This window comes from Azolla caroliniana, unplaced genomic scaffold (assembly GCF_043228905.1).
Source record: "Azolla caroliniana isolate FFs.n. ecotype wild unplaced genomic scaffold, voAzoCaro1.0.p SCAF_11, whole genome shotgun sequence".
Classification (NCBI taxonomy): domain Eukaryota; kingdom Viridiplantae; phylum Streptophyta; class Polypodiopsida; order Salviniales; family Salviniaceae; genus Azolla; species Azolla caroliniana.
Window position 1 is genome coordinate 20,196,666 of NW_028230446.1, and position 117,181 is coordinate 20,313,846.

At 39.1% G+C, this 117,181-nt stretch overlaps 12 protein-coding genes and 1 pseudogene across 21 annotated transcripts; 7 read left to right on the forward strand and 6 right to left on the reverse strand.

Annotated features, from left to right (window-relative positions):
• Positions 1-6,542: 6,542 nt before the first annotated feature.
• On the forward strand, positions 6,543-7,768 carry BRK1 (BRICK1). The gene is made up of 2 exons (XM_087326684.1): positions 6,543-6,716; positions 7,327-7,768. Exons 1-2 carry the CDS (start codon positions 6,593-6,595, stop codon positions 7,452-7,454), a joined length of 252 nt encoding a protein of 83 aa, XP_087182810.1. The 5' UTR covers positions 6,543-6,592; the 3' UTR covers positions 7,455-7,768.
• A 3,125-nt stretch (positions 7,769-10,893) lies between these two features.
• LOC147858408 (CBL-interacting serine/threonine-protein kinase 9-like) lies at positions 10,894-15,969 on the reverse strand. Its single transcript, XM_087327255.1, has 14 exons — positions 15,714-15,969; positions 14,835-14,897; positions 14,483-14,554; positions 14,198-14,305; positions 14,015-14,095; positions 13,731-13,784; positions 13,514-13,639; positions 13,240-13,329; positions 13,003-13,125; positions 12,650-12,769; positions 12,168-12,281; positions 11,768-11,824; positions 11,602-11,676; positions 10,894-11,481 (listed from the first exon to the last, which is right to left on the reverse strand). The coding sequence occupies exons 1-14, from the start codon at positions 15,939-15,941 to the stop codon at positions 11,413-11,415; spliced, it is 1,380 nt and encodes a 459-aa protein (XP_087183381.1). The 5' UTR covers positions 15,942-15,969; the 3' UTR covers positions 10,894-11,412.
• Positions 15,970-34,213: 18,244 nt separating this feature from the next.
• Positions 34,214-38,677, forward strand: LOC147858409 (uncharacterized). Its single transcript, XM_087326868.1, has 2 exons — positions 34,214-35,972; positions 36,099-38,677. The coding sequence occupies exons 1-2, from the start codon at positions 34,346-34,348 to the stop codon at positions 38,558-38,560; spliced, it is 4,089 nt and encodes a 1,362-aa protein (XP_087182994.1). The 5' UTR covers positions 34,214-34,345; the 3' UTR covers positions 38,561-38,677.
• A 1,710-nt stretch (positions 38,678-40,387) lies between these two features.
• Positions 40,388-44,806, forward strand: LOC147858410 (uncharacterized). The gene is made up of 4 exons (XM_087326703.1): positions 40,388-40,631; positions 41,171-41,290; positions 41,553-41,623; positions 44,263-44,806. Exons 1-4 carry the CDS (start codon positions 40,446-40,448, stop codon positions 44,549-44,551), a joined length of 666 nt encoding a protein of 221 aa, XP_087182829.1. The 5' UTR covers positions 40,388-40,445; the 3' UTR covers positions 44,552-44,806.
• Positions 44,807-46,635: 1,829 nt separating this feature from the next.
• Positions 46,636-50,868, reverse strand: HEI10 (RING/U-box superfamily protein). 5 transcript variants are annotated; one of them, XM_087326915.1, is made up of 9 exons: positions 50,770-50,868; positions 49,378-49,475; positions 49,199-49,271; positions 49,007-49,052; positions 48,857-48,887; positions 48,516-48,768; positions 48,206-48,381; positions 47,158-47,454; positions 46,636-47,075 (listed from the first exon to the last, which is right to left on the reverse strand). In XM_087326915.1, exons 2-9 carry the CDS (start codon positions 49,445-49,447, stop codon positions 47,059-47,061), a joined length of 963 nt encoding a protein of 320 aa, XP_087183041.1. In that variant the 5' UTR covers positions 49,448-49,475; positions 50,770-50,868; the 3' UTR covers positions 46,636-47,058. The 5 variants fall into 5 exon arrangements, with proteins under 5 accessions (XP_087183041.1, XP_087183040.1, XP_087183043.1 ...); XM_087326914.1 differs by lacking the exon at positions 50,770-50,868 and adding an exon at positions 49,607-49,772; XM_087326917.1 differs by lacking the exon at positions 50,770-50,868 and having other exon boundaries at positions 47,158-47,430; positions 49,378-49,593.
• Positions 50,869-50,959: 91 nt separating this feature from the next.
• On the reverse strand, positions 50,960-53,383 carry LOC147858412 (putative pentatricopeptide repeat-containing protein At3g25060, mitochondrial). Its single transcript, XM_087326909.1, has one exon. The coding sequence runs from the start codon at positions 53,336-53,338 to the stop codon at positions 50,960-50,962; it is 2,379 nt and encodes a 792-aa protein (XP_087183035.1). The 5' UTR covers positions 53,339-53,383.
• A 4,241-nt stretch (positions 53,384-57,624) lies between these two features.
• Positions 57,625-59,658, forward strand: LOC147858413 (uncharacterized). The gene is made up of 5 exons (XM_087327596.1): positions 57,625-57,643; positions 58,255-58,312; positions 58,880-59,219; positions 59,321-59,485; positions 59,557-59,658. Exons 1-5 carry the CDS (start codon positions 57,625-57,627, stop codon positions 59,656-59,658), a joined length of 684 nt encoding a protein of 227 aa, XP_087183722.1.
• Positions 59,659-64,369: 4,711 nt separating this feature from the next.
• Positions 64,370-68,532, forward strand: LOC147858414 (uncharacterized). 3 transcript variants are annotated; one of them, XM_087326911.1, is made up of 7 exons: positions 64,370-64,733; positions 65,249-65,551; positions 65,639-65,764; positions 65,929-66,152; positions 67,248-67,394; positions 67,487-67,711; positions 68,075-68,532. In XM_087326911.1, exons 1-7 carry the CDS (start codon positions 64,461-64,463, stop codon positions 68,304-68,306), a joined length of 1,530 nt encoding a protein of 509 aa, XP_087183037.1. In that variant the 5' UTR covers positions 64,370-64,460; the 3' UTR covers positions 68,307-68,532. The 3 variants fall into 3 exon arrangements, with proteins under 3 accessions (XP_087183037.1, XP_087183036.1, XP_087183039.1); XM_087326910.1 differs by having other exon boundaries at positions 65,249-65,764; XM_087326913.1 differs by having other exon boundaries at positions 64,597-64,733; positions 65,211-65,764.
• A 6,890-nt stretch (positions 68,533-75,422) lies between these two features.
• LOC147858415 (histone H2A pseudogene) lies at positions 75,423-76,043 on the forward strand (annotated as a pseudogene).
• Positions 76,044-79,711: 3,668 nt separating this feature from the next.
• LOC147858416 (pentatricopeptide repeat-containing protein At2g13600-like) lies at positions 79,712-83,365 on the reverse strand. The gene has a single exon (XM_087326908.1). The coding sequence runs from the start codon at positions 83,338-83,340 to the stop codon at positions 80,680-80,682; it is 2,661 nt and encodes an 886-aa protein (XP_087183034.1). The 5' UTR covers positions 83,341-83,365; the 3' UTR covers positions 79,712-80,679.
• A 1,293-nt stretch (positions 83,366-84,658) lies between these two features.
• On the forward strand, positions 84,659-85,314 carry LOC147858417 (oleosin H2-like). The gene has a single exon (XM_087327526.1). It carries the CDS (start codon positions 84,687-84,689, stop codon positions 85,236-85,238), a length of 552 nt encoding a protein of 183 aa, XP_087183652.1. The 5' UTR covers positions 84,659-84,686; the 3' UTR covers positions 85,239-85,314.
• Positions 85,315-86,426: 1,112 nt separating this feature from the next.
• Positions 86,427-90,779, reverse strand: LOC147858418 (bZIP transcription factor 17-like). Of its 4 annotated transcripts, XM_087326922.1 has the most exons (5): positions 90,267-90,778; positions 90,126-90,176; positions 88,269-90,080; positions 87,113-87,561; positions 86,427-86,857 (listed from the first exon to the last, which is right to left on the reverse strand). In XM_087326922.1, the coding sequence occupies exons 1-5, from the start codon at positions 90,520-90,522 to the stop codon at positions 86,843-86,845; spliced, it is 2,583 nt and encodes an 860-aa protein (XP_087183048.1). In that variant the 5' UTR covers positions 90,523-90,778; the 3' UTR covers positions 86,427-86,842. The 4 variants fall into 4 exon arrangements, with proteins under 4 accessions (XP_087183048.1, XP_087183046.1, XP_087183047.1 ...); XM_087326920.1 differs by having other exon boundaries at positions 90,126-90,779; XM_087326921.1 differs by having other exon boundaries at positions 88,269-90,176.
• A 2,561-nt stretch (positions 90,780-93,340) lies between these two features.
• Positions 93,341-94,563, reverse strand: LOC147858419 (uncharacterized). The gene has a single exon (XM_087326612.1). It carries the CDS (start codon positions 94,522-94,524, stop codon positions 93,568-93,570), a length of 957 nt encoding a protein of 318 aa, XP_087182738.1. The 5' UTR covers positions 94,525-94,563; the 3' UTR covers positions 93,341-93,567.
• Positions 94,564-117,181: the final 22,618 nt, after the last annotated feature.

Sequence of the window (117,181 nt, forward strand, 5' to 3'; positions counted from 1 at the left end):
AAAATTTAAGAAGTAAAACTTCAACAATAATGATATTGAGTGAAACAATGCATTCCCACTTTTCAAGGAGCAAATTGGTAATCGTGCATGATCTCAAGCTGGAAAAGAGAAGAAATCTTACAATGACCGCAACGTTAGGTTCTAAATACTTAAAGGTTACACGTTGCAAACTCTACCATCACTCAATCATGTTTACATATTTTTATGTAAGAATTCTAGTAAGGTAAGGTCATGAATGTTTCATATTGAGCTTTAAAATACAATCAGTTATTTAGTTGTGCAAATTCATGTTTAAACATGTTCCAACCTATTTTTATAGCTTTTGTTTAATATTGGGTGATCATGTTTCCGATTAAAGTTACAAAAATAGGTTGGTTCATTAAATTATCTCTGTCTCTCTGTCTCTCTCTAAATCCTTTTTCTCAAAACGAAACTTTATATTAACTTTACAAAATATTTTCAAATTTGGAAGTGTCGCCTAATTTTGATGATAATACAAAGTAAATTTGATTGAGTTGTTGCCTCTCCCAAAGGAGAAATCCCTATCTCAATAACTCTTGATGCATCACCTTTGGATTGATTTTTGAATGAGCCTACCACTTTAGTTATATGAATCCATGACATGGGTCAATGTTTAGATCTGAAAAACTTAGGCAAGAGTCATATGAAGAATCCAATGGTAAACACACATTGGTGGTAGCGTGCAAATATTGGAATGTGGGTCTCATTAAAGAATAATCACCATCTAAACTAGCATCCATATGTGGGACTCGGGACCAGTATAATAACTTGGACCAACTCTTAGCATTGCATATGTTATATTTTGATTTGTAGCTTGATTGAATACTGCCACAAAAATGTCATGGTGCTAATTTATAACTTTACCAATATTGAGGGAACAACCACTAGAAAAGGTAGAGTTGGCTCCCACTATGGCCCAATCAATATGGGCACTCTCTCCAAGATAGTGCACTTTTGAATCTCCAATGAAGCTACTCCAAATAAGCAGTTGTTCCTCAATCTATTCTTGAAGGCTATTGGGATCTCTAACTAAGAGGATTGAATGTTTAAGCCAAATGCTAATATCTTGGTGACGTAGAACTTGCTAACGATGGCAAATTTAGTAAGGCTTTCCCTAATGGATCACTAGATTATAGAATACGCATTTTCACCAATAGATCAAGATGGTTACAATTGTTGGATCTAGATAATGTATTATGCTCAAAAAGGAAAATTCCCAACAAGGCAACATGTGATAAGGTTGGATTATTGTTCTCATAATATTGTTGGTCAAATTAGGATTATCGCCTATTGGGGGTTGAATTGGGCTCTCAACTACAGTCAGTTGGATGAAACATATCAAAACCAATTATAGTAAGAAGGTGAGGATTTTTTTGACTCATTTTTTGATTGTTAGTACAAGTTTTTAGCGGTAAGCAACGAAAATCATGAGATAATCGGAGATAGCGAGATGGTGGATGTGGACATGAGGAAGCTGGTTTTCTGTTTTATGATTAGGATGAGTGATGTTGGTGTGGGGGTTGAAGCAAATTATTATGAGAAGGTGAGAATTTTTTTTACTCAATTTTTGCCTTTAGGATTTTAGCGGTAAGCGGCAGAAATCCTAAGATAATCGGAGATAGCGAGATGGTGGATGTGGACATGAGGAAGCTGGTTTTTTGTTTTGTGATTAGGATGAGTGATATTGGTGTGGGGGTTATTTGTAGAGGACCTCAAGTTGGTGGTAAGCGGTGAGATGGTTGATGCTAACCGAAGGAAGCATAATTTTGTTTTGTGATAAGGATGAGTGAAGATGGTGTGGGGGTTGAAGCATATTTGTTTGAGGTGATAAGGACATAGATCTTTTTGTTTTATAGGTTGATGATTGTGGTGATGAGGATTGTTTTCATGTCTTTAACTGCAGTAGTTGCAGAAGGTCTTCACGGCCAAAATTTGCCAAGCAGCTTGAGTGATTGGACCAATACAAATGCATTCTATGATGGGTTGACTATACATGCTCAAATTGTTGAAGACAATTTTAATGGGTAATAAGCAATAACTAGTGGACAACCAAGTTAGAGATGTTGGTCCCCGATTCTATCACCTTATATGTAGTCTCCTAGCTTGCCGTAGCAAAGGTGTTATTGCCAAAGGCCGAGAGTTGTATTCATGGATTATAATTATCCTTATCTTGCCAAATGTCATCACTTATATTTGGTCTTTTCTTTAATTATATATACTTGTGGAGATGAAATATTATTATATACTATTTGTATAGTGCCTCTGGCCTTTTTAATTTTAATATCAATGGAGTATATGTTTTATGGGGGGGGGAGAAAAACATATCAAAACCAAATGTCTCTGCGTCATGACAATCATCAATGTGAATGTCTAACTTTTGCTTTCCAATTTGCCAATAAAGCTCGTTAGAGTGCATGTGTGGAGTGTTTGTTGAAGTTTCTAGAATAGTGTACAAGAAATAAAGAGATCGGGTACCAATTAGGTCCCTCAATTAGAAAATGGCGGAACGAGCATGCCTAAGAACCTTACTCATGCATGAGACATTGAAATATAGTTGTAGGTACAATTAAAGAGTCCGAGGACAATAAGCTTTTAAAATAAAGACTTGCTTATGCATTTAGGGTTCAAAACTCCCATTTTACCTATTGATTCAGGAGAGCAGTGCTTGACAAGTCACAAGACATCATAGCATGGTTGTCAATAGAAAACCATCAAATCATGATGAAATGTAGTTTTTTAAGTGAATAAGCTTTGTATTACATCCATGTAACATCCAATATGAGGTAGTACACCAAGCAATAATTAAGAACATTAGCTTGCCCATAAAATAGTGGTAAATAGTGATAGATTCCTCGATTGTTGTATCTGCTCCGAGATAACACCTTCGATTACTCCTAAGGTAATCGAGTCAAGGGGTCGTGGTACGTAGTAGTGGGCAAGAACCCCGAGATTGAACGACTAGTTAATTACAGAAAACGGTTGGCCAAAACCGGCCTTGTAAATTGTACTTGAAACTAAGATAGCAAATCGAAATGACACAGATAGAGGCTTGGCCAGATTAGACCCACAAAGATAAATACATTAATAGATTCAGGTACAACGATTACACAGCTCACGCCCGGAGTTCTATTCTCATACAATCGGGTAGATAACAGTAAATCTCTCTAGACTAGGGTATCCCTCCTTGATTCCTCGATGACCAATTTACTAAGTTTAGTTGGATGTTGTGCATTGCACGTTGTATCTCCATGAGAAGGGCAACATCAATTACGACAAAAACCAAGTTAGTTACAAGTACGGTATGAAAGCTAGATACATCCATTAGATTCTCTCATTAAAGAAAGTGACTTTTTCCTCATATGATGCACCTACAGGTTTGATCCAAAGCTAGGGGGTTGTAAGCACCAATGTAAGGTATCTTCCACATATTCGTGTTTGCAAAGATCCAATCCAACTAATAGTTGAGGATGGATCTCCTTGGTGCTCAACCTCTAATGTATGTATACATAACTTCAATGTAGGAAAAAAAAACACAATATCATTCCAAATAACAATCATGACAAACAAAGGCCGAGAGAGAAATTTGACGTTCAATATACTCACATAGCAGTTGTAGGCATGGTGATACATTCATGAGGTACTAGAGATGTATTGGCTCAATGTCCTTCTAAAAGTAGATGGTGCCTCAAGTACATTTATAGGGTTATTCTTGGCACAAACCCAAGGGCCAACATAATATGTATTGACCCGCTCATGTGGCATCCCCAACCATGAGAGACCACGAGAAAATGAATGGGAGATAGGCAAATGACCAAAGGATGGAGTATGCTATGCATCTATCTAGATCAAGTAGAGAAATTTGAGTCAAGTGAGGCAAGATCTTGGCATGTATGTAAAACTATCCACAATGTTATCGAAGACACCTCCAACAATCCCCCCATTAAATAAAAGTTATTGTAATGATCTAATAACAATAAATTCCGCTAACAAAAACGCTATGTATCATTATTTCATAATAAGAAGTCAAGAGCCCCACATTGTAAAATAGGAGTTATTATAATTCTATTATTTATTTATTTCGTAAAAGATTTTCAAAGGCTTTCCTTCAAGTTTGGTTTGTTTTTTTATATATCTCTATTTTTTATTTTGCATTGCCTTCTTTCCCCTCTCTATGTTGATTGCCTAAGGCCTTTTACTTTTTCGTTGTTTTAACTGGTGAGACAATTGATGGACATGGACATTGCAGTATTGATATGGGATTTGCCATCTAGCATCTAGCACCCATAGTTCATTGTGAGGTTTTTATGAAAAGATCCTAGTCACTTTCAAAGATTTCAAACCCTTTTATTGTCAGTTTTTTTGTGTGGTGTTGTTTAAAACCGTGTACCTTCATCAACGAGATACATGCCCATGCCTTGCATAATTGAACTTACTTGATCATCTTCACATTGTCCTCTCAAGCCTTCGAGGGAAAAATATCCTTCTAGCCTTAGAGCCTCGATTTGAGCAACATAATCATATTATGTTGCAACCTAATATTATTAGGTGCTCTACATATGTAGTTTGTAACATATAATTTAGTTTCATACAATTGCCTTGATGCATCGTAATTAATTTGTTTAATATTTTAAAGTTTTCATCATGACAAATTAATTTGATCTAAATAGGCAAAATAATAATTTGATTCAACTACATTATAATTACAATGCAACCTTAGATTCCACCATAAAAAAATAGTTTTTTCCACATGTTACATCATAATTAGTATTATTATACCAAAATTAAGGTACATAATAATCTACTTCAGAGCTTCCATTTAATAACACACACATTAGTAGCTCCTTTTTTGGAAAAATACAAATAAGGCACGCACTTCACCTTTTCTTTTTCAATTTCTCTAGGGTTAGGTTTAATGTTAGAGATTATTTCTAATGTAAGCATGAAATAATGAAATAAATGATAGATCGATATGAAAAAGAGAGAGAGAAAGAAGGGTGCCGATTCACCTGACCACCCCTAAGCTAAGGGATCAAGATGGACTCGAGCCTTGGTTGGCATCCCATAACACCACCATGGCATCAAGTCATACTTGGTATCAGCGCACTCACTACAAGAGCATGTTCACCATAACATCATTGTCTCAATGTAGTCGAATAAGATGACTAATGAGGGTAGCTAGGCCTCGTACGTATAGCCAAACCGAAAGCCCCCAAGCAAGTTCACACTTGGCCCTAATGGATTGTGTAATGGATTGTCTCAATTCCTAGGATTGAAAGTAATCCTCCCTCCTTACCACTCTCGATTAACCCTCACACGTTATCCTTGTGTGTAGAATACTATGGTACAACTTACCACAGGATCGCCCTTTATTTTTCTATGGATTGGTTATTCTCTATATTATGAACTATTGAAGAATATAATAGATACACTTCAGATACATAGTGGTACAATGAATATCTTCTATATTCTTGTTCAATGACACCATGGGTCAACATTTTTCTTAATTAGCATGGCTCAATTTTTTCATTACGTTGCTTGTTCTACGATATCTAAAACATACATTATACAATCATGCATAGAAACGTACACATAAGATTGTTATTGTCCTTTCACCCCTATACACTCTCTATATATACCAATGATTATATTGAGAAGTGTGTGTGAAAAACACTATAATGGTACCACTGCTAAATGAGTAGTTGGACATGTTGAATCACCAATTGGTAAGATGAATTCTCTCTCTCTCTCTCTTGGTGAAAACACACAATTATATTAATAAATGTGTGTAAAAAACACTACTTACAATAGGTGTGACAATGGAGTATGGTCACCCATCAACTACACTACACGGGTAGTGGAACATGTTGAATTGCCAATAGGCAAGATGAACACTCCACCAAGGAAAGAATTCTCTCTCTCTCTCTCTCTCTCTCTCTCTCACACACACACACACATTGGGGAAGAATTTAAAGATGTGCTTATTTCACTTTATTCATGAAAGGATAGCCAAATCGAGATATATATTAACCTATGGAGCTACATGGTAATAAAAAAGGAGTATTATATATCAAGCAATCTGGAGTACGAAAGTAACATATGACACTCTTGATTCACCATGTTGTGGGGTCACCATTACTAATCATTCTTTGCTTTGGTTGTTCAGCTTGGTGCATGATCGTGATCCTTCAAGATATTTGGTTCAACGTAGAAACACATGGTTATGAAATCCATGGATATGACCCATGGAAATGAGACCAATGTCTCCAAGTTTAGAAAATATGAACACTAAGAAAAGTGTAGCGACCACATGACAAGAGAGCATTTTGATGGTCTCGCTCTCTCAATCGAGTGTCAAGTGGAGTCTAGCCAAGGGACAGTTATTTCCATTTCATATATTCTTGAATGTTAAGTCAAGCCAAAATCATTTCATTTCTTGTTTGTACGTCAAAGTCAAGTCAAGCAATTTCATTTCTTCTGTTTATGTTACTCTGAACTTTGAAGTAAAAAGTCAAGTTTTTTCTCTTCCCCCTTTCTGCTTGTTTCTTTTCTTCTTTTTTCCTTCAGAGCTTCCATGTCTGCGAACAGTGAAACTGTGCGGATGAAGCTTGCTGTGCAGGCGGACTGGGACAACAAGCACTTCTCCAATTCTCTCTCTCTGCACGTCAAGCGCCTCTTCGAGTTCGTTCTGCAGTTCGGTAGTGACCTCTCTATCTCCCCCCCCCCTATTGTTTCATTTATTGGAAAACTAGAAAACCCTAGATCTATTCAAATAATTGCTCGTTTTGAGTCGCGCATTGCTCTTTGAACCAGATCGTTTTCTTTTCTCGTAGCAGATTTTCTTCTTCTTCTTCTTCTTCTTCTCTCTCTCTCTCTGTCGGTGAATCCAGTTCCATCGGTTAGACGTCTGGAAACCTAGCTTTGGTCATGAATGATTGTCTCTTGCATTCTAATGTTCATTTTAGAAGCATTCGCTCATTTTTTTCTTGTAATGTAGCGTTCATTCTTCTAAATATTTTTCTTTCTTGTGATGCCTCTTTTGTTCTTTATTGAACAGATCCTTCTTTTTTGTTGTGCACGGGTCTGCATTTCTCGTTTTCGATCAATCTGTTGTAGTATATAACGCTGTTCTGTAATGCACCATTCTTTTTCATGTAATGGATCAGTCGTTCTTTTTTGTGACAGATCTCCTTTGTTTTGTGATAGCCGTTCTTCCATCCTTTCTTCAGATGGATCGTTCTTTATTTATTCTTTCTCATGATGTATTCTTTCTTATGATGGATCTGACTGTGTTTTGTTTTCTGTCAGAGTCTACCACCAGAGGTAAACTTGCCAAGCTAAACGAGAAGTTGACGCTTATAGAGAGACAGCTCGAGTTTCTCGAAGCTCAAGCCAGCTCTGCAAATGAAGGATTCATAGGAGAAAGAGAAGAATGAGAATAATTTTTCTCGTCTCCGTTTTCCTTGCTCACGTTTTACCTGGTAAGCAGAACTTCTTGGGCTCCTGTCACGGAAAACCATTTACATCCTTACGAGTGAAATAATATGGTTTGAGTCTCGGTATCGTGTGCGCATAGCTAGTTCTCCATTTATATTATCCATCATGGTACAGTTCTTACTGACCAGAATGTATTGATTGTTATCAGGAACAATAATGTTTCTGCCAATCTTTTGTTGTATCAGATAGCCTACGGTTTTGCCTTTGTTGTGGACAGTATTGATCATGGTATAAAATGACTATCTTACTGTCATTATTAGTATGTTTTGATAGCGTTTCTGTAAGCACACTGCAAGTAAATGATTATGTTCGGATGAATTTAGTATTAAAAGGTCCATTACGAACATCTCTAGTAATCATCTGTCTGTCATAATACAGCTTTTCTGGTTCTCTGAGCATACATCCTACAAGTCAAAAGGTTATGCTTTGTTTCCTGCAATTTTGAAAGGGCTATTATGAGATCTCTAGTAATGATCCAACTTGATACATTTCTCATGGTGATTATCATCAGGATTGATAGTGCTGTGTATCAATGTTATATTGTGTCATTGCCGGTGCTTTGTTGCAAACTTCCTGAAAAATGAGTGCAATTTTTGTCACCGTAGTTTGGTGTTAGATTTCAACCAAATTATTTCATTGATTCAATCGTATGATGGGGTGTCATCCCACAATCTGTATGTGTTGCAAAACTGAAGTAACAGGGTTACATTAAAAATGTGGACACAGTTTCTAATGAATGTTATGTGTTATGTACTACAAACATGAGTTCAAATGTTTGACGTTGAATTATTGTACTGCATAGTTTTACAATATATGATGATTAGATAATTTATTTGCTTCCTTTATGTTCTTCCTGCAGCTAATTTACCTTTTCCTGAGATGTAAATAGATGTGATAGTATTGTTGCTTCAAGGAACTGAATGCAGTAAAATTGCTTCTACATAAAGCTATTTCACAGTTGCTTGCTGGTTTGCTTAAACCTAACCATTACACACGATGCCCTCAAAAGTCAGTCTGGGGATGATAATAGCACAATAAACTGTGGGCAATTGTACGTGCATAATTTGTCCACTGTAGATTTTTGAGCCAACTAATTTATGTAGAGGCATTGCCAATGACTTTGCATATTCAAATCCACAAATTGGATTAGTGTGTTAGTAGTTTGAGATGCAGGAATAAACTTATATAAAATAAATCCTCAATATGATGATGATAACATTATGTAGTGGAAGCCAAAAGCTTGCTTAGACCTATCTTCTAGGGTGTATTTGTAACTTATGTAAGGCCTCTTCTAGATGGACACAAGGCACAAATGGTTTAAGAGATCGAATGAGGGGTCACAAGTGGTCACACTACTTGAGCTACACATAGACAATTTGCTAATGATGAAAATTCAATCATCCAATGTGTTATCTATTACACTCACAATGATCTTACCATAAAATGGAACGAGAATGCTCACTCATATTTTTAAAAAATTCAAGGGAATACATTCCCATGTCATCCAAACCTAAGAAGGAATTTTCTTTCCATCTCACTCAATAGTCATGATATTGAATGGAGCAAAAAAGAAGAATAGCTTGAGCAATACCGCATCAACATGGTTTGTCCAATCAAGAACCCAAAGACGATAATATGAGATGTTTACAATTGCCATCCAATACTTCCCACAACCAATCATCCTATGCAGCAATTATGTTCAACTTGGGAATACCATCCTCTTAAGCACACATGTACTTACAAATATGTACGCATCTGTGCTCTCTACGCAGGTGCGTTACATGCAATGTTATTTATTAAACTCATAACCCCCATGTGGTTTATTTGAGACGCATTGAAATAATATTTTGGATCCCATCGGTTCTCTTACAGGCCTCTCAAGAACTTTAATACACGCCTGCATCATCATCTCTCTCTGCCTTCCCTCTCTCCCTCTGGCCCAAGCTTGGGAGAGAGAAAAAAGGGATGGAGTGAAAGAGATTGAGGTTCAAGTGCAAGAGGAAGATTTAAAGAGAAGAAAGATAGATGGGATGACATGAACTTTTGAGCTACTCCTACATTAAGTGAGAAGCTCAAGCAAACATGTCGCTTTTTACATTACTTTCAGGATGAAAGCGATAAAGGCATTATTGGTATAGCATTGTGGATGAAGAGTCCAAACATATTGCAAAACCTGCCCTTTAAAAGAGTTTCAACACAAGTTGAATTTGAGCAATTCAACACTGTTTTGGAGACAACCAATGGCACATGATTGCAAACAAATTATTTTAGAAGAAGGGATTTTATTATCCTTATCTTGATGTGAAGCATAACCTATGTGACAATATTGAAACATTTCCATGCAGTATGTGGAATTGATGAGAGAGGGAGTTTAAACTCTTTAGAGACTTGCATACTTTTCATGTAGCACGTGTGAAATCAATGAGGCAAAGAGAGAGAGCCGGTCAGTCCTTTAGTTGAGATACTTATGTGAACTATTTTAAGACTTAGGTTGCTAATCCAAGGCACTGATGTGGAATGTCGTTCTGGAAGTACTGTTTTGATTGAACTTACAACCTTATGTTGACAGCAAAATACTTCACCCATATAAGAGAGAGGGGGGGGCAATGAATAGCGTTCATATCCTAGAGAGCATACATATGAGGTTCAGAGATGAGTCTTCAGGATGTATTGAACATGAAGGTGCGAGATGTTAGTCCATTGTAAAGGATGTAATAACACTGCTATAATTTTCTTTGTTAGTGTTAGTATGAGGTTAAAATTAATTACCAATTGTTAAGTCAATTGATTAGTCAAATGTTTCAACAATTAAATCAAGCTAGCTTCAATTATTGATAATTATTACCCTCGAGATGGTATCAAAACAAAATTTTACACCGTGTCAAAGGGTATGTTTGTCAACTCACCCTACTCTGGTGAAGCGGCACCCATTAAAATCTTACAGTACGCCATATATCTCATGACCATAACAAGAAGATCACTTCATCATGGTATAGACCTGTCTGTTTGCTCCCTAGGTTGATGAAAACCATTACTAACATTATACAAATTTCAACCATCGTAGCAGAGGCACAAATCATTGGCACTTGCCATTATCTAGTTTTTCTAACAATCACAGTTATATCTGTACATACATTTACGAGTACTACAACAGCAAGGATTCCACCATTACAGATACGTAGATTTCTAGAAGATTCCAATAGATCTTTCAAATCCCATGTGAAACTTAACAAGAATACTAGTATCCCACAAATTGGAACACTCATAGCAGAACCACACATCTTTCAAATTTCGATATTTCGATAGAAATGGAATTTTGGAAACAAACAAATCACAAATGTTTAGAGATTTGGCTGTATTTGCAATTAAATAATAATGAAGTACCAAAAATTATAAATTGCTTTAGGTTTCTTTGCAAAGTCCAAACAAAAATGAGGAGACTTCCGTACCCCATTTCAACTCCATAAATATTAAAAAATTGATCTACTTTCCAAGTCATTCCTTTAAGCTTAAGGAGAATATGTACATATTATATACAAGTCCTAGATTGATGATTAGGGTCACCTACCTATAGGATTCAACTAAATACCTCAATACTTTTACATATAGAAGTTAATGATCTCTTCACTCTTTTTTCTATAATCTGGAGTATGGCTGAAACCATCTTCCAAATACACCGAACCCAAGTGTTGGTACCGAGTGTCCAATTCTGTTGTGCAATGTACTGTTTTAGAAAGAATAAAACAGTTGTATGTTTTCGTTTTTTGATCCAATTGGAATTGATTCTCCAGTGCATAACATACATTTTCCCTTCTCTACAGCTCCATGTATGCAGATACAATCATTGTATCACAGAGTTGGTACCAGTGCCCCAAATAGTATTTTGTTGCAATTTTCTTATCCATCCATATCCACTTCACTATTCCACACTATGTCCTTCAGACCCGTCCGAAAATTCTCACAAAACTACATCATTCAGGGTAAACACTAAAAATCAAAAAGTTCCATTTCACAAAAGGGTGCACTATATATGCAAATATATTTACAGCTGTGATTATATTATTATATATCATATAATTCACATACCTTATGATACTCCAAGGTATCTCCGTCAGCCTTTCTTACTTCAACCATGAAGAGTGTAGGTGCAACCTCGAAGACCTATTTAAATAACAAGTTACTTAAAATAAAAAAAGAAGAATTTGAGAATTGTATTGTAATTAATACCCCAAAATGGTGTATTAATAAATACCTCGGTTGCAATGGATAGATGACCTTTCCTACCGGTTTCTGCCCCTTTAAATTTCATCTGATAGCAAATCGTGCTATTAGTATATCATCCACAAGCATTATAATCTAGCATAAAATAAAGACAATTTACATGGCAGTGAGGGGAGGCCTACTACAATGAAATCTTACAAAATTAGGGTAAGTTGTACGACATACAATATACCCTCTTTACCGTGATTAGGTATATCATGGACCCTTTAAACTTGATAAAGTATTGTCTCTAGTACAACGGACTAAGTCATTCACTGACAATATACCCTCTTTATCTTGATTAGGAATATACAGTCTCTTATACAAGGACCCTTTGACTTCACATACTGTAACGAATGTCTCATCATCAACTATTTTACTGGAGACTTTACCTTGTAGTTTTGTTTTTGTACATTAAAACCAAGCGGCTTTGCAGTTTCCTCCATCTTTGATATTATCTCTGGTGCAGGATGTTTTGATGTAAACCGACTCTCTTGTTTCGGCTCCTATATACAACAATGAATTTTATTAATAATGATGCTTTGCAAAAGGTGTATGCATTCTATAGGCATGTGTATGTATGCACAGACATGGGAATCTATTAATAATGATACTTTGCAAGGATAAAGGTATGTATACGCCAGGCATGTATATGTATATAATTTGTGTAAATTTGGATATATACTATAGGTGATGGTGTGTATATGTAGAGACAGGTATATGTACATGTATAACAAATTTGAATATATAAATATATATATATATACTTATTTATTCATTCATTTAATTATTTATCTATGCATGTATATAGAGTACACATCCCCACAAATTTCAACCCAAAGAAAAAAGACCACTAAATGATTCTCAAGAGAACCTGCTTCTTTTCAAATAATCCTGATAGATTCAACCCTTTGTTTAAAGAGATGAGCTCAAATGCATTCAATAATGTCGGCTTGGAACTCTTCAGCTCTTTTTGTTCCGTAACCAGGCATTCCTGAATACATCAAAGAGAAGGCAAACAAGTTAATAAAATAAATAGGAATTTAAGTTATTCTGTTACTTTTTCTGCAAATTTGAAATCTGTTATTAAATTCCTACGGAAAAATAAAGTTACATTGTTATAATTATAATTATTGTTCTCCCAAGTCATTTCAATGTATACCTAGGAAAAAAATAACAATGTTAAGAAGGTATAGGATTGGGAAAGCCAAAGAAACCAGAGCTTACAGTCGATTCACTAAACACGGCATTGACATCATCTAGGTTAATATTCTGAGTCACCGCCTGCTTTTCAGGTTTGTAGCCTTTTCGAAACCATGGATCTTCAAGTATTTGTGGGATTGTAATTCGCTGAAAAAACAAATCAATGCATGTAGTCTAATAAGATAAATTGAAATGAACTTTATCTTTTATAGAAAAAAATAAAGCAAGATTTGACTAAATGGAGCAAAATTTGTCTTCTACATGTTTCGGATTTGGCGTTAAGATCCTTGAGATCAATCTCTTTGCTCCACTGGAGAACCACGATGGACATGTAAACTCTCCTTTGTAGACCTAAAAGGATAAAACAATAAACAACTGTTTTTATATATAAATTGGGAAAGATGCAACAGATCAGGACACGTATTAAATGAGGGTTTTTATATATAAATTGGGAAAGATGAAACAGATCAGGATACATAAATCCTCCATACTTGAAAATAAAAAATATGTCTCATAATAATATTGATGGAAATACCTTTTTATATAGGTTAAGAAGATTTTTGTCTTCAAATGGTAAGTATCCAGCCATTAGAACAAACAGAACCACTCCACAGGACCATAGATCAGCTTTTGCCCCATCATATCCTCTATCAACTATAACCTGAAAATACACCGCATCGCAGGAAATCCAAAGAAAATATAAGAAAAAATTATATGAGTTTCCAGAAACAGATCTATGTTCATTCTTATACCTCTGGTGCAACATAATTGGGTGTACCACAAGTAGTATGAAGCAGTCCATCTTCCTGTTAAAATAATGTATTTGAGTAAAAAATGTACATAGATGAATGCACTATATAACCAATCTAGTGACTAGATATTACGGAGAGAATACAATTATGAAAAGATTTACTCATTAGTCGAAAGAAGTTCTATTACATCTAATATGCACTAATGTTAAGTTAGTCATTAGATTTGTTATGGGTATGTTAATAATAGATCTAATATTTCACACCATATTTATTTTCGTTCTTACCCTGCATTGCTGTGGCAAAGCACTGAGACCAAAATCTGAAATTTTCAAATTCCCTTTGGAATCCAAAAGTAGATTTTCAGGCTGTAGACAGAAAGAAAAATTAAATCATAAGTAAAAAATGAGGGACTACAAGCTGATATTAGAATGTTTCGAAAAACCCAAGCCAAAAAATTATGGACGAACCTTAAGATCTCTGTGGAAAACCCCTCTACTATGGCAATAATCCACAGCATTTATCAATTGATGGAAGTATTTCCTAGCTTCATCTTCCTTAAGCTTCCCATGACGATTCTGTTATATCAGACATCTTCAATGGTTATATAAGAAAAGATGAATAAATATGCAACTATCCATATTAAAAACAATTTGCTAAAGAATAACTTGACAGGATTAATTTCATTACCAAACATATCAAAATAAAGATTAAGAATTTGGAGTAAAAGAGAAAGACAAGAGAATTTTACTAACAATTCTATTGAAAAGCTCGCCTCCAGTCACATATTCCATGACCACATAGATCTTCGTTTTACTTGCCATCACCTGAAACCCATCATTGATTACATTTTGGTAATATATTTAAGGAAATAACATTTTCGACAAGCATCTTTCCTAAATAAAAAAGGAGTCGAAAAAGCATCATAGATCACATTTAGGTCCATACTTAAGGAAATAACATATTAGACAAAGATCTTCCCTACATAGGAAAAGAGAGCATTTTCCCTATGTATTCTGTTTCTAGATCCCAACAACAGTTGGGTGCATACATGAATGAATGTGCGCATAAATGGAAGGGAAATAAGCAACCAAAACAGTGGCCAACCTCAAATAGCTGCACTACATTGGGATGCTTCACTAATCTCATGGTAGATATTTCTCTTTTGATCTGCACATACGAAAACAACAATAGGTGATTTGTGGTTAGAATTGACGAGATGGGATTCTTGAAAGGAAAATAGTCATATTTCTTGAAACGAAATCTAAAACTTGACTTTCAAAAGAGTATGAATTGGCTTCATAGAAGAGTGTCAAGAAAGACCATCATCCAGATCAAAGATGGAGCGCAGACATATACAACCAGAGTCTTAACAAGCCCATCAGAGAGAAAGATAACCGACTTAATACATGTGTATATCATAATGTGTACATCAGACATACAGCAAAAAACTCGTCTTGAAACGGCATATCAAAGACAGACACAGTGAATTTACATAGAAACAGTGTATTAGAACTTCAACTTGGCATGACTACTAACTAGCACATGGAGACGCCATATATAGTACATATGTATACAATATACAGCATGTTATGCATCGTCTTAAAGAACATAGCCATCAAGGAGACGGATGGTGAATATAGGAGGACCTATGATAAAAAAGAAAATATAATTAAAAACAGGAGTTCTAACGAAACACATCAGGGTGGCAGATAGATAAAAATTCAAGCAAAACAGAAATAGAGTCGTTAAGAAGAAGACAATTGGGGGTAAAATAGGAATGGGTATACAAATATAAAGACTAATCATAACCGAGTCTTGAGGGCATTGGAGTGAAAGAGAGTAAGGTATGCACACATATACGGGTATGCATATGAACAGACAGAAACATTAAATGTAGTGTGTGTCTGTATGTGATTTGAGGAAACTGAGAAACAGAATGAGAGAGGGAGAAGAAGGAGAAGAAGGAGAAAGAGAAGGGAGAACCTGTTCGACCATCTTGTCTTTGAAGATCTTTTGCTTGTCAAGGATCTTGATGGCAACATGAAGGCCAGTGACCTTGTGCTTGGCATGCTTCACCTTTGCAAAGTTGCCTTCCCCTAGCACCCTCCCCATCTCGTACATCCCCACTATATTCCGCACGCCCGAATTGGATGACCCTCCATCGCCACTACTACCACCGCTACCGCTACTCCTGTCACTGCTACTACTCATCTGGCCAAGCCGGAATTTGATGGTGACGAGGATGAGGGAGGAACGCAACACACTTACTGACTGATAATGGTGAGGGAGCTAAACACAAGAGAGAATACTGTTGTTTATAGTATTTAAGGCGAGATCCAGAAGCGGAGAAGAAGAAGAACAGCAGTGGAGAAGAAAAGAGGGAATGGAAATTGTAGTGTGGGAGAGAGAGAGAGAGAGACAGAGGCAAGAGGACTCTTATCCTCCGTTTGCTCTTTCCCCTGTTCTCCACCAGGCTCTCAGAGCCAGAGAAACAGAGAGAGAGAGAGAGAGAGAGAGGAAACGTTTGTGTTTTTGTTGTTATATACAGGATTAGAAGCTTTTTGCGCTTTCTTCTCCACCGACTGATCTCATCTACTAACTACTACATACTACATACTACATACATACTCACTGACTCTTCTCTCCGTCTCTCAATCAATTTGAGTATACATATGAGCATATAACAAACATACTGACGGCAGAGAGAGAGAGAGAGAGAGAGAGAGAGAGAGAGAGAGAGAGAGAGAGAGGTATATATGTCGTTATGAGAAGCTAGAAGAAGGAAGGAGAAGAGGAAGCATGTGGAGAGAGAGAGAGAGCCATAACAAAAGAAACATCCACCTCACCAAACAGTAGTCGAGAAGTATGTGTGTGTGGCAGAGTGGAGCAAGTGGCATCGATTTAGTCGTCTTTTTGATACCCTGCCCCCACCGGGCCCCCACCCCATCCCTCCCCCCTCTCGACTCATGTTTTGATGTTTCGACATATAGTTCTCTCGCCAATTGGTATAACAGTTTAGCAAAAGGTTGAGATCATTCGCTTTATATGTTAATATAATATCATGGTAGTTGTAGTGCATGAAACAATAAGGATTCTAGATAGAGCCCACAGCTTGTAGGTGGTGTTGATTGATAACCTAAATAAATAGCTTACTACTAGTAGGGGTAACTCCCACTCCAACAATCTCTCTCTCTCTCTCTCCACTAAAGATAGAGGAGAAAGAAACAACCAAGGTCTCATCTTTGTCTTTGTCTATTTCTTTTTTTTAGTCAAAGTAGTTTCTATGTTAAAGTAGTGTGACAATTACAAAAAATTATCGATGCCCCCCTATTGTAATAGTGAGGATCTTATGGCTATGTATATTATACCCTCGAAGGTTTTGTAACACTAGATCACATAACAACTCATCCAATCGAGCCATACACCCTTATATATATCTAAGGTAGTGAAACACTACCTTATATAATGGGTTGGGTGAAGCTTTGGCTCCTTGGAGCAAAAACCACTAAAAGGGACATAACCACCGAAATGGCTTTAGCAATAATGCATGCTTATATCCTCATTGATCACTCGAGAAAAAAAAGTCCTATCTAAAATGAATCAATGTTTTAAATCCACAACCAAAGGCGAACTACCCACCAGAGAAACACATTTGCACTAAATGGAATATGAGATTGTCACCCTACATCAAACTCCCAATGCCGTCATTAGATACATTTGACAATGTGCCATGCAGGCAATACCTCGATCACTAATCAAGCTCTGTCTTCAATTAGATTATGGTATGCATCAATAGTGTTCTTATTTGTCTTATCGCCTCCTTATATTGAGTTTTTTTGAGACAAATAGACAAAAAGGTAGATAGTTACATAGTTACAAACTTACATAGTCACATAGTGTAGATACATGTGTATACATACATTACAATATTTTTGTGTCTTTCGAATAACTCTCTTGAGTTACCTACTGCCTAAATATCATCACATCTTTTTCTTTTGTTCTACTTACTTTTTGTCTTCGCTCCTAGATATGTGTTTTGAATGGGTGTGTACCAAAAGGAGAAAGCATATTCCTTTCCTCATATTCCATTCACATCTAAAATTATGTATCCTACAATAACAAATAACATCACATTTGTAGCACATTAATATTTTAGAATCATATACACAATATGCATAGAATACTCTTGAAGAAAACAAAAAACTCTCATGATATAAACGTAATGATTTGAGAATCTATCTTAAATACATGATATGCACAGAATTTTAGTGAAGGAAACAATAACTCTGATATTGTAATTGTAATTATCGAAAAACTTCAAAATATATGTCAATCTACCTCAAAACTTAGTTCCTACCAAAGAAATTTCAACTTGTCAAGAGATTTGTGGAGCTATGATCCCATTGCATGTTTTATCTAAATGTTATTGTTCTATCTACACACTAACTACAATGTAAAACCAGGAATATCCCCATTATTTCTTCGTGTGTATCAAATAGCTAGTTGTTTGTCTTGATACTAATGATGCTTTGTGAACCTAATTAATATCCCCTCGGTTCTTGTCTAAAAACTAATGTTCTATCGAAATATTGACTGATAACTATGCAAAGCTAAGACCAATTGACACTTGCCAATGTTTGTTGATTCTTATGGTTTTTAAAGACTTATCTAAAAACTAACCTCTATGTGAACATAAGATCCCATAATGACCACAATACATTTTCATCCATGGAAATGGTTTAACGTTCAACCCAAGAGAACACCATAATGGTTATGACATAAAAGTTGGACATGTGTTTTGTTGGTATGCATTTTGTCAAGAGCATGCTTGCAATGTGAACTATTATCGAGCTTGACTGCATGAAACAAATGTGTATTTAACATGTTTTTTCAACCAAATTTTTTGTGATGTGTATGCTTGATTTAGACCTAAGCTATTCATGGCTTTTCCTTGCATGTAGTTCCATGGCTTTTCAAAGAGGTCATTTCTACCTAAAGGCCAATTACTTTGTGGATCTAAGATCATGCAATCAATCTCCGTAGTAACTCTCCATGACCCTTGACTCATTAGAAAAAAAATAGGCAAAATTTTGGGTGAGATTAATAGTTTTATGATGCTAATTTGATCTAAAAGCTAACTAAATCATTCAACCAAGATCTCTCTTGACCATTATTGTTCACCAAAATTTACCCTACAACTAAAATTTAGTTGTGGAGTTAAGATCTTCCACGCCCCAAGTATTACATTGTGGAGCAAAGGTCCTCCATGTCACCCTTGGTTCATAGAACTACTATTATGTAAGCATAACAATAGTATGATTGCAGGACGTGTAAGTGGAGTGGCCATATGCTAGTAGCCAAGCATGCATATGAGGAAGAATGTTGAACAATATATGGTGCAAGGACCCTCTATGTGAGTAACATCTCCCTCACACATGATATAATGCAAGTGTATGAACACAAATGGATCAGAGTTCAAACAACGTTTTAGTGTCCTAAAGTTTAAACCCCTTACATATATGTGATCTAAGAGGGTAGTTTGTGTAGTCATGGTGTGCATTGTATTGATATGTGCCCCATCAACCATTTATTATAATTTATCCAAACATTAATTGATTTGTGAGGTTGAGATCCCTCTTCACTTCCAAGGTACACACTTCTTGACACATGTGCTTGGCCCCATTTGACTAGCTTTTAAGACTACATGATTCCGATCCTAGAATTTTTATACTAAATTCTCCAATGATAACTTTCAAACTTCTAGCTATGAAATCTAGGAGGTTTCATTGCCACCTTGATATAATATTGCCACCTATGCAGAAGCCATTATTGTCATTCGAAGAGAGTTCTAGATTGCATCAATTTTCATTTGTAAAGGAAATGGAAGACTCAAATATTACACATATTTTTGCATATAACATTTCTAAAAATATCAAGGATAACAAAGAGACAACGTTGATAACATTGATTCTCATACGAAACAAATAAGTTGCTATTGTATTCCAATTGTTTGTTTACTACCAAATTTGGACCCGTTCGCTTCCACCACATGGTGACCATATTGACTTCACGTGAACTTCTCAAAAGATGGCATTCTAATGGTTGATTGTATTGCCAACTCAAAAGAATATTTGTGTACACCACTCCTTATTGCCCACATTAAAAGCAATACTATAATGTGGGACCGACCACTTGACAAGTAACACTTTGAATTGTATATCTTACATCAATATTTAGAAGCAAATATCATCTTTCTTGATAATTTGTATATGTTAGTTTTTTATACAACGTCATGTAACTGAAACTTAGCTCTTTAGTTTTCCAAATTAGAAATTCTGTTTAGTAATGGTTTTGTTCATCATGTAGTCTTATTTCTTTTTTCCCATGCAGGCATGTTAATTACATTGCCAAACGCCATATTTACAGCGATATTTTAGTAGCTCCTTTATGGTATGACAAAGGTTAACCCGCATTGAACTTCATAGTCTTCTCAATCCCTTGTCATCGTTATTTAATCTAGTTTGTGCAAGTAGGTTTCCATTGAAATTTACTAAAAAAGGCATACCATACATCCAATATCTCGTGATTATCTAGGCTCTAATTTGTATTGCTTTGATAAGGAATTACCTTATTATGCATATGCAATGTGCATGGGCACATAATTCAATCAGTATTGTCTATACAATTTATAGTTATTTTTGTATTTTTTGGATTTCCTTTTAAAAGTATTAGAATATGTACCTTTAATTATCTTAGACATAATCAAGTTTGCAATTAATATTACTTGTAGCTTATTACGTGCAAATAACATGGTCTTAAAGTCACTGCTTTTGTTGCCTCAAGAAGGCAATGAAATTGTTTTCAACCCTTCAACTATATAAATTCAATTTGTAAATCCATATTGTTAGGAGGAATTTCTATAATGAAATGAGCGATGTTCACGCCATAACGATAGCAAGGTTTCTTCCATTTCAATATGGGTAACTTTTTTTCTAATGTTTGTTTTCAATATTGTGTTATGAGACACTCGCACGCCTTTTGTTAGTCCATGTACCAAAGCTTCTTTATGGGTTATAAAGGAAATGCTTTTCACTTTGTGCTTTAGCACGTCTTGTCTTGTTTTGAATTCTTACTTTTCTATCGTTGAACTTTATGAGAAAGCAATTCTTCATAGGCTAGAGTCTAGACAATATTATTCAATAATATTTTGGAAATAGTTTTATAAATGTGATTTCTCCGAGGCCTATTATTTTTGTAAGTGCAAAACAATCGAGCTTCTAAAAACTTCAATCCCTTCATGCATGATTATTGGAAAGCTCATTTTTTAACTATGTAGCATACGTACAATCCAATGTGTAAGAACACAAAGATACATTGGCCTACCAAATAGATGGTCAAGAACATAACATGTTGGCCTACCAAATGGATATTCAGTAACTTAACGTGTTTGCATATCAAATAAGCACGAACCTTTGAGTCACCCATCATTTTCCTAATAATGCAAAGATTGTGTTGTGTGGCTAGGTGTGTTTCTCCCATCACATCATGGTCATCACTAGCAATCATAAAGACAATGGCATAAACATTAAGAAAAAACTATGAAATACCCATGAGTTTATCTCAACATTCACATCATTTCCGCAAATGCCTTTTGACAACCTTCCTCTTTAGCAGTTATATGTGTTACCATATTGTCAATTCATCCTTATTTTCTCAAATTTATGTGAAATCTGAGCAATTATATGGTCAATTTGTCCCTCCCTATCTCTCTCAAATCAATTAAAGGCATTTGGGAAGGTAATGAAAAACATCAATGGAAATGAAGATAAACCCAATGGTATTCATAAACTTTTCCAATAAAACATATAATAAGGGGGACATGATTAGATATAATATACTGTATAAATAGGGGTTCTTTTGACCTCAACTTATGTATTTTATTGTTCAATTCATGGGTCCAATATCTCAGCCACATGATTTCTAGAATCTAGATGTTCGATTACAATATATATATTTATTTATTTAATTATTGTATTATTGCACTAATATATTGCTATATTATAGTCGAAATTATACTATTAGGTTTGTTTCTATGTAGAGACAAAAAAATTGACATAACATGTAAGAACACAATAACAGTCTTGGAGCTTGGAGGGTGACTTGGGATGCTCTTCTAATGGTGTGTGGCCAATCTTCCCATTCAAAGACTTCAAATAATTGTCTAGGTGGTGTCTGATGAAGGATTTATACCATAAGTAGAATTGGGGTCTATGTTGATTTAGTCAAGGATATTGATGGCATGTATGTTGACCTTGACATGTAGGGCATCAAACATTTTCTCACGCACCGGAACTTGTTGGTGCAACTATCTTTTTATGTTGGGTTGTGTTTTGTACGAGTGTATGAAGTCTATCTTTACGTTTTAACACCATGGGTGTGTTCAAGTGCCAATCATGCTAATAATAAGACATGGGCAAGTTTCCTACTCACCTCCCTCCATTGAAGGCCAGAGGATTGGGCTTGTGCTGGCTGACGATGATTGCCTCTAGTTTATAGCTCTAGATACCTACTTACATTAAGTAGAAAGTAGGAGAGGATATGTACGTAATCTCGAGGGTGATTCCCCGATTTATATATAAGCCATCTTGCATAGTCTTTCTATAAAAATCTCTCCTAACTAAAGGGAAAATAGCTCCTTTTTTGCCAAACAAAGAACATGGGCTTTCTCTAGTTGGACACATGGCTTCACCCTCTCCTTGTTGTTCGTAATTTCACTTCAAATGTTAACTCCTATAATGTCATTTCTCTATTGCTTTCCTTGCAACTACATTGTGAATTTCCATTAGGTAACTAGATCAGTTATGCAAATCTCATTCAATTAATCTACACTCAAGGTTATTATGGTCATGGTTTGGATTTTTTACATTGCATTAAACTTGAAAATACCTAGAAAAGGTTATGCTAAAATCATGCTAATAGTCATGGTTATGAACTAAGTCTTGTACATTTTCACACACTTTAGTACTATGTGTAGCTTAAACGCAATAACTTGGGTGTCAGGTTTATAAATTGGGGGGTTCCCAAGGAGGAGGAGATTGAACTATTAACCGAGGCAGGAACCAATAATCAGAGTGAATTTTAACTTAAGGTTAGTACATGTATAATTTAAGTGGCTCAATTACGTCACTTCTAACCTAATTGAATCAAGTTTAATCCAATTAAGTCACTATTGTAACTAAATTTAGGAATAGCAATATCCCTTAAAGATCGTAGCATATGGTCAATGCACAAAGAAGAAAAGGTGCAACATTGCTCCTTCTATTGATTGTTATTCCAGAGGAGAAGATCTTGATGTCAAACCTCACCGATGTTTAGAAAAGTTAACTCATATCACGACACTTTAGAAAACCTAAGAATATCATCAGACTACACAAACAAACATCGTGGCCTTCTGTAAAGGGAAGGCCTAAGAATCACATCAGACTATATAGCCAAGAAAGCATATAGCCTTACAGCTTATATGCTACAATACCGTAGTGAAAAAAACATGCAAAGTTCCTCTATCTATAACAATTCCAGGAATTATGAAAAGATTAATAGAATGAGAAAACACTGCCTAAAACTGAATTTTCAGAAAACCTACGAATCACATCATACTAAGACAAATAAAACATAGGCCAGAAATCCCGAATGAAAATGACATGATACAATTCCGTACAAAAAATAATGTTATAGCAATAAGAAAAGTTGTTCATACAACTAAGACTTAGAAAAATAAACAAGAAAAAATTATGGTTTTCCTTATATGCTGCAATATGACAGTGATGAAGAAATATGCTATAATTCCAGAATGGAAAGTAAACAATTGCCTTCCTTTGTATGCCACAACTCCAGAATGAAGGTTATAACAACGAGAAAAGTGGTGCAAATGACTGAATCTTTGGAAAACGTAACAAGTAACTATATGGCTTTCCTTATATACCACGATACTAGGATGATGAAATGAATACCCCACAGTTCCATAATCAAAAAAATTAACATATGGCCTTGGCCTAAAGGATAACCTGTGACCTTTTAAATGCCACGAATCTCGAGAGAAAAGGAAGCATATGTCTGTATAACTCGCAATTCTAATAAAACGAAAATGTATAGCTTCATATGTCAAGGTAACAGAGAGAAAAGTAAACATGTGACCTTCCTTATATGCCACAATTTCAGAAGGAAAACGAACACACACATTCCTACAATTCCAGAACCAAAAACTAAGGTTGCTTCTATTAAACTATAAAAACATTTTTATATGACTTAAACATTTTCTGATTTTTGTTAAGAGTTGTACAATCTTGTTTTCAGAACTGTATGACAACTCTTGAAGGAAAATTTTGTACACTGGCATCCTTGGACAAGATTCCCATTCAGCATTAATAGGTATTTATGAGTCCATGACTTAGCTATCCTATCAACATTTAAAGTTCTTCTTCTAAGAACATATTCTATGCATCTTCAACAGCACACAAACATATGTGTGCACTCCTACCTAGTACAATGTTTTGTAAGTAGTGGGATTTTGTTTTGCAGAATTGCTTCTACTTTCTTTTTCAGTTTCTATAAAAAGCAGTTGCCCACATTTACATGGTAATATCATATGAAGCTTTGGGAAATATCAAGGGGCTGACTAGTGATCATGAGGTCTGGAGCAAAGTGAAGACTATGTATGAGTCAACCACTGTCGTGAATCAAGTTCTCTTTCTGAGAATGTTCATGGCTGCACAACTTGAAGATACCTAGTCTACAGCTAAACACATTTCAATATTCCATGGTCTACTCAATCAACTTCAAGATGTGGATTGCAAATCTTTGATGACAAAATGAAGGCAATCGTCTTACTCATGAGATTGCCTAAAACATGGGAGGCTCTTGAAATCTCACTCTCAAATAGTGCAAGTCTTACATTTGATGGAGAGGACCAATCCTTACTGAAGAAAATCGTCAAAAACCATGTGGGGAGTCTTCTAGTTCTGCCAACATCACAAGAGGGAGAGCTGCAACAAAGAATGCATCAATGCAAAGGTCTAGAAGCAAAAGCGAGAGGAAAGAAATCGCTTGCTTTCAATGTGACCATAAAGGGCATAAAAAGTTTGATTCTAGATTTTACGAACAAGAGCTTGAAAGACCAAAGAAGAATTGGAAGGATACAACAAAAAAGAAATATGATGTGGACAACAAAGGAAAAGAGAAGGGGAAGGCAAATATAGCCTCCGGTGTCATCATTGAGGAGATTCTTGACACTGAGAACATACTGAGACAGCTTTAGCAAATGCACTGTTAACAGTACAAGAACCCGTTATTCAGACATGGATCATTGTCTTTGGTGTCTCCTTTCACTGCACTCCTTCTAGGGAGTGCTTTCTTTCATTTTCTGCAGGTAACTTTGGGAAGCTTTACCTTGGCAAAAACCATGCATGCAAAATTGAAGGACTTGGCATTGTTGAGTGGCCAAGAATAATGGTCAAGAGTTGAAACTAGACCAAGATAGTTTTGTTCCAAGGATCAAGAAAACCTTGTTGTCTACAGGACAGCTTGATTTACAGGGCTATTCTACAATCTTCACAAGACTCCTTAACCAAGGCAGCAAGAGAGGTACACTGTTGGCTCTCAGGTCAAGCTCTTCCTGGTTGATTCACTACAATTGTAAAAACAGAAAATGGGATCAGATTGTGGCACAAAATATTATGCCATAATGTTCTACTCTCTTCTCGTAAGTTGGTGACCTAAAGGTAACAAGCTTGATAATTGTGATGACTACATTTATGGAAAAAAAGTAAAGAGTTCGTCTTACACTGGAAAACGGCTCCACTTGAGCTCATACACTCTAATTTATGCATTATGCCTACTAAATCTTTAGGAGACATTTATTACTACTCAAATCGTGAAAGGTTTTGATGTATGTTGTCAACAGCTCATCTCCCTCATGCATTTTGGGGAGAGGCTTTACAAACTGCAATACATGTACTTAATAGAACCCCACACAATTCACTCAAAGGTGGCATACCGGAGTAGATTTGATTTGGCAAATCGGCCTCATATGATCACCTACGTATCTTTGGTTGTGAAGTTCTCGTCCACGTTAGACAGGAGTTAAGAAATAAGTTGCATGCAAAATTATCTAAGGCATCTTTTTAGGATATGGTGCAAAAGTTAAGATGGGTTACAGAATTTGATTATTGCAACTACGAAAGGTAATCAAGCGTCATGATGTTGTATTGAATGAAGCAAAGTTGCTGAAAAGTAATTGTATTTCATTAAAATCAACGAAATGAGTGAAATGGACAACAAAACAGAGAAATTTTTGACCCGGAATATTAAGATCAATCAGTCACATCCTATAAAGGAAGAAATAACAGCTGAACAACAGCAAGAAGCTATTCCATTAGATTTGGAACCAATTCCAGATATTGTAGATCATTGGGTTAGGAGACCAACATGGTTGAGGGGTCCAACCCAAAGGTATGATCTATCTCTTTATCAAATTCTTTTAACAGATGATGGGGGGAGCCTCTCACTCTTAAAGAGGCTAGGACATGTGAGCTCTAACAAGTGGGAGCTCACTATGCAAGAGGAGATCAAAGCACTCCATGAGAATAACAGGTGGGATCGTGTAGAAGTTATACCCAACAAGTGGGTCTACAAGGTAAAGACTCTAGAAGGTAAACCCAAGTATAAGGCTTGTTTAGTAGCAAAAGGGTACGAACAAATACGACAAATTGATTTTCATGAGGTTTTTGATTCAATAGTCAAAAATGACTACACTCATAACACTTTTCGTTATTTCAGCCTTTTTAGATTTGGAGTTATATCAAATGGATGTAAAGATGGCTTTCCCTTATGGAAGCCTAGATGAGAAGCTTTATATGTTGCAGCCTGAAGGGTTCACGATTCCAAGAAACGAGCATCTCGTTTGTAAACTTTGACGCAGCCTCTATGGGATGAAAGAAGCCCCACACCTATGGTTTAAGACATTTGACTCTTTCATGTTCTCAATTGGCTTCACTCAAAGTAAGGTAGATCCTTGTCTCTATATGAAAAAGGAAACTAATGGCAATCCTATTGCTTTGGTTTTGTATGTTTGATGACATGCGCATTGCAAGAAAGCATGAAACAAATTTGCAAGAATTAAAATGCAAACTCAAATCTGAAATTTCCATGAAAGATCTTGGAAAAGCTAAGCACATTCTTGGGATTAGAATCAGATGAGACAGAGAAAAGGAGTTACTATTTGTATCCCAAGAGAAGTACATTGAGAAGGTATCGGAAAGATTTCAGATGACTGATAAGAAGCCATCTTTACTGCCTCTTCAACTAGAAGTAAAGCTTTCAAAAGTGCATTGTCCCAAAGACAAAGAGGAAACAGAAAACATGTAGGCAATCCCATATGCTTCAGGTTGTTGGTCATTAATGTATGCAATGGTATCAACACGACCTGATATTGCATATGCCGTAGGAATAGTAAACAGAATTATGAGTCAACCTGGACAAAACCATTGGGCTGCAGTCAACTCTATCCTTAGATATCTCAAAGGCACTAAGGACAAATGCATTTGTTATGACAAAGGGCACTTGAATCTTTTTGGCTATTGTGATTCTGATATGGCTGGAGATGTAGACACAAGAAAATCTACTTACAGTTACATCTATACTTTCATAGATGGAGCTATTTCGTGGTGTTCAAGGCTGCAAGGAATCATTGTACTCTACTACAAAAACTGAGTATATCTCAGCTGCAAAGGCTTTTAAAGGGGGCATTTGGTAACTCTCTTGTGTGGTGAGCTTGGACTCACAAAGCAAATTCCAGACCTATATTGTGATAACCAAAGCGCCATATGGATGTTTGGCAAAGAGTCACACTAAAAGTTACCATGGAAGAAAGTTGACTCCAAGAGAAAACGCTATATTGTTGTTTTGTAAAGAAAACCTTCAACACCCTACATAACATTGAAGTTTGGAAAAGAATGATAGAGATTGGAATGCCATTAGAGTATAGAGAAGCTGTAGCACGATTGTATTAGCAGGTTAGGTGTCAACTGAAAATGGATAGTGGTTTCTCAACGTACTTCTTGCGCAACATGTGGGTCAAGCAAGGGTGCCCTCTCTCTCCTGCACACTTTGGTCTAGGCATTGATAAACTTGAAGAAATAGTAAACAAGGATGCAAAAGAAGAAAAAAATGGATGGTCCAAAACTCATGCATGAGCTTATTTTTATACTCATGTATGCTGAGGATGTTGCTTTATTCTCATATAATTTGGATGATATGCAACACTTACTTGATGTAGCGGACACATTTTGTAAAATCAGTGGGCTAACTATTAACGTGGACCAAACAAAAATGATGGCAATGGAAGCAATACAATCAAGACACTACCCCACATTTACATACAAGGTAGAACCAATACAAGTGGTGCAACGCTTCAAATATATTGGTATTAATGTCCCATCGACAAACAGGTGGAATGCATGCTATGAGTCTAGACTTCAGGTGGGTTGGAATACTTATATGTTTTAAAATCAAAGCAACCAAAGTGATACTCGAGGATGGGAAGTGAGAACAACATTATGCAATGTTACAATGGTCTAAATATTACTTAATGGAGTAGAAGTATGGGGTGGCATTATCTCGCCACTTAGTGCATAGAATGAAATAGACAAAACCTAAAAATTGTTATTATGTTGACAATTGGGGGTATAATCCTCAACATCTCATCATGTCATGTTATTAGAAACATCTGCCCGACGAGCCATGCAAAGATCATAGAAGCATATCACAAAAGTCAAGAATATGCCTGATCATAGATTGTCAAACAAGCTTATAAAATAGGATGCAAAGTACAACAGCTAATAAGAGCAAAATTGTCTCATCTAGCTAGGTGCTTGCCATTATGAAATGGTTTAAGATATGGGGATAAAATGTCTATTGGAGCTCTCAAAAGATGCTATGAAGTATGTGATCATTGAGGATAGATTACTATAGGCACTAAGGATGAAGTGGAAAGATGCTAAAATATCAAAATCGGAATATTGCATTGCAAATATTAACCCCAAATACAAGGAAAAAAATCTCGAACGTATCCAATTGCATCTCACTACCCCATGACCCTTGGCTCTCAAAGATCCTTAACACTTCTCCGAACTCACTCACACAAGTTAGGTGTTAAGGTAGCATCGTAGCATCATGATGCAAACATGAATATATGAAAGGTATGAAATGAAAACCTATTGGTAGATAAGGATCACTTACTTATCGCATGCTTAGTGTATAAGGTAATCCATCAGAAACTTGATGACTTATTAAATGGGGATGACAACGTGAGTGTCATACTCAAATTTCCACCGAGAAGGGTGAGCACATATGTGCATGCATAATTTTCACATCGAGAGTTTATAATACAAATTAGTATCCTCCTTCTTAAGAAGGAGCCACATACAAGATTATATGTTGATTTGGTCCCATAGTTCAAAATTGACGTCATCATGAATGATAAAAATTTTGTTCTATTCTATTCTATTCTAAAGAACCTTGTTTACCACACTAGGATTAACATATTAATATTCGTTATCACTTCATTGGAGAGGTGATAGAGGATGATCAAATCCAACTAATAATACCACCGAGAATCCAGCAGATTGTTTAACATAGTGTTATCAAAGACACTTCATCAACACTGACTTGAGCAAGTGGGAGTTATCTAGTACAGTAACTAGCTCCTTTAAGTGGGAGGTTGTTCGGATTAAAGGCCCTTAGGTTGCTTTTATTGAACTAGAAAAACGTTTTTATATAATTTAACACTTTCTGAACTTTGTTACTACTGTCTCATTTTCAGAACTTTACAACTCCTAAAAGAATATTTTGTACACTAGATGGGATCCGTGAACAAGATTCCCACTCAGCATTAAATAGGTATGTATGAGGCCATGACTTAACTGTCCCATCAGCATTTAAATCTGTTCTTCTAAGAGCATATTCTATGTATCTTGAATGGGACATTTATATATCTATGCACTCCCACCTTGTACATTTTTTAAGTCGTGGGCTTTTGTTCTACAAAACTTCTTCTTGTTTCTTTAATCTCTCCTATGTGTTAAACCACGTGATTGTTTTTAATTTCTATACCTCTGCCTTTAGATATTTCAGAAAACTGCCATTCTATCTTCTACTTTTTTACAAGTAATTCCTTCTAAATGGCACAAGTCCAGAGAGAAAAAAAGCCTTACATGCAATAGTTGCAGAATGACAACATGGTTGCTACATTGAGAAAAGTTGTGCATACAACCAAAACTCTGGAAATAACATAACAAATCAACTTATAACTCTTTATGTGCATAATTCTAGAATGAAGGATAAATATGCCACAATTCCAAAACGAAATGGAAACATTAATGACCTTCCTTAAGGCTTACGTGCCACAATTCCAGTGCAAAATAAAACATATGGCCTTTCTTTAGGCCTTCATGCACAGTTCCCGAATGAAAAAGTAAACAATGGCCTTCCTTTATATGCCACAATTCCAAAATGGAAAAGGAAACATACGGCCTTCCTTATGTTGTGATTCCAGAATTAAGAGGAAAAACTGCCCTAATCTGAAACTTTGGAAAAAAAAACCCATGAATCACACCATATCATTAGACTAGAAAATATGCAGCCATTCTTATATACCACAATTCAAGAATGAGAACAACCCATTAGAAAATATACAGCCATTCTGATATACCACAATTCAAGAATGAGAACGACCCATTATATTCTACAAATTCAGGATAAAAAGACCCTTCTTTTATATGCCACAATTGCAAAATGAAATGAATAATATGTGCCACAATTCCAGCATGAAGAACAGGTTATAATGATAAGAAAAGTGGGACAATCAAGTGGTATGATATGGCTTTCCGAATAATCCATAATTCAAGTATGGCAGAAAAACAATACGGCATGATTCAGAACGAAACAATGTCATATGGCATATTCCCTCAAAATGGCACAATTTCAAGGGAATGAAGCAAAAGTTTATTACAAAGTGAGGAAAAGAGGTTCACATACCTTTCAAAAAAACTCTGAGATGGAAAGGAAATAATATATTTACGCTTCCTCTTTTTCAGCATCAGCAGAAGACGTTTTTCCTGAACCATCGCGCCATGAGCGTTTGGTAGGGACTCTCCGCACAGCTGCATCACTTTCTGTTTCATTCTCATCGTACGAGTCGCCGTAACGCCTACGGAATCGAGCAAGCTGACCCTCTCTCTCTTTGGCCTCTTCTTCCTGAGCGAGGCTCCGGAAGCGCTTGTCGCTCTTGTAGATGCGAGGAGTCAGGACCTCCCAAAGCCTGCCGTCTGGAGAAACAATCTTCATGATCTGGAGAGCAGGCTGGATCCCCTTCTTCATAACTGCTTTGCTTCTGTGTTCCTTTCCCGCCCGGCCCGACCTTCCTGTCGTCCCTTTCTTCCTGCCTGTTTGTCGTCGTCGTCTATGGCTTAAGCCTGTTTCTGCGTCGTGGTATGCTTCCAAGGTTTAGGATTTTCTTTATTTCCCCAAATGCCCTTCGCCTTCCTTTCTTCTTTTTCTCTTTATTTACCATGGATGCCCTCTCCACCTTTCTCTTTTGCTCTTCGTGTTCTCTTTATTTTCCTCGCATGCCCCTGGCTGTCCCCCTCACCTTATCCTACTTACGGACATATCCGACGACCAAATTTACATCGGCCATTCTCATCCCTCTTCCTATCTTCCCGTAAGTTTATCCATGAGCATCCATCCGGAGATCTCCGGAAAACCCGATGATAGGTCCAAGAAGTTAACGGAAAATCGAAACCAACCATATTGGTCAAGAGTTTAACTCTTGGCATTTGAGGAAATGATAGAAACTTCATGCCAATTGGGGAATATCACCGATCACCAACCATGCCCGTCCATCTTTTCTCTCTTGAAGAGTTAAACTCTAGGCATATGAGGAACTGATAAAAACATGATGGTAGTTGGGTAGTATCACCAAAAACCAAGCAAGAGTCTATGGTCAACTCATCCTTTTTTACTCTCTTTTGAGGGTTTACCATCAACAATTGATGAAATAATGGAAACCTAGTGACAAATGGGTAAAAACAAAAGACCAAACAAATCATTTTATCAATTCATCCCTTTTTCTTCTCATTTTCGAGTTAACTAATGGCATTCGAGTAAATAATGAAATTCCAACATTAGTTGGGAACATAACGAATTTATTGTCCCAATATGAGGTAGAGTTATGTCGTCTAGTATTACAACACTTGAGAGGGTTAACCTTACCATATTGCTGCTAATGACGTAGTGATGATAGCAAGGGTTGTAAGGTTTGTAAGGTTTGTATTATCATCTTGTTTCAATAGAAACATACATGTACTAGAGAGATAGAGATAGATGGATTCTATTATCGTCTTCAGATGTCAAATAGCATCTATGAGACCAAAAATATTACATTTCATGTAATACATGTGCAAGTGAGTAACAACTCTCGATGTTCAAGAACTTTGCCAATGATTGTTGCAATCAAGAGGGCACATTGTGGTTATTGCCAATGGAATCCAATGTAAAACATTCTCACATAGTATGCATCAATGTTCAAGATTTTTGGCTAATGAATGTTTCAGTTGTGAATGCACATTGTCATCGTGAGAGAAATGTGTTTAGGGATTGCACAAGTTTGACAATGCATGGAAGCCAAACTTAAATACAATAGACAATAGGAAAAATTGTATCAAAGTGTGATACTCCAACTCACAAACTTGTTTATGGCAAAAGATGCAGTCACTGTGTCCCATTGCTTATGAATACACGCTAAGTCGTTTGAACACAACGATGAAGTTGATAGACAAATGAACATACTCTAACATGTACCAATGAGTGTGTTTTTACCGTTTGGATAACAATTTGGGTTGGTAGTTTGGTGCAACATATATGGCTTAACGCGATAATTGTGAACCTCCACATATTTCCTAGGGCTAGCATACATCAACATTGCAAAAATGCCTTATTTATGGAGAAATGTGTCGATTCATCATAAAGCAAGTGTAATGCATCGCATATTCGAAACCACTTCTTTGAATATTGAACTAGAGCAAGAAAAAACTCCTTAGAGAACTCTATGCAATGTGTAAATTTTGTGTATTTAAGGTAGCCTTGGCTTATGGCAAGTTTCAATACCCATTTATCAAGAAATTATAATTTGGGAGGATTCTCTTTATTGATAGTTAAGCCACATGATTAAGTGGGGAGTTGCACATATGATGCATGGGGGACATTCTACGTTCTTGCAAGTATCACAAGAGGAGGCCATTCTCCAACATGATGCATGTTAGAACGTGCTTGTTATGTAGGTATGATCAATTGCAATGGATGCAACGAGTTCCATGAGTTATGTAGACCTTTGCCACTTATTAAACTAAGACAAGCTCATTGCATGACACAAAACATGTGGGCGGATCAAATTCAGATTTGATGGGAGTTAAATAACACTTCGAACTAGTGACCAAGGATAGTTTGATAAGGGCCACGTGTTGGAATTAATTGAAAGATTAGGCAAATCCATGGAGAAAGCATTGACAAATGGTAACTGTGGATAATTGGTCAAACGAGAAGACTTATATATCTTTGCACATGTGAAAATTTTAGAATGGTTTTACAAAGTCTTCAACAAATTTCCAAAGGTTGCACACATCTACAACAACAAAAGTATCCAAGGTTGTTGTATACAACACAAGGCTTAAACAAAGCAAGATCATTGATCCACGATAATTGTTAGTTAAGGGGACAATGTCCGAGTGACATAAGGCTTAAACAAACGTCAAGGTACCAAGGGGGTCAAGGGTAGAGTTTGAATATGAATGGATGTATGTAGAAGGCATGGCTTGGAGAATGAAGAGGTCTTCGAGCAAGTGGACGATCAAGGTAGGGCAAGGCAAGACAATATAGAGACGCAAGCACAAGGGGTGGGGTGGGGGGAGACTTCAAACGAGGGCATTACATACAACACAAGGCTTGAACAAAGCAAGATAATCGATCCATGACAATTGTTAGTCAAGGGGACAATGTCCGAGTGACACAAGGCTCATACAAACCCTAAACCAAGGGGGCCGAGGGTAGAGTCTGAATATGAATGGATGTACGTAGAAGGCATGGCTTGGAGAATGCAGAGGTCTTCGAGCAAGCGAGCGATCAAGGCAGACCAGGACAGGACAACACACGAGACGCAAGTACAAGTTGTGGGGGGGGGACAAGCGAAATGAAAGGTTGGGAGAGCAGAAAGAGAAGATAAGGGTGTGTTTGTGTGTGAATGAAATGAAGTGAAAAGTTTTGGGGCCAGGCAGAAGCCAAAAAAATTAGATATTTGTGTGTGTGTCCTTTTCTGCTTCTTTTGTTTAGTGAGTAGGAGGAAGAAGAAGAAGAAGAAGAAGAAGAAGAGAGAGAAAGGCTTTTAAGGGAAGGCGAGGGTTTAAGCGACATAAAACAAACTATGGCGGATTCTCCTCCTCTCTTCTTCTTCTTCTAGGGTTTCTCTCTTTGTCTCTCTGTCTCTCTGTCTCTGTGGAACTTCCCACATGGCGTCCTCCGACTCAATCTCCATATCTCCCGCTGCCGACCCCTTCTCTACATCTTCTGCTGATAACCACCCCCACGCTCACCCCCATAGCTTGCAATCTCCTCTTACCCCCGCCGCTGTCAGCGAATCCAACAATGGTGGCCCTTCCATGCGATGGAAGAGCTACACAGCCACGAAACACAGAGAAATCTCTGCTACGGAATGTACTAACGATAGATCAACGGTAGCTTCACCTCCCAATCTCATTCCCCCAGATATCATGAACTCTAAAGGTAAGCTCGTCATTAATTTGTGCGGAATTCCTCGGTCTGTCATGAAGCAATCGTCTGTTTCTGCTACTGCTACTACTACTACTACTACTACTACTGCTGCCTCTTCTTCTTCTTCGTTGAAAATGAAAGGAACTTTGGAAGATAAAGATGTTCTTGATATAATGAAAATGAAGGTGTGTGAAGCAAGTACTAGTTCCACAGAAGGAATTAAGCTTCCCCACAGCCTCGGTGAAGACACTCAGAATGACATGAAATTGTTGAATGAAGTTCAATGTCCTTCCTCAGAGCAGGGGTTACTAGAGACGAAACTTCGTTCTAATAATGTTCAGGTTAGTGGATTAACTAGGAAAATGTGTCGAAGAATAGAGAAAATTCAGCGTTCTGTTATGAATTCTGAAAATACAAGCAGTAGAAGCTCACAAACTATAGCTGCGGTTTTAATGAGCCAATCCAAGAAGAAGAAGAAGAAGAAGAAACATTCTTTGCAAACTAACGCAAGTTTGAAATCCGAGTTGAATGTGGAAACTAACAAGAATATTCTTACTATTGGTAAAGTCCAAGCAGGTGAGTTTAATGGAGGTTTGGAGGATCCTGTTGTTGAGGTAAAGTTGGATGCTTCTAGAAGTACAAGAGATTCTAGTCTCACAAGGGATCAATTAGGACAATTTGATAACATTAATGGGGAGTTCACTGCTTCTAGAAGTACAAGATATACCACTCCTGCAAAGGATCAACTGGAGCAATATAATAACATTAATGTGAAGTTTGATGCATCAATGTATGATAATCATGAGCTTGATGATGGGATAACGAAAGGAATGAATGATAATCGAGAGCTCGGTGATGGAATCATATCGAAAGAAATGAAAGAAGAGGACTTAGTTTCAAAGGATGTTATGACAAAGAGTTTCAGCAAAGTACGAAGAAATGCAAAGAGTGATGGTGGTGGATTTTCGGAAACATCTAAATTGGACATGAAAGAACAGACTGTATTAGAAACATTGCTTCGTGATGAACCTGCAGGGTATAGCTCTGCTGGAGGTTCTGAACGGAGTCGCAGCTACAAGAGTGGATCAAAAGCTATGAAAGCAGAATTGAGTTTTCATGGGGATGAGGATGAGGATGATGACGATGAAAGTGCTGATGCAGAATCGGAGAGGAAAGGTGATGCTGAAGGAAACCAAAGTGACGAATATGAAGATCCTGATACATATACAAGTCAGAGCCGTGAGTATGATGGGGAAGAAGAATATGATGGCAATGGTCTCAGTGGAAGTACTCAGAGAACTACTAATGGCAGGGGAGCATACTTTAGTGAGCAAGTCATTCCATCAGTGCTATGTGATGCTGAAGGTATGTGAAACATTCATATATATATATATATATGTGAGTTGCTATCTATGGATGTTCATATGTATAGATATATAGCTTATATAACTCACTGCTTTTATTCATTTGTTTGTTCTTTTATCTTGCCAGGAAATATGTGGCACATTGGGAAAAGGGCCGAGCAAGCCAGAGGAGCTAGAAAACCTAGAGAACTCCCTGCTTCAGGGGAGAAAAAGTTGCATGGATCGAGTAATCGTAAGCAAGAGAGCATTGAGGTACTAAAGCATGATGATTTGCACGTACATCCCCCATCATCTTTATCATCAATTGCTCCTTTCAATCATCTAATAGAGACCACTTGGAAGTGGCCCTCAGATTCAGATTATACAATCAAACCAATTGGAGATGTTTCTAGTAGGTCAATGGTAGCCAAAGAAAGATCAGTATTTGTAGGCTGCATACCAGATGGAACTGAGAATCTAGAGGCAGTATTGCACAATCTCATGGGAGAGTTTCTTGAAAGGTTTGATTTTGCACCTACAACTCTTGGTCAAATTCGACTAGTCAAAATAGGGAAAGACTATGCATTTCTAGAGCTTGCCACAGAGAAAGTGGCCCATATTGTCCTTGCTGCCAATCAACTTGATGTCTTTGAGTGGGGGGTAAATGGATTTCATTTCAATATTGAAGGATGCAAGGGTACCCATACTTCTGTAAGACCTCTCATTGAATACATGCCATTGAAGCCAGGTAGAATAATTTTTGTCGGTAATATACCTAAGTCTCATTGGAAGAAAGAATATTTGGAAGTCTTTTTCACTAGACTTCTACAGGCTTCAGATGGACCAGCTGAGTCAACTTTTGTAACTTCAGTCTTTCTTCTGCCTGAGTCATGTGATGCCTATGTAGAGTTATCTTCAGAAATGATGGCTGATTCTGTTATTTTCAAATGTACAAAGATTCCACAACTTCTGAAAGACATAGGGGAGGATGTTTTTATTTGCCGTGATCCAAGCTCTGTCCCTCTTATGTCTAAGCATAAAGGTGGTATATGTCCACAACGCTCTTTGTTTGTTGGTATATCTTCACCATGTCAAGGGTTCAAAATTGATGCTGTGAGGAAGATATTTGAGGAAATTTTACCAGTAATATCAAGGGAGACTAACCAACCAGGTTATCTTGAGTACATATCTGTTCAACCAGGAAAGGATTATGCATTCTTTCAATTCAATTCAGAGGCCATTGTCGACGCAGTGATGGACGAGTACATCGAAAATACGCAGATATTCACATCAAACAGCAATTCTTTGTCTTATATCATCCTCCGACCTCCTGGCTATGTGCGTCCAGGGGCAAAATATAGTTGTGGTAGCAACTATTCTGGTGGGAAGAGCAAGGGTATGTGCGTTCAGGGCCAATTTAAAACAGTTGATAGGAAGAAAAATATGGTGAAGCTACCAGGGTCTATCCAGTTAATTCCTCGAAGATTTGGAGATGAGCCAGCAAAGAAAGCTGATTGTGTGATGTCGATTGGTGCTTCACCGTTACCTTTGGCTTCTTGGAATGGCCTCTCTTCTGCAGGGGCTGTTGCAACCCATCCAGATTGTATGATTGTTGTTGAGGGTCTTCCTAAGGGCCTTAGCTATAAGCTTCTTCGTGGTGCTCTGAATGAGCTGTTTGAGAGATCTCTTCGAGGTAGTGGTTTGCTTGAAGTTGGATTGCTTTTGTTAAGATATCTTGATAGGGATGGTGATCTTGATGTGGTTGCTAGCTTACCGAGTGCGAAGTTTGTTAGAGTTTTGCTTTCGATGAGGAAGATCTTTACCATAGCTGGAAATGAGGTCAGATTATTGCCCAAAGGTGGGGCAAAGAGAGTGAATTGGAAAGGTAATCCTGCTGATTGCCTAAGAAGCCAAGGAGACCTTTCTTGCTTGACCGATGATGAAGGTAATATGCAAAGAGAGGCTTCTCGATATCCTCAACGTGGCCTTTCCTATCCAATCAAGAGGAAGAAGGGACATTCAAAAGGTTCCATTTATTCTCATCTTATTTCAGACCGCACTGTAAGGAGGAAAGGGTTTGGGTTATTTGCTAAAGAGGAACAGTACGAAGAAGAAAGCACAAGAAACAGCAACATTTCTGCCCAGTGTAAGAAAGGTAATAAACAAGAGAACAAAGTGAGGTTGCAGCAGCGATGGAGTGGCCTTAGAGACCGATACAAAGCATTGTCGTCGTCATCAAGGCCTATTATTGTTAAACAGCCAACAAAGGTAATTACAGTTTCACATCAACAGAATCATGGGATAAGTCCAAGAGTAAAAATGTTAGGTGTTTGTGAAAGCTCAATGATGTCAAGGCCTCGATGTAGAAGTATTTTGCGAGTTAATGGAAGTGGGCAGAAAGCAATAGAAGAAGTTCCTAATGAGATTTTGCGTATTATTAGTGCTGGAGGTAAAAGAAAGATCCAGTCTCTGGATACTCAGCCTGTTTTAGGTAACAAAGGTACTACTCCTGTCTTTGGTATGGCTAACAAGAGAAGAAGGCTCTTACAACAGAAACCGGCATTTACCCAGAACAGGCTTAGTATTAGGAACCGATCTTCATTCTGCTGAGTGTTGAATATATAACCTTATAATGTCAAATCCTTTCTTTAGAGTATAGTCAAGTTTTATGTATCTAAACTTTCAGATTGACTTGTCTTGTCAAAATATACATTCAAGTTTTTCTTTTTCCATGTCTGACCTAGAAGTGTTTCTCGTTACAAGGAAAGGAGAAGGGTTTTTGGGATTTCTGGAATGTTAAGCCATTTGTGAAAATAATCTTTACTCGTATGTTTTGCCAAACTGATAGAATTTATTGATAAAATTATTGGATACGGCGGAGTAAGTGGTCAAGAGTTGCTTAGTTTTTGGAGCAACTGACATAATGCGATGTTCATTGATAATCTTTGTGATTTTCATGGTGTTTAAATGACGAACAATGTCATGATTTATTCCATTACAATTATCATTCATTGTGGAATGCCGTTTATTTAGATTTGTTTTGTGCAATCAAAACCGAAATATCACATTTCTTTTACAGAAGAGTACAATTGGTGTAGGGATCCCCTTCACTTGTAGCATGCCACAACAATCTCTCTTTGAAAGTGTGTCTAGAAACCTATAAATTTGGTCATTGGTTGAGAAACTTGACGTTGAATATATTGGAAGGGAAATAGCAGTATTTGGCATCTTGGAAATGATTTAGAGAGCAACAAATTTTACCTACATCTGCTAAAAAGCAATGCTTTCATCTATGTTGTCGGTTTTCAATGTGCAATGCTTGCTGCCCCATGTCTCTCCAAATATATTCCTTCCATTATGAGAGCAATAATATTAAGGCAAAGAATGAAACCTTGCAAAGCTTGATGGAGCACAATCTTGAGTGTGGAAGGGGGCAATTGATCCGACTAATTCAATGCTCATAGCTGAATAAGAAAATCAAAGACAACTAGAACAAATGTTAACAATAACATGGATAAGGTGTTTGTTGAGGTTGACATCATTTGGGACGAAAGTGAGAGTTCGACTTAGCAAGATATTTGACAAAGAGTTTCGTCCATAGGTTTGTGTGACCTCTAGTAGGTGAGGACAAGGACGTTACCTAGAAGCTAAAGTCAAAGATTGTGCTAGCAAGTGATTGGCTTGTGAGCAATAAAATTAACCTAAATTGGAATATCAACCCATAATATACGCAAGGGAAGGGTTGATGAGAACCACAATGGGTGATGGAGTTCATTGTTGGGTAGCTAAGTTTGGAAGAAAACTCGAGTTAAGGGAGTTTTATTGGCCCCTCTACAATGCATTAGAAAGATGTGTCATTAAATTTGAAGTCTAAATCTTCATGTTCATTGTAAACCAATGATAGAGGACACACTCCTAAAGGTAATAAAAAATCGAGATTGAGCATAGGCCAAGGCATTCCTAGAAAGGCTGGCGCCCTCTTTGTTCACAAAAGAATAGAGATATCCCGCGGGAGAATGTCATATCCATGCCGTGGTAACAAAAGTCAATCACAACAAGCTAGGGTAACCGGGGTGGGGGATAAAAAGAATCAAGGGACTTAATGGTAGAGGGAGGCATTCTTCCCACCAGAAGCATTCTTCCCACCAGTAGCAGATGTGCTATAGTCAATGGATGGTACTTGTGGACATGGTAATTGCTCACATGATACATGAATGGGCATCAAAGCAATAACAACAGAAAGGACCAATGCGTTGGGATAGCTTCTTCGCAAGTGGCCGACAGATCGGGTGTGGCCTTATTTATATACTAGACCTCAAAGCAATAACAGGAAGGGCCAATGCCCGGGTATAACTTCTTCTCTATTGGCCTATAGACCGGGTGTGGCCTTATTTAGATACCCTATGATTGATCCATACCCAACCTTTCACCCCACAGAAAGCAATTTAAGAAGTTTTCAAATATTTGAAGGCCCGCAGCGCAGAAAAAATCGAAGATGTCTGAAGGCAAGCAGAGGTTGAAGTCCCTGAAAGCGGAGTTGAATGCAGATGATGACAAAGACACCATCGCCAAGATCAAGAAACAGGTCAAGAAAGAACAAGACACTGAGACGCCAACCAAAGCTTCTAAGAAAGAGGCTCACACAGAAACCACCAAAACCAAGAAAGTGAAGAAAGAAGAGGTCGGTAGTCTTTCTGATTATTTCCTTCTGCACGTGATAGAGCTGTTGAAACCTCGTGAATACACGGATTAAAGAAAAAGGTCGTCGCATGGAAAATAGGCTAGAATTTCAGAGGAGTCTTAGAACGTAACATAAGCTTCATATGGCTATAGGAGATATACACATTCTATAAGGGTATTGGAGTCACCATATAGATTTCATAAGGTTACATTTAGGAGATACCATAGATTTCATAAGACAATGTATAGAAGATACACAGATAAAATAATTTCCTAAGACAATGTATAGAATATATGCAAATAACAAAGAATTTCATATTGTTATGTATAGGATACATATAGATTTCTTAAAATTATGTTTTTGAGCTACTCTTTTTTCAAAGGCTACATGATGTACACTAATTTTATAACGCTGTTGGAGATACAGATAAATTTCAATTAAGCTATAGATACACTCACATTCCATAAGAAGATACACCTTTATGGTGCATCCCAATGTTAAAGATATCAAGGAATTCAGAAGGTTTTATTGATGTGTAGATCTCAAGCCAAACTCCAGAGGATGACTCTGTTAAAAAGAAAAAGGATTCCAAAGAAGCTCCTGAGAAGAAGAAGAAAGTCTTTACTCTACCAGGACAGAAACATGATCCACCAGATGAGGTATTTTTTTGATTCCGCATGCCGAGATGAATATTTTGTTGGGAAAACATCAAAATGCCCCAATATTTTGAGTATCTTGTAAGGATACTCCAAAACTCTCCAAAATTACTAGAATATCTCTCTGTAGTACAAACTTCACTGCTGCTACAGAGGGGGCATTATTGTAATTTTTAGAATTCGGTATCTATCTGTTTTCCTCTATTTTATTTTGCAAATAGTGCATAATGTGCTTTGAAATGCTAATACATCTAAAATGTTTCAGAGGGACCCATTGAGGATGTTTTATGAGAGTCTGTACCAGCAAAATCCCAAAAGTGAAATGGCAGAATTTTGGTATGCACACAATGCATTTACATCTATTCTAATTTTATCCTCATACTAGTTGGTTTAAGAACTCTTTTTATTTTGCATAATAACTAACTGATCAACCTATATTTGTGCAACAAATACTGTATCTTAAGCTTTGCATTTTTTATGTACTTGCATTTTATTTCCTTCACTGAGAAGGTTCAAGGACTCTTCCCTAAATACTGCAATAAAAATAGAATGCTATGTCATGGACATGTTTATTCAGTGAATGAATAACCCTTCTTGCAGGATCCAAACCACAACAAAAGAAACTCTCCTTTGGCTCATGCTATGGAGAATGGTATGGATGACTTTTGCCTTTAACATTTGACTTGATAAATCTTTATTTAGTTAGAACAACCAGCCTTGGAATGGAGCTTGGAAGAAGATATAGATTAGGTGGCAGTCTTAATAAATTGGGACTCAGCTATGAATGTAAGAGACACATGTCCGCTTTCTTTTGTGGTGGCCCCTTTTCAAAAGCGATAGTCTTCAACAGGGAGACATTAGAAGTGAGAAACGTACTGTTTTAGTGAGTCTTTTGTGATTATAATACTGCTCCTGAGTAGCATATGCGGATGGGGTAGAATTTCACGATAGCAACTACAGAGAATATCTATCAGATTTTCATTTTACGAACATTGAAGTGTTGAATTCGTATGCTTGGTGTTTTCTTTTATCCTCTAAGGTTAAATGGAGTATAAAAGGCATTAAGAAAAGTTGTCGGTTTTCCTTAAAACTAAATTCACTCTAGTCCATGGTTGCCAACCGGCCATTTACCACAAGATTGTAATACTGATCCTTGTGATGCAATCAGAGCTTTTAGGTGCTCTTTCATATGAAGAAGAGTACACTTACTGCTATACATTCAGAGCACTGAGTGCATTATCACTGTAATACGTGTTTCTTGAAGAGTGGAACTTACTTTGTCAGAGGTACATCAATGCGAAGTGGATGACTGCTTCTTCCCAGATGGTCATTTTTGCTGTTTAAGCACAACTTGGTGCTTTAGTTCCTCAACATTCCATTGTTCATTATGGCTTTAGCTTTTGGTGCTTACTGTCAAATAGATGGACTTATTTTCTCAGGAATTCTATTTTAAGACTTTGTCCTTTATAGCTCTTACTTAGATATACCTGTTTTGGTTGATAGGAGTTGTATTTTAAGGTGTTTTCCTGCAAGGCTCTTATGTAGATGCACCTCTTTGGTGGTTTTGTTTTAGTTTCATAACTCTTGATTGTGTTTGCCACACACTTGAGTGGCTATTGTAATTTGGAATGAGTTGAAATTTTAGTGGATTTAAGTATGATTAAGCCCTTTTTTGCAAAAAGAAAGAGAAGATGGATACTTTATCAGTAGCTGACTCAGCCACTCCCCAAGTGATTATATTTGTACTCACATTGCAATTGATTTGATGGACATTGGGAGGATTTCTCATCTCTCCTCGGAGTCTCACTCACTTGACAGTACAGCAAATCTGAAGTGTAAATTTCAGGTTGCAGGTTTTTTGTACACTTTTGTCATGAGAGTCTAGGGACTCATTTTATATAACATTCATGTTTTATGATTCAGAACCAGTTTATGTTAAATTAGCAAAATTGATTATGCTAGTTTATTATCCTACTTAACTTTGAGGGATAGCACGATCTGTCCTCCAACCTTGTGGCTCTTTATTTGCGTCTACCGTGTTAACACAATCCAGTTTCTTTCCAGAATCCACTATGATATAATTTGAAGGCCGGGCAACAGTTTGAAGGTCAATTTGAATTTTTGGCACCACAAACACTAGTTGCAGTTTCCTTCTAGACAACCACAATCCAGTTTCTTTCTAGAATCCACTATGATATAATTAGAAGATCGGGCAACAGTTTGAAGGTCAATTTGAATATTTGGCACCACAAACACTAGTTGCAGAGTTTCCTTCTAGAAAGTGTTCTTCATCCAGAGTATAGGATGGATGCGCCAAGATAGTAATCTGAAAACCAAGATAACACAGATCGTCAGCAATAATATAGTGGGTGATGGATGATTTATTGGATATGAGATTCCAATTGACATCTGACATAAAAGATCATATGACACTGACAGAGAATATGACGTGAGATTGCATGTAAGAGTGAGAAGTAAAACCGTGAATAATGCTTGATATGTTCGAGAAATTATGACATATATATCATGGATAGATCTCCTTTCATTCCAACTGTATCCTATCCATCAAGGTGGTGGCGATCTAACTGATGGTGCACACATGCATGTGTGGGAGAAGCTGTGCTTGTAATACCCCTGAGTTTGAGGAGTGCTTCTATCTTCGTCTTTCTCTATAAAAGAGAATGTCTCTGCTTTCTCTCAGTTTTAAGTTGACACTATGTGTTTATGGTTTCTCATGTCTCAGATCGATTGTTATTTGTGTCCTGATTAAAGATTCCCAACTATGCTTAGATTTTAGGTTTATCCATTTATTCAAATGTTTGCTATTCCTTGCATTCTATGCCCACTAAAGGGGATAGTAAAATCTTCACTGTCAGCAAATAACTGCATATTTCAATCTTTTATAAATATAGAATCATGATTAATTTCCTAGAAAAGTTCTTCATTACTTGAATGTGAATTTCACTGGATGGCAGGATGATGGAACATGGACTTCTTGAACTTGATATTGCAAAGAAAGCATTTGAACGAAAGAAGAAAAATCAAGGCAATCAAAAGCTTGGAACTCCAGTAAAGCAAACTAAAGAGAGCACTGGAAAGACCATAAAATCTGATAAAAATAATTCAACATCAAAATTGGAGAAGAAAACCGGGCCAGTCAATGGTAATGAAAAATCATCAAAAGCCAAGCGGGCACGAGATCCAGAGCTAGATTCAGACGATGATTTTCTAGTAAAACCCAAGAAGTCAAAATCTAGCTCATGATTTTTAAATTTCATTATTTTTCAATGCTAGTTAGTGCTGGTTAAGCCCCAAAACATCAAGCCTAACAGTTATTCATCTTCTTGCGGAATTAGGTATGTCCAATTCAGGGTTTTATACATGTGATTCTATACATGGTCAATGGGCACAACTTAATATTTACGGAACCCTACAAATGGAGTTTCCATTTTGTTCTGAACTGAGCAGAGATATCACCTTTATTTCCAATCCTGAGCCTTTGGGTCATGTAAGTTCTTTAAGATGATCTTCTTTATTATTCTGTACAAAATCTATGCAGGAATGTAACAGTGTCAGGCCATAGTACCCTGAAGCTCCCAATCCCTTCTATCTAGTCACTGTAGTTTTTGGGTTTTTAGGTCAATGTGTACCGATGAGGCCATTCAAGATTGTTCATAGCACCAAAATAACCACGAAATAAATGATTCATACTGTTTTGTATAGGTTTGAATTGAAGGCCCCATTCCCAATGAGCAGAATTGTGAGTGGAAATCTGAGTGGTTAGAGAAAAACACTACTCGCTTGGAAGTTAGAGAAAACATGGGTTATTGTCAGCATGTTTTTATGGTATCATGTATGTCTACCTAGAATTGTTTTAGTGAAGCACCATCCCTTGGCAACAAAATTACCTCCTTGTTATCAGTATCGAGTGAACATGTTTTTCTGTGTTAATAGTGTCATGTGGCTCTTTAGACTTCTTTTGAAGCCAGCCCAAGTACATTGCGATAAGCTGGATAAGAGCTTCTTAAGAGATGTGAATGAAGCAGATAAGAGTGTAAAGATGTGGGCTTGCTCACTGATACTATATAGGAAGAATTTCTCATAGAAACCTGACATATCATAAAGATCATTCATGCATGAGGAGGTTTGTATCAGCTTTTTAGTTGTGCATGTTTAGAGCTCTTACAAAATGTCAATCACATAGGGTGTCAAAGAAGAGATTGAATCTACTTTCAAATCAAGATATGAAGGTGACGCACATAAATGAGTGTGATCATTTTTCCGTGATGGCCCTTTCGCCTTACAAAAAAATCTTTATTCACTTCGACAATATTTTCTATGTAATATCTATACATGAATTTCTTTTAAGACATGTCATTTTGATCCTGATAGATTGTAGCTTGGTTTTCTTTTTCTCCTTGTATGAATCGAATAGAACTCCTTTTAATAGATTTTGTTTACCACCTAATGAAAACCTCTAATTCAATTGTTAGGTAATGTTTTATTAATTGAAAACTTTAAAATATTTATGGGAGGTCAAGATTTATATTCCCGTGCAAATTCTCTCACTCCCAATTAGCACAATAAATCTATAAGATCATTGTGGTTGTGTGTTGGAATGACAATCCCTTTTACCAATTAATTATTCAAAGAGAAGTGAGCAACAAAATAAGATTTGGTAGGGAGTTCCAATGTTAGTCAAACTCAGAACACCACAAGATAAGACACTTTGCAAGAAATCAATTGATCAACATTTTGGTTCAACTTTATGATTCCAAAAACAAAATACCTATATGTATATATATATATATATATATATATAGACACACACACACACACTCTCTCTCTCTCTCTCTCTCTGTAAATGTTCCATAACACATTAAAACTTCTAATTCTTCTTTGAGAGATGTTCAAGGACTGTGGTGAGGGGGAAATAGGGGTGATGTTTTTTGTATTAGATTGATAACATGAAGGGGAAATAGAGATGGGTATGGTATCCATCGCATTTGCCTTTTATGTTTTATGTTTTATTGCAATTGGAAGCACAACCCAAATTTCCAATTAATCAAACAATTATATAATGTTGTGCCTTTACAATCATCCCAATACTCGTGTATATGAGGGCCAAGTGATGCCATTCTTACTCCTTACCTTCAAAAGATCTAAGATGTCGTGTGTTTATTGCCAGAGCTAAGATAGATAGTGTACTAGAGGTTTGAAAACCTTACTCAAAACAGAAATGCACAATGTTATCTGTACGTATATTTTAACAGATCTATTCTTACTGCTTATATGTAGGAATAGATCACATGTTTTTTTATCTCTACTTCAAACTCGTTAGCTATGCATCATGAATAACCAAAGGAATTGATATTTTTACCCTCAACATATTCTTAAATCTAGTATATTATTACATAGTGTTTTACCTTTATGTGCACAAATGGTTGCTTAGAGAAAAATGGCAGAGCAAAGAAGCTATACCTCTTGAGAATCTCCCTAAGCAACTCGACATCTCATAACAGTAGATCTTTATCTTGCAGATCTATTACCAATATGCAACTTTGCCACAAGAAAGTATATAGTCACAACTTTTGTCTATACACAGTGAATGATCCTCGAGCTAATCAAACCTTATATAGAACGTGATAGCAAAAGCTGACAAATACGGTCATTGCAGGTACAACCTTCTCAGCTTTTACATTATTGGTCAAGAGATTCGACAGACATTCACCACAAAAGCAAATGGATGCCAATTCTTGCATTCTCATTCCTCAGCTTCTATTATGTTCTGCAAAATCAAGGGGTCTTCTGTCATTATCCAATCCATATAATAGAGGAAGATTATCTTGCATTAATGGTGTAAGTGTTACCATACGTATATCCTGTTCCCAATCTGGAGGATGGTCTCTTCATAGGTGAAAGAAGCAAGTTTCGGAGAGCATTGGATGGACCCCCAGTAGTTGAGAACAATCTGGCTGACTTCATGGTTGAAGTTTGTTCTGGCATCCTGCCGTTCAGAAGGTTATTGTGGTCAGGAAGAGCTCGAGGTAATTTCTGAGTTGCTGGTCTGATCACTGACATGTCGAACAGATGATCATCATTTCTATTTGAAGGTCTCGTTACAGGCCAGAAATCAGGAGTCACTGGAGCAATAGCAGATGAAGCACCTGAATTATATCAATTAATCTGAAACTTATCTTCCCTGGATCATATTCACCACATTAGAACTTCAACTAGATTCATTCCAACTAAATCTGATCAGTTGTAAGCTATTAGCTACCTAACAAACTTCGACAGGCTCGTTTCTAAACTTTCTGAAATGAGTAAATCTGAATGGATGATGAACAAGTATCAACTAAACTCCACTGAATCAACATTAGATAGCTTATAAACTTCAACAGCTTCCGTTTCTGAATCTGAATGAATTTTAGATAACTATCTGCTAAAATTCACACATCCCGTTTCTCAATCTGAATGAACGTTAGAACTTAACATGTCTCGTTTCTGAATCTAACTGACAGTTAGATATATATCTGGCACGTGTCCCGATTCTAAATGTTTATGCATCAATGAACACTTCAGCAAGATACTATCTGAACTTCACTTAAACGTTCTGAAATGAATATTATATAGATCTACCTAAACTTCAGCAAATTACTATCTGAACTTCTCTTAAGGTACTGAAGTGAATGTGCTATCGAGAACTTCACAGGTTCCCTTTCGAAAAATTCTCAACTAACATTAGATAACTATCTCGAACTTCAATAGGCCAGATCCCAGTAAACATTAGATAACTATCTAAACTTCACTATAGGTCCTGCATCTTGGCATCCTGAATGACTATTATTAGATAACTAACAATTGAAACTCGAGCAGTATGCTACTAAGGATTATGTAGAGCTGAGTATAGCTGCAGACCAGGACCATGACGGCGTGCGGATAAATCTTCAAAGCCTGAAGGCTCAGAAAACACTGGTTGTACTCCTTTCTGCATTGGAAATGGATCTCTACGGGATGGCTGTATTGTGGACTGCTTCAGTTTATCATATTCATTCCTGAGGTTATCATACATCTCTTCAAGCTTTCGTTTCTGCCTGAAACATTAAGCCAACACGTTCTTTCACTTATACACAGGATAATATAAGGTTGTGCTTTGCATACTATACGCTCTATTATCAAGATATTATCTGAAGCCCCATTAATGGCAAAAAACTAACGAAATTCCTACCTGGATTTCTCAGAATACTTTTCTTGCAACTCTGTCCTGTCTTTGTTCAAGTTTTCAACTTCCTGTTGTAGAGACTGAGCTTGCCTCATCGCTTTCTGATAAGCTACTTGAGCAAGCTCCATCTTCTCCACAAACTTTGCCTGCATTTCATTGTATCTCTGTCGCAAATGCTGAGCCTTCTTCACTGTTAGCTGCGTTTCAACATCCTTCTGTCCAATCCAGAAAGCGATCCCTTTCAAAGCGCACTTCATGACTGTCTTGTCTCCAGTGAATAGAGCATTATATGAGAATAAGTTGACATCTTAACGAAATTGTAAAGCAGATGACCATCAAAAGCTTACTCAGATGTGGCGGAACACCAGCCATGGCCATCTGTAAAAGTTATCCGGAAAACATATATCAGAAAGCCGGAAAACATTGCAAATGGATCATTTCTTCAATAATTCGCTGGTTCAACCATGAATTCTTATAGGCAGAAATTGAAGTCTCACGTTAATCCATTCATCACTCGGGTTCAGATCCACGGCTTTCATCTGGCTGCACATAAAACAACCATGGAGAAAAACAATATGAAGGAGATTAAAACGTCAATTTGGCCAATGAAATCTGCATTTCAAAAGAGAACAGTCTGACAGGGAAAGCGAATAAATATAAGAAGCGATTGACAAGCAAAAATGCTACACCTTTTAGAGAGTAGCTGCTCGCAGACAAGACAACTAGACTCTGAACAGAGAATTTTGTTGGCATCTTCCGCACCTGATTAATCCTTAGTCAAGGATTAAACAAATTTTTAAACTTAAGATCAAATATCCACTATGAAAGTGACCATTATAAAAACTTCGTGTGGTTTCAGTAAGGATACAGAAAATATGTCCACAAGTGGTGGCGATTCCTCGTCCTTCAATGTCCCCCCAGCAGGCATTACACTTCATGACAGGTACCGTTTCATACTCTAATTACCTGCAGATTAAGCTAAAGATCAAGAAAGAGATGAATGGGGCACCTAATACGCAAGTTTTACGACATCATGAATCCAGATGCTGAACAATGGGAGGCTGAAAAAAATAGCTGAGGAATCAAGACTAACTCACGTGTGAGTTCGATCAGAACGAGGTAAAGGAAAGGAATAGATTATTCATGGGGAGGCAGCTATGGAACAAATCAGGAAAGGTTATAGAAAGAACAAATTAGTCTTGTTTTTGAGAGCCACCTTGTACCATGTAATGTCTTATTCTCCAGAGTCATTTATTTAGCCCTTGCTAATAATGGTCATGTTAATTTCAATTTCGGTAGAAGACCCCAAAGAATAACTATCAAGGTCAAATAATTAATGGAACATAATGTGACATGTCCATACTAGCCAATGATAGTGACGTATCACGTAACTTGTGATGCATTATAAGCACATTTCCTTCTGAAAGCACTAAAACTATCTATCTATCTATATCTATATCTATATCTATCTATCTATATATATATATATATGAAGACCTAGCGTTTAGAGCCATTTCCTTGTTAACCACTAGTTGGGAGTTCACTGCATCCTTATGTAAATGCCTAAAATGAAAAATAATGCAAATAAATAATCTACGTAGGCCCACAAGATCCTTATGGAAACATGAGCGATGCCTACCTTGCAAATATTGTTTAGACAACATCCTTATGAACAATGGCTACCATGTACAACAATGTATCATATCACCTATATGAACCCACAAGATTAGTAGCTAGTTTTGATTGAGATGTTTCATGTAGGCTTGAAGGTTAAGTATTGAGAAATTTCATTTTATAACAGCAACCTGCACAAAATATTATATGAATTATTTTCCTATGCATGCCAAATCCACATTTTCCAGTTTTTTTCTAGCAACATACATGATGTATTTTCAAAAGAATAAAGCTTAAATTTGAAATTGAAAATACGTTTCTCTCTTGATGAGATCATTGGAAGGATATATTGAAATGGGGTGGCCTTCACGTATGCTCTCCATCCTTCAGATGATTGAGCAGATGTTATTAAATATAATGAAATTTTTAGAGCTATTTAACTTCACCAATAAGGTTACCAAAATAGTCCCCTCCACATAAATATCCCCCCCCGCCTTTTTATCTATAAATCATGTTGAATGTTTTTTCAGTGTTGTAAGTGCCGTATATACTAACTTGGTTTTTGTTATGATTCTGAGTTTCTTAAGAGCTCATGAAATGCAATATGTGTAAAAATACATATCTTCTTCTTTCGTTCTTCCTTTACCTTGATTATCATCCGGGACATTATTGTACCTTGCAGTATAGAGTCTCATACTTTGCTTTAACCAGGGCTTCCATCCGCATAGTTTTTAGTACTGCTAGCAATGTTTGGCATTTGGTTTTGATAGCTTGTTTCTTCTCATCACCATGATGAGGCAATTATGTCACTGCACATTGAGACACCATTAAAGCGTCTAATTTCTTTTCTGTTTTGTAATATCAATATGTTTTCCACAATGGTTTAATAGTGAGGTCCATCCTACAATGTTCGGCATGGTAGGCATTGTGTTCAATAGATCATACGCCTCTGTCCAATCCCCTCGGCCTCCTAGAAGTTCAACCATACAGTTGTAATGCTCCTGAGTAGCTGCAATCTCTTTATCTTGCATCATGTACAAGAACATCGAAATCCCTTCTCTTCTAAGTCCCATATGACTACATGCAGAGAGAACACATAAAAAAGTCACACCATCTGGCTTCACACATTCCTTCCGTATTTCTTCGAAACATTGCAACACTCGTTTCTCATCTCCAACTTTCATATAGCCATTCATCATCGCATTCCATGTGACTATATCTCGCATCGGCAAGCCTGTGAACACCTTCACTGCATCCTCAATACTTCCACATTTCGAATACATGTCAACAAGTGCACTACTCAATTGTATGTATTTACTGTCACCGCTTTCAATACAACTTGCATGACAAAGCTTCCCAACATCTAGGGCGACCACTGGAGAACAAGTTTTTAGAAGTAAAATGTAGGTTATATGATTAGGTTTCATACCCAACTGCCACATCTTTTGGAAAAGTTCAAGTGCCTCATGATTGTGTCCAAATTGTGCACAACCCATGATCATTGCATTCCATACTCCGAGGACTTGAGAAGGCATGCTATTAAATGCCGTCTGGGAATCCTTGAAACTTGCACATTTAGCGTACATGTCAACAAGAGTGCTCCCAACATGCATATCTTGCTCAGACCCACCCATGATGATAAGAGTGTGTACCACATACCCTAAGTCAGAAACTCCTAAGCTACTACATATCTTTAAAAGAAAAAGAAAGGTTACTCTGTTAGGATTGATATCTTCCCATTGCATCTCAGAGCAATGCTCAAGTGCATCCATGAAATAACCATGTTCTGTGTAAGCTCCTATCATTGCAGTCCATGTCACTATATCTCGATCAAACGAACTATCAAACAGCCCTTGTGCATCACTTAGACTCCCACATCTGGAATACACATTTATAAGAGTGCTACATAAGACTGCATCATTATTAAGTCCAGTTTCAACTATTGCTGCATGTATCAACAGCACATGATCCACAGATGATGTGGCTTTCAATATGGTTGCAAACGTAACATTATTTGGCTGAACCCCTTCATGTTGCATTTTATCAAACTGTTGCAAAGCTTCAAAGCTATCACTTAGTTCAGCACATGCTGCAATCATTGCATTCCATGCCTCAACTGGTCGTTTTTGCAACCTATCAAACACTTCCTTGGCTATGGTTATAAAAGAGCTCTTATTTAGATTATCACTTGTTGAAGATGACTCTACCATCAGTAAGGCTTCAACTTGAGCCTCTTCTTCTAAGGTTTGTCTCTTACAAAAAGACCTTAAAATGCAAAGGAAGGTCACATAATCAGGACTCTTTCCCTGCTCTTGCATTTTTTGGTAAACATTTAAAGCATCTTCACAAAGGCCTCGTTCGGCATAGCCTACAATCAATGCATTCCATGTTACAGTATTTGGTTCAATCCCCTCTTTCTTCATTTCTCCAAAAAGCCTAAGAACCTCATGCATTTTTCCATCTTGTGCATGCCCTGAAATTATCGTATTCCATGAAACTATATTTGGCTTCATACCTTCATCTTGCATACATTGGAAAAGCTCTAAAGCCTTCTCACAAGAATTATTATGGACATAACCAGACATTACAGTATTCCATGTCACTATATCTTTATTCCACAATCTATCAAACACGTGCAATCCGTCAACTATTCTCTTGCATTTAAAATACATGTCCATCACTGCATTTGCAACATGCAAAACTGAGTCAAAACTACTCTCAAGAATATCATTGTGAATAACCTCACCTTGTTGCAAGAAATCTCCACTACCACAAGCTTTGAGCACTGCAACGAAGACATGTCCATCCGGATCAACACCTGATTGATGAGCTCGATGATATAAATCGATTGCTCTGGAGTTATATCCAAACCGGACATTCGCACCAATAATGGCACTCCAAGTGAATACACTATGTTCCGATGAGTTATCAAAGATACGATTCGCTTCCAAAATATTTCCAAATGATGCATACATTCTAATCAAATGGCTCTTTAGGAAAGAATATGTATACTGTCCACTTCTGAGGATTAGCTGATGTAGCTCTGTTCCTGCAGCCAAATCTTCCTCTAAAATGCATCTTTTCAAGAGGGCAAAAAGTACTGTATTAGGAACTCGAATGCCAATGGAAACAGAGTGGTTTACATCTGAAAGCGCTTCCTTCAGTCCTCGTTCTCTACATGGCATGATATGTTGATAATGATGATGTATTATCATAACTACATGACCTATGGGACTGGGTCTTCTACGCTTACAAGGTTCATAAAAACATATGCCAGAAAATACATTACTTTGATATGGTTGGTTTTAAGAATCTAAATACATTACTTTCATATGGTTGGTGTTTTAAGAAAGAGCTAGTGTCTCCAATGTCCATGTTTCCATGTGTTTTGTTAGATGAGAGTTAAGTTTTCCATGTTCGGGAAACATATGCTTCGAACATTGTGTGTGATGTCAATACATAAAGTGATAAGTGATGGTAAACATTCTTTGGCTTTCTTGGTGGCTGCAAAATGTGTGGGAAACATCCTCTAGTTGTAGTTGTATGCTTTGTGCTTCTATGTTGAGTTGTTGCTTATCCATTGTCTCTCTTGATTGAGGTAGAACTTGCAAGCACGTCTCTTCTCTCTGTGCCTCGACTTGAGGCATGACTTGGGTGTTGGAGAATTATGAGTGCATCACACATTTCAAGTGCTTTGACATTGTTGGAACACATGATGGGGTGATTTGATAGTTACTAAAATATTCACTGAAAACGATTACTTGTAGAAGCGTTAGAAAACAGAGAAAGCAGAGAATACACAGAGTACACGGGAGAGTCAGAGAGAGAGCAAAGCGTAAAAGCTATATTCAAAATAATATAAACACTCTATCCAAAATACAATTATGCTCAGTAGCACTATTTATACAAGACCTCGTGGGACTGACAAAAGTACCGCGTACTTCAATGCTCACACAAGCATCTGACACTTACTACGAGACTATAACTGCCTAGTAGTCTAACTAATACTAGGCTTCCGGTTACCGATTGGATCCAACTAACCGGCTCCCCAGATCACCGACTCTATTGCTTGCCGGCTCGGTTGCTCATCGGCTTACCGATCCGTCTCACTCACCAGCTCAGGCTTATCCAGCCGATTCGGCTCCAGTTGAGCTTGCCACTCAACACTCCCCCTCAAGCTCAACTTGAGGTGGATCCTAGTGTCAGCCTCTGTGGCAGTCGGTTCTTCCAACCGACTTCTCCTGGCGTCGCTCCGCCTTGCTTGCGCTCCTCGTCCGGTCCGGTTCTGTTTGCCGCGACCCCTCTTGTTCTGCGCACCTCGACCTCCTCGGTCGGCTTGTCTGCTCAACAGGCCCAATTCAGCTCCCTTGCTGCTGTGACTTCGGTGCGTTCCGGTTCGCCGATTCCTTCGTGTTGGCATCGACTTTCGTTGCCTTCTCGTCCTCTTGGCCTTGAATTGATCCAGTTCTTCCGAATCTGTCTGTTGAACCGAATCGATTGTCTCTAATTCGTTCCAGCTCTTGTCCGAATCGGTTGCTCCCGATTCGTCTTTTGGTTCTAGGCCCTTCACCACATCGGACCATGTCCAAGTCTTGGCCTTCTTCCTTCAGTCGGCTCTGTCCTTCTTGACTCTACCGCCACTGCCGCTTGTTCCGACTTGTTCGGACGTGTCGACTTCCCTTGTAGATTCGGCTCCTTTCTTCTTCTTGACTCTCCCTTCGTCGGTTCTTCCCTCACCGGCGCAATCGGCAGTCTCTTTGCCTTTGCCCATTCCGGTGTCTTTGCCCGTTCTCCCCCTCAAGTGTGGCACGTCAAGATGTTGAACACCAAGCATTTCGGTGAAGTGCTGCAACTTGTCTGATCCGAGCGGTTTGGTGAAGATGTCGGCAACTTGCCGATCCGTGTGAACATACCGAAGTTAGACCTCACCACTCAAGACATGCTCACGCACGAAGTGATAGTGCACTTCTATGTGCTTTGTGCGAGCATGGAATACGGGGTTCTTGGCGAGTTGCATGCTGCTTATGTTGTCGCAGTAGACCAGAATCGAGGTCGGTACCTCGATCCGTAGGTCTTGCAACAGTCGTCGAAGCCAAATGGCTTCACAGGTGGCAATGGTAGCGCCCCGATACTCAGCCTCAGTGCTCGACAGAGCAACTGTTGGTTGTTTTTTGCTGCTCCACGCAACAACCGCGCTACCTAGGGAAAACATGTAACCAGAGGTTGATCGGTGATCTGATGCATCGCCGGCCCAATCGGCATCTGTGTAACCGACCAGCTCTTCGGGTATACCACGCCGGTATAACAGGCCCCGGTCCTTCGTGCCGCTTACATATCGCAGTATCCGTTGCGCGCAGTGAAGGTGCTCCACGGTCGGCTTTTGCATGAACTAACTTATCATTCCGACCGAATAGCTGATGTCAGGTCGAGTGATAGTCAAGTAAATAAGGCTTCCGACAATTTGTCGGAACCGTTTCTCGTTGCAAGCCGATCCATAGTTGGGACGAAGCTTCTAGTTCCGGTCCAAGGGTGTGGAGACAAGTCGGCATTTTGTCATGCCGAACTTGTACAACATATTCAAGACGTAATGTCGTTGTGAGAGCAACATGCCGTTGAGGGTTCGGATCACCTCGATCCCAAGAAAATAATGAAGGTCCCCCAGGTCCTTCATCTCAAATGCGTCTAACAACTGGGACTTGACGCAGTTGACTTCTGGAAGACCCGGTCCGGTGATGACTAAATCATCAACATACAACAAGATATATACCGGACCGGTTGAGCCTTGCCGGATGAACAACGAAGAGTCGGACTTGGAGGCCACAAACCCCATCTTACGCAATTGGTGCATGATCTTCGCATTCCAAGCTCGAGGGGCTTGCTTCAGGCCATACAACGACTTCTTCAGTCGGCATACCGTCGACTTGTTCATCTCCGATTGAAAACCGGGAGGCTGAGTCATAAAGACTTCTTCTTCAAGATCACCCTGAAGAAACGCATTCTTCACATCCATCTGGTGAAGATGCCACCCTCTTGCTGCAACAATCGCCAGCACCACACGAACCATCGTCATCTTCGCTACCGGAGCGAAGGTCTCGTTGTAGTGGGTCTGTGCGTATCCCTTCGTCACTAATCGGGCCTTGTACCGGTTAACTGAACCGTCGGCGTTGTACTTTACCTTGTACACCCATTTGCATCCGATCGGTTTACAGTGACGAGGATCAACCAGGTCCCATGTCTCGTTGGCATCGAGTGCCCGCATTTCTTCCTCCATAGCGGCACGCCAATTTGCGTCCTTTGTCGCTTCTGCATAACTCTCAGGTTCACGTACTTCCGTCACCTTAGTCATGTACGCATAGTGATGCTCCATGTACTCATTGTACCCGTACCGCGTGACGGGATCCTTCTAGTGGGTGGACCGGCGTAACTCACCGTTACCCGGTTTAAGGCATTTCTTGGCTGGTTCGGTATTCGTTGCCGAAGATCCGCCTTTCTCCTTGCCAGAGTCGGATGCACACTGATCCGACTCATCGTTGCCGGTTTCGAAGTCCGGCATCTTTTTCTTCCCTTTCTCTTTGCCCGTGAACCGTCTCCTCGGTTCCTTGCGCGGAGAGTGCACGGCAGAATCTCCACTCCTCGTCGGTTCCTCATCGGACTGGTCAGATTGACTCAGTCTCTCGTTCGGCCCGCTCAACCGAAACGATTCCGGACTCTCATCTTGAGCCCACACTTCATCATCATCTACCTGGACCGGTTCAGGCTCACTAGCCTCATCGTCCAGCATCGGGTCAGATTCAGAAGTCGGGACCGGTAAGGAGTACCACGATGCCGATTCATCGAACTCGACATCTTGACTAACTCGGACTTGCTTTGTCCGGGGGTTATTACACTTATAACGCTTTTGCTCTTGAGCATAACCAATTAGGATGCATTTTTCTGATTTTGCATCTAGCTTCCTCTGCTTCTCATCCAGTACATGCACATATGCAATGTTGCCGAAGATCTTAAGGTGTCTCAAATTCGGCTTGCGCCTGAAATACAGCTCGTAAGTTGACACCTTGTCACCGATCCGATTCTGGATGTAGACAACCGTTCGGACTGCCTCCGCCTAGTAGAATTTGGGCATGCTCTTCTCCTCCAGCATTGCCCTTGCCACATCAATAAGCGACCGGTTCTTCCTTTCGGCAACATCGTTCTGTTGCGGTGTGTATCTGCAGTTGAACTCTCGCCGAATTCCCGTTTGCTGCAGATAACTGTTGAATTGGCCGGAAAAGTATTCTTTTCCGCCATCTGACCGCAGGCATTTGATCTTCCTCTCCGATTCCCGTTCCACCATGCTTTGGAAACTCTAGAAACACTCAAAGACTTCACTCTTCCACTCAATGAGGTAGATCCATGTGTGCCGCGTATAGTCGTCGATGAAGGAGACGAAATATCGACTCCTGCCAAGACTAACATTCTGTGTCGGTCCCCACACATCCAAATGGATAAGGTCGAGCTTGTTATGACTCTGGTTACGTTCGGTAGGAAATGGAAGCCGGTGTTGCTTCTCGAGTTGCTAGGCTTCACATACTTTGGCCTTTCGGCCGCTGAAGGCAAACTGAAAATAACTTGTTTCGCTTGCTGGTCTTGAAGCCTCCGGTAATTGACGTGGCCTATCCGCTTGTGCCACAGGTCGATGTCCGATTCAACCTTCTGTCCTTTTGCAAATAGAGTGGTGCCAACGTCATTGGTGTCGAGGATAAACATCCTCCCATCTTTGCGCCCTTGCAGCGTTGTTTACGTACGCGTATTTAACGTATCAATACGTATAATACCTTCTTATTTGTATAGTACGTACCATACGTCAAAGTTGTTCATTCAAATGTCATATGCATTCGTCTAATACGGTATTTAACGTACCTTTAAAAAAATACGTATAATACGTATTTATAGAAAATGTGAGTAAAACCCTAAAGAAAGCAAAAGAAAATAACAACTTTAGTAAAATAGAAGGAAGAAAGAAAGACGGACAGAATAGACTTAGAAGAAGAAGAAGAAGAAGAAGAAACAGAAAAAGCAGAAGAAGAAGAAGAAGAAGAAGAAGAAGCACTAGAAGAAGAAGAAGAAGAAGAAGCACTAGAAGAATAAGAAGAAGAAGAAGCACAAGAAGAAGAAGAAGAAGAAGAAGAAGAAGAAGAAAATAAAATCAGGTTAGTGAATATATTTCTTTCTTTTATTTTTTATGATTAAGTATACCTCCCATTTTGTTGTATTCCAATGTCAAGTTGTATGATAATACCAAATGACAAGGGAGATTTAATTTTTAGTTGATCTAGTTTACGTATGCTTGTGTTCAGCAATCTATCTATTCCACAATAATGCATCTATACAAGTAACAAATTGGTAGACAATTGTAATTGACGTCATGCGATAAAACTCTCCTCTTTGCAAGTGTTGAGATCAAATATTATAGGAACCATGTGTTGAAACTCAAACATGTATGTATACATGTAGACAATGTGTTCAAAATCTTTCACAATTTGTAGCATTAGCTAATCCTTTGCTTATTGATTTTAGTGGTTGTATCCCATTTGAATTCATTTCAGAAATTGATCATTCTAATTTACTTTCCAAAAGGAGTGGAAGAAAACATCCCCCACAAATCCAAGTAAATTTCATATTTATTTTAATTTTTTATGGTTTCCTAGCATTAAACCTCCAAATGTTTTCTCATGTTTTAAGATCAGATCATTTTGTAATTACTAATACCCTTTTAGGTACGAAGATGTTTTGAAGTTATTTGACATACGATGGAAATGGTTCAAGAGGCCGATCCACCTTGTAGCTCATTTGTTGCATCCAATGTGGAGAGAGGAGGCTACATTTATTAACCCCGAGTTAATGGATGCATGGATGAGCTATACAGAAAAATTGTACTCGACACTTGAATGTGATATCTTATTTCGTGAATTGCATGAATATCGAAATAGCACAGGGACATTTAGCTATGCATTAGCACGTGAAGAGATATCTATGATGACGCCAGTCACATGGTGGGAAAATTTTGGTGGAAGAACTCCAAAGCTCCAAGCATTAGTTGTCCGCATATTATCCCAAGTAAGTGTCAAGTTTTGAAAAAATGATCAATTTTATAGTTAAGTTCTAAAATACTGCACTTTTGTGTACTACCTTTTATTTCATATTTTGTTTTCTATTAGGATTGCTCTTCTGGGGCAGCAGAAAGGAATTGGAATGCACATGCTCTCGCACATACAAAAAATAGAAACAGACTAAAGGTAGCACAACTTGAACGATTGGTATATGTGCGAGAGAACTTAAGGCTAGTTCGCAAGTTTGAGACTGTGAATGCATCTCCAATGCAGGTATTGTTTTATTCACTTCTTATAATTTACATTCCTCAAATTTCGTTAAGCTTTTATAAACTTGTTTGCAGGTGAATCCAAATGAGATAGATGTCTCTAAGACTCATGATATTCCATCTATTAGCCACGAGAATGATATGGATAGAGAATTCTATGAAACTTATTTTCAATAAACAATGAGCATGAGAAGGACAAGGAGCATGACAAGATCACATACGACAACATCAAGCGATGGAGTCCCTATTGATCGAATACAGAGGCAGAGGCCAAGAAGAGATGATGAGCGGTCTTCTTGTAATAGGAGAATAACAAGATCAAGTACATTTGCTTCTTTACCACCAAATGATCAAGATAATGTCAATGGAATAGAAGAAGCAATTCATACAAATTATGATGATCTTACTGACGAAGAACCTATGTTGATGTCATCAACTAACACTGAATCTGATGATGAAGATGGTGATTGTGATGAGGACGAGATCTAATGACTAATATTTCTGATTTCTATACGTTATTACTAAGCTCAATAGCCATATGTTACTTTTCTTTGATCTAAGCCCATTTTGATACATTGGAGTCTTGGACATAGTTCAAGTTATGTGTTCTTAGAAGTCAAATATCTGATGTTATGTGTTGTTAAGGTTTTTTTCTAAATTTTGTTCCTACAATGCATTCTATTTATTTGACAAAATGCAATGTAAGTGTATCTCAAATATTTGATGTTATGTGTTCTGAAAGTTTTTTCCAAATCAAAAGATGTGGTCTTTTCTTCAATAGGTATGTTGCACTTCTTGTCAAAGTGTTGTTTTTGTCAAAAGTACGATTTTTTTTGTAGAATTTTAGCTTGTCATGACTCATCATGTGAATTCCCTCAATCATGTGAGGGATATACAGTTTTTGCTTCGTGGCCTTGGCTGTTGTTGTAAATGCCCAACAAGTTTGGGTTTTTTTTTACCTAACAAATATCTATTTGATTTGTTGATTTGTATCATTTTGATTCTCATATTTGCTCGATTTGCCCTTTAGTACTTTTAAGATGCAACTACAGCCATGGAATGCTTCGTTACATTGCATATACACGGTTACAATATTACAATATTACAAATATTTTTTAAGAAAGTAAATAAATTTCAAATTCTAGAAGTATTTAACGTACTATACGTATTTTATGTATTTTATAGGTATTTAACATACTAAAAACCGTATTTAACGTATTTTAAAATTGGGAGGTACTATACCCGTATTAATACGTTAAATACGTATGGTATCAGTACCGTACCTAACGTACCTAACAACCATGCGCCCTTGCGCAATAATCTGGCCCTCTTCCTCGATGAAGCACCCGAGGTGAGTAAACCGCACCAGCATCCCTTGGTCGACGATTTGTCCGACTGACACCAGGTTCTTCGTGATTGTCAGAATGTGTAATATGTTCATCAGCTTCCCCTTCTGTCCGACGTGGCTCAAAGGGACTTCTCCGACGTGCACGATTGGGTGAGGAGTGTCATCTCCGGTTTCGACTACTCCTGGTTGATCCGGTTTCTCCAAAAAGGAGAACCATTCTTTGTGGCTCTTCATGTGGTTCGACACACCGAAATCAACATACCACACTTCCTCCAATTTGGAAGTGGTATTCTTCATCGAGTTCGCCTCGTGCTTCATCACCAAGATTGGCCCATTACCGTTCTTGGATCCTCCCGATCCCTTCACGTAGTGCGAGCTTTGCCAGCCATCCTTGCCGGCCTTGCCGGATCCGGATTTGTCCGGATCGGCCCGTTTTCTCCAACACTCGCTTTCTCCGTGGCCATTTTTGCCACAATACCAACATTCCGTTGCAGTCTTCTCTTGCCGTCTTCCAGTGCCGCCATGACTCCCCCTGCTCCCAGAGGGTCCGGAACTGTTGTCGACACGTTCTCTGTGCCTTTGTTTCTGGTCTTGTCGGCCGCCTCCATTGTGTGCCGACCTACCTCGTCCACCACGCCCACGGGACTGATCCGCTTCCGTGTACAGCATCCGGTTGTCAATGGGTGTGCTAGTTGACGCACCGGCATGGTTCTCCTCTACAAGGAGCATCGAATGTAAGTCGAAAAATGACAGCGTATTCTCCCTTGTACATACCGCCGTTCGGAACGCTCTGAACTTAGACGCCAGACCCCCAAGACAGACCTGTACCATCTTGTCTTCCTCTACAGTAACGTTGATAGAGGCAAGCGAGTCACATATCTCTTTGATCCAGGCCGTGTAATCCACCATTGACATGTCCTTCTGTCGGACATTGCTCAACTCCTGTCAGAGTTGCAACTTCCAAGCTGTAGTGCTCGCGGCGAAAACCTTCTTCAGGTTTCCCCAAGCCTCCTTCGGCGTCTTGGCGTCTCAGATGTGGCTTAGCAGCTGGTCTCCGACACTGGACGCGAAGCAGTACATCACTCTGCTTGCCGATTGTTCCCACACTAGGAAATCCTTATGTGCCGCATCAGGTGTTGTTTCGTTGGCTCCTTCGACGAAACTCCAGTAACCATGCCCAAGCAAGTACTGGTGCATCTTGTACGACCAAGATGCGTAGTTGGATCTGTCGAGTTTCTCCATAGGGAGCGAGCTAGCCATTCCTCTATCCATCACTTCTTTGTCTGTTGTTCTTACGACCTATTAGGGTTTTCTTTCAAGCGTTTGTCGGCTGCAGAGGTTCTCAACCCTCGCGCTCTAATACCATGAAAATGATTACTTGCGGAAGCGTTAGAAAACAGAGAAAGCAGAGAATACACAGAGTACACGGGAGAGTCAAAGAGAGAGCAAAGCATAAAAGCTATATTCAAAATAATATAAACACTCTGTCCAAAATACAATTGTGCTCAGTAGCACTATTTATACAAGTCCTCGTGGGACTGACAGAAGTACCGCGTATTTCAATGCTCACGCGAGCATCTGACACTTACTACGAGACTATAACTGCCTAGTAGTCTAACTAATACTAGGCTACCGGTTACCAATTGGATCCAACTAACCGGCTCCCCAACTCACCGGCTCGGTTGCTTGCCGGCTCGGTTGCTCACCGGCTTACCGATCCGTCTCGCTCACCGGCTCAGGCTTATCCAGCCGATCCGGCTCCAGTTGAGCTTGCCACTCAACATTCACAAAAAAAATGTCCCATAAGCTTTGTGATCTAGCCGATATGTAACCCAACATGAATCCCCTGCCATGATCACATTGCATTATGTCACATAGAAATCGAGAAGTTATGGGTCATCCACATCATGGGGAGAACATTTACTTGATTGAATCACTATGTATATGATAAGTGGTCTCCATAGGGGCAAGTGTCGAGTTAAAATCTATCCTTGTTCCCTTGGGGTTTTGTTTAGACACATTAATGGGGCATATGTGCAATTTATTGGGCCCATACATTTGTGGAGTTCCTTTTCCAACACTTAAAATGGGTTACATGTTCAACAAGTTCCTTTTGATCCTAGTACTCAGATCACAAACTTTTGTTTTCCCTTTAATTATGAATCATTTGGACAAAAACTTAGGGTTTTTTTCCACTCAATCTAAATGATACATACTAATGCATTTGAAAATATGGGATGTGATGTGATGCCAACTCTAATCATGTTCAGTAATATGTTAACGATGTTGCATTGGAGTTTATTATAGCCAAATTATCTTCGCCTCAGTACAACTTAATTGGATTCCTCCCTTTACATTGGTCATATGTGACCAAAATAAAAATCATGGGTGGCCAAAATAAAGGACATATAGATGCATAACTTACTAACCTGAGCTTGAGATATTAGCAATCAAAAACTTATCTTCCAATTGGGCACAAAGACACATGCAAATGGTTTAAGGAATGGAATGTGGCAACACTACTCAATGCATAGATGGTATACTCAAGGCAAGCATCAATACATACTTTACAAATATACTCACGACCAAATGGAATGAAGATTGCAACACTTACTACACACTCACTTTTATCCAGCATTCTAGGATCCACAAAAGGAGATCACGAGACACACCCAACTACATTTTCTTGCCTCCATCCCCGTTAATGCAAGAAGAGCAATCATCCTCGTCCATTCTTGTGGTCATGATCCTGAAAAAAAGAATGGCACTTGGAATGGGCTAGGTAGCGCAAACCACATAAGCACGCCATAGTTGGCCTATTAAGTATTCCAAGAACAAGGGCATCTCACGTTACCATGTGAAGCATTCGTAAACATTTGACAATGATTATGACCATCAATTACCTCAAAGGGTTGACTTGACATAATTTCTCCAACCTAGGCACGATATAGCATTGCCATCACTTAAAACATATAATGAAATGTGGGAAAATTCACGAACACGTGTTTCTAGCCTCCCAAGGATGTTAAAATATCATCCTCATAATCTATCTCCTTTTCTTCGGTCCTCTTTCTCTCTCTCACTCATGTCTCCCTAAGTCACCTCTTCGTTTGTTTATCAATTCAAATATCTTTTAATCTCATAAATTTAATCATTGCTTGTCCGGAATGTAGGTGCCAATGTTTGGACAATCAATGTTCAACCTCCCTTTGCCAAAAAACTTGACAAACTGGTTTGGTCACACTGCATTGATCATAATCAAAGTTCGTTTTTTCCCTTCTTTTTTGTTGGGGTTTGTTTGTTTGTAGCTTGATGACAGGCCATATGTTACTACCCAATGCACATATATTATCTTTAGTTCTCACTCCCTAATCATCTCTTTAATCACTCTCACTTTCCCTTAATAATCTCATTAATCTCTTTCCACATTCTTAATCACTCTCTCGTTCTCGTAATTATTTCGCTAATATTCTCTGTTTCTCGTAATTATTTCTCTAATCACTCTTGCTTTCTCTCTCAATTATTAACTCACTAACCTCGCCGTCTCGTCCTCACAACGAGACGCGGATAGAGAAACAGAGGCACAGAGACCCAGACCCAGACCCAGACCCAGCGACTCAGAGACGTAGCTATGGAAGACGCTCGCCAGATATTGCTCCAAGCTCTAGATCACGCAGGCATTCCCCTCCCTCCCGAAGCACAGTCTGTTAACGATCTCTTGTCCCCTTCATCCCTTGTCTCCATCTCTCTGGCATCTCTCTCTTTCATCCATGGATTTCAACCTCTCCGCCCTCTACCTAGTTCTTTCTCTGAATCATCCATGTCCGAACGGTTTCGTTTGTGCAACGATCTCGCTTCCGCCATCAAAGGTCTTGGGTATGGTGGAGATCTCACCTTTCAACAAGTAAGTAAACCACGCATCGAGTCTCGAAATGTAGCAGTTTGTTTTGTGCATTTGTTGATAAATTTCCAAGTATCCATTTCGATCTTTATTGATTCATTAATGTCTTTACTGTTGTTTACGGGATATACATTTTTTGATTGATTAGTTTCGACTTTCCTAGGAAAATTCGCAACTGTTTGATAGAAATACATGAATCATAATAGAATCTAGGCTTCGTGAATTTAGGACTTCGTGTTGATTAGATATAAAACAGTTCCATCGGTAAATTCTTCACCGTGTCATTTGTTCGTTTTCTTTTCAAATAAGTGTTTTTTTGCATATAAAAACTGCCGTTTTTTATAGCCTAGCTGTTTACGGTCAAAGTGAATTGCCTTGTACTATCTACCAGTAACTAGGATAAGTCTAAGAAATCTAGGGTTTCGTGTGTTCAGAACTGTGTGCTGGTTAGGTATTGAATTAGAAAGAATGCATATGCAGGTCTGTATTGGTGATGACTCGTGGTGCTGGACATGCAGTTTCTTTACCCTTCAGAGGAGGAGACTCACAAACTTCTACGTTTTCTGCTCGATAACATTGCAAAATGTTCTGATAGTGATCGTGATGGACGAAAGATGCATGAAAATACAGCTTCTGGAGCCAAGTCAGAGAATAGTTTGATTTCTTCAGCGTTAGCTCTTAATATAGAAGAATCCTCATCTATTGAAAATCGATTGAAACTTGCTTCACTGGAAGAAAAAGAAGAGTTGGCCACAAGCACTACTTTGGTTGTAAGGGATCTTGTACAAGATTCCCTTGAAGAAGCTGGTTTAAGTCATGATGTTGCTGTAAGGACTTCTTTATCTCCTATCATGGGGGCGGTTGATGGTGCAATATTAACCCAGGAAAGTGATGTGGTGCTTATGCAGAAGCATATTGTACAAGACAGTGGAGATGAAGAAAAAACAGTACTTGCTTCTTCAGATGACCTTAATGAAAGTCAACTCAGTGGCCTTGAAGAGAGACTCCACAGCATGTCATTTGAAAATGTGAAGGTATTTTCTACCTTTTTGAATAATCGAAGTCATTTAAATGTGACTAACAGAGGCTGTAATACACATGTGTAGGTACTTGAAAATGCTGAAAGACATTTATGTATGTTATAAGTATAACTTGTTGATGCTACAGAAGCCTGAAACGTTTGTGTACTTAATTATAGCTAACAAAAGAAATCACGGATTTGGAGAGACACCTTGTCAATCTGGAGGTTGAGAGTGAAGCCTCGGCTAAGCAACTCGCCCTTCTGAAAAGAGATTATTATGTATTGGAAAACGCTGCAGATATAGCCCTTGATCCTTCAAAGGACGAGGAGAGCAAAGTGAAGGAATTAATGAATGCCATTGACAATAGCCGTCTCCAACTTAGTAACTTGAATACAAATTGGTATGAGATTCTGAACTATGTTTCTCTAGCTATACGGTTTTAAACAAGTTTGAAAGCTCTACATGACCCACTATTCATTTAGATATGTAGCATTATCAGTACCACAGATCATTTTATGAATTCTAGAATTAGATCATAAATAACAAGTAGCCCTCTTATTATTTCAAGTAGCCTTCTGATTATTTAAATGCCAAAAGGCAGGTCTCCGTTTTATAAAATTTGAAAAATTCGAAAACACATTATCATTGCAAAAATAGATAAGACACACTATTAAGTTTTGATATTGATAAGGCATGTGGATAAAAAGATAATTGTGAAATTGTTGAAGTACTATCCGTGAGATAAAAAATGTATCATGCAATGTATGTTTGCGTTCTGTACACTACAATTATATGTACTGTGTGTGTGCATAAACTTATTGATGCATATCAATCAAAGAGGTCATCTATCAATTGATATAATAGAGTTAGATTTCATCCATTGGTCTTGGAAGCTGGCCATCTTTTTATGACTTGAATATCTTTAGACTTTGAGACAAGACTTTTAGAATGACGTCGAGGATATTTCTGCTCAACTCTTAGCTATGCTTCTTGATGCATATGTTCTTGTCCCTGAAGTGTTTTTCCTCTGAGAAATGCCAAATATACTATCATTCCTTCTGAGCATTACAAGCTAGTCTTAGTCCAGATGGCTGCTTACATTGGTTGCTAGGTTTTATTCACACTTTTGACATGCAGGCCATATATAATCTTGGTGTTTGCTCAATATCTTCTATCCTAACTTGGGTATTGAAGGCGTTGTAATCGGGCATTGCTTGCTACTCTTGTCAAATGTGACCATACCTGAAAGACAAAATGATTTTTCGTTGGTTACCACAACTCTTCATGTCTGTTATGTATTCTTTACTCGTAACTTAATTTATCTTAGAATGTTACAGACTACATTTCCTGACAGCAACTGATCATAAGTCTAAATACTTTCTTATCTATGCTATCTCAGTCTCAGTTTTGTTTTGGGCGGGCAACAGTAGCTATACGCATCTACACGTACATTCTCATTTGCTTCAATGTTAATGGTTTTTTCAATTCATTTTAGGGAAAATACTTTTAAGGAGTTACAGAACGAAAAAAGTCATCTGGAGGCATCTGCTACGAACACTAGGGAAGAGATACAGATGAAACTAAAACAAATGAAGGAGACTCATGAAAAAATTGAGGAATTGACTGTCATGTCAAAGCACGGGTTTGCAATAGCTTCGTTAGTTTTTGTTTTGAGATATTGGTGAAAGTCTTTACCTTTGATGATGTTTACCTTGATCTATCTCAATGAAACAGAGAAGTACAGCTAGCGTCCTTGACCATGGAACTTGAGCAGTCTACAAAAGGACCTTCAAGGAGTTCCTATATCAAACGAATTACTGAGCTGATTAAGAACAGCAAGAAGCAAGACATTGATATATCTCAAATTATTGAGGAAATTCGAGGTCTGCAACGTGAAAGCAATGCTAATCAAGGTCGACTTAAGCGTACATATGCTCTTGTAGATGAGCTTGTGTTCAGGTAACATGTGGTATGCTCTGAATATCTCAGAGATGAAGTTTAATGAGATAAGCTCTGGAATACCCTTTTGTTTTCTTTATTTCTCCAAATGTCCCATGTCAACCCCAAAAGAGAAAATGAGGATGAATTGATCATATAATTGCCCAAATAGTGTGTATAATTGAGAAAATAGAAGGAATTAACCTTATTATTGCTCAAATAGTGTATATATTGTTCCTTTAGAGATTGAGCAAGGGCTTATGGGGATATCATGAAAACGCAAGAGGCATTCGGAAATAAAGAAAAACTGAAGGGTATCTCAGAGTTTTTTCCTAGTTTCTTTACACAAGCTTGAGAGACTGATGTAGCAACCTTCATTTGTAGGGATGCTAAGAGAGAATCACTTTCCCGTCAAGCATATAGATTTTTAACAAGTCTTCATGAGAACTTTTCTGAGTGTTACGACAAAGTTTTTTTGATTGATAAAATTCAAAAAGAGATCTCTGAGCTGCAAGAGACAATAGAGTCATTAGAGAAAAGACCCATTGATCTAAAGAAACTGCAAGCGGACATTGATTGTATAGTGGCTGAAAATCTCTCTTTACAGAAGGGCTAGAATGAGTTTGATAATTAAGACTAGGATGCTTTGCATGAAATTGGAAGATAGAATTAGGATGTGCTATTTATTTTTTGATAACAAAAGTCTTTGCTTAAGATGATAAATAAATGAGTTCTAAGAAGATTTTATATACTAGGGGAAACAATGTAATTCATATGAACGAGAAAATGGCAATGTACTCTACAAAACATTCATGTATATCGAGCAAGATTTCTATTGGTGAGATTTGGATTTTTTATTCGTAAGGAAAGCTTTGATGTACTATGTGTTAGATATGGTGGAATATCTGGGGGTCAGATGTCCTAGAGCTGCGTAAATTAATGTTAATATCTTCATATTATATCTGTGATAGGGTGATATCTCATGATCAAAAGAACTAGGATATAAATTATATGAGATATTTGCAAGATCGTTACATATAAATTTTGTTGGCTTATACTTGCAAATGTTTTCATTTGAAAAACTATGGCAAAATGTCTTATTTTAATGGAATGGAACTTCATCCATGGAAAACTGGAGTATTGTTTTGTAGCTCATCGATTTTGTTTTGTAAGCAGTCAAAATGAAGTGTAAATTTCATCATCCTTGTCCTGTATATTGATTGTTTATATTGTCTGCTTATCATTGGTTAATCATTTAGAAAAATTAAGGCTTTTTACTTATACTATTGTAATTGAGACGTGAGGATGTTAAGTTTGTAACAATATAGATTATTTTAGAAGTAAAAAGAGGTTAGAAATTAAAAAAATCCAATCATTTTTCTGCAATAAAATGATAAAATGTTTAAGATCCTAGAAAACAGCACCATTCTCCTTGTAAAATCTTTCAGTTCTGCACTGGTTGCAAAAAATTTAGGCTCAATGAGATAATGGAGTACCAGTTTTAACCTAGAAAAAATTATTAGAGTGCACATTAAAGCTTAAAGCTAGAGACTTTTAAGATGCAATTCCCACTGGAGATTTTTTAGCAACATGGTTGCTAACAAAGGGATTTCATTAAAAGAAGCAAATAATTATATTAATGCTCTGCTAGAATAGTGGTGCTTACATAAGAATAGTTGTTCTTGTCTAAGTTCACTAAAAGTTCTAAGATAAACATCGGTCATTGCTTGCTATATAAAGACACTTCTAGCCTTCTTTTATAATTTGTCCTCTAACGTGATGATGTTGAACTTCTATATGTTTTGCATCACATAAGCTTAGATGGTACATGATAGTAATTTCATTAACACATATAGTAATAGAAATTTCACAAGAGATAAATCAAAGCCAAAGAAGCCCTAATGTTGCTTAAAATATGGCTTTATATTGAACACTCGTATGTTGTAATTGAAGTATGGTGCTAGATTCCATTATGGGCTTAGGGAGAGTTACTTGTCCAATTGGTTCATTTGGAACATAGATATACCTATTGGAAGGCATATTTATTGACTCGTATGACCCTAATGTTGGGTCCAAACCTTTTAAAGTTTCCTAGTGCACGTGAACATCATTTTATAATAGGATGTGGACATGTGTTCTATCTAATGATTTTAATGATTACTCATAATTTATGTTGGTGACTATCAAAAATTGGGTGCATTGAAGGTGATAATACATGAGCTTAATATTTTATTGATTGCAATGATAGTTTGGATAGACATATTCTTTTTCAATGCATGAATAATTGAAATTTATTTGAAATTGTTGGGGTTCATTGTCAGCCCCCCCAAACGGCATGGATTCTAAACATGGATCTCAAACCTAGTTTCTCCCACCAATTGGAGGATAGATTCAGTGCATCCATGTGGAAGGCATGATGTGACATTAGACGAGGGCTCAAGTGCAATCACCCGAGTTCCGAACCTGCCTGGCTCAGTCAACGTATCATATGGAACCCATGTATCAAGGATGAATCTAATCAACTACTAGGATCACGTAAGGGTTTGTCATGGGGATACATTGCAGAAGGTCCAGGAAAAAGTATAGAATGTTGGTGACAGTTTATGTCACTGCCACTACAAGATCAAGCCAACATACTCCATGGAATCAGGGGCGGATGGACTATGAGATTGGAAATCATTAATGCTCTACTAATTAGGGAAACTGCTACTCAAAGGACGACAATGGAGAAATGGATAGACCATGAGGAGGGATCTCTGATCCCGAGAGGTAGGGGAACACCAAACAGGATCGAAGGCTTTGAATTGCGAGACACTGAAACACCAACACAGAATAACGCAATTCGAGTACTCGCGTATATTGGTCATAAATGGATTGTAGATCCTGATCTGCTCAAAGTACAACCCGATTGGCACATATGTACTCATGAAAACACATGGCTACGTAAGGCCAGCTGGGACCCTCTGCAATGGACATGGTGGGATCCTTACGCAGGGCAAGGAAGCAAACCCATCCCTTTCTTCCAATTCACAACGAGATTGGGTCGCCACATTCTAGCTGCTCAAACCGCCCGAGAGCTGGTTGCTGCGAAGGTCTAGCACACATTTCAAGTTCCTCCCACAATTATCACCAAGTTTTGGCAGAAAATCTGGAAACAACAACACGCGAGGCGAATTACCACGTTCGAATGACAATTAATAGATAAATCCCTACCGGTGGGAGCATGGCAATGTGGGAACCTTAGCTCTCCTAATTGTGTAGAGTGCCCAAATGTAGTAGAATCAATACAACACGCTCTATGGGACTGCCCGACGTCCCATCGAATATGGCGGGGGGTTGGCCGCTTGTTGCAATTATGCCATGTGCAAGGCTCCATCAAGTGGGGAAATATATGTTGGCTATCATGGCAAACCCTAGTTGGCAGATACGAGCATCATGATGAGGGGATGACTTTGGTGATAAAAGCAAAAGAGGTTTTTTCTCCACCAGCGGCAATGTCCACTCAACTCCTCCTAATGACAAATCTCAAGCTGTGTTGGAATTGGTCAGCCCAATAACTCTTTAGATTCTATGGAAACAACGGTGTAAACAGGTCTTCTCTAACCAAACCGTGCATCCAACAAGGTTACTGCAAGAGATATGGAGTGAAATTGTAGCTACTCTAAAGAGCCAATATGATGGCCTCAAGGGTGGCTCTGATGGAGTTGAAAGACAACGAATAACCTTCATCCAACAATGGTCGTCCTCTCCCTTTCTTGAGTTAGTGGGCATCCACATAAGATGGAACTATCCCTTCCCTACAGGGATTTGTACATAATTGTCTCAATTGTAAAAGTTTATAACTAATGGAATGAGTTTTTTTTTGGAAAAAAAAAAGATAAATAAATAAATCTTTCGTGTGACAGAACATGTCAACTTACTGTTGATTGGAAAATATCCTTCGATGCAATGATTTCTCTAATTCACTCACTCCATGATATATCAACAAAATGAGCTTGCAACCACCTCAATCACCACTCATCCTTTCACGACAACTCTTGCAACTACTTCACCACCCAATCTATCATCATGATACCCTATACTTAACCTCATCTCTCTCTCTCTCTCACTCTCTCTCTCTCATCATGAACTTAAGACTTTGCTCACCTCACTACATATCACCCAAAGTCTATGGAGCCAATGCACCCAAGAAGAATGAACTCATTAGATAGGAGGATTGTTTGCTATTTATCCACCAAAATCTCATGTTATATGTTATGGTCCAAGTACTCACTAAAGACCCCTTGGAGATGTAGAACAATAGGTAAAGTGAGGTAAACGTCTTAATAGGGCATATATATAGTATCTATAAACTCTTTTATGCCCACCAAAGTTTTACATTAATATGAATGGAATCATGTTAAATAGCGAAGAATGATAAAGGTGAAACCATAAATCTTTTGTACAAGTTTTTCCTCGTTCTTATCTTTATAGCTTCGGTTTGAGCTTTTCTCTTCTACTCCTTTATCACTTTCTTAATTCCAATTTCTAAGTATAAATAAACTTGTAGTTATTTGAGTGTATTGATGGAAGGTACGTTGTATTGGTCATTTCCCATGTCTTCGATTTTGTAATAAATGTTTTCGAGTGCATGTGGGGTTTCCAAGGTGTTTGTGCAACCCAAGTAAAGAAGAGCACCCAAAGGAACATGTCCATCATAACAACACCAAAAAGACTATGTAAGTTCAATGAGGTGTTTTCTAGCCACTAAACTTTACTCGAGTTGTTGTTTATTCTCCAATATGGGTCATTGTCTAGGGTTGAAACATTATCTACACTCTTGTAGGCAATACGGGCAAAGGACATTCTCATATCCCCCAACAATCAAGTTAGACTTTGCAAACCCTTGAATATCACATCATTATTTATAGTGTCTGTATTTATCTACCTAAACCTAGTACTAATTTGGATTGATAGAATCTTTCTTCATCCCAATATATTTAGTGTTCTTAATTTTGTTCACGCTTTATTCAAAACTATACAAAATAAATCTTGCATTTCCCATGTCTCATTCTAAAAGTTTACCAAAACCATCGTCATTATCTAAAAGCCTGCTTTCATGAAGACACCATAACTTGCCCTCCTACTATCTAGATTATTACTTCATGTCTTTGTGTATAATAAAGCATATGTTTTTCATTAATAACTTTTGTTGTGGCAACTTGTTAACAAAGGGGAATGACCATAAATTACATGTGCTTTTCCATCACTCTTGCAAGTTCAAGGTCATAGAAACTAATTTCCGATTTATTTTTTTTGCCAATAATAGACTCAATGTCATCTCAAGGTGTTTGCACTAACTGCATGTATTTGTACCACGAAGTTATACCTCTATGTCAATATTGTAATATAGAGGTTTAGGATCTCCATATTCCTTATTGATGGCAAGTAAGGCAAATGTGATTGTCGCTAACTTTACATATCCTAACCTCACAAAATCTTACTTGCCTCCCACAAATACAACTCTAATCAATAAGTTAAATAGTGAGTTGTAAAGTCATAAGAGTTAGAGACATACATGAAAAAAAGAAACTACGAGTAATGACATCAACCGTGCTTTGATTAAAAAGAGGAACGAAAAAGTAATTAGGGTTTACTTTAATAACACCCAACACTAATCACCCACCCACGAGTATGAGAGAGAGAGGTAGAGAAAGCTCTAACTTAAGTTAAAGTGAGAAAACAACTCAAGGTTCGAGAAGAATAACCAACAAGGCGCAAAAATGATTTCTTTGGTTCCTTTATGATGAGATTGTCTCGTTCCACATTAGGGTGGCCCTTAAGCTTGAATCTATAGAACTAAGTCTATGATGTTCCCTTTCACTTGGTCGCACAAGTGGTCCTTGGTACTGATGCCAATGTCTTCACAGTGTATGTGTGTGTTACGTAGGCCAAGTACTTAACAAACTCTTTCTATGAGTGCCAACATCTTTTGGGAGGATTTCCTCACTAAAAACACTATTTACATTGATCATCAAAATGTAGAGTACTTTAGAGGTAGTTGAGTTCTCCATCATCGCTGAGCTCGATACCATAATCAACTTCTTTCTCACATTCAATCTATGATCAAGTATTTGGTTTGTCTCGCCCATAATCACTCGACGGAAAATTACATGTTTTGTCTCATTGATCATGTATTTGTATTAGGTGATCATACATATGAACAACAATAATCATTGATGGTTCTAGGTTTGGATCCTTTCCAACTTCTAGTCAATATAACATAGATTGAAGCCCCCCTTGACATTTCCTTGTCGAAGCATATTCATGCCTCTCCCACATTGGACCCATTATCTGAATGTTCATTTTTACACATCACTTCAACTTTGTGATTATAATCGTTCACCTAATAATACATAATGGTATTTTATTCTGCAATACGCTTTTACATGTTCTAGATAGGCTTCTAATCTCCAAGTTTTCCAAGCTTGTTATGATACTATGATAGATAGACATTTTGGTGTGTCTAGGACTCTTGAATGCTTTTATTAAGGCATCTTATTTGTCGCGTGATATATATTGGCAAGTGAAATCTTGGAGGCATTGGCCCATGAATTTCTACAAGTGTGATAAATTGTAGCTAGACCTTGGAACTTGCTGAAGGGTTTTGCAACCATCGGCCATTCAATTTGTTCCTTTGTCCAAGTTGCATCGAACCACCTTGTTTTTGCCGACCACAACACTTGGGCCCTAAGGGATCCCTAAAAAGGTACAACAAGCTTCTTGATGTTTTTGACAAAAAGAATGTTGGCATCCAATTGTATGACTATACAATGGATCTAGATGAAGGGAATGAGAATATACATAGCAATGTACTAGTTTGGAACGTGGGCAACTAACATGTGACACGATGGACTAACTAATAGACTATAGTGTGTATTGAAGAATGTTGTTCATTTCATTACATGGCAAAGTCAAGATTATCTCGAAATGTTTGTAATGGATGTTGCAATTGCATGAAGAAAAGCAAAGAGTGTCGTTTTGCCTAGTGATCCAAAAAACGTCCCCACCACCGACGAAATAGTGGCATTTGCCAAGCTCATGGCTAATGTAAATAATCCATGCCTTTATCTTCATAGTTGACAAGAGGTTGGTAGAAGAAATCTCATGGTGATTAAATGGTGGAAGTTGACCTTGAATTTTACTTTAGAAGAAGCGCACTAGAGCGTAAGTGTTTTTGATAACCAAAACTTCTATATGGACATCAAGTAAGAGTGTGGTGGTGGTTAAATTTGGAAATTAGATTTTATGGAGAGTGTTTTTGTATCTTTTATGGTGTCTCGATTCTAAATATAAAACATCAGAGCATCCAACTATTAAAACATAACTACTTGTATTATCTATTTAGGATAAAACATACAATAAACTTGTTTGGAGAAAAGAAAAAAGAAAAAAGAAAAAAGAAAAAAGAAACATAAAACAAAACTCACTCTTTTTTGTATGTCTAGAGAAGTGAAAGAAACACTCGACGGGTAAGAGAGGCTCAAAACAATATGATTGGTCGGATGAAGGAGAGGAAGGATCGACCATGGGTTTCTGGGAGCCGTCAGATGTGACGTGGCGCAGACGGTGAGAGATCTAGCGAAACAAGAGTTCGAGAGTTCAAAATTTGAATCTCTCGCAGAGAGGGTTCCTTTTCCCGCTCTTTCTGCGACGCATAAAAACGCAGTCTGCAGTCGCCATATCCATCATCACACTCATTCTCATTACTTGCCTCCCTGCTCCATTGCCCCTATCTTTGCCGTTGTCTTCATATTTTCTGTAGCGTAGCCATGGATTCTGTAACTAAGAGCAGCAAGGGAGGCCGCGGAAAGGTCCCCAAGAAAAAAGGAGTATCCAAGACTGTCAAGGCTGGCCTCCAGTTTCCCGTTGGCAGGCTCGCTCGCTACTTGAAGAGAGGGAGGTATGCCAAACGCGTCGGATCTGGAGCTCCTGTCTACCTTGCTGCCGTCTTGGAATACCTCGCTGCAGAGGTTCTCGAGCTCGCTGGAAATGCTGCGCGAGATAACAAGAAGAATCGTATCATCCCTCGCCACATCCAGCTCGCAATTAGGAATGATGAGGAGCTAGGAAAGCTGCTTTCTGGTGTCACCATCGCCTATGGTGGCGTTCTTCCTAACATCCATCAAGTTCTGTTGCCTAAGAAGACGGCGGAAAAGGCTGAGAAAGCTCCCAAGCCTTCGAAGCAACCTAAGAAGGCTGCCGCTTAAATTTACTGTGTCTGTACTCGTAAAGGTGTTTTTGAACACCACCTTTTCTCTACGATTTTATCGCTGTATTTTTTGTCTTGTTTGATTATTGTATATTGTTGTAATGGGGTGATATCACTGCGCGTTGAGTCTTGTAGAGAATTCACTATTTTCTGCGTCATTCGCCAATGTTTTAGGTTCTGTCTCTTATCTAGTGTGACAATGCATGCGATGGAAAGTTCTAATTGTGAGTTTCCAACCCTAAGACGATGGTGAGTTATTGGTGCGTAGAGTAAGTATGAATTTTCTAGTGTGACAATGCATGTGATTTAGTGTGACAATGTATGTGATGGAGAATTCTAATTGTAAGTTTCCAACCCTAAGATGACGGTGATATATTGGTGTCTAGAGCAAGTATGAAATTTCTAGATGGCTCTGACGAACGGGATCTTGACGTCTTACACAGACCTCTGTTAGTGCCTATGCTTAGCAACAGTTATTGGCAGGATTTTTGTGGATTTTGATAGTTTTTTTGTGGAGTTGAAGTTGTGGTGGAGGTAATTGTGTTGGACATTGTCTGGTATGTTTTGGAAAGTTCCCAGAATTGAGTAATTGTGGAATCTCAAGTAACTGATTGAAACTTTGCATTGCAATTATGTCAATCTATTATAGAAGCAAATGCTTCTTAATGAGAATGTAATGTAATAAGTTGCCATTGCATGATCATGAATTTGCTTGTCTGGTCAATGATGAATGGAAAATCCAGTTTATTTATAACCATCAATGAGAGAATCCGTTAGGAATGAAAGGGGATTTTGATTATATGTTGGTTTGTGCAACATGTTTTGTTTACAATTACCCGAGGCAGATAAGATGGTGCTTTATCATACAACTCAATCAGGTCACCCAAGTTTAGGCTACACTTGCTTGAGCCATGTAGTGTTCCCAAGCTGTGTAAAAGCCTTTCTCTCCATGCTATCTTGTTTAATTGTTGGTTGTGAATATCTGAGTGGGTGTTAGGTTTTGTGCTATTGTGTGCAGCCAATAAAGCAAGCGCTGAGTTGGAAGAAACATATTGCTGTTGTGTTGACGAGAATGATAAGGTTCAGGATGAGGTAATGGAGTACTGTAAACCTCAATGTGGCCTCTACAGATGTTGGTGAAGAATTGCGTGAATTTCTTCACTAGAAAGTAGGCACCATGAGGTTTTATTTTTTGCTCAAAATGTGAATTTTGATTAACGCTGGGGTTGACAGTAGCCATAGAGGATGAAGTTGAATCACTCATAAGAAAGCTGGGTATGTCTGAGCTTTATTTCTCTCTCTCTCTCTCTCTCTCTCTCTCTCTCTCTCTTTCTCTCTCATGAACAATAGCTTTTAGCTTATCCTAGCACAAGACTTAAAACCTAAATAAGAAATGGCAATAGCTATTTGTAACAGTAATTGGGTATGTGTGTTGTAAAATGAGTGTACTCAATGATTTATTTCAATGTCATTTGGGATTTTGAAGATGGAATTGGATTTCCATACAAAGGTAATATAGATATTCTGTACATCTCTCTCTCTCTCTCTCTCTCTCTCTCTCTCTCTCTTCAATGATAGGGGAATTTTGCATCATTTTATCATCACACTTGTTATGTGAGATGATGCCTCAAATGTCATAGATATCAATTCAACTCACAATTACATCTTGGGATGCTTTGAAGCTCAGTAACTATGATGCTTGCTTGGATGGAACCTTGATATAACCTTACTTAACATTGCCAGAATCAAGGAAGAATCATCGATGAAAGAACAGTGTTGTCATGTATCTAAGGAGAAACAAAAAGGGAGATTGTCGTAAAGTATATATGTACTTGACGATATTGTGCCTATTGTGAGAAGTAGTACTTGATGACGATATAGTTTGCTGGTTTTTAGTCAATAAAAGGTATAGCATTTATATGTGATAAATTGTTTCTTTGACATTAATTACTTTATGTTTCGAGGAATCCTCTATGCAGTTGTTTCTCACCATAACAACTTACACTATGAAAATGCGTGGGAATTTGTAATTCAAATTGACGCACATATTGCAAAGGGTAGAGGGATGCAGCTATGCTTGCATATATCCCCTTTACTTTTACTTATAATGTAGAGGTGGTGGTAGATGAAATTAATGGGGATGTACTTCATGCTTATGATTTGTCCAAATACTAGTGGAGGAATATATTGGGGCTGGAGAAGAAGAAATGACTATGGATAGACTTGTTAAGAACTCTTCTTAATCAATAAACAAAATAAAAGTAAACTAAAGGTGAATAAATTGGATAGAAGAACTCAATCCTCCCCACCTCCCACGAGCTATGATCAAGACATAGCCAAGATACCATTAATGTCCCATATCGAAAGGATATTAGGATGACTAGTACCTTGGGAGAGGTAACGCGATCATCGCGATGAAAGCCTACCTCACATTATTGGTGTGTCAAGACTTCAGCCATATGACGTAATGTATCTTATGAGGGTAGCTAGGCCATCCGATATGAAACTCTTGTTGAGGATGTAGACTAATCATAACTAACTAAACCCATTAAGAAATGCACAACCTCAACTTCCTTCACATACATTGGGCCATTATATTGTTCCAGTACCTCTTTTTTGATGTGGAGAATACATAGTGGTAAGTTGCCTCCAATTTCCTTTTGATGCTACTCTCAAACATGTAATTGACTTAGTTATGTGAAATGAATGAATGAATTGGCTTAAAGACGATTCATCTTGGGCTACGATTGCAATTTCGTCATTCTTGGATTCATAACTTTTTTGGCTCTCATTCCATGATGTTGTCAATGAGGTAGTCTTTTGCAATTCAGGTATGGAAATTCAATGCAGGACAAGTAGTCAGATCCATAGAAACAAACTGCAATTTGTTCAAGATAACTGCATCAGTCACAAACAAATGTAAGAATGGATTTAATGCCAAGTTGTGTATCAACACTTTGTAGTGACTGACTTTGTGTGGTGTAGATGAAGGAGATAGACTTGTGCATAAGTTGCTAGGACTAGCTAAAGTCCAAGGGAAAGCTAACTCATGAAAGCAATAGTTAGATGTTGGTATCATCAAGTGAAGTTTCCCTATTTGGAGGTGGTTTTACAGTTTGCAACAGTGTGAAGCATGAACCTCCATGAAATTTCCAAGGAGAATATGATGAATAACTGGAATATAATTGAAGGTGGAGCATTGTAGTTGAGTGCAACACTCAAATTCATGAACTAGTTCAGGGCAGAATATACATCAAAGAGAATGTGAGCTAAGTCGAATGGAAGCAATGATGCAATTTGTGGCCAAAGGGATGAGCTCTAAAATTTATGAGTGCAATTTGTGTAAAGGAAATGGTTTTGTAGTTTGGTGCGATATATGTAATTTGCATTAGAAACACGAGTCTTTGTTTCTCTCACAAATCATAATACATCAGCATTGTGAAAAAGCCTCATTCACCAAGGAATCTATGATGTTTTCTTGATGCAAGTGTCCCACAGAAAAGACTTTCAATGTCAAGTACTCATCATCTGAGCCAAGCATTTCCAAAATTGTTCACCAGCCTTCCATATGCATTCTTTGAGAAGCAGAGAATTGAAGTGCATGAAACACAATACTATGTACTGGAATTCCAAACCCACTTGAAATTGATGCATTGTCTTGTTAATACGATATCAATAAGATTACCTAACCAATACTCAAAACAACACACATCAACATGTTTGGTAGAGTTTGAAGCACTTCTGGTTCCTTCCAATTAGTACAATTCTACTATCATAACTTGTTTTCCTTTTGCGTTGCAAATTTGATAACTTATACTCTCACTTTCATCATCGTTCCTACGGGTCTGTTGAAGTCAAGTTCCAACCATACATCAACGGCCCTTCCCATGGACTATGTGCTTCTAGACGTCGAGTAATTGTTGCATATTTGGGAAGCCAGCCTTACACCCTTCTTCATTCACCAGCATATTTCACACGTATGTGATGAAGATAATGACAATCCTCACCAACTTTGGTGAGAAAACTCTGGTTTTCAACAAGCTGATCACAACCCCATGTGGTTCCAAAGGTTCAAAGACCTCCATCATCGATCCATCCTCCAACTTTTATGACGAGCTGAATTTCAAGGTTTTGAACCCACATTCAATTCTGCTTTGCCATAGAAAGACTTTCAAAGAGTTGTAGGCTTAATCCCTGCTCCAACTTAGCACCACCACATCCGTGCCTCCAGATTTTCTACTTGATCTTCCAGTCGTAGGCCTAAAATGGTGAAACACAACAGTTAGTGTGACCTTCCAGTTGTGCACCCTAGGAGTGTTGAAACCCATTATGTAGTTGATGCCAATGTTCACTGCATACTTAAAGCCACTACACCTTGAATGGTCTTCAATTCACAAGAGAATGTTCCATTTCAGTTAGACCCAATGTATTCATGCACATATCGTAAAAGTCGACAAGATGAGGTAACCATTATAGCATGTCTATGAATAAAGGCTATACGAACGATGTTTATATGACCCATACCAGTGTTAATCAATTTTAATGATTCTTATAACTTTTTTGCTCTTATTTCATTATCGCACAGCTCAGAAGATTTATAAATGTTGTATGATACAACATATGCCATGGCATTGTGTGGATCTAGTTCGAAAATCTGATTCTCTGCATAATGGGCACAACTGCAATTTTTGTGCATTCTGCAAGACCTATCAGTATTAATCAATTTTAATGATTCTTATTACTGTTTAGCTCTTATATCAATATCACACTGCTCAGAAGATTTATAAATGTTGTATGATACAACATATGCCGTGGCATTGTGCGGATCTAGTTCGAAAATCTGATTTGCTGCATGATGGGCACAACTACAATCATTGTGCATTCTGCAAGCACTTAGTAATGTCATCCACATAGTTAAAGTCGGTTGGAAAGGCATATTAACGATCATAGTCTCACCCTCAGCTAGCCTTCCCGTACGTCCAAGAAGATCAATAATGCAATTATAATGATCTAATGCTAATACTATATCAGTATTAGAATATCTTTGGCTCATGGAAAGGAAGATTGATGTACTTTCATATACAAGGCCAGCATGGCTACATGCACAAAGAACATTTACAAGGGTAACTTCATTTGGAAGCTCGTCTTTTATTTGCATGCATCGAAAAAGTGAGATGGCTTCTTCACCACACCCATACTGGGCATGTCCTGCAATCATTGCACTCCATGATACTACATCCTGAATTTCTATTGCTTCGAAGATAAGACATGCATCATCTATACAACCACATCTATTATACATATGAATAAGGGCATTTCCTACCATAGTATCGCTTTCAAACCCATTGGATAGGATCTGAATGTGCATATGCTTACCTGAGCTAAGTGAAGGTAGGTTTCCACACGAATCGAGAATGCTGACGAAAGTATATTTGGTTGGAACACAACAATGCATCAACATATTTTGAAACATACTAATAGCAACATCATAATATCCATACCGAATATATACAGAGATAAGCGTATTCCATGAAACCTTGTCATGGTATGGCATAGTTTCAAACACTTCCATTACATCTTCCAAACAATCACATTGAGCCATAATGATATTCCATGCAACTATGTCTCGATCAGGCAATTCATCAAAAACTCTCTTGGCATCTTTATGGCTATTGCATGAGAAATACATGCTGAAAAGAGTTGTCCCCAGCACATCATCAACATGGAGATGGCCACAAAGAATACGAGTGTGCAGTACCTTTCCCCAGCCTAAGCTATTGCATCCAGATAACAAACTGACGAAAGTAATTCCATTTGGAAACACTCCTTCTAATTCCATCTGCATGAAAAATCGGAATGCTTCTTGGCTTTGTCCACTCACTGCAAAAGTACATATAATGGAGGTCCAAGACACGACATCATGACACATCATTCTATTAAAGATGCAATATGCATCATCGATAGTGACACATTTCCCATAAAAGTCAAGTATAGCATTACCCACGACAATATCTTGCTCACATCCACTGTATATGGCATCAGCATGTACTTGCTTTCCTTTAACCAAAAGTCCTAATCTTGTGCACATATGAAGAACAGAGACAAATGTGAATTTGTTTGGAGAAATGCCTTCCGTACGCATTTGGTCATACAAGTAGAAAGCTTCTTCATCATTTCCTAGCTCAGCGTATGCTGACACCATCGCTGTCCATGTGATCAAGCTCCTCTGAGGCATTTGATCAAATACATTTCTGGCATCTTCTAAGCTACCGCATCTACTATACATACTCAAAATGGACGTTCTCAAAAGCAAATCAGGCTGAAACCCAACACGTGCATGAACTCGTTTACCTTCATTTAGTTCATTTTTCCCAGCAAAAGACGAAAGGATACTAGAAATAGTAAAGTGGTTTGGTGCAACACTTTCCGACTCCATTCTTCGAAAAAGGCAAAATGCATCTTTTGTTTGATTTTGTTGCACATAGGCTGTGATTAAAGACGTCCATGAGATCACATTCTTCTCTACCATAATATCAAACACTAGCCTTGCCTCATTAATGGTGCCACATTTCCCATACATGTCGACAATAGCGGTGGCCACAATCACATCATGTGCATATCCACAAAACTCAACAAAGTTATGCACGAATCGAACAAATAGTACAGTATCATCATCGCAGTCATCATCATCTTCTTTGGAAAGAGATGACAAAAGGCTTACCAAGACAAACTTGCTTGGAATCATTCCTTTTGTCTGCATTTCATTAAGAAATATCATACCACGTCTTCCCTGTCTATGATGTGAATATGCCACAAGAATGCATTCATATGCAGATATTCCAGGATTGATCATGTTCTCAAAAACTACACGAGCTTCCATTAAAGCTCCACATTTTACATACATATGCAACATATGGTTTTGTACCTGAGGATAAGATACATAACCGAGTTCAAAAATAAGATTATGAATGTGTTTACCAGTAGTTAGGTCTTCCATCCTAGCACATTTTTGCAGAAGGAAAGCACATGAATTGTATGTACTATACCCCATAGCCGACCCCTCTGAACATGAATAGATTGTGCTATATTCCATAGCTGATCCTTTCGCACACGTATCGATCGTATTGTACACCATATCCAATTCCTCTGCACATGAATCGATTCTATTGCAAGCCCTAGCCGATGTTGGGGACAATGAAAAGAAGGTTTCACCTCCTTGTTCTCGAAGATGATGATGGCAACAATGAGATGGTCTACAACGGAGATGGAGAAGAAGGCAGGTCTCCTGAAATGCTCTGTTGCCATATCTGTGTGGGTGGTAGAAGTGATACAGGAAACCTCGTTGTGAGAGAAGAAGGCTTCTACTCTGTTTCAAGGCTGTGGCTCCGAAGATGAACATCCATACATGTATATTTTGTACATGACTTCTTCTTCTTCATCATCTCACTTTGAATTACTCATGTTGGGTTTGTTTCTACCATGTTCTTTTATTTTCCCGAATGCCCCCAAGGTTTTAAGTTATTTGCTTGCCTATGCCCCTTGTTAAGCAGTGATTCCAGAGCACCACACAAAAAGGGTTGGGGGGGATTACAACCATTTCATTTGCAGGTCTCTATTGTTCATAATACATATAATTCCTCAAATGGGGTTCCCAAAGTATAGTTGTGGCGGTAAATTAAAGTCAAGCCTACCAGCTTTTATCACCTAAATTTAACAATAATTGAGTTATGATGTTAGTATAATCCTTTGTCCTTTCTTAAATAAGAACCTCTAGACGAGACCAACAATCGAATCAAAATTTGGAGCGCCTTTATCTTGTCTCCATGTTCACCAAGCCTTGAATGTGGGATAGTATGCATGAATGTGTGTATAAAATTCAAATGTAAGCAAAACAATTGGCTTCTAGTTCAGAAGCTCCTACTCCTACTCCTACTCCTAATGGATATAGTCTTGTTGAAATCAATTATTGTTGAGTTTCAATTGGAAACATCATCTCAAACTCCAATAATAGAAAGCCGAACATGTATTGTATTACAATTGCTTGCACCTATGACATCTCACCCTCTTGTGGTGGAATGTCGTCGAATATGAACCTACAACAAATCATCCGAAGGGAATGAGATATGTTCTCTTTGATGGAATGTGTTGGAATTGAATATACAATCACATATTATTGATTGGGTTGGACAGAGTTGTGAGCTGGTTTCACATTAGGCCAACCCAACAACAACAACTTAAAAAAACGAAGGAATTTTTAGACACAGAAATAATAACAAACTTTCACATATGATTGATTGGGTTGGACAAAGTTGTGGGGATGGGAGACGGTTTCACATTAGGCCAAGCCAACAACAACTTAAAAACAGAAGGAATTTCGACACACATAGAAATATATAACAAAACTTTCAACATCTGAATGAAGACGGATGCAACGTGGTGCGACGGAATTGCATGCATTTAGTTTTTTCTTTTTTTGGTTCTCTAATTAGAAATGAGAAACACAAAAGAATTCAAATACTTAAATAGTAGACACACAAACATTAAGAGAGATGATTTCTTAACATTTGCATTATGTACACTTGGTAATTATTCTGGTTAATCTCGGGATTAGCAGCTAATTAGTAGGTTGATCAGAGGCGAAATTGATTTGATTTGGTAAGCAGAAGGATCCATCCATCCATCATCGACAGGCGGTGTGGGGTGGGCATGATGGCCATGGCGAAGGCAGGAAGATCTAGGGCCAGTATGCCTCGCAAGCTTCTTGGCATTACTACTGTGGCGGCCATGGGAATGGGCGCAGCTGCATTGGGTGGCCTGGCTGTGGCTGCAGTAGCCATCATCCTCGCCGTCTCTACCCCCCTCCTCCTCTTCCTCACCCCCATCATAGTACCCCTGGGGACCTCCATATTCCTGGCCACATCAGCTTTGCTCGCTGCTGGGGCTGCCACGCTGGTGTCGGTTGTGGCCATCTCCTGGATCCAGAGCTATGGATCCAGAGCTAGGCCTGAGCATGGGGCCGAGCTGAGAGAGAAGGTGGGAGCTGTGATTGGGAAGGCCGAGGAAGCGGTTAAAGCAGTCAAGGAGAAGGGCGGTGAGGTCAAGGAAGCTGTGATTGGGGGTGGCTCTGAGAGCATCAAAACCAGGAAACCTGGCGGTGGGGGTAACACATCATCATCATCATCATCATCGCAAGTGCCACTGCAGCAGCAGGCTGCGGACCAATCGCACGCAGCTCAGCCTCAGCAGAGGCAGGCATCAGCCCCTGGCTCAGGTGGTGGGGGAGGCAGCCAAGGCTAGAGATAGTTGGGATCAGAACCAATTTCTAATGTAATAGCTAGTTAAGTACATATCTGATTATATGATAAATAATAATTGATAATGGGAAGTTGGGTACTGGATTCTCTTGTTTATTGATCAATCTGACCTTTATCTATATCATTTTTCAAAGACTTATGAAAAAAAAAGCCAAGTGACCTATTCTGTATGGTATTTCAGTTTTCATACAATGTTGTACTCTACCTAGGACAGTTGTTCTATATCATTTTCAAAGTGTTAAAAGAGGGAAAAAGGAAGGACCTATTCTGTGTTTGGTTCTTCAGTTTTGATGCAATGTTGTGTACTCTACTTAGGTCTGAGTTGATCTCGTGAGTATAAGGGTAATCTCTTATTAAACTACTGAGATCTTCACAAGCATGCAGAGCACCTTTTCAGGCAATTAATAGGGGACTAGACTTGTGATCATCTCCTCCTGGGTGTCCCAACTCATACACTTAGTGTTTCAAAAGACGCCTACCCATCCTTTTCCCTTGAAAGCTTCAAAGATAGGCTTGATCCATGCCACCTTCCCTTGAAAGATCTTTCATCACATTGAATAGAATGGACTTGACACGTCCATTCCTCAAAATATAAGCTTCAAAGGTATGTTTTGCTTGACTCGGTTGGCTTCCATATGATCCTCACTTAAGTTCTTTCATTGCATCGAAAGGCATTAACCAAAGATGAAAAAGCTCTAAATTAGAAAGCCATAACCCAGATTTCGGATGAAAAAGCAATAGATTAGGGAAACGTTTTTTCGCATTCTAATATATGGCAAAGTAGAGGCCAACCTGCCCAAAATAGGTCACATGTGTTGTGACTGTAGTACCTTGTCAATTTAAAATCAAAATCTTGTTATTTTTAAACCTTTAAACATGACGAATGCTACCATCATTTTTGCCATTTGTTTGATGGAAGACTTTTCCAATTTTCCTATAGTGATATGAACGCTATCAATTTATATATAAGATGTACAGCCATATGAAAACCTGCAATTACCTTGTTATATAGATACATTTGCAGATTTTAAGTTCAAACCTACAACCTAGAGTTTGTATTTTAGAGGCCAATTGTCTTAATCTTCCCATTACTATTTTTATACAAGAGCCTGTATTGGTGCAAAAGAGCACAACTGTTCAAACAAAAAAGATCACTAGCAGGAAGGTCGTCAACTTTTAACTTTGCTTGAATGAACTACGATTGCAGGATGTCATTGTACAAAGGTCCATAGCGTGGTCTACATATGGTTTTACATTGATTCTCTATTTACAGAGGAAACATTGACTTTCAGACCTAACCTAGTATAAGAAAAATCAAGTGGATAGGGCCATTTTCCTATCATCCATAGGTAAGGGATTCGCCACCAAATGGATGGATTCCCCATAATGTGAATAAAAAGACAGCAGCAAAATACATTGTTAAGAGAAAACAATTCGCTTCAGCATATTAGGAAAAGATAAATCCCTAAATGAGTCCAGCGAGTAAACTCAAATGTAAATTAAAAATGACATGTTTGTTGCCAGCTTCGATCTCCATTCGTTGATCTGCTCACTTTTGTGTAGAACAGAATTCTTACCATAGCTCATTCATGCAACTACCACCTGCAAATTGCAAATGACATTTCTATGAAACCATGAAATTGTAAATTATTTAGGCTAATATTCTAGCTTTCTATTACATTCTTTCCCATATTGAAATGAGTATTTAGCTGTAGATTCTTAAAAAAAGTTTTAAATTTGGAGGGGAATTCAATTTTAAAATTTGTTTATGTTTACGTAAACAGCCAAAACAGTTTATAAAGCTCGAAACTATAAAAGAAAAGGGAACATTTCTTTGCTTTTCCTTGACATTCTTACCTCATACTGTGGTGTTGAAGCCACAGAAGGGAGCTTGCACGAATATGTAATATACTTCACATTGTCAATCAATACCACTATAAATATTGTGGAGGGGCCCTTTCCTCCTGCCATTGATTTTGCTTGCTCTCCGAAATCTGATTCAGCCAGCACCGATACAACAATAGAAGAACTATAACCATCCTTACCATTAGTTACATTTCTCTCTTTTGAGCCACCCTTGAGAATAGCTTTATGTCCTACAGGTGGAAGTGGAACCGCATAAGATGCACTTTTTCTTGAGTGCAAAAATGATCGACCCGACACCTCCCGAGGACCCTGTTCTTCAAGCTTCCTCTTGGCTTGTCTTCGATCATCTTCAGCATTTGTTCGTTGAGAGGATGTTGCTGATGAAGGTGACATTTCGAATTGAAAGACTTCAGTGCACATGCCTGAGCTAAAGACTGGACCTGAGGACATTCAGAAGCAATTATAATGTCAATGCAGAACTAAACATCATAAAAACAAATGTGAGACCATTCAGTAGCATGGTGAATAGTGATTGTTCAAATAAAATCACAATGTCTTAGAAGAGCATAACATTTGTGAAAAATATCATTTTATTAGATTATTGAATGGTTTCAAGATTAGGAACTTGGGATCTTTTTTATATTTCATTGTAACATAAGACTTATATTTTTCTCGAACTCATATTCATGATGATAGTACTTATGCCCGTGATGTTAAGTTATGTATTTTATGTTCTATGTTCTATGTTTTGATACTTATACTTGTGATGTTAAGTTGTGTATTTTATGTTTTATTATAGGCCTGGGTTGTAAATGCCCTCAAGTTTTTTTCACTTCCCCATATGCTCTCATCAACCCCCAAAGAGAATAAATGGGCATGAATTGAGAATATATAGTTAAGAGAAAGGGATAAGTTGCCCAAATAGCATGTAGTTTTGGCAGGGGAGTCTCAACAGTACTTGGAGAAACAATGAAAATTTAGGGGCATTTACAGAGATAAAGAAAATCTCGAGTAAATTCAGAGTTTTTCCCAGACACAAATATGAAACCTTTTATTTTTTTCATTCTCCATTATTTAAAAAACCATTTTTTCAAATAATTGTCTTGATTTAAAAAATAAGATTCTATATCTATGAATATGTACATACCAGAAAGATCTTCGACAAACCATTGTGGAAAGGACCCATCCTCTTGCAAAGACTGTAAGCCACTTTCTTCAAAGTCTAACCTAGTTTTCTTCGCAAGTGCCCTTTGCAATTCCACAAGTGCCCCCTTCTCCTCAGGAGCAGCCTTGAGAGCCACGGCTTTGAGGTTGGCATCTAAAGCAAGCCCCTTATCATATAAAGGAATAGGCATACTCACGGTCTTGTTCTTTTTCTCTATGGTTGCTTCATTACTTGCCAACACTGAATGAATGATAAGGTTCCCTTCAATCCTAACTAGTCCATCATGCCTTGGCACAAACAGTGTTGCCGCAAGTGGTACACTTCCATTCATCAAATAAGAAGATCCATTTGTAGAGACGTCCTCTCCTTTAGGTTGAACCTTTCTTGCCTGAGAATCTTTTCCATTCTCAGCCAATTTCCAATTTGAATCATGGTCATCAAATATCCTAGAAACGTGACTTTCACTTATTCCAGTCAAAACCCTTCCTCCAGCTCTAACAAGTGTCTTCCCAGTTTCGATATGGGTAGACCACGTATTTGTCTCCTCTCTTATGTTAGGTTTGAATAGCCACATGTTGAGGTTCACAGGAAACAAAATGAAAACAAAAAATAGGAAGCCCATTGCAGTGATACCAGCAGCTTTCCGTGTTCTTTTCGATCCTTTCTCAGTTGATCCTTTCCTAGGCTTTGATTCCTTAGAATGATCTAAGGTTGTATTTGATTTCCACCTTGGAATTGCCACTAAAGGTGCTTGTGAATTTGGAACCATGAAGTTTCCTCCCATCATTGGGTTAGGATGATAAGTACCCATCCATGGAGGCAAACCAGGTATCCCTCCTGCTTGACCACTTGCAGGAGGCCCAAACATACTGAGTTGTCTCCTTAAATTAATGTTCTCGTTGCTTATAAGGTTGATTGTATTGTTTAGTTCAGCAATTGTTGATGCCATGGTCTTTATTTTCTCTTGCAATTCATCCACATATAATTTTTTCCTTTGCCGCGAAAGTTGTGCACTCTCTCTATTCCTCATCAATCGAGCTCGCCTCTTCTCTTCATCATCATCTCCATCCTTCACTTCATAGTCTTGAGGAGGAGCTCCTCCTGTATTCTCCTCAAGATTTTTCCTCTTCCTACTAGATTTTCCTATGTTGCCTATATTGGGACTATGAGAAGCCATGTTTTCACTGTTTAACGTAATTTCATGTGCAAGATCTGAGCTTTCAGAACCCTCAGAGCATATTTTTGAAACAAAGCAATACAAATCATCTTCCTCAGACCCAGAATCCATGGAAGGGATAGAGGAATATTTGTCATGAATAACAGAATCTTTGTCATGGATACTAGAATCTGAATCTTTACAAGATGAACTTGAAGAACCATGTGTGACCCCACTTTCTGGGGACAGAGAGGCACTCATTGCTGCCTCAAAAATGATTCCAGCTCCATGTTGACATGAATGCGATAATGCACTCTTCTCTGAAGTGTCATCATGAGATAAAACACTCTTCTTTGACGTGTCATCGTTAGATAAACCATTCTTATTTGAGGTATCATCATGTTGGCATAAATGTAGTAAAGCACTGTTCTTTGAAGCACCATCATGTTGGCATAAATGTGGTAAAGCACTCTGATTTGACGCATCATCACGTTGACAGGAATGTGGTAAAATACTCTTTGGATCATTGTCATCTTGGCATGTAGGAAGTAACATGTCCTTTTTTAAAGCATCATCATGTTTCCCTGTATGCATTGAAATCTCCTTCTTTGAAGCGTCTTCATGTTGGCATGTATGAGGCAAAACGATATGTTTTGAAATATCATCATGCTGACATGTATGATGCAAAACCCTATGTTTTGACGCATCATCATGTTGGCATGCATGAGTATGAGCTACAGAAAAGCACGAAATATTGTCAATAAACTGAGAAAAGATTCCATCTTGAGGGCTATAAGAGGCTCCTTGCACCATACAATCATTACCTGTAGTCAGATCTGAATCGACTATGTAATCATCACTTGTAATCATCAGATCTGAGTCTATAATATCGTTGCACGAAATTGACCAATCGAAATCCATATCAGGAAGTGGTAAATCATCAAAAGAAGAAAGGCGTGCATCTGATTCTGCTTCATTCATTACATCAAGACCAACGTCAGTGAGCATGAGAGAGATCCAGTCTTCATCCAGAGAGATATCATGAAGAGGGTTCGTGTGAAGCTGTTTAGACGAAGCCATGGCCAGAAAAAGTCCCCTGTTTTGATTGTTGATAAATCAAGCTCTTCTTTTGCTTTTGTCACAGGTTCAGCTTCCTTCTTTCTCAAGAAATCTTAGAATTTTTTTTCAGATCATATGAATTCTGCAGAGTGAGGATCATCAGGGATCGAGCATCCACGGCGATGCAGAAGACAGAAATCCTTACGTTGCACGCCTATCGACCATGGCTCCAAACCTCGCTTGTCTGGAAGAAGACCATTGTTGTTGTGTTTAGGAAGACTTTCCATCTGTGGTTTCACACAAGCTCTGGGCTCCTATAATAGGTTTTGCCGATGTCCAAGACTTTGATTTGGTCCAGAAATTAGATTAGGTCAGCTCCTATAATATACGATATCCGGTGTTCAAAAAGTTGGCCGGCTTATTTTTGGGCTTTTGATCTACCTGGTTTTGGACTCTGATTCAATCTTACATGAAGACATTGGTACAACCATAAAATCTTGCAGTGCATCAACTCATTTAACTCGTCGTGTTTCAATTGTATGGTCGGTATAAGTTAGAGCTATTTTTTACAATAATTTTGGAAATTAATCAAGTCTCACATCAAGACAAGTTGTTCATACACAAGGCCAAAGCACTAAGATTGTGAATATGTATCATTATGAGTCTAAGTCAAGAGTGGGTTCAAGTTTAGTTGAAGCTTTAAATGTAGGCAAAGCCCAAAAATAACATAGTGTTATATATTTGACACTATAGTGGCAACAATGAATAATGCCTTCAATATAGAGACGCTTTATTGGCACTAATGCTTTGCTGCTTTGAGAAGCCTTATGCAACCAAGTTTTTTCGCATAATCTACATTTAGGCTTTTTTTATTGAATTATATTTAAAATGAAATAAATGTGAAAACCAATGATACCATATACATATATGTTAAACCATGACATGATACTAATAGCTTTCTCGTGAAAATGGCTTTGTAGATGTTGGTTCACATTGAAATGGTAATTCTGAAAGGCAATGATAACAAGGAATAATGTGCCAAAGCATTACCTTTATAAATTAGACTAGAGGCCAAATTACAGCCATCCATTAATTATTGTGTGTAGGTTAGTGGGTCACCTTATTGATAATAAATAATTCAAATATATATAAAGTAGACTTAATGTCACATTCAACCATAATATCATTTTATCATTTGATTGATGGTCACATTTTATGTTTTCATCAATACAAGTGGTGAAAACAAGAACAATTCCCTTTTAACCCAGAAGCCTACATAAAAAGATTTTGATAAGATGTTTTAAAAGTTCCTCAACAACCCACGACAAAGTGTTATGAACATAGCCTAACAAACCAAATTCAAAGGCTAACATAATGGTCTTAAGGGTAGGATAAGGGAAAAGGCACTTATTCTAGGACTTGGGACACATGGGAACATGTGTGTGGGAGCCTAAGGCATCAACAATAAATATGTATATTAAGGAGACAAACTAACACCTTTGATGTGGCATCTAAAGATGTAATTGAGACTACGTTGCTGACCTATACAAGTTTGTGTATGAGTGCAAAGCTGGATGTAGAGACATTAGTTAATATCCAGTCGGGTCTATTTCTTCATATGATGAAATCACATAAAGATTTGGCAAATCTAAATTATGTTAGATACATTGAACCACACTTTTCAACTCAACGCCTTCATTAGGAACTTACTAGCTCACAATTCCATTATGGGTCCTTTTTCTCATAGCCCTTTTACATTCTCAATATAAGGTAGCTCTCATTCATTGTCACAATAGCTATGATCAACGAGAATATGGAGAACATGGAGACACTATGAATGCTATCATGAAATTTTGAATGCGGGGAGTTACATGTAGAAACGAATTCCCATGCAATGTAAAGATATACTTTCCATCATTCTATAGAAGGTCTCAATGGAATTAGAGCTTTTATATATGTTGGATATGACATAGCTATGTACATGGAACTTCTTCACTTGCAAAAGTTGGCATAGTGGTATGTCCTAATACATCTAAAGTACAACCTTTATACCCCAAAAAGAAATAATCAATGGACAAACCAAGCCAAGTCCAAAATTCCTCAATCCGTGTGTGTCCCATCATAGTGATGGTAGGTCACTTAAGGGCCATCATTCATATACTGGCCTTATGTGATTTGTTGTTATGTGATGCCCATGAAATCGTTATGCGTATGGGCTTGCTCAATGTTGTAGGTCCCGTAAAACGTTATGGTATTTGTCATCGTTTATGATGCTTACTAGCTCTATATGCTACATGTATGGCACCATGATCATGCAATTTGTGACAATATTGCGGCGAAATGCCAAACCAGTTCATACCATACATGTGGGTCAATGTGGTATGTTGTACCATAGATGCCCTCTCCATGATGATGCATAAGATATGATATCAGAATAATGCCACAACCCAATGCCTTTCACACGATGGTTAGTTATAGTACGTGACATGTGTATGTGACACTACTCAGGGTGTCTTGGTGGGTATCGTGATTATATGAATTGTCGGCCGTAATGACAACGTGTAGGCACAAATTCAGAAGTGCAACACCAAAACGATGTTACATAGACTGCAAATATTTGATTTGTCGCCACAAAATACAGGGTATACAATCAAATCTTACCTCATTACACAATTTTTTCCAAGCGTTTAGTAATACATTCTTAGCAAAGAAGCAATGGCAGAACATACTTTTTCATAAGCAACTTTCTAAACTTGGTTTTTTCTGACAACACGAAGATAACCGAGAGGCACCAGGAAAGTAGGAGTAGAAAAAAGAAGATAAGTTTGAATAAAAATCGTAAGCTTACAAAGGAATTCTCTCATTAACGGATCAACATACAAATTTGACTTTTTTTTTTTTAAGACCGTCTGATCAGATCTTGTCACGAAGACGAGGAGTCCATAATTTCAATTCAATTACAATATACATCTACATGAAATGAGATTTAATGGTGTACCTCTTGTTGATGCTGAGGTTTAGACCCTCAATCTTTCTTTGCCACGAAGAAAGAAAGAAAAACCAGAGTTAACTAACTCCCACATCTGCAGTGATGAGTGGTCTTCTTGATGAAGACGACGACCTGTTGTTAGGGGAAGAAGATGTTGATGCCGATGCCGATGATGATTTCCTTCTTCTCACATCTGTATTGATGAGAGCAGCACGAGCTGCCATGAGACCTGCAGGTCTGAGGGCATCTTCAACGATGCCATAGGTCACCCATTCTTCTAGGTGCTGCTCCCTCCCCCATATCTCTGGTATACACACATTTCCTCCTGTCTCCATCCAATGTCTCTGCAGACGTTGTCTCCCACACGTCGAGAAACAGTTCCCTACTTTCTGCGGGATTTGCATCAGATTCATTTGATCTGCTGTTCCATCGTTCATGATCAAATTGCTCGTAGAATATAGATTCTCATCCTGATGGAGATGTTGATCTTCATTACTAGCGTTTTCGTGGAGACCTTTCTTTTGGTGGATTTTGCGATGGCTTTCTTGGTCGACTTTACCACGGCCTTCTTGACTGGCTTCGCCATTGATTTCTTGATCTTCGCCACGATTCTCTTCTAATTTCCCACTTCCTTGAAAACACTTGTGGCATCCTTGCATTAAAGTGGCATCTTCTTTCAGAAATTCACAGCTCCATTGCGGGAGATTTCCGTTTTCTCCGCTCGGCTGCAGAAGAATACAATTTCCATGATCTGTGCTGCCGTTTCCTTGCTCTTGGAGGTCATATCCTGCAGGGGCCCCTCCAGATTGAATCAAAATCTGCAGCCCTGACGGAAAGGGATCCTCCATGGCGGAAGAAGGATGACAGGCATGGCGGTGATGATGATGGAGAGGGGACAATGCAGAAGAGGGGCGATCCGTAGGGGCACACCACTTAAGAGAGGTTTTGAGAGGCTTGAGGTGAGGGGATGAAGGATGAGGAGGAGAAGGCGCAGGTGAAGGTGAAGGTGAAAGAGGGGAAGATGGTCTCACCATGGCAGAGCAGAGCAGAGCAGAGCAGAGAGGGAACAGGTGGTTGGGTTGTGCAGGAGAAAATGAATGAGAGAGAGAGTCTGAGAGAGAGAGAGAGAGAGAGAGAGACAGAGAGAGACCACACAAAATTTGCTCTTCTTTCTCGTCGATCTGACGTGGCGCCTCCTGCTTCCACAATTGGATTTGTTCGTCCACGTCACCCCCCCCCCCCCCCCACTTCTTCTGCCTTCTGCCCCGCCCCTCACAAAACATTCAAAAAAATCTCTCTCTCTCTCTCTCTCTCTCTCAGACTCTCTCTCCTGTCTGTGTCTCTGACTCTGTCGTCGTGGCCTCCTAGCATCCCATGTGTCCCCCCCACTGTCACGTGAGCTCACACAGTACACCACACCTATCTTTATATACCTTATAATCGTGGGTAGTTAACTTAACCCGAATGAACCACAAGAAGGAAGCCACGAGGGGGTTTGCGTGCGTGTGACTTACGTATGTCAAGCGTCAATTCGGCAATTATAATCAAGAGCCTTTTTAAGTGACTACATTCATCCAACGAGAAATATGTCAAACGAGATATTAATAACATTGCGGAGGAGGGTGGGAAGATCATAAGTGCAAATGAGAAATTAATTGCATTGGGGGGGTCGCAATCCCCCCTAGAGAGACACCTACTCCACATGTGGATTTATTATGTATATACTACATCAAAAAAGTGGTAAAATATAACAGGATGAGCTTAAACTTTTCTCATCTTGTACAACGTTCATTGAATTCAATGAAAACTTCTAAAATAAGCATTATCACGTAAGGCTACAACGGGTTCACAAAGAAGAACTAGATATTTCACTAGGGTGTTGTTGAAATGAGGCTAAACATTGACTAAATTCTATGGAGACATTCATTAAGCAACTTCCAATGCATAAGTAGACTCTCTCTCTCTCGTTTTGGTTGTACTACAACCTATTTCTTATGTCCCAAGTACAAAGCACATTAAATTTAAATCATGGTGATTTAGAACATATATTATAGATCAAAGTACTAATGTAAGCTTAAGATAAGGATAATGAAAAGATAGATAGAAAGGAGAAAGAGAAAGAAGGGTGCCGATCCACCCGACCACCCCCGAGCGAAGGGATCGAGACGGACTCGAGCCTCGATCGGCGTCCCATACCACCGCCGTGGCGTCGAGTCGTACCTGGTGCTGGCGCGCTCGCTACAAGAGTTGACCCACCACACGAGCAGAGTCTCGATGTAGTCAAAAGATGATCAAATGAGGGTAGCTAGGCCTCTTATTTATAGCGAAACCCAAGGCCCCCAGGCAAGTTCACACTTGACCTAATGGGTTGTCTCAATCCCGAGGATTAAAAGTAATCCTCCCCTTCTTTACACTCTCCTTTAACCCTCACACTTATCCACGTGTATAGAATACTACGGTAAATTCTTACCACGGGATATTATATGGTCATGCCCGTAACATACTCCCCCTCTTTAAAACATTGCACTCTTGCAATGGAAAGTTAGGGAAGTTAGTTCTAAGTGTATTTTCGCGTTCCCATGTGGCATCTTTTATTGATTTATCCATCCATTTTATTTTGAATTCTCGGATTTCTTTAGTACGTAATTTTTTTGTTTTAACATCGAGAATTCTTTCTGGTACATGTGGTTTAGAAGATAATTCTTCAGAAGTAACCAGAGTTTCAGTCGTAGCTGTATTGTCGCCAGAACCTAGAAGTTCTTTTAGACGACTCACATGAAAGACTGGATGAATTCCGACACCATCGGGAAGAGCGAGACGATAGGCTGATGACCCAATGCGTTTGAGGACTGTAAAAGGTCCACAAAACCGTGGGGCTAACTTAGCGCACTTACCCGTAGACAATGTCTTAGAATTGTGAGGTACACGTAAAAATACCTTCTGTCCAGGGTTGAATACACGAGGTTGCCTATGATGATCGGCATAAAAACGCGCTCTATCTTGAGCTGTTTTTATATTATCTCGTGCAATATGCAACATATCTTGCATATCCTGAAGAAAGTTTTGCGTACTTCGCAACTCATCATGATGTATAGTAACATCAATCGGGGCTCGTGGCTGAAAACCATACATCAACATAAAAGGACTATATCCCGTCGACGTATGCTTGGAGCTGTTATAAGCAAACTCCAAAATTGGGAGATAACGTTCCCATTTTGTTGGTTTTGCACCAACGTATGCTCGAAGCATGTCCTCAATAATTTGATTTACTCGTTCTGTCTGTCCATCGGATTGAGGATGATCCGTGGAGCTCATGCTCAACGTAGTTTCTAACTTCTTAAAGACCTGTGTCCAGAAGTCACTAGTAAACTTTGGATCTCGATCACTCACGATATCCATCGGTAACCCATAAAAACGAAACAATTCGTCAACGAATTGGTAAGCCAATTCAGGAGCTGTTACCGTGGTTTTAGTAGCAATAAATCTGGCCATTTTAGTTAGTCGATCAACGACAACCCAGATGGCATCATGACCTTTTTGGGTGCGAGGAAGGCTAACAATAAAATCCATGGATATACTTTCCCACTTATTATTGGGAATGTCCAAGGGATGTAAAAGTCCTGCGACTTTAAGTCGCTCGGCTTTGTTAACCTGACACTGGTGACATTTAGTCACATAGCTATGTATGTCAGGACGCATCTTAGGCCAATAAAATTGAGTGGAGATGAGAACGAGTGTACGATGTATTCCAGGGTGCCCTGCTGAGGGTGCATCATGGCATTCAAAAAGAATCCTCTTTTTGACCTTGGGTAAATCTGGAACACAAACCTTCCCATTACGGTAGAGCAAACCGTTAACAATGTGGAAGTATTCCTTCGAGGATGTGGTGGTGTTTGTTCCAGACTCAACTCTTGCCCAGTATTTTGCGAAATAACTGTCATCAGGATACTTTCCTCGAAGGTGATCATAAAGATCTGATGATATTTCAGTGAAGCTAAGCGTGTTAACTTCACGGATGCGACTTAGTGCATCAGCGACAGTGTTCATGGAACCTTTACGATATCGTATGGAAAAATCAAAGTCTTGGATGAGATCAGCCCATCGTGCCTTACGACCTTTCAGGTCTTGTTGGTCACAAAAATATTTCAAGGACTCGTGGTCCGTAGTTACCACAAAGTGATTTCCATAAAGATAATGGCGCCATGTTTTGAGCGCATGTATAACTGCAAATAATTCCTTTTCTTGAACGGTATACCGACATTGAGCAGAATCAAGTTTCTTACTCTCGAATGCTATTGGTTTACCATCTTGATACAAGACAGCACCTATAGCATAATCGCTTGCATCGGTTTCAACCTCAAAAGGTTTTGAAGGATCGGGTAAAAGAAGTGAAGGAGCCTTGCAAACCAGGTCCTTGAGTTCCTTAAATGCAAGGTCTAGTGTAGCATTCCACACAATAGGTTTTGTAGACTTACGCGTTTGACCTTTTAAAAGATCAGTAAACGGCGTCGTCAATTGGGAGTAATTACGAAGAGACTTTCGCAAAAACCCCACAAAACCAAGGAATGATCGAACTTCTCGAATATTCCGAAGAGTGGGCCAAAGCTTGATTTTCTCAATGCGAGAAGGATCAATTTCAACTCCTCGTTCGGTTATGAGATGTCCTAGATAAGTAATTGATTTCTTGAAGAACTCACATTTTGAGATCTTCGCATAAAACTGTTTGTCACGCAATGTTTGTAAAACAAAGCGGACATGTCTAGCATGTTCTTGTAATGTACGGCTATAAACTAAAATATCATCCAAGAAAATAACGACAAATTTTCCAAGTTGTTCTCGGAAAATGTCATTCATTTCTTGTTGAAAAGTAGCCGGAGCATTGGTCAAACCAAAAGGCATAACCAAAAACTCGTAATGGCCATAGCGCGTACGAAATGCCGTTTTAGGAACATCGTCCTCACTTATTCGTATTTGATGGTAGCCAGTACGGAGATCAAGTTTCGTAAAATACCGAGCTCCCTGGAGACGGTCAATTAGATCGTCAGCCCGGGGCAATGGATACGAATTCTTGATCGTCACTTTATTCAAGCGTCGGTAATTAATACACATACGCCATGTGCCCTCTTTCTTTTTAACCAAGAGAACTGGTGCACCCCATGGAGATTTACTATAACGTATATAACCCATTCGTAAATAGTCCTTGAGTTGCTTAGATACCTCATCTTCTTCGGATCGACTTAAGCGATATGGAGGTATACTTATTGGTGCAACACCAGGTACAATATCTATACGATGGTCTATATTACGTTTAGGAGGTAACCCATCAGGTAGTTCACTTGGAAAAACATCATGAAAATCATTTAAGATTTCATCAAGTTGTTGTTGTTCAAAATATGGTAATTGAATCGGGACATTATCGATATTGTAAACGTGAATGTCCGGATCAAGTACACAATAAAATAACGTAGAACAAGACAACTCGGATATTGATGGACACGAGGAAACAATCGAGAGGGATTGTTTTTTTACACATTGAATAAAATGCGTACAATCGTTCAGTACAAAAGAAATGGAATGACGAACCCAATCAATAAATAAAGAAGAGTTTTTATTATAAAACCAGGGATAACCCAGTATTACATCGGTGGTACAAAGATTCATTACATGGAAGTCTACTTCCTCTATATAAGTATCAATAGAAATTCCTAATGAATGAATCGCCCCGTTGATGTATTGTACTCTTCCATCAGCCAAGTGCACCGTGTAGGTGTGATCACTTACGGTGGGTTGGATTCCCCATATCTGAACCAAACGATCATTCACAAAATTGTGTGAGCTTCCCGAATCAAATAAAAATTGTACGGGAGATCCATTGATATACCCGTTTGCACGTAGTAAATCATTGGGACCCAATACATAGTGAGGGAAAGAACATTGACAATTACTTAAATGATGTGTATAGACCTGAAGGACATTAGGAATCTGACCTTTATGGTCTGCAGCTTTAGCTTTGTTGTCATGCTCTTTCCGTTGGAGCTTTCGACATTGATCTTTTGTATGACCCTTCTTTTTGCAGAATACACAAAAAGGATGTTGTCGCTTACAATCGCGATCCAGGAATTCGTTGGGTGTCTTGCGTTTCCCAACAAATTGCGACTGCTTAGTCCCGGACGCTTCGTTGGGTTTGTTATGGTCCTTCTTCGAAGTGCGTTGATAGCGAAGAACTATTTCAACGGCCTCTTCGAAGGATTTTGGATCCTTATCGTGCACTATCCAGTGATAGTCCGAATTGGGGATGCCATTGACAAAACAAGCTATCAACCAATTGTCCCCTTCTAGACCCGATTTTTGGATTTGGGTTCTAGCATGGTGAACATAGTCTTCTAGCGAGGAAAATTTCCTGCTAGAGAGGTTCATTAAAGCTTGTGCTGCCTCGGTTCGAGAGGGAGGTTGCAGGAATTGGCCCTTAAAAACCGTGACAAAATCTGTCCAGGTATCGGGCAATTTCCCCATAGTACGGAGGCCACGCCACCAGGCGGCGGCCTTACCCCCGAGTTCTCGGCCGACATATGCAATCTTCGTACTATCTGGCGTGGGATAGAGCTCAAAATGAGACTCCCATCGTCCCAGCCATGTGCAGATTGCTTCTTCGGTTCTTTCCTTTTTGTCTCCCGTAAATGGCTTAACGACAAATGATGGTTCACCTTGTCGCTCATCAGGTCTATTAGTCTCACGTTGTAGGCTAATGACACGTGCCTCAAGAGCACTCTGAGATTGCCGAAGTTCGGTCATCTGTTGAGCGGTGAAACTAAGGAATTGGGTTATTTGTGCCAAATACATCTCAGTGGACATTTGTCCAGGAGGATTCCCTTGAGTTCCTTCCGCTTGAGCGGATGACATCGGGTCGTTAATTTGAGCCATTAAAGATTATTTCTGGAAAAGAAATAGGATAAGGTCAGAGATATAGTCATAACATCTTGTCGTGATGTAAACATATCATGGGCGAGCATTAATCGATATCATTATCTCACGTCAATACCCCTCTAGACGTATGAGATGAGGTTCAAGATCAGGTTACTATGGTAACACAAAGGTGTTTTAAAAACCATGGGGGTGACAAATAAATGTCTTTCCCTGATCTCTATATCGATTTTTTCATGGTGGCTCCCCGAGGCTCAACCATGTATGTTCGCGTCATGAATAGTTTATACACGAAAAAAAATGTTAACAATAAACTATGTTTCGGTGCCCACATAAGTGGTTTCGGCTCTTTAAGTCCTATTACGAGGACCCCGAGGTGCACTTAGACCTTAAGTCTAAACATGTGTTATAGTCATATGTATCAAGGATGTTGTATGGTCTTGGTCATATTTGAACTCGAGACCTCGAGAACAAATACATTAAACACTTGAGCCAACCAAGTAAGTTGCTCTTCTCGAATGCTTAATGTTTATTGCGTATAAGAGATATGCGAGGCAATTGATCATATACGTTTTTTTAAAAGAACATATATGTCAAGGGTCCTTATTTCGCCCTCATTTACCAACACTATGTTGGTACGTTACCTAACCTCAAGTCTCGTAATTACGATGGCATATGTCAAAGGGCAACCTAATGGTCAAGCCAAATGAGCCCTCGTTTCGTAGTAGGCTCACGTGGGCCATCACATGGTCACGTCATTACGAATGCCTCTCGTAAGAACGAGCTCATGGTGGCATCGTATCCATGTAACGAGGGAAGGATGTTGGATACGTGCGTCATTGGAGCGACCTCACTTGAAGTGGGTCAAGCCCTACGTACTCAACATCATTATGGCTATTGCGTTTCTTTACGTAACGAAATCGAGGTCATCAACGGGGTTGTCAACAATAAAAAATTGTTGAAAAAGGAATGGTGACAACGCCATTCTCACAAAAATGTGAGGACGGCCACCAACATCCTTTTCCCGATCATGACAACTTTCGATATAATCACGTAATAACGAATATACACATATGGTTACTTATCACATATATACGATCAAATACGTATATATGTGACCACATATGCCTATATTCAACATATCGTTATAGTAAATAGCCACAAATGATGTGATCGAGATACGTAATCGAGGTATATACCTCTACGCACACGAAACATCCACAAATAAGAGATCATCGTAATACGCAATGGAGGTATTGACCTCTTACGCATACGAGACCAAACGCATATCGTTTACAACAAATTAAGGTATTAAACTCATACGCAAACGTAACATATGTTCGTGAACGTAATACGTAATTGAGGTATTAACCTCGTACGCATACGACACTCATCACATATTATTAATATGTCAAACGAGGTATTGACCTCGTGCACATATGTAAACGTTTTAGATAATCAATTAAAGACCACTACAACATCATTGATTTAATGAAAAAAATTACATATAAACTAAACACATGATTAGATGGGAGAAGAGAGAATACAAAAAAAAATATGGAAAGAGTTACCGAAGTTCTTTGTTGATCGTTGTCTGGATCAAGGCCAACCGCACAATGATCGATCAGCATCAATCAAAAGACAAATGAAAAACAAAGAAACATTAGTACAAAAATCTGATACCAAATATTATAGATCAAAGTACTAATGTAAGCTTAAGATAAGGATAATGAAAAGATAGATAGAAAGGAGAAAGAGAAAGAAGGGTGCCGATCCACCCGACCACCCCCGAGCGAAGGGATCGAGACGGACTCGAGCCTCGATCGGCGTCCCATACCACCGCCGTGGCGTCGAGTCGTACCTGGTGCTGGCGCGCTCGCTACAAGAGTTGACCCACCACACGAGCAGAGTCTCGATGTAGTCAAAAGATGATCAAATGAGGGTAGCTAGGCCTCTTATTTATAGCGAAACCCAAGGCCCCCAGGCAAGTTCACACTTGACCTAATGGGTTGTCTCAATCCCGAGGATTAAAAGTAATCCTCCCCTTCTTTACACTCTCCTTTAACCCTCACACTTATCCACGTGTATAGAATACTACGGTAAATTCTTACCACGGGATATTATATGGTCATGCCCGTAACAACATACTTCCAAGTTGAGAGAGAGAGAGAGAGAGAGAGAGAGAGTAACGAGATATAGCAAGTTAAATTTGGTGGTTTGTGTGAGAAGCAACGATTAAAATAAGGAATCTTGTGTTGTTGGCATCCACATACTTAACACACATTGCGGGTCTTCGATTGTATTAATCATCTTCGACCTCTTCAATCGGGTGAGTTCTGGTTGTCTTTCTTGTTCATGGAAAATTGTTTTTATCCTAGATAACTATCACATCAAGAATAATGGATATAAACATGAATCCTCTCAAATTGTGGGGGACATCGATATGGAAACAATTGATCCCAAAAAGAGTAATGTGATGGTTGAATGTAATCGTGAAAGGAAAGACATTGGAAGCTCTAAGAGGTTTAAGGGCATTGAGGAAATTAATAAGAAAAAAGCGACATATGCCGAAGTAAACATTGAGGAAATTATTGTCTGATATTGTGAAAGAAAATGAAAATGCAGCGAAAGAATGCAATGATGAGGATGTGCATGATGTGGATGTTGATGCTAAGGTAGTGTCAGAATCTTTTGATGTATTCTATGATCGTGCAGTTATATTGTTTTTTATTGGGAAACTCCCATACATTAATTGGATTAAACAATGGCTGAACACAATCGTGTCACCAAATTGTGTTGAAAATATAATGCAGGACCACGAGGGTTTTATGATGTAGTGTTTCGTTCATCGGAACATCGAAGTGCACTGTTGGCTAAAGTTCTAGTGTTTTTTGATAAACGATTGCATGTAATGCAATGGTCCCCTATTGTGGACTATCATTCTTTGTTGAAACACGAATGCCCTGTTTGGGTAACAATGGATTGTAAGCATGTTTTTTTATGGCCACTTTTACCAGAATTGATGAGTCAAATGGGTAAAGTGTTGGTATCTCCACATGCAAATGCTACAAATAAGTGCAGATTTTGTGTGTTATGGGATACAAGTCGTAAGAGGCCAGGATGGGTGAGTATGAACATGTCACCTGGAATGAAAAGACTTTGTTTTAAATTGAAGTGGGAGACATTTGCAGGTCACTGTTTTGGATGTGGTGAATGGGGTCACTTTATGGCGGAATGACATCATCATTGTCCTTCAACTATAGAGGTTCCTAATGAAGGGAATGGTAAGGAAGGAGTTGGGAGAGATGTTGGTGTGTCAGATATGGTGGTTGTTATGGATGAAGGAACATCATCTAGAACAGGTTATATAGAGGTTTCACTTCAAGGTTTGGGCCCTAAGAATAAGGGAACTCAATCTATGGATATGGAAAAACAAAATTTGGTGGTTATAGATAAGGGGAAAAAACCGTTGGATAGAACTAGTAATGATGTTGTTATTGAAAAGGATCGGCATCATGTTAAGGGCAAGTCGAAGGGCAAATCAATGAATATGCAACGTAATAGTTTGCCCACTACTCGTGAGATTACTTGCAAAAGTAATTCAGGAACTAGGGAGGGTCCTTGAAAAGTTCCTTGGCAAAGACAATTTAGGGATAAGGGATTACCCCTTCACCTTCAATTTGATTCATTGGGATGGGTTGTAAATTCATCGAATTCTCGAGGTTTTTGTCAAGCGGGAGAACCTAAACAAAAGAGTTCGATAGACAACTCTAAGGATGTGGTGCATGAAAATCCATATGCAGCATTGGAACACACTTTGACTAGTTTCATGACATCGGTTGCTCTAATGGAGCAAGTGCACCCATAACATTGTTGACTGAATGAAAGTGGTAACATGGAATGTGAGAGGGGCATGTTCTCGTCATAAGAAGTATATATTATGACAAATTTTATTAAGAAAAGAATGGGATATATTATGTGCAGTTGAGCATAAGTGTCATGAGTTAGCAAGATCCACAGTTCATTTGCGTGGATATTCATCATTCTATGCATGACATCTTAATAATCATTATTCAGGTGTGGTATTAATTGTGCGAGATAAGTATTTTCCTCAGGTGGTGCAAAATGATCCTTATGGTCGGTTTTTGGTTCTAGAAATCACTTTTTTTGGCGAGGTTGTGTGGGTGGTTGGGATTTATGCCCCTAACCAAGCCATTCAACGTATTGCATGATGGGGCTCACTCCGTCAAACCTTATGTGTGCTCCGTCCAAGATTACTTATGGGTGATTTTAACATGTGTGTTGATGCATCTCAATCTACGTCTGAACATTCAATCATGGATGATCCTGAGCAACTTGCTTGGGATTCATTGGCTATGGAGGTTTTGAAGTTGGATGTTTGGACATGGTTGCATAGGAATGATCTAGGTTTTACTTTCCAATCCGCTCAACATAGACAGACATGGAGTCGGTTAGATAGAATGTATGTGATGCACAATGGTTGTTTTTTACCGACATCACTTCGTATGACAGTTTTACAAGATGTAGGAACTTTAGATCACTTTCTTATTTGTTTGGAGATTTGTGGTCATGCAATTGACATTTATAAATCCTTACTTGGAAAGCCTCCATCACGCTTTGTTGAGAATCAAGCTCAACTTGGTCTAGTGTGTGAACTCACCTTGAGAGTGAATAGACACTCCAACGGTCAAGAGTCACCATTATGTCATGTAAACGATTACTTGCGGAAGCGTTAGAAAAAAAACAGAGAAATTATGGAATACACAGAGTACACGGGAGAGACAGAGAGAGCAGAACGTAAAAGCTATAGTCAAAATGATATAATCACTATGTATCTACAACTGTGCTCAGTAGCACTATTTATACAAGTCCTCATGGGACTGACAAAAGTACCGCGTACTTCAATGCTCACACGAGCTTCTGACACTTACTACGAGACTATAATTGCCTAGTAGTCTACACTAGTACTAGGCTTCCGGTTACTGATTGGATCTGGCTAACCGGCTCCCCAGCTCACCGGCTCTGTTGCGTAGGGCTTACCGATCCGTCTCGCTTGCCGGCTCAGGCTTATTCAGCCGATCTGGCTCCAGTTGAGCTTGCCGCTCAACACTCCCCCTCAAGCTCAACTTGAGGTTGGATCCTAGTGTCAGTCTCTGTGGCAGTCGGTTCTTCCAACCGACTTCTTCTAGTGTCGCTCCGCCGTGCTCGCGCTCCTCGTCCGGTTCGGTTCTGTTTGCCGAGACCCCTCTTGTTCTGCGTGCCTCGACCTTCTCGGTTGGTATGTCTGCTCAATAGGCCCCTCTCAGCTCCTTCGCTGCTATGACTCCAACGCTTATCGATCCGTCGGTTCCTCCGCGATGGCATCAACTTCCGCTGCATCCGTGTCTGCTTGGCCTTGAATTGATCCGGTTCTTCCGAATCTGTCTTTTGAACCGAACCGAATGTCTCCGATTCGTTCTAGCTCTTGTCCAAATCGGTTGCTCCCGATTCATCTTCTGGTTCCAAGCTCTTCACCACATCGGACCATGTCCGGGTCTTGGCCTTCTTCCTTCAGTCGGCTCTGTCCTTCTTGACTCAGCCACCGCTGCCGCTTGTTCCGACTTGTTTGGACGTGTCGACTTCCCTTGTCGACTCGGCTCCATCGTCTGTTCTTCCCTCACCGGCGCAATCGGCAACCTCTTTACCTTTGCCCGTTCCGGTGTCTTTGCCCGTTCTCCTCCTCAAGTGTGGCATGTCGAGATGCTGAACACCAAGCATTTCGGTGAAGTGCCACAACTTGTCTGATCCGAGCGGTTTGGTGAAGATGTTGGCAACTTGCCAATCCGTGTGAACATACCGAAGTTCAACTTCACCGCTCAGGACCCACTCACGCACAAAGTGATAGTGCTCTTCGATGTGCTTTGTGTGAGCATGGAATACAGGGTTATTGGCGAGCTGCATACTGCTGATGTTATCACAATAAATCGGGATCGGGGTTGGTACCTCGATCCGCAAGTCGCGCAGCAGTCGCCGAAGCCAAATGGCTTCACAAGTGGCAATGGTAGCGCCCCGGTACTCAACCTTAGTGCTTGATAGAGCCACTGTTGGCTGTTTTTTGCTGCTCCAGGCAATAGCTGCGCTACCTAGGGAAAACATGTAACCGGAGGTTGATCAACGATCTGATGCATCGTTGGCCCAGTCGGCATCCGTGTAACCGACGAGCTCTTCGGGTATACCTCGCCAGTATAACAGTCCCCGGTCCTTCGTGCCACTGACATACCACAATATCCTTTGCGCGCACTAAAGGTGCTCCATGGTCGGCTTCTGCATGAACCGACTTATCATTCCGACCGAATAGCTGATGTCGGGTCGAGTGATAGTCAAGTAAATAAGGCTTCCGACAATTTGTCGGAACCGTTGCTCGTTGCAGGCCGGTCTGGAGTTGGGATGAAGCTTCTGGTTCCGGTCTAAGGGTGTGGATACAGGTCATCATTCTATCATGCCGAACTTGTACAACATATTCAAGATGTAATGTCGTTGTGAGAGCAATATGCCATCCGGGGTTTGAATCACCTCGATCCCTAGAAAATAATGAAGGTCCCCCAAATCCTTCATCTCAAATGCGTCCGACAACTGGGACTTGACATGGTTGACTTTTGGAAGACCCGGTCCGGTAATGACTAAATCATCAACATACATCAGGATACATACCGGACCGGCTGAGCCTTGCCGGATGAACAATGAAGAGTCCGATTTGGAGGCCACAAACCCCATCTCACGCAACCGGTGCGTGATCTTCGCATTCCAAGCTCGAGGGGCTTGCTTCAGGCCGTACAACGATTTCTTCAACCGGCATACCGCCGACTTGTTCATCTCCGATTGAAAACCGGGAGGCTGAGTCATAAAGACTTCTTCTTCAAGATCACCTTGAAAAAATGTGTTAAGTAATTAGGTAATTAACTAGGGTTAATTAGCGACTAATTATATGGTTACGTTAAGCAGCGGAAAATTAGTATGATATGCGCGTGAGAGTGTGTGAGAGGAAGAGAGAGAGAGAGGAAGTTACACTTGAACACAAAGATAAATGGGGGATGATTGACTATATTGAAAAGTGTCATCGCATACAAAAATACCCACAATGAGGTATATATACAACCCATGTGCAAAGGTGCACATGTGTGGGTAGAACATAGGTACTTATGTGTAAGTCCTACATTAAATGTACTAAGGAGTGGAGGATCTAGAATATCCCACTTAAGTACAAGGTCCTATTTAAAGGCTTAAGGTCAACACATTAACTAGATTCGATCTAGGTAACTACTAAGTTACATGTGTTGACTAACTAGATTAAACTAGTTGAGCTTGATATCTCAACACGCCCCCTCAAGCTCAAGTGTGAGGCGTCCAACGTCCGGTTTAGCTTCCTTCGGCTTCGTCGGCATCGGTGCGGCTTGCGGCTTTCTTCGCAGCGTTACGCGGCTCTCCGCGGCTTTGTTGCGCGGCTTTCTTTGCGTCTTCGCGGCTTCGTTGCGCGGCTCTCCGCGGCTTCGTTGCGTGGCGTTGCGCAACTTTCTTCGCGTCTTCGCAGCTTCGTTGCACGGCTCTCCGCGGCTTCGTTGCGCAGCGTTGTGCAACTTTCTTCGTGGCTTATTCTCCCCCTCAAGCCTGTGACGAAGGCTTGGATCCTCGGGCTCTTGTTCGGCCACTACCTTCATCGCGAGGGCATAGTGATGGGCCATATACTCGTTGTAGGCGTAACGAGTGACTTGGGTATTCGCTCGTGATGAGCGGCGGAGTTTCTCGTTTGTCGATGTGAGCGCCTTCTTTAATCCGGGTGTCCTCATGATGGGTACATCGAACTCACTGTCTAGTGAGCGAGCCGAATCATCCGAATCACGGTCGTCGGGGTGGACCTCGACTTCGTATTCGGGCATCTTACCTTTGTCTTTGTCCGATGTCGAACTTGGCCGCGACGTGTTTTCATCGCGTGGAGGCTCTTGTGGGCCAATTAGCTCGGTAGAGCTTGGATTGTCCTTCGGTGGAGGACTTGGCCGAGTTTCGTCGTCCGAGTTGGCGTTCAACTCTTCCTCGATCGGGTCGGATGGAGTCGCATCGGGCTTATACCAAGATGCCGATTCGTCGAAAACGACGTCGCGACTTATCCGCACCGCTCGGGTCAAAGGGTTGAAGCACTTGTACGCCTTTTTCGCAGACAAGTATCCTATGAGGATACATTCTTCCGACTTCGCGTCGGGCTTCTCTCGACTTTCGTTCGGGATGCGTACATTCGCAATGCTTCTGAACACCTTGAGGTGTGAGAGGATGGGCTTCCTTCCAACGAAGATCTTGTATGGAGTAGGCTCGTGCACGCTATTTGTGGTGCATCGATTCATGAGATAGACGGCCGTGGATGCCGCTTCCGCCCAATAGAAGTTCGGCATGTGCTTCTCACTCATCATGGCGTGTGCTACCTCAAGTATTTGCCGATTCTTTCTCTCGGCTACCCTGTTTTGTTGGGGAGTGTGTCGGCATGAGAATTCTCTACGAATGCCTTCACCTTGGAGGTAGGAGGTGAACTCGTCGGAGAAGTACTCCTTTCCTCCGTCCGATCGTAGGCATCGAATGTGCCGACCGGTTTCTTTCTCCACTTGGCTTTTGAGCCTTTGAAAGTGGGAGAGCACTTCGCTCTTCTTCTTCATCTGGTATATCCACGCGTAGCGCGAGTGGTCGTCGATGAAGGTGACGTAGTAGTGGCACCCGCCGAGCGTCGGCGTTTGAGCCGGTCCCCATACGTCCGAGTGGATTATGTCAAGGAGGCCTTTGCTCGCGGAGCTCTCCTTCGGGAATGGGAGTCGATGTTATTTGCCGAGTTGGCATGCTTCGCACACTCGGTCGACTCGTTTCGATTCGAAGGCCGGAAGTCCGATTACGACTCCCTTTGATTGCCTTCCGCGAAGCCGTTGGAGGTTTACGCGGCCGATTCGCTTGTGCCACAACTCGATGTTTGTCTCGGTCTTGAGACCTTTGGCGTACATGGTGTCATGAACAGTACTGAGACAGAGAAGGAATTAGTACTAAACGAAGGATTAGTACTATGAGATGTGTGGAACTTCTTCGAGAGAAGGAAGAAGTGAGCGAGACAGAGAGAAAGAGAGAGAGAGAGAGAGAGAGAGAGAGAGAGAGAGTGAGTGATGATAAGAAAGATATTTATTATATGAAGAGAATATACAACGGTGGCTAAAAGGCTTAAGACTGGCGTTGAACCAATTTGATTCAACATAATGCCTAGTGCCTTCTTTTATAGTGTTTTCAGGAGTAATCCTGAAGCTTCTAGAATGTTCCAGAGAAATCTGGAATATACACTAATTTCCTATAATAAAATGTAAATGAAAATAATATCCTACGTATTACAATAGATGTTCTAATGGTCAAGAGCTCGACCCATATAACCTAAGGTCATGGGTTCGAGTCTTGCCATATCATGACACTATCCCCCCTTTAAAACGACGAGTGTCACGAGTCGTCTTGGATTGAGGACTCGGTTTGTGTGGATATTGACGATGGAAGTCTTCAAGAAGAGATCCCCCAGCAACAGTACTGAGACAGAGAAGGAATTAGTACTAAATGAAGGATTAGTACTATGAGATGTGTGGAACTTCTTCGAGAGAAGGAAGAAGTGAGCGAGACAGAGAGAAAGAGACAGAGAGAGAGAGAGAGAGAGAGAGTGATGATAAGAAAGATATTTATTAAATGAAAATAATATCCTACGTATTACAATAGATGTTCTAATGGTCAAGAGCTCGACCCATATAACCTAAGGTCATGGGTTCGAGTCTTGCCATATCATGACACTATCCCCCCTTTAAAACGACGAGTGTCACGAGTCGTCTTGGATTGAGGACTCGGTTTGTGTGGATATTGACGATGGAAGTCTTCAAGAAGAGATCCCCCAGCAACAGTACTGAGACAGAGAAGGAATTAGTACTAAATGAAGGATTAGTACTATGAGATGTGTGGAACTTCTTCGAGAGAAGGAAGAAGTGAGCGAGACAGAGAGAAAGAGACAGAGAGAGAGAGAGAGAGAGAGAGTGATGATAAGAAAGATATTTATTAAATGAAAATAATATCCTACGTATTACAATAGATGTTCTAATGGTCAAGAGCTCGACCCATATAACCTAAGGTCATGGGTTCGAGTCTTGCCATATCATGACACTATCCCCCCTTTAAAACGACGAGTGTCACGAGTCGTCTTGGATTGAGGACTCGGTTTGTGTGGATATTGACGATGGAAGTCTTCAAGAAGAGATCCCCCAGCAACAGTACTGAGACAGAGAAGGAATTAGTACTAAATGAAGGATTAGTACTATGAGATGTGTGGAACTTCTTCGAGAGAAGGAAGAAGTGAGCGAGACAGAGAGAAAGAGACAGAGAGAGAGAGAGAGAGAGAGAGTGATGATAAGAAAGATATTTATTAAATGAAAATAATATCCTACGTATTACAATAGATGTTCTAATGGTCAAGAGCTCGACCCATATAACCTAAGGTCATGGGTTCGAGTCTTGCCATATCATGACACTATCCCCCCTTTAAAACGACGAGTGTCACGAGTCGTCTTGGATTGAGGACTCGGTTTGTGTGGATATTGACGATGGAAGTCTTCAAGAAGAGATCCCCCAGCAACAGTACTGAGACAGAGAAGGAATTAGTACTAAATGAAGGATTAGTACTATGAGATGTGTGGAACTTCTTCGAGAGAAGGAAGAAGTGAGCGAGACAGAGAGAAAGAGACAGAGAGAGAGAGAGAGAGAGAGAGAGAGTGATGATAAGAAAGATATTTATTAAATGAAAATAATATCCTACGTATTACAATAGATGTTCTAATGGTCAAGAGCTCGACCCATATAACCTAAGGTCATGGGTTCGAGTCTTGCCATATCATGACACTATGAAAATAATATCCTACGTATTACAATAGATGTTCTAATGGTCAAGAGCTCGACCCATATAACCTAAGGTCATGGGTTCGAGTCTTGCCATAGAAGCACTCTTGTTATGTGTATGGAAACCATCATCTAGTAGAGAGCATTGTAATTCTTTGCAAAAAGAGTTACTTGTGTCTTCTCAGTTATTATGTTGGCCAGGAAAGGAGAGATTACGCTCTCAATTTAATCGTTTGTTTCGTTTGGGGGTCAAAGAGGTGGGAGATATAGTTGAGGCTCCATCTCAAAGAATTTTGGAGTTTGTTGAAGCACGACAATTATTATGCATTCCGCCTAATTATGGGTTTATTTGGCAACAACAACGAACTATTCCATTGATGCAAGGTCCCTTCCCTCTACAAACATGAGAACAACCGTGGATTGATTGGTGTTTAAAGGGTCAAACATCGTTGTTACAAGTGACTACTAATATTTTGTATCATTGCTCTGTTGAGTCTCTTGGATGGTTATCATCTAAGGTTGAAGAAGAATGGGGATTACACAAATCTGATCATGGGTGGTTGCAAATCTTACAACGTCGTTGGTAGTCTAAATTGCCACTTGTAGCAAAGGTCTTCATTTGGAGAGTTTTGATTGGAGAACTGTCTTTGGGATTAGCTCTAAAGCATCGTGGACTAGCAACGGGTAATTGCTTTTTTTGCACTGTTCAAATGGAAGATAGTACTCATTAATTTATACAATGTCCGATTGCTTCTAAGATTTGGAGTTACATTACTCAAATTTGGCAAGTTTTATCATGGTGTTATTTGACACCTAGACAGTGGGTGTTTGCACAATTTACATGGTGTTGAGAAATGGTTGCGGAAATTTAATTCACAATGAACAGATAGTGTTGAAATACGAATTACAGAAATGCCAGAAAAACAAGACACACAACAATGCACAGAGATTTACGTGGAAACCCTAAAACGGGGAAAAACCACGGGTGAACAGATTCTTCACTATGGTATAGTGGATATACAATACAGAGATGATTACAACACTCTGTCGAGTGTATCAGCTGCACAGGGCTCTTGGTGTCTGCTATTACACACACAACTATGGCGCGGCTCACACTTCTCTCTCTCATACTCTCTTGCATTCTACTTCTACTGTTCTCACTCTGTTCGTCATTCTAATCTCTACCACGGGTGAACAGATTCTTCACTATGGTATAGTGGATATACAATACAGAGATGATTACAACACTCTGTCGAGTGTATCAGCTGCACAGGGCTCTTGGCGTCTGCTATTACACACACAACTATGGCGCGGCTCACACTTCTCTCTCTCACGCTCTCTTGCATTCTACTTCTACTGTTCTCACTCTGTTCGTCACTCTAATCTCTTACGCATATACACTTACGCAACTAGTTGCATATACACTTACGTAACTTTCTAGTTATTTACATACGTAGCCCTCATGGGGCGCACTCATTCAGACTATTTACAAATATAGTCTCCTGAGTTGGCTATATACACAATTCCGGATTTGGCCTCGGCCGAGTTCCTCATCAACTCGGCTCCTGTTTTCCGACTCTTCGACTGGCGGCTTTTTGAACAGTCCGATCATCCTCCCACTGGAGGGACATATTCCCAACACGCAGGTGGACCCAAAGTCAGAGATGGAGATTGTTTTTCTATTTTTGAGATATTGGGGATTGCGTCATAATTGGAATATGCGCAACACTTTTGTATTCGATGGTAGACATGGAGTGAAAGAATATCTACGAAAGTTGAAGGGAGTACTAATGTGGCAATTTTCTTTATTGGAGCAAGTGGAAATCCTTTCCTTGATGGAATGTTCGTCTTGCCTATTGGCAATTCAACATGTTCCATTACCCACTACCCATGTAGTGTCGTGTAGTTAGTGGGTGACCATACTTCATGGTCACACCCATTGTAAGTAGTGTTTTTTACACACATTTATTAATATAATTGTGTGTTTTCACCGAGAGAGAGAGAGAGAGAGAGAGAGAGAGAGAGAGAGCCCAGATGGATGTAGCTAAATCATGGTGATTTAGAACATACTTCCAAGTTGAGAGAGAGAGAGAGAGAGAGAGAGAGAGCCCATATGGATGTAGCTCAGTTGGTAAGGTTGCCCAATGGAAACCAGGAGGTCATGGGTTCAACCCCTACGTTCCATAGTGGCATCTAGTGAATTACGAGGTATGTATGAAGTATATAATAGAGAGGTGAATAAAATTGGGTTTCAAACACGAGAGAGAGAGAGAGAGAGAGAAGTCATGAAATCTCAACCATGAAGAGAGAGAACTCCGTAAGGTCACATATCATCATATTCAACATTTGAATTGGTGTGTAGGGATGGGATTAAGTTTGTAGACATAATATCTAGAAATATTTTGATCCCTAGACGGGTTCTACACTTTGTGTAAGTTATTAGTCATGGTTTCTTTATAACGAAAGCCATTATTTAAGAGAGAGAGAGAGAGAGAGAGAGAGAGAGAGAGAGAGAGAGAGCATTGTTTAAATTAGATAGACACCATGTTAAGCTTTAATGGAAGCTCTGTTATTTCGTTCTCTCTCTCTACAAGACTTGAGATACAAGAATGATCAAGCAACCTGTATTACAACGTTATGTTAGGGCTTATATATTGAAACCCTAACTATTGGACGTGTTCACACTAGTAAGGATACAAAGTGGAAGGAGTCAGCCTTTATGCCAACAAATCCCCCCGTAAAAGGGCTACTCTTTCTACTTACAATTGTATTGGGTTGTCTCCCTCATAATGCTAGATTACAGTAAGAGATGAGATTATAATTACAAGTCAATCTGCGTATAGCCAAGTCGGCAGAGGTAGGATCAATGTCTAGCCTAATTCCGCTAATCATTCAGATTGAGTTGTCTGAATCTGTTGGATCATCTTACCTTCTACTCTTGGCTCAGATTTCTTCTGCATGGTTTCTTGTCACATTCCAATTTTTGTTCTTAGTGCTCCGAAGCGTTGATCTGGGAGTGGTCTCGTCAGGCAATCGGCGATGTTCACCTCGGTGTCGATCTTTCGAACTTCGAGCTTCTTCTCAGTTACAAGCTCCCCGATATGATGATACCGCACCTCAATATGCTTTGTCTTCGCATTATAGACAAGATTATTGATGAGGTGTATTGCGCTCAATGAGTCGCAGTAGATGGTCAGCGCTGGATGGTCAATTCGACTTGTTGCTGAGAAGTCGGCTGATACTCAGTGCAGCCAAATTGCTTCCTTTGCTACCTCTAATGTTGCTATGTACTTGGCCTCTATGGTTGACAGGGTCGTGCACTCTTGCAGCTTCAATCTCCAAGATATGGCGCAACCGCCATAGGTGAAAATATAGCCTGATGTTGACTTCTGATTGTCCTAATTTTCAGCGTAGTAGGAGTCGGTGTAGTCTTCGACTTCGGTTAGGTTTGCCGATCCGAAAGTCAATTGTGTATCTTCAGTTCCTTTTAGGTACCTGAAAATGTGTTTGAAGGCCTCCCAATGCTTTTGTCCTAGATTCGACATGTACCAGTGTCGTGAAGATTTTCGGCAACGGTGTGAAAATTGTGTGCAATGAACGAAATTGAGAAGGTGTAATGTGCACGTGTGAAAGGGGTGAAGGCCACACGCATATCCTAGCATGTTGTAAATAGGACTGAAATGAGAATCGTAAAAGGAAAGCTAGATGTAAAGTTAAACATGTGCATGTGCTCAATTGTAAATATAAAAATAAGACTAAAGCCTAGTAACATTTAAGTGCATACATAAGGCTGGAAGCAAGGCTCAAACTTTGCACCTCCAAGATAGGAGACAAATTAACTTACCACTAAAGCCACTACTAAGTGCTTTAGAATTTGTATATTTTCTTTTGATATTCAGTATTTTGTAGCATATAGAAACCGTGGGCACAAAACCATGGTTTTAGCCCATGGTTTCGGCTCCTATAGTTGAGCTTGTGTAAGGGAGGCAAGTGATGTAAGTAAAAAAAAGAAACTTTTAATCAAAGATCGGAGTTATCCTAATGGTGATGTATCTTGTCTTGTAAAACTAATGTCAAGGGTTCAATCTCTATCTCAACCTCTCTCTCTCTTCATCCATCTATCTATCTTCAATACTTTCTCTCTTACGTTGCTAAAAACATCGAATCCTTTTGGTCTAGGACTCCGGTGGTCCCACTTCATTTCGCGAACACACGAGGATTTCCTCGACACCGGCTAAGGACCCCCACTACATATGCAAGATCAGGTTTAGTCGCCACCATCGCGTACATGATACATCCTACTAGCGATGTGTAGGATATCTTTCCATTAAGCTCTTTCTCCTTGTCCGTCGAAGGAGAATCTCTGTCAGATAGTCGGATCGATGTCGGAAGCGGTGTTGGTGCTGGCTTGAACTTTTCCATATTGAAGCGTCTCAACACCTTTCGGATGTAGTCAGACTGGGAGAGTCGAAGAGTCTTTTTCTTCCGATTCCACTCTATCCTCATGCCCACTATATGTTGGACTTGTCCAAGTTCCTTCATCCAAATTTGTAGTGAAGGTTCCGCTTTAACTTTCCGATTTTGGCTTGATTGCTTCTTGCAATAAGCGTATTGTCGACATACATCATCAAATGGATCCGGGACTTGTCGGCTAGTTGTCGAGTATATAAATATGGGTTAGAGTCAGACCAGTTGTAGCCAAGCTGTCAGATGTAGGAGTCAAACTTTTGGTACCAAATCCTCAACACTTGATTTAAGCCATAAAGGCTTTTCTTCAATTGACATACAAGGTGATTTTCCTCCCCTGTCGCCGTGAAGCCTGCCGGTTGAGACATGTAAATGTTTTCTTCCAGATCTCCGTGTAGGAACATCGTCTTTACGTCCATCTGCTCGAACTCTAAGTCTATTATCGCCAAACCCCTAGGAAGAGCCGAAGAGTGGTCATCTCGACTATTGGGGAGAATATCTCGTCGTAGTCGACCCCGTGTTCCTATTTGAATCCCTTCGCGACGAGTCGAGCTTTGTACTTGGACTTCTCTGAGTCAGATACATATTTGTATCGGAATACCCATTTGCAAGGTCGCGGTTTTCTTGTTGCTAGTAGTTTGACCAGCTCCCATGTTTGATTCTGTCGAATTGAGTCCATCTCGGATTGCATGGCCTGTAGCCATGTATCGGCATCTGGTGCGACTATAGCTTCTTCATAAGTACTTGGTTCGCATGCATTCGTGTAGTTGATGTAGTCAAGGCCCGGTTGATAAAACTCAATAGGCCTTCTGAATCGTCCGGATCTCCTTGGTACCTGTGTTGTTGGTTTGAACTCATCAGTCGGCTCGAACAACTAATCGATATTACTTGAACCCATTAGATGACTCACCCCTGTAGTAGGAGTTTAGTGATATCATGGCATCCTCCCCTTCTTCAGGATCACTTGACTTGAAGATAGGAGTCTTAGTTGACTCATGTCGGCTTTGCCCCTTAGCCTTTTTGGGTTTATAACTCAACCGCTTGCTGCGCCGACTCTCGTCTTGTTGTTGCTTGTCCAAACTCCCTCACCGCTTCGACAAAAAGTTGAGCGAAGTTGTCTTCTTCCAACTTCATTCTCCCTTGCCGCCCTTTCACGTCAGGTTCACCAAATATGACGTGTTGTTACGTGCGTGCGTGTAGAAGGGGCGGGACCACAGGGGTTTCAGACTAGGAAGAAAGGGGGTGCCGAGAAAACTAACTCCGGACATGTCCCGTAGGCAACCGAACACGAAAGAGAGAGTGAGGGAGAGAGCTTGCACGCAACACCGACTCTTATGTACAGGAAACAAAAAGGGGGAG

What these genes read in the sequence shown, in the direction of transcription:
- BRK1 (XM_087326684.1), top strand. Translation starts at nt 6,593, where the DNA reads ATGTCTGCGAACAGTGAAACTGTGCGGATGAAGCTTGCTGTGCAGGCG. An exon ending in CGAGTTCGTTCTGCAGTTCG is followed by an intron (nt 6,717 to 7,326) that starts GTAGTGACCTCT and finishes GTTTTCTGTCAG; the next exon opens with AGTCTACCACCAGAGGTAAA.
- LOC147858419 (XM_087326612.1), bottom strand. Translation starts at nt 94,524, where the DNA reads ATGGTGAGACCATCTTCCCCTCTTTCACCTTCACCTTCACCTGCGCCT.
- LOC147858409 (XM_087326868.1), top strand. Translation starts at nt 34,346, where the DNA reads ATGGCGTCCTCCGACTCAATCTCCATATCTCCCGCTGCCGACCCCTTC. An exon ending in AGTGCTATGTGATGCTGAAG is followed by an intron (nt 35,973 to 36,098) that starts GTATGTGAAACA and finishes TTATCTTGCCAG; the next exon opens with GAAATATGTGGCACATTGGG.
- LOC147858418 (XM_087326919.1), bottom strand. Translation starts at nt 90,522, where the DNA reads ATGGCTTCGTCTAAACAGCTTCACACGAACCCTCTTCATGATATCTCT. An exon ending in GTTTGTCGAAGATCTTTCTG is followed by an intron (nt 87,562 to 88,268) that starts GTATGTACATAT and finishes GAATGTCCTCAG; the next exon opens with GTCCAGTCTTTAGCTCAGGC.
- LOC147858408 (XM_087327255.1), bottom strand. Translation starts at nt 15,941, where the DNA reads ATGAGTAGTAGCAGTGACAGGAGTAGCGGTAGCGGTGGTAGTAGTGGC. An exon ending in GCGAGCTTTTCAATAGAATT is followed by an intron (nt 14,306 to 14,482) that starts GTTAGTAAAATT and finishes CTGATATAACAG; the next exon opens with AATCGTCATGGGAAGCTTAA. An exon ending in GATTATTTGAAAAGAAGCAG is followed by an intron (nt 12,282 to 12,649) that starts GTTCTCTTGAGA and finishes TGTTGTATATAG; the next exon opens with GAGCCGAAACAAGAGAGTCG.
- LOC147858412 (XM_087326909.1), bottom strand. Translation starts at nt 53,338, where the DNA reads ATGATAATACATCATCATTATCAACATATCATGCCATGTAGAGAACGA.
- LOC147858410 (XM_087326703.1), top strand. Translation starts at nt 40,446, where the DNA reads ATGTCTGAAGGCAAGCAGAGGTTGAAGTCCCTGAAAGCGGAGTTGAAT. An exon ending in AGAAAGTGAAGAAAGAAGAG is followed by an intron (nt 40,632 to 41,170) that starts GTCGGTAGTCTT and finishes ATTGATGTGTAG; the next exon opens with ATCTCAAGCCAAACTCCAGA. An exon ending in AACATGATCCACCAGATGAG is followed by an intron (nt 41,291 to 41,552) that starts GTATTTTTTTGA and finishes AAAATGTTTCAG; the next exon opens with AGGGACCCATTGAGGATGTT.
- LOC147858413 (XM_087327596.1), top strand. An exon ending in GAAGAAGAAAATAAAATCAG is followed by an intron (nt 58,313 to 58,879) that starts GTTAGTGAATAT and finishes ATACCCTTTTAG; the next exon opens with GTACGAAGATGTTTTGAAGT. An exon ending in TGAATGCATCTCCAATGCAG is followed by an intron (nt 59,486 to 59,556) that starts GTATTGTTTTAT and finishes ACTTGTTTGCAG; the next exon opens with GTGAATCCAAATGAGATAGA.
- LOC147858416 (XM_087326908.1), bottom strand. Translation starts at nt 83,340, where the DNA reads ATGTTCATCTTCGGAGCCACAGCCTTGAAACAGAGTAGAAGCCTTCTT.
- LOC147858414 (XM_087326910.1), top strand. Translation starts at nt 64,461, where the DNA reads ATGGAAGACGCTCGCCAGATATTGCTCCAAGCTCTAGATCACGCAGGC. An exon ending in GAGATCTCACCTTTCAACAA is followed by an intron (nt 64,734 to 65,248) that starts GTAAGTAAACCA and finishes CTGGACATGCAG; the next exon opens with TTTCTTTACCCTTCAGAGGA. An exon ending in GTAGATGAGCTTGTGTTCAG is followed by an intron (nt 67,712 to 68,074) that starts GTAACATGTGGT and finishes CTTCATTTGTAG; the next exon opens with GGATGCTAAGAGAGAATCAC.
- LOC147858417 (XM_087327526.1), top strand. Translation starts at nt 84,687, where the DNA reads ATGCCTCGCAAGCTTCTTGGCATTACTACTGTGGCGGCCATGGGAATG.
- HEI10 (XM_087326915.1), bottom strand. Translation starts at nt 49,447, where the DNA reads ATGAAGTGTAATGCCTGCTGGGGGGACATTGAAGGACGAGGAATCGCC. An exon ending in CGAGTGATGAATGGATTAAC is followed by an intron (nt 48,888 to 49,006) that starts GTGAGACTTCAA and finishes TAACTTTTACAG; the next exon opens with ATGGCCATGGCTGGTGTTCC. An exon ending in AAGTATTCTGAGAAATCCAG is followed by an intron (nt 48,382 to 48,515) that starts GTAGGAATTTCG and finishes TTAATGTTTCAG; the next exon opens with GCAGAAACGAAAGCTTGAAG.